General features: G+C 44.3%; 1 protein-coding gene across 1 annotated transcript; it reads left to right on the top strand.

Annotated features, from left to right (window-relative positions):
• The first annotated feature begins 25,736 nt into the window (after positions 1–25,736).
• On the top strand, positions 25,737–102,396 carry PELI2 (pellino E3 ubiquitin protein ligase family member 2). Its single transcript, XM_062577633.1, has 6 exons — positions 25,737–25,843; positions 51,493–51,622; positions 89,532–89,633; positions 96,083–96,280; positions 96,992–97,180; positions 100,133–102,396. Exons 1-6 carry the CDS (start codon positions 25,767–25,769, stop codon positions 100,697–100,699), a joined length of 1,263 nt encoding a protein of 420 aa, XP_062433617.1. The 5' UTR covers positions 25,737–25,766; the 3' UTR covers positions 100,700–102,396.
• Positions 102,397–143,431: the final 41,035 nt, after the last annotated feature.

Here is a 143,431-nt window from a genome sequence, read left to right as displayed (position 1 = left end):
AATGGAGTGAGTATTTCTCCCTGTAGCATTTATATCAAATACTTAAGGTAGCCCTTTGTGGACAGAGAAGTCAGAGGTGGTATCATATGACTAGAGAATAGCAAATACTTAAAAAGCGGGGAAAAAGAGCCAGTCATCTAGACACCCTTTTTTCTTTTGAGTTTGCAACACTGGGAGGCCTCAGGATGAAAGGGGAAGGAGGGAATAATTGGAGTTGTAAAGTGTGGGTAGCAAAGCTAGCTGCCGGATGAGTTAATGAGCTATATGAAAATTAAATTCCTGGTCTGAGACTCTTGCAATCAAAATGCTCTCACTTGTGTTTTTTCTTGCTCACTGTCAGCAGGTAACAGAAAAATGGGATGAACTGTGGCATAGTTTCACCACAGACGATGCCAAACCAACCAAATATCACCTGATATCTTCCTTTGAAAGAGAACAGACTTTCTAGAGAAGGAAAATACAGTGGCTCTAATCTGTCTGACTTCGATAGACCGTCAAACCCATACCACAGAAGACATTATCGCTGTGGATGCATGATAGGGTTAGCTGAATTGAGTAAGGAGATAGCTATGAAAGAAAGACAGCAAAGGGCTAAGTTGAAATTAAGCTGTTTGGACTGAGAGGAGATTATAGCAGGAGTTGTTTAAGGTTCAGCCTTTGAATGCACCTTGTTATTCTGCTCTGGGGGAGGGCTGGAAAAGCAGGGTGACTTAGGTCAGAGGTAATTTAAAATAGGGCAAAATGTCATATTGCAAAGGGTGAGCTCATATATTTGGGGGACTAATCAGATTTTCCACTAAACTAAGGGCTTATGAGTGTGAATTAAAAGGAAGAGAAAGACCTTGGTGCATTTATTGGATATAAAATGATTGTGCAACTTATATGTGATCCTGCTAGGAAAGAGCAAAATGTGACCCTAAAGTGTAATAAGCAAGACAGAGATGAGGAAATACTTAAGCATCTTGTGAACCACTGGGGAAATCTCTTTGGGAATGTGCCATACAGTTCTAGTCTTTGCTCCAACAAAGACATGTTTAAATTGCAGCAGGTACAGAGAAGGGTTGCTAGGAAGGGCAGGGGAAAAGGGGCCCTATTTTAGGAGGGGACATGTAAAATATTGGCTTTGTTCGGCAAAAGAGGTCGGGAGAGGACGTGATTCTTGTCTATAAATACAGTGGGAATGTAAACACCAGGGAGAGAAACAAACTAATTTAACTTGAAGGCCGATGTCAGCAGAAGAACAAATAGCTGTGAACTGGTCAGGAAGAAACCAGGGAGGAGACCAGCATGTGGTTACTGGCAGTGGGGCCGGATCCTGGGACGCCTGGCTAATGGGATTGTGTGTGTGTGTGGGGGGGGAGACCTCAGAGCTAATTTTGAGGGAGTGCTTGTTAAATCGACGACAGGTATGACTGGCTGTCTCTGCTGGCGGTGAACTGGGGTCTGATCTGGGAAATCTCTTTCAGCCAATATTACTGTGAGCGCTCTGACTTTGCAGCCATGCCGTCCCAGTGAGCCCTGGGCTTATGGTAAAATTAGTAGTGGCTATTAATAGCATCACATGATTTTTGATTTTTTCCAAGCCTATCCCAGGCTATTTGTGAAATCTTGAAATATCTGGAAATGCCAGACTCCTCCTCTTGTCCTCTCAAACACCAGCGCGCCTCGGGAAAAGTGAGCCATTGCACCATTTGCAAACCTGTGACAAAAATGCTAATTATTTGAAATTAATTTGGGGCAATAGGAGCCAAGTCCAATTTCATGTACCTTTTACACAAAACCCTTGTGAGACTGTCCCTCCCCTTCGAAACTATTAAATTGCATTTGAGTGAATGGAAGACGGGGCTTCGTGGCAGAGCTGTGCTGGCAGGAGCAGTCGGCCCTGAGCGGCTCCGGGAGGTGACGCTGGGATCATTTATCTCGCTTGGCACAGGTCATGGTGTGCATGAGCTGGATGCTCCCCTAAATGATTAATTGCAGAGTTTGTCTTGCACTGCTCTGCCTGGATCTCAGCACTGCGGCCAGGCTGAGCATGGGAGTTTTGGGGCAAGAGCTATAGAGAAAAAACTGTGGCAGCCACGTGGTGCTGCCCGCGAAAGAGCTTGCGTGAGTCCCATGCTGATCTGCTTGCCGTCGCGTGGACACCACGAGTAGTATTTGGCACTGCTGCGGCACTTGGTCCCTCTCCTTTGTCATTTCCAGCTCATGAGCAGGACAGAGAGCTGAAATCCTGTTATTAGTCCCTGAGAGCATGGCTGTGCTCAGCTGAGTTAATGAGCCCGTGTGCAGGGCTGTGCTGTCCTGCAGGGTGTCAGCTCCTCCTGAGCTGCGTTGAACATCAGAGCTGTGGCCAGAGGAGCCTGGGAGGTCCCAGGCTCTCCTAAGGAGCCTGCAGGGGATAATAAAACCAGCGTGGCTTGAACTGTCTGGCAGGGACTGACGGGAGGATTTATAGGGGTCTGGAAGCTGCCAAAGTGCGGAAAGCGCTGCCAGGTGCACAGGGGACAGGTCCGGATGGCACCGCGAGCCCTACGGCCTGTCTGCGGCCCCGTGGGAAGGAGCAGGAGGCTGAAGGCTGCTCACAGGTATGCCCAGGAGATGTACGTGCAGAGGAGCACCTGAACAGTCCCAGCAGAAGCTAGTCTAATGGGAGTCAGAAGAAAGGACTTTACTGCACGCGTGCTCCTTTCCTGTGGCGGTGGAGAAATACGTACTCAGGAGCTCAGGAGTATTTATGGTCCAGAGTGCGCTGTCATGTTATGGGAACCACAGCACTGCACTAGTGCTTTATAAACACGGTGTTCAGCAGCCCAGAAATGGGCAGTATGGCCTTTACTCCCCCAGATAGTCTGAATGTCTCTTGCACATTGGGAGTCTCCAGAAAAAAAATGATTTGTAAAGTCCTCTCCCGGGGAAGCAAAAAATCATGGTACTATTTTGGACAGGCCCTTGCTGGGAAGTTTGTCATCAGTCACACTTAGGATTTTGGAAAGCGTGGTCACAGGGGAAGGAAGCAGGCCCTGGAGAGGCTTTCCTGGATGGAAATGGTGTTTGTTTGTATAGCAGAAAGAGAAATAGGAATGATTTCCCTTTATGAGAGAAGGCATTTCATTTTCATTAAGTGGATGAAGCTTCCTGATACATTAACTCGTTGGACTGGAATATGTTTAACCTTTTGATGAGGGTGTTTGGATAGAGCATTTGCAAGGCAGTGCTGTTTTGACACAAAGGATTTTGATAAGGCAAATGTAGGGTCACTATGACCTAATTATGATTTAAGGGAAATGCTGTTTTTGTAAATGAGCTGATTTTCAGATAAAGGAATAAGGCACCTGAAATGTGCTGTAAGATGTATGACCATATATAGCATTAAACGAGCGTGTAAATTAGATGGCTCTCATTATAAAAAGGGCAAGTTTGATGAACAGTTCCTGAGAGCCTTCCCCAGAACGACGCCTTTTACTTCTGCTGCTCATCTTATTACAGCCGGGCATGGGAGCTGGGAGGATGGGAGGGATAATGAACTGTTGATACGGTCGTGCTTTGTGAGAGTGCTGCTTTGATGTTAGTAATAAAGAACAATCATTTCGCCTCTGTGCCTGGCGTTAGTAAATCTGTGCATAATCGCAAAGTTTAATGTGGCTGCTCAAGAACATCATAGCAAAAATCGCTCTCAGGGCCTGTGTGGGCTGAGCTTAGTCTGAAAGTCAAGGACAATGCGGAGTCAGCGGGGTGCCAGGGTACTCGGCAGGCTCCTAGGCTGTCTTGTGCCGGGTGTCCCGCTGGGGCTGACCTGTGCAGGTTGGTCTCCTCAGATGTATTTGTGGCCCATCCCAAGTTTGAACTGGATTTTTTCCTGGCACCTTGCAAACCTTTATATGGCAGCATCTTACTGCCCAGGGCTGCTGTTAAGCCTGGGCTGAGAAGAGCTGCACATTTTCAGGTGTCACTGCCCTGCACCTGGGGCTGCTTATTCCTGATTTATCAGGAATAAGCTAACAAATATAAGATCAGCCTTGGCAGTTAATGGAAGTGGGTCTGCCTTTTGTGGGAGGTATGCTGGGCTTCCTGAGGGAGGCTGCAAATGTTCTCCTGAGCACCTCTGCTCTCCAGGAAGAGGCATTAGGGGCTGTGACACAGCATCAGCCAGATTTCCCCCAATAGTGTAAATGGACATGGTGCTGTCGGATCAATTTGCTCTGAGATGAAGATGCTGATGCTCTGAGCATCTGTGAGTACTTCAGACAAGGTATTTCTCCTTTTGGACTCATACTCTTCTGGACTAGAAAGGAGAATTACAGACCTGTCCTGTGCACTCTGCATGCTACTCTTGCCCATTTTCTTGATCTCTAGATGAGGGTGTATTTTGATGGGGAGTTTGTCAGGGTCAGGATTATCTCTTGCAGTGAGATTGTACAGATCCAGGCTATAAGGTCCCAGTATTGTTTGCACTGTTTAGCAAGAATCCAAATTCCCTTAAGCAAGAAGCTGAATGAACAATCCCCTATGTTGCAGCAGACTCTAAATTGCCTTCCTGATTGCAGGCTACAAAAGTTAGCAGCCCTGTAATTGCCACTGTAATTGTAGGGGACTTGAAAACCCTGAGCCATGCCAGAAACATAACTTGATCTTTTCTAAAATGTTGATTTTTGGGGGCTGATCATTGTGACTTGCTCCTCTGGTGGTGGCAGGGAACCAAACTTCAGCTGGGAGCTGATGGGGAAAGTCTATGAGGTACAACCTGGACTTTGTGCTCCTCCAGGTGCAAAGCAAAGCAAGAACAGCCCAGGTAGCAACAGCAGGGACTGTGCATGTAAGCTTGTTAAAGGGGCTTATTCACCAGATGGATGAACAGTTCACAGGTAGGTCTTATTTTTCATCAATACTCCAGTAGTCTTATTTGCATGCTGTGTTTACGTCAACAGATCTTGTTCCTTTCTCCATCTGGTGCATAGATCGGGTTTCCAACTCACCCGGTCTTCTGCATCTCATTGCTATAATTCCTGACTTTCTGAAGTGAAAACAAGTGGCAAGTGAACTCAAACAGCCTCTGAGGTGTCACTGAGTGGTGGCAAAGGGCACATGAACCTCTGCTGGGCTGAAGCTACCCGGAAGCATGTCAAAATAGCCAGACCTTCTTGGCTAGAATGAATATCAAAACTCCTTCCATGGATTTCAAAGTGTCTCCCAGATGTTATTTATATATGCTGTCAATTTGTTAAAATCTTTGTATCTGAGTTGTTTCTAGAGGCCCTGTTACGCGTGGTGCCGTACAACATCTGTAATAAGCAGGAACACTAAAGGGCCAGTGGCTAGATGGAGGATGCAGGCTGGAGGTGATGTATCTCTCTTAGCACTGCAGCTGTAAGACCTGATTTTGCATTTACCAGGGGACCTTTGAGTCTATTGGTGACACAGAGGGGGCTGCAGCTGGCAAGGTGAAACCCCAGGCACTCAAATCCTTGTCCAGTGCCTTAGCACAGCTATAGGAGGAATTCTGGATCGCCAGGTTATGGTGTTGCACTGTCCCTTCTCTGCCAATCAAGCAAGGTCTCACAATTAGCTAAGCGTCTTCTCTCCATTATTTTTATGGAAGAGTAATTCAGACTGATAATACTCTCATAAAATTATGCACTTATTACTGATTTCCAGGCTAAATCCATTCATGGTGAATTATACCTGCCTGTCCTTGTGTCCTTTAGCCTAAGGAGTTCCTTTCCTTGATGGTTACCTGCTGGACATGCTACTGAAGACGAGTTGTGTCTCTCTTGTTTCCCTTTAACCCAGGCTGCCTTGCAAGACTGGGAAGCTCCGTGGCAGCCACCGTGGGGGACTGGCCTTCAAAGCCTGTAGAGAAAAGGCCTTCCTGCACGGTGCTGTAACTAGCTCTTCTCATCCTCTCCAGTGGCAGATGGTAAAATGTCAATCGACAAAAGAGCAGAAGCTTTCCTATGACTGCACAGCAGCTTACTGGAGAATCAGGATGACTGCTCGAAGCCTGGCACTGGGAAGGCTTTGATTTTAGGTGTCAGAAGGGTGCTCCGAGCCTTCCCATGCACGTCCAGCTGGGTGGTGGTGTGGGACTAATGATGGGCCAGCTCCACAACTGGTTGCCGGTTGTGGAAAGGTGCTGTTGGTTTCACTCACAAGTTTGGGTACGTGATGACAGATCAGGGAAGACCTGGCCTCTCTGGATGAGTGGGAGCGCTGTCAGCGTAGGAGCGAGCAAACTCTAGGGAAATGCACACACTGGAGGAAGGAAGGTTCTTGAATCAGCAAGGGACACAGACTCAAGGGGCAAGCACGTTGCTGTTTCCACTCACAGATGAAATTGGGAAGTGACAAGTAGAGAACATAAAACCATCATTAGAAACAAATTAACCCTATTTCTAGGAACTGTAGGAAGATTTCACTGGAGGAAATGGCAAAGGTTTCAGTAGCTTCTCAGAGTGTGTTCTCCTGTCATTATAAAAAACCTGGAAACTCAGAGCCTCTGAAAGAGTATTTCTGACACTGCTAGCAAGAACATTTTTTAACATTTCAGAGTGAGGACAGGTGGGTTACACAAAATACCACAACCTTGCATTGTAGGAGAGAACTATTCGGGATTGATAACCTGCTGGGTTCATCTGTAGCATCTATCAAACTTACAAAAACTAACGCCTAGCAAAATCCCTCCTCCTGTGTCATTCTTTCTTAAATGTTTTCTGTCAGTACATTTTGTTCTCCATTTTCCTTGGTACTTACTGAAGTGGGAGATTTTATAATGATTCACAGTGTTCTACTGAGCAGCTTCAAGCAGCAACCAGGGAGTCTGCTAAATAGGCACCCAGCCCGGAATATTTTGTACACTATCTAAATGCAGCACTGTAATTAAAAGACACACTTGAAATAAATGACAAAGGGGTTTTTTTCTTTTTTATTTTTTTTCCAAGGGAGATAGAAAGGGGAGGGGTGGAAAGTTGCACTGAAACATCAAAAGGCACAACAAGCATATTTGAGCAAATAGTATCAAACAATGAGGGCCAATGCAATTACTTTAAAATGCTAGATGTTCTGTTATCACCCAGGGAACTTTCTGTCTGATTAAAAATAATTATTGCTGGCATTAAATCTGTTTAGAATTACTCTGCACAATTCATCTTCTATTGCACGCTGCTACCATATGCCTAGTTTGTTGAGTGGAAAAATGTCTCTTTCGTTCGGATAAATAATGCTTTGTAAATATTTAGAGATGAATGTTCTGGATCACTGAATGACTATTTTTTCCTTACGATAAATATGTGCAAATGAGCTTGTTTTTGGTGGCGGCTCAGTTTGAGGCAGAAACTATACGGGGCCAGATTAATCCCTTTGTAGCTCGGTAGGGGCCGTGCCAAGATGACTTATGACAGAGGCGGGAGAAGGATCATTTCTGTTGCTGAGCAAGAGGGGGGCAGAAACAACTCTTTTAAAAATTTCATTCCATTAAGAGCAGCATCTACAGCACCTTCAGAAGACCAGCTGTTGACACAGGTGTCTGGGTGTTTGGCAAATGCCATGGCATTGGCCTGCTGCCGTGGATCTGCCCACCTCCGCCGTGGCGCTGGAGCCCACCTCCAGTGGCCTTGGTCATGGTCGATGGGACCAGACGGCAGAGTTGTTGTCCGTGAAATCATTTTCAAATGCAAGGCCGAAAGGGAGGTGAAGCCTTGCATCTTTGCCTTTTTACACATCAAAAGTACTGTCAAGAAACCACTCAGTTTGCTGCTGAATAACATATTTACTGTATATATATGTAACCATTAGTACAGCTGCTCTGGCTGGTTTTGGGTGATTCATAGAAAAGGAATACAGTGAACGCTGTGAGAGGGTACACATATTATTTAAAGGAATACAGTTTTTACATGCTGTTCTTAGTCCAGATGCTATAAATTGGATGCAAGCCAACAACTTAGTCACCGAGGCCAGCCAGCAGTCCTCGGCCTCCCTTCCTGGCTGGGTTTCTGCTCAGAGAAGCAACCAAGAGATAACAGGCTTTGGTGACAGTTGGGACTTTGAGACATTATTCCTCTGCTCTTGAGACGCCTCTCGAGGAATTGTCAGCCTTGGACAGGATCTCTCATAACTGGATTTCCTTCCCTTGTGATATGCACAGGAAGGGAGATGCAGGTTCCTGATCTGCCGGTTGTCTTCATCAAGGTGCTGACACCACTTCTACTCAGTCTCCTCTTTCTTCTGGGCAAATTAAAACCATTGAGAAATCTTCACCTTGCCTGTCTAGAGCTGACTGTCTCACTATTTGGATGTATTTGCTTTGCATTCGATTAAAACATGAAGGCAAACAACAAGCATTAATGAATTCGTTCGTTTATGATGACAATACGTTTTAGATTCCTCCAATTGATTTGCCAAGTAAGCTGATAAAAAGAGCAAACCTTGCATTATTTACAACCCTGAGTCTAAATGTAATGTCTGAATCAACAGAGCTTGTTTGCTTTTTAAAATTCAAATGAGGACAACAATAATCTCATCTCCAGGAGGCTGGGAGTCCTGTGCAGTAGCAGGGCTTTACTCAGCTCTCTCAGAAAGATGTCATGGCTTGAGGTAAACCTGAAGGGTTTGGTGTAATCCTTTCTAGCAGAAGCTCTATTTCCCCACGCTTTAAGGTTTTGCAGTAACATATGCTGGAGAAGACAGAGTCAAGCTTCAAAAACTTAAAAAGAGACCAAAAAGGGTCTGTGGGGGTCTTTCTTTTTAACAGTCAGCTGAATCATCAGCACTCTGTGGTTAATTATATAGAGTTCTTAATTAAAATAATTATTTACCTTGGAAAGGAGGGAAGCTCGGCTGCTCCGGCCTTCAGGGATTTGCAGGGTTTGCTCTTGTGGTGCTTGCTGGAGTTGCTGGGGAAGGAGGCTGAGACTGGATGAGAATCGCCCCGGAGCAGTGCTAAGCACAGCCCGGCTCCCACACAAGCTGTAACCTCGCAGGGCTTGGGAGGGATTTAGGCGATGCAGCCTGGACATTTCAGGGGCTGCGTGTGAAGCTTGCTCACTCTGCAGTGTGCTCCATCTACAGCCATGGTGCTGGAAAAAATATTGGCACGACCTGCTTCCTGGCATGGAAACACTGCTCAACGATAGAGGAGGGGGGCAAGATGTTTCCCCTCGCCTATGGGTAACCACCAATTTGCGTGGTGCAGGATTTTGCTCTTTTCACAGAAATGAATGACTTTCTTGTTTGTCCTCTCCAGGCTTCAAGAGGAGGAAAAAAAAAGCAATTAAGAAAAGGAAGATTAAAAGGAAGATTTTTGCTCTCTGGAAGATGGGGATTGGAGACCGCAGGTTGTGCCACAGCTGCCTGCTTGCTTGCCCAAAGAGCGGATGGAGCAGTGGCTTCTCCACCTTCCCCTTGATTTTGAAAAGCAGCAACACAAGCAAAGTCTTGACCAAAGGGGCTATTACAAAAGTAAGTCAAAGCCCTGATTTAAAACAGCTTGTTTAAATATTTTCACACTCCTTGTGGTTAAATTCCAAACTTTTACTATGTGATTACTTTAGCATGAAAAAAAGCAATACTTTGGAGGGCAAAAAGAAAGGCTCGATTCATTGATGAGGGCATGTCAGTGCTGCAAACAGGGTGCTACAGTTTCCCCGGGAATGTTTTTGCGTCTTAAAAATGTCCTATAGTAAATAAAAACAATGAAGGATTGCCATGGACTGGGGGAGATAATTTAGTGAGGCCCTGACCTGACTGTTTGCAGGGTGCTGTTTGGGCGAGCTGTGTTTGGGTAATATTCCCTGGCTGTGAGCAGATGCGCACGTTTGCAGATAACGGCACAAAGAGGTAGTGTCCCCAAGCCCTATCTTACAGGAGCGAAAATAAACAGCTCCCATCACTCTAAATAAATATGGTGATGTGGCAGCAATTCGATCCTTGCTTTCTTTCACCTTCTGTCTGTGCACCGCAAGGACCTGCTGGCTGCCTAATCTGCACAATCCCATCTGTACGAAAATAACATCGATCTAATTGTGGTTGCTAATAAACAGCCCAGGCTTTCCGCACCATCCTTGGTTGTGTGCTTCATATTTCTGTCCAGCTGCTGGCTCCTAAGAGGACTTTGTGTCTTCTGGGCACCTCCTTGTGTGGAGTCCAGCCTGGTTTTTGAAGACCTCTGCAGTGAGAGGAGGTTTGGGGCTGGGGCTGCAGCTGACTTCCATGACCAGCTCCAACTTTGCAGACAAATTATTTATGCTTATTAATATATTCCCAAACAAAACCATGTGCTGGAGGAAGAAGAATGTGCCATACTCTGCTACAGCCAAGGCCACGCTTGCATGAAACCCTTGAAAAGCTGCAAAATTTGGTGTCCGGGGCAGAGACTGGAGACATGTCATCCATTCTGCGTGTCTGACACGCAGATGTCCCCCTCCTGTCTTGCTGGCAAAACCCACCGTGGTCAGAAGTGTCCTCCTGAGCTGTGGACCAGGTGTGGGATCTGCATGTTTTGCAAAAGTTGATTTTTAAGGAAGCGTGTGTCAGCTGATGGCAACATACCCTCATTCAAAACAATGATAAGCAAGGATGTCCCAAATAACCCCGTTCTTGCTGGCAAAGAGTATTTTTAACTAGCAACGTGACACAAAAATAACACAGACGGCTGGAAAGAAAATGAGTGGCTGGTTTGCCGGGAGCGTGATTTCTCTGTGTTTCTTGGGAGAAAGAAGAGCCGTCTTTCCTGCAGACCTCTCAGGGCTCCCTAACAGCCGTGCCATTTCCCAGCCCGTGCTACCATGATGTCTGCACGAACATGGTGCATGCTTTTAGATGGCTGCAGTAGAGCAAGCAGGGTCTTGAAGTCCAGCAAGGGTAAAAGAGGCTCTCTGGAGACCACTGATGGGCCCCGTGCTGTTGTGGTGTAACCCTGCCTGTCCATTGCAGGTGGGATGGCAGCACCGGGGACTGCTGTGAGCCCCAGAGCCGGCCATGGAGCTCCTCCATGCCGCTTCACTCACCTGAACATGGGCTAGTGCCTACTGCTGGCACGCGACAGGTCACTGTGTCAGTCCTGGTGTTTAGGAAAGAGCTTTCCCTCCCAGTGGGAGAAGAAACCTTTGCCATGTGGCTGAGGTCGGGCCACCAGGAGCACAACACCAGCAAAGAAGCTGACACTTTGATGGGGCCATTTGTCCGGAGATAGCTTGGACATCTGGATGCTCTGGTGCAAGCTGTCAGCAGGCATAAAATAGAGCTCTGACCTGGCGCCTTGCTGAGAAATGACCTTTCCACAACATCCTGGCACGGAGCCTGCCTTCCCTGCATTTCAGCGGGGCGCTTTTGCTGCGGCCCCCCACCAGGTCCTGCTGGGAGACAGAGGAGTCGGTGCGTGTGGCAGACAGAGAGGTCTGGCAGGTCCATCAGGGTGGCAGGGGGCTTCTAGCTGGGCTAACAGCTTTAATGGCTTTGGTGTAATTTACACACACGCCAGCACAAATGTGGTGTCAGCTGGCTTTTCCCTTAGCAAAAGGCAGGAAATGAGTGGGGGTAAGGACGGGATGTGCAGTGCGTGGGGAAAGCCTTGGAAGGAGGCTTAGATGAAGAGCTCTCATACTAAGCAAAATGTTCAGCTATGCCAGATATGTTAAGGATTCAGGTGTAGCAACCCGTGTATCTCTGTGTAGGTGCGTGTGCGCACACACGCACACACACATTAGAAATCACATCCCCTCTGGCGCTCGGCTGCTTTCTGGAGCCTCTTTGCTGTGCAGCAGGTTGCCCAGGAGCACAAATGCAAGTGAGGACATGCAGCCACCAGCTCCAGGTAAAGCACAGGGAGAAGGAGCTGGAGGCAGTTTGGACTGTGCCTAACAGATCTAGGTTTTGGAAGAACTTCCTATGTCTGTGACAGCTCTTGTCCATTTAGAAGATGAATGAAAAAACACCAGGCTACAAACTAGCGTTTTAAAAACCAAGTTAAAAATGCCCTGCTTTCAGGCACACCAGATGGGAAAGGCCAGATGGAAAATTCACGCTGACTGAAACGCTCGTGTTTGCGTCCGTTGTTTCCTAGGTCTCTGCTCCTTCTCCTTCACTGAAATGGGGAGGAACCAAGGAGGCCTTCTCCCTATCCCTGAAGCCCAAGTTTAGGAGGGGTTGGCATTCAGACAGATGCCCTCTTCTTTTGCCTTTACTCAACTGTCTCTGCCAGGGCATCTCCACAGAAAGCAACAAGTGATGTGTATCTTCCAAATACCTGCAAGAAGCTTGTTCCTACAGCATAAAAACTCAAAATAAAAGCAAAACTTAAAAATTCAGGACTAGGTCCAACATTTCTTCCTGGTGGCTGGTATCCCTCTGCTCAGGCAATCCCATTCGCTTTAGAGGCACTGCTTGTAGGTCAATGCAGTACTCAGTGTAACGGGGCAATCTGGTCCCTAGGGTTTTTTTGCCTTAATTTGTTGTTAGTCTGGGTTTCAGTGGTGCTTCTGAGATTCTTCACCCAGGATCAAAGCATCACATGGTGAGGCCACACAGAGGAAGCATAGCAAGACCTTTGCTTGCCTGGTCGCAAGTGTGAGTAGTCATGGAGGAAGACCCCGGCAAAGGGCCCGTGCTCACGCGGCTGCTCCGTACCAGGGTGAGGAACAGGGCTCCCATGTCCCTGGTTTCCCTCTGCGTTCCTGCGATCTGACTCAGCCTGCTTCCCTCAGCCTGCTCCTCCGGGATGAGTAATTCAGCCGTGATAACCTTTAACGAGTTTGAGAGACTGTCACAGCTTTATATTTAAATATAGTGGTGTGTTTTATTAGCAGAACCCAGGATGGAGGTAAAGTGCCACTGCAGGAAATGTGAAGGTGTCAGCTGAGGGTTAAAAGGACCCCCCTGCCCAGGGAATAAATCCAGTCCCTATAGCAGCATCTGCATTCGAGGAGGAGGGAGCCCATCCTTATGCAAATCCCTGTCACTCAGCCTTGCTGAACTTGGAACAACTTCCAGTACATCTTATTTTTGGTTCGATGCCTGAAAGCTCCACTTCGGAGACACACGCAGGCCGTGCCCTGCAGATGAGGGCAATGACATGCAAACCAAGCACTCTCTCCTTGCCCATAAAATATCTATACTGTATAACCTACACGCCATAATTGCATGCAGGCTCTGGGAGGTCGACGAATGAGAGAGAAAAGTAATTTACATTGAGAAGACTTCCCCACCCCTGCAGATTATAATGTACTATATTGTCATTACAGAATTATGATTATATCTAATAAGTTGAAATTTCAGGTACTGTTAGCTCTTTAAACTTTACTGCAGTGACTTATGTGAAAGATCACATTCCCTGTAATGTGCTTCTTGTCTCTTCCCCGTCCAGAGGCAAAAGCAAGCAGCTGAGCCACGTGGCTGACGGACAGAGAGGGCCGTGTGGCCGGCTGAAGTGGACATGGCTCTTGGAGGCCAGGATGAAAGGAGTCGTTGTGTGCTCACGTCTGTGCCACACGGCACAGGAAGGGGTTGGTGGCTACCGGGACTTATCACATGTTGGCTTTGAGCACATTTGCTGTTCTTTGATTTTGGACCGAGGGTTTTGTCTGATGCCCTGGGCTAACGTTCAGTCCTGAGTTAACCGTCATGCAGATCAGGGCTGCTTCCTGCCTTGAAGTCACGTCTTTTTTCATAAGTTTGTGACCAATGCAAGGCCTCCACCTCAATTCTCTGTCCTGGCTCTATCTGTGCAAAGGACCTGGGAAGATGCTAGTGAAGAAGGAGGAGGTGAAGCTGCTGACATAGCAGCTGTAATGACAGCAGGGTAAGATGATAATCACAGATGGGCTGTGTTTAAAGTGCTCCTGATCCCAGCTGGCTTGCATGTGCTGGCTGTATTGTGCCCCTTGAATACGTTATATGCAAGGGACACCAAGGGATGGGCCCCAAAGATGAGGGTCCTGCATGAGCTTTGTTGCTTAGCCAGTGACCAGGTGACTCTAAGCTCCTGCTTCTCCTTGGCACTGCTCTATGCCTACATGCTGCCCCTGCTAGAGAGCCTACAGCAGGTGTTATCTGATACATTAAAATATAAAAAGCCTTTCTACTACCTGTAGCACAGACCTCCTCACTTACTAGGTTCCTCTGATACCTGCAAAACAGCCCTGTGCCAGGAGTGAAGGATGCTGTGTCTAAGGACAGGCTAAGAGGTGTCCCTCAACGTGTGCTACCCCAGAGGTTTCCCTCCAACTTTGAAGCCACTTGTCATTTCTTCTGCTTTGCTGTAGGATTTTGTTGTGGCTTCTCCACCTCAAGCCCATCGTTTCTCACTCTGGGTATTTGAGTAAATATGGATCTTGATTTAAAGACTTGAAGTGATGGTGAATTCATCACATCCCTAAAGAACTACTTCTAAAAGTTAAGTAAATCTTTTCAGAGTCAAAAGCGGAGCCTTGCTTCTAGGCTCTCTCTAACACAGGGCCTGGCCAGTCTGCTGGCCTGGTGGGTGAACTTCTAGCACAGACTCTGCAGGCAGTGCCCAGAGAGCTGCCTGTGGTGACTGCCCAAATCCTACCCCCATTTATTGGTCTTGACTGGGATTCACAGCAGCAGTCTTGAGGTAGGAGCTCATCGTGCTGCTCTGGGTGGCACTGTGTAGCTCCAGGGACATTAGGAATGGGAAGACAGGGGTTAAAATGCTAGCACATAAAGCTGCTTGAATCATTTATTAGCTTTAAAAAAATGCACTTTCAGCACAAATAAAATTGCCAAAACAGTTCAGAAAGGTTGAGTAATTTTGTTTTTGGAAATAACTGCTTTTCTCTGCTTAATGACAGTTTGGAAAAAAGGTCAGGAGTCAGAGACCTAGAGCGTGGGGAGGTCCCTTTCATCCACCAGCTCATCCTTTTAGGATGATCCGGTAGCCAGATTTTACCTCCTCTTCTGCCCAGGGATTTTGGCTCGTGCACTATCTCCACCTCCAGGGAGACCCATCAGACCATGAGGCTAGTGCAAGTCCTCCCTGCATGCAATGGAAATCCTGCAAAAGTGGGACGGTATCAGGGTAACAGGCTAAAAAAAAATTAATTCCGCACAAGGAGCACCTGGTTGCGGCCAGCTCGACAGACTGCAGGGCCTGTGGGGAAGGTGCAGAGGTCCCTGGAGCCAGCAGGAGCGCCTGGCTGGGGGCCAGGAGGCTGGAGCTACGGCAGCCAGCGGGCTCCTCAGCACAGACCCGCGGGCAGTCGGGGTCCCGACCCACTGCGGCCTGTGATTTCCCTCCACAGCAGCAGCGCGAGCCTTTCTGGAGGGGGAAGAATTGCAGAGATTAGCTCGTGCTTTGCTTGACGTGGTTTCTAGATTCACAGCATTGCCAACTGCCACATTGTTGATTATTTTCAAAGCATCCACTGCCTTGTGGATTTGTCCGATTTTAAAATGTAAAAAAATTTTTTTTACATGTGCTGAGCAGTTTCAAAATATGAACCCACTAAGTCTCAAAAATCCAATGTCAAATAAAAAGAAGCTGCTTTCTGATTTTTCAGTGTCAGCCTCAAGATTTTGGGGGCCTGGTTCATGGTTGCAGCTGGCAAGACTGGATTTGGAGGCCTATTGCTTTTGTTAAATCTCCGGATATGTGCCATTTGTATGAAAGTAAAAGTCACTTTCTCCCTCGGATTTCCTGCTAATCATGCTGTTTTCACTTGTGTTTGCTCATGGATTGCATATTTTAAGTATAAACCATTGTGTTTGAAGCATTCTCAATCACTGCAAGTCATTCATCAGAGTTCAGTACTGTCCTGTCTAGGTGGAAGAGGGTAGCTGGAAAAAATAGGAGTCTCCAAAATACAGCTGGATGTCTCCGTCCCAAAGAAGGGGCTATGTATGTGTCTGTGTGATCCCCCCTGCGCCCAAGAACTCCAAGCTTTGTTCATGCTTGTGGACATACAGCATGTCCTAGAGAAAGGCTGTCTCCTTGCTGGAACAGCCCTCAAGCCCCTTGGTTTTGGGGAAGCCACTTAGGACAAAACAAGTGTCACCAGTTAAGCCCAATTTGGTGGCTGATGCTCCAGCTATAATTTGTTCCCTGGAGATATGTCTTGGGCTTTTCCTCATGGTGCCTCTGTGGTGGTCTCCTCGACTCCTTCAGCAGCAGGAGGAGGAGGGCTGTTATACAGCTCTTGCTCTGCTGTATATTTAGTAGCATCCATACATACTCCCTGAGCTTCCTACGGTGTAATTCTCCTCTTTGGCAGTATCTCACTCTCCATGCTGCTGTCTGGTCTGCCTCTTCCCCTGTGGCTCCTGTCTCACTTTTGAAAGAGACATCCAACATCTCTTAGAGCTTTAATTTATCCACCTCTCACTGGGCAAGACACAGGAGCAACATTAACCACATGCATGCATCTCTGCTTATTTATGGATCAGCTTGGGAACTCCATGGCTTCTGGATGTTGCTGAGTGGTTCTGCAAGCAAAATAAATATCATCCCTCATGGATTCTTGATGATAGCTTTATTTTAGACATTTTTCCCCAGGGAGAAATGTTGAACGTATTCTTTAATTCTTTGCTGATACGTGTTTCCTGCAAAAAATGTTGCTCAGCTGAGTCATGGAGAAAAGAAATATGTCTAGTTGCGGAGTTACTTCCCACCGCTTGGGATTTATGTCATGGCCAACGTCATTCCATCAAGACGTTGTTGCTGTGGGCACCTCGCCAGTGAGATAGGAAGTTACATTTATCCTGTTCTGTGCATGCGGAATAGGTATTTTTGCAGTAAGTCCAGTGCCAGTGCCTCACTGGAGTTTTTCATTTATGTGGTAGGAGGAATCTCATTAACACAAACTTCAGAGGAATCCAGCACTGCCAGCTTGAAGACAAATGCAGCAGCGTTGTCGTCATTTATCAACTAGCGAATGACCTTTGCTATCCATTAGGATGAAATGAAAAGCTTTGGGCTTTAACTTTGTTAAAATGCACATGACTGTCTTTGTAGATCTCTGAGTTGGTGCATTGCTGAGATTAATCAAATTGTGCATTTTGCCAGTGCTTAAACAGTATTGTTAAGTAATTCAATCTCTGCATGTTTTCAAGACAGCAAACAGAAGAATTACGCTGGAGCCCCGCTGTAAAATAATCCTGCTGTGGTCAATAGCTCAGGAGGCAGAAGGGGTTTGGCGCCAAGTGCCAGCCTGATGTTTTTAGATGGTATCACTTGAAGTCAAGTTACTTTGGTCAGAATTAGATGTGTATGTATACGAATATGTGTGTGTATGCGTGTATATCCTTGGGAGAGCTTAACCAAAGAAAATGGGTGTATCATACTTTGGCCTGCTATAAATCTCATCCTGGGAAGAGGGTGCAGGGATGGGGTTTTTCTTGTTTTCTATGTAGTTCCCTCTACTTTGCCCATACTCTGTCTCTGCCAGTGTCATCCACAAACACAAATTTGGCTGTTCCCTGTGTGAACATCTCACAAATCCTCCTCAGCTCCTTGGCCACCATGGCATGCAGCCAGCACCTGATGGCTCCTGGTGAGTGTCTGGCCTGTAGTTCCTCTCCCTTTCTGCCCACAAGTTTTTTCGATCTTTTTGTGTGGTGCTGAAGACCACTTCTGCCCTGCTGGTTGTGTGGGCTGACAGCCCAAGCTTCTCTGTGGCCTGGACAACTATTGGTGCCCTCACGTCCAAGCTCAGTTTATTTTTCTGCATAACCCCTCCAACATATCTCTTTTCCTATCAGTCCACAGGGTGAGGACACTCTCCTGCTGACCAGCACCAAGCTGCCTGAAAACTTCTTGTTAAACTAGGCACCAACAGCAAGGACCTGATATCTTTGCTCTTGCCTCCAGCCAGGAGCTGCACCAGCTTCTGTATCCCCGGGTGTTTACCTGCTCCCTGTGAAGTCAGCTCCTGTAGAGCTGAATCCTGGTTCCAGCTGACTTCAGCGAAGACAAAACAGCCTTTGGTCAAATGAAATGAGCTCAGAACAGTCATACAGCTGTGGGCAGTAAGTCTAGTGAAAGCAGCCTGATGTCTCATCTTATGGGCTTCTCCACGTGGTGGAACTGAAAAATTATGACTGGTTCTACAGCGGGAAAATTTGTTGTATTTACAGGTTCTAACCCCGCCTGTAGTTATTGCAATGCAAGTCTGTGTGGATGCTTTATGTGAGACTAAAAAGATCTTTTTCTGTTTAATGTATCTGTTTATTTACAAGCATAAACCGAATCTAGTTAGAGCATATGATATAAGAAGGACTTTCATTAAAATAGCTACAGTGGGGATATACTGTTGCAGCACTTTATGTTCCAGTATGCATAGATCAGCTTGCAGATAAGCCAATAATACTTTTGCATATGGACAAGCCCAGAAGCAAATATATACATAAGCAGCTTTACTGCAGAACCAAAGAAAAGCAATGAGTGTGAGTGCTGGAGCCTGGTAAATCAATGGAGAAGCATCGGCTGGTCTAACGACAGTGGGACAAAAAGCTACTGATTCCTCAATGGAAATCAGTCTGTTAATGAACAGGTTTCCTCACGTATTCCTGGAGCTAATGTGAGCATCTGCACGAGACAGGGTCTGGAACGAGGAACTGAAAACATCCTTGTTTGAGGAGGTTCTTCGCAAAGTGTCTCTTCATCTGAAGTTACATGAACTTTCAGTCTCCTGGTGACATCAGGGCACATTGCTATTAGAGATGGACTCGATCCTGGATCTTTATAATGTTAAATACCATGGATATTGGCATGTGGGTTGTGTCTGGGGGATAGGAATTTATTTTTTTCGGTGCTTATAATAAGGAAGTTTGGCTCGCTTGATTACAAATCTGTGTGCAAAAGCCATTCCAAGTGTGGACTGTGAGCACCTGTAGAAGCTGAGTTGTGTCGAATCCAGCCTGTTGCTGAAACCTGGCTCTCCCTGGAGAACGGCTCCACTCTCAGACACTGAGCTAGAAGACTCGAACTGAACCAAGGAGGAAAAAGCGACTAAGCCCTGGTTCAGAAGAAACAGAGATCCCATTTAGATGTAAATGGAGAGGGACGGGTTGGGGGGCAGAGAAGAAGGAAGGAAACAGAAATACATAAAATGAGACTCTACAAGCAAAAATGTCTCATTGTAGAATCCTTTCTCCAGACTTCCCTTGGTGAGTTATCAGCAACACTCCGCGTATTTGTGCAGCCGAATAGCTGTGAGGCACAAATACATTCTCCAGTAGCAAATAATTCCCTTTCCTGATAACATCTGCAGTAGGGCTTGGCTGCAATGTGCAAGCGGAGCGGCTGGGAAGGCTGGGGAAGGCAGCGTGCTGTCTGTCAGCCAGCTCAATTCCAAGCAAAAGCAACATGTGCACCCAGAAGGGGAGACTTTCAAAGGCACAAAGGCTTTCCCATGGGAACCAGGCACGTCAGAGGGCCTTCAAGCACCTGCCGTCACCCCTTCTGCACAGTCTACGTTCATGCAGCGAAGATGATAACCAAGAGGTGATGGGAGCATTTTGGTTTGGAGTAGACTTGTGTCTTGGTACAAAATCCAGATACAACAAAGGTTGGGATGGGGAGAGGGCAAGAGAAGAGATACAGGGTGGGGAAACTTATCTCTCCGCTTGCCTCCAAATTGTTTGATGGATCTGGGCTGCTCACGGGTTCCTCTAAATTCCAGCATTTGGAGCTGGTCAGGTCTTCGTGCCCTCAGAGCCATGTCTGGACACCAACTTTTCTCATGACCCTTAGAGTGACATCAGCTTCACCCAGCGTATGTCAGCCAGTCCTGTCCACCATCTCCATTTGCTAGAAGTCTCTAGCCTTATTGACAATTAAATGAATGAGCTTCATTTCAGATTTCAGTATGGACTTTGGCACTGGGCTGTTTTTAACCTTTTAAACTAGAGCAACAGGAAGATCTGAATGGGGAAAACTGTGAATTAAATGGAATAGTTTTTTTTTTCTTTTGTGCCAGTAGTGCAAGATTGTACCTCGATGAGAACCATTAACACTTCAACACTTGCAAAACAGGATCTGCTAGACCTCTCTCCACAAGCGCTTTTTGCTTATATACAATGAGGCTGCACAGTCCAAAGAACAGACCTAGATGACCCTAGGGACCTTCCCGTCTTTGAAACACAGTTTGTCCATCATTATTTTCTGTTTGCCTTACCTTGGTTGGGCAGTTTTCATCCATAGGTCTGAGAGCATGTGCCTCCAAGGGTACAACGAGTTAGAGTAGTTCAGATCTGAAAAGGTGATTGCTGCGAGTGCTGGGTTTGACCATCTTCCAGGTCAACAGAGTGAGTGTTCAGGACATTTCAAATTAGGTTAAAACAAGTAATAGACATCGGTTCTGATTTTTTTTTCTCTTACTCTAATGTCACTGACAATAACTGGCCAAGACAAAGTGAAGTGCTTTGAGAGAAGGGTAAGTGTGTGCTTGCAAGGTCAATGGCTTTTTAAGCTCTAGCAAGATAATAAAACATGAAGGAACAAAAATCAAGTCTCTGCTAGAAAGTCCTGAGACCTCATCGCAAAATCATGTAACCAGAAGTTACTCATGTCCGCTGTATAAAGGCTTCAAAACAGGCAAGAACGCATTTGCCCAGGTTGGCTTGGCTGCAGATATGAGCAGATAGAGGTGTCCTCCCTTCGCAACGCAGAACCAGCCGCTGCTCTGCGCTAGGGCTGGCAGGAAACAAGAAAAAAATCTGTGAAAGAGCCTGGCCAAGGGACCCGGCTGCACCAGAGCTCCCAGCAGTCGCCGTTTATTCCCATCTTGAATTTCCCCACAGGTGAAGAGCACGTTATCCTCGAGATGTGACCTACAGCTGCAATTGCCACTCGAAAGCTGATACCCGGCACCCGGCCTGGGAAGCGGCGTGCCGGTGGGGGACACCCGCGACAAGCTGCCTTTGGTAGGGTGTGTGTGATAGTTCCCTTTTTATTTATTTATTTATTTTTTAATGGGAGGCTTTGCAGGTTGGGATTTGGAAGCTTTCCCGGCTTTGGCAAATAAATAAAGATGCAAGTCTGTCTGCAGAGCATTTGAGGAGGAATCTCAGGAACATGGGAGCTTTCTCCTCGGAGCCGCTCTGGAGTTTCTCCTCTTGCTGGCTTTGACAATGCTGAAGACGATGTTTGCTCTGCACCTCTCCGTGTGTTGGAAGTTTGAAGCTGCCCTCGACTGGCAACGTCCCCTCTTGCTATTGCAAACAGGAGGAGGGGAGAAAACGCAAAAGACTGTCTCCTTCGCCTTGGCCCGCTTCGCCGGGCCACGCCGGGCATGTCCCGCGGTGCAAAGGAAGTGCTGAGGGGGCCTGGGAGCACCGAGCTGGCATGGGTTTGGGGGAGGCAGGAGCATTTCTGTGAACGTCTTGCTGGAAACTGCACGGAGTCAAAGCAGGAATAAGCAACTATATAAAGAAAAAAGAAAACAAAAAGGCAGCCCAAAGCCCCCTAAATGCTGCTTTAAAGCTATTATTGCTATTACGTGTAGCAAGATGAAGACATCCGTAGTTTTTCCTCTGTTGCCTTGCCTTAGCGAAAGCCCTGCTGCGACTCAGAGGAGGAGCTGGACGCTTGCTTGCATTGGCTTTGGCCTTTGGAGAACCAGGGTAGCAGGACCTCGTCCTTCCCCTGGAAAGTCCATGAGATTCCGCCACTGGTTTCTTCTTATCCGGATGCAGATTTATAAGGTTGTTTTCGCTTCCATGAAGAAACAACTGGCTGCCTTGGTCTGACACCAACATCTGAAACGGAGAGTCCTTAACTCCAGAAGGCAGGTGGCTATTTTTATGAGCAAATGGTTTCCTGCTCTCTCTGCTTCTGCTATAATGAATTTTCCTTTGCTTCAGTTGGATACATGCTATATACATGATTGCTAGTGCTTCTCTTAGCAATGAATCCATGTTGATTTTCTTTCAGCGCAAAGGCTTTTTTCATTCATCTTACGTCTCTTAATGGTGACAGAAGGTATATGTGAGCTCTTTTTGTAAAAAAAAAATGTCTCATGGTCTTTGTGGCTTCTTGTAGTGTTTTCATATAGAATTTCCCCTAATTTAATGTTACTAGTAAATCTCAGCAATGCGTCTCTTAACAGTTCCTTTTTTTCTGGACTAGAAGGTGCAGATTTGTCAACCTCTTCCAGGAGAAGGCTGCTCTTTCGTTAACGAAAGGCATTATCTGATGAGGGATGAGGCATCTTCATCTCCTAACGACGGCGGCGAAAGCCCGTAGCGAGTGGGGGCTACCAGCATTGCATTTCTCCATCGTTATCCTACTGCAGTGAAATGGAGTTTGGGCCATCTGTCTGCTAAAGAGCCCATAACGGTGCCAACTCCACCGGTGTCTCAGCCGATGCCGAGCCTTTCGGCTTACAAAGCTAACGGCTTAATGATTGCCCATATCTAACTGCAAAAGCTCCCAGGACGGGGAGGGAGGCTGGAGAACAGCTACTGGAGCAGGACGTTGCAGGACGTCATTCCTTTTGCGACATCTTCCCGGCATCTGCACCCGACTGCTGTTTTTCTTCTTCCTCCCACTCCGGTTTGAAGGCTCCTGGGGCAGCGGCAGCCCAGCAGCTCGCCAGCAGCTCCTGGCAAGGCACTTAGCAAATTATACTGTCAAATGCAGTTATAAGACCACTTTGGGCCCTGCTGGGTTCCTTTCCCACTGCTCCCTACCAAAGCAAGGTTTTTAGGGAGAAGTCCGAGATATTGTTAGAATAACCCAGTTATTTAGAGCAGACTGACGTGTTTTAAGAGCAGAAGCCTTTGTGCGCATTTTATTTGTCTTTTAGACTTTTGTTGATCTCTGAGCCCATGCTTTAAGAGAAGGATCCACGGTGACTGCAAAATCTTGAGATGTCTCTCCTGAACGATAACAGCTCAATTAGAGCCAGTCATTAGACAGTTATAGCTAAGCTCATCTTCTCTTACGTACTTTCCTAGGTCATTTTCTTGCTGGATCCTTCTATAACTCTTTGCAGCTGGCTTAAAATTTTTGGCCTTTCAGCAAACTATTACGGTAAGCTTCCTGGCCAAGGTGCCCCAGCACTACCACGGTCTCCTGGCAGTAACCCCTCCCCACCGTGAAAACGGAGAAGTCATTCCTAGCCTTTGGCTTCTCTTTGAGCTGGCTGCTCATCCATGAAGCACTTTACATCTCCTGCTACTTTTGTTTCTTTGAAATTTGTTGCGGCAGCAAAGCTTTTGTGAAATCCGTGTGCGTGGTAGACGTTTAACCACCTTCCCCATCGCTTGCATCGGCTCCTTCAAAGCATGTGAATGTGTTACAGACTCCGACTTCTTTCTACAAACTCCCCGTTGCCATTTCCCCTGTGCATCATATTTATCAAACGCGTCCCTGGATATCTGTATTCACCTATTTTTTGTTACGTTCTCCCCGAATTTGCCCAGTGTAGGAATCAGATGGATTGGGCCACTGTTCTCCAGCTTGCTCGTGGGGCTTCTTCAGAAACCGGTGTCAAGGGTGCTTCTTCCCCTCCCTGGGGGACGTATAATACACAATAATATGACAATAATAAAATATCTAATACAACAATGATATAATAACGCAGCCATTTCACCTTCTGTCTCTTAGGAAACTTTGGGCCAACAACGTCTCACCCGGAGCAATTTGTCGCTCTGCCAATTTACTGTTTTCTGCTGAAACCTCTGCAGCCGGTGGCTGCGGCGAAGAGGCTCGCCAGACCCGTTCCTGCTGAAGATGGTTCTGGTGCGGGAACCTCCAGAGCCCGCTCCCAGTGCAGACAGGGGCAGGGAGGTCCTTCAGCCAGTCCACCATGGTTTTAGCTTGCTGAAGTCTTCCTTCACCCTCCCACTGTCCGTGGGCCCCAGTGAGTCTCTGGTAGACTTCCAGTGTCCGCTATCTTTTCATAAATTTCTTGAAGCATGGGTGTAGCAGACAGGTTGGTTTTTCACGCAGCTTGCTGGGCTGCATTTGTTTTCTTTGATGGTGACTTACAGCCTGGCTTTCCTTTCTATTTCGTTAGGGCAATAAAGAAGATAAATCTGCAATAATTCAGCTCTCCGTCTTTAACAAAACCTTGTCTTCTTCATGCAGCCCCTGGGAAGATCTCCGTTTCGCAGACCAGCAAGATTGGCTGGGATTTTCCATCTCTTCTCTTTGTCTGAAATGAGAGAAAATAAACGGTCCTGGGAAAATTCATAGCTAAAATGCAGCTTGGGTCCGAGGGAAAGGTTTCAGTGAGGCAGGACTCAGTACCAAGCTCTAGATCTAGAGCCCCCTGACCTCTGGGAGGTGAGCTGGAAACGGCAGCCCAGACAGCGCTATAGAGCCCAATATGCTGCATGCAGCCTAGAACCCTCCTCTCAGGCAGAAGGCAACCTAGAACCCCTGTGGAGGCCACTCAGATTGCCCCCCAGTGCATGACCTAGAACCATCATCATGAAAGAGCATGAAGGATCTGGAACCCCATGGTGTGCTCTAGAACCCGTACATGACCTAGAAAAATCTCAATGACTTTATGCTGGAACTTAGAACCCCACAGATCACCCTAGAATATCCATGCGACCCGTAACTATTGCAATACATGTACTTGGGAATCTAGAAACCCAAGGTATGCTGTAGCGCCTATGCACAATGTAGAACCATCACAATGAGTTCACGCTGGAGCCTAGAGCCCCAACCCTCTCCCCGTGGTCCACTGCATATTTTCTAAGTGATGTGGCAGTTCACGTTTGGGGAAGGCTTTTGTGGAGGTTTACATAATCAACACTGTAGCAAATACAAGCAGCTTCTATAGATTAAGCCAGAGAGGTGGAAATGCATGGTAAGGAAGAGATGCTCTGGTTGGTTGTGAGTGTCTGCCTGCGGTGTCATCTGTTTGCAGGACTCTACGTGTTTCTTGGTAAAGTAGAAAAATTAGTATTAAAGCTTTTAAATGTATATATACACATTTGAAGTCTTGTCCAAGCATGAGGCTGCTATACATCTCTTGGAAGGAAGGGCTGGCGGCAGTTCTGAAGCAGACACTGAATACTTCAACAAGAATCTGAATAGGGTGTGACAGTACTATTAAATTCTTGCTCAGCATCCCTCCTGTGACTCACTGAATATGTTATATGTGCACTCTAGAACCTGTGTATGACCTAGAACCAAGAACCAAGGGTACCATGGGGAATCTAGAACGCAATGGTGGGTATGGAACTCTCCGTGTTTCAGAAGCCAGCCTCTGCTGTAGGCTGCGTTGAACCTCTCCCGCAGGGAGAAGGAGTCTGGAACCCCGCGAGGCGCTCTAGAACCCTCGGCCCTCTAGACCCCCCCGGCCCCGCCCCCTGCCCCGCCCCCTCCGGGGTGGAGGTGGAGCCGGGCCCGCCGGAGCGCGGCCGCTTTAAGAGCGGCCCCGTCCCCTTTACTCTATGTTTACATAACAGAGCGGGCCGTACCACTCGCGCCCAGCGGAGGGGGGGCGGAGGAGGAAGGGAAAGGGGCGGAGCGGGGCGGCGCAGAGCTCCCCGCCCCGCTCGTCCCCCCCCCCCCCCCCCCCCCTTCCGCGGGTTAGTGAATGGGAGCGCTGCGGGCGGGGCCACGTGCGCACGGAGGGAGGCGGGGGCAGAGCGGCGTTTCGGCCCGCCCCCCTCCCCCCCCGCGGCGCGGGTTGGTACGTCCCGCTCGGCGCTCCGCCCCCCGCCGCCCGCCCCGCGGGTGTAGTGGCCGTTGTCGGGCGGCCGCCGGCTCAGTGCGGGGCGCAGCGCGGGCCGCGCTCGGGACTCGCGCTCGCGGCGGATGGGACTGTAGCGGCGGCGGCGGGTGACTTCGCGGCGGCCCCATGTTTTCGCCCAGCCAGGAGGAGCACTGCGCCCCCAACAAGGAGCCCGTCAAGTACGGGGAGCTGGTGGTGCTGGGGTGAGCGCAGCGGGGGGCCCGCGCGGAGGGCGGCGGGGGCGCCGTCCTGAGAGAGCAGCGCCGGCGGGGGGGAGGCGGGGGCGCCCCCTCCCCTTCCCCCCTCCCTCCCCCCCCCCCCCCCGCGGCGCTTTGTCTCCCCTCTGAGGGGAGGCGCGAGACCCCCGGCGGCGGCGGCGGCGGGGGGGGGGGGGGGTCGCGCGCCGCTTCCCGCCTCTCCCCGCGTGCGGCGCGGCCGTTGGGAGCGACCGTTGGGGCCGTTGCGCCGTTCGCCGTGTGCGTGTGCGCGTCCGCCCGCCGCGAGTAACTTGGCTCGCGGGGAGAGCGCGGCTCCCTCCGCCGCCTCGGCCGGCCGCCCGGGCGGCGGAGGGCACGGCGAGCGCGCCGCGGTGGGGCCTTGCGAGGCCGCCGCGGCTCGGCGGGCTGGGAAGAAACTTTGTGCGGCGCCTGGTGGGGATTGAGGCGCCGCCGAGCGAAGTTGCTGCGCGGAGCCCCCGCCTCGGAGCCCGTCCGCCGCCGAGGCCGCTCGCAGGTGCTGCCGAGCCGCGCTCCGCTCCTGCAGCCGCTCGCCGAGCTTTCCCTGGCGGTTTCTCTCCCCTCGCTCCGAGAGACGGCGTCCTCCTTGCAGACTGCAGGGGAGATGACTTTGGAATTAGGAGGAAAGACGGGGGGGGGGGGGGGGAGGGGGGAGAATGGAGCACTTACATTCAGATTCGTAGTGGAAATGTTTATTTTCTCAGCTTGATAGGGATCCTAAAGTAATCCGCTTGGTATTATGTTCTTGCCCTGCTGTTTAAGCTTGAAGCCTTTCTGCTGAACGCCGTAGAAGCAGATGAGGGAGAAGCATCTAAGCCGGGCTGCTGGGAACCCTTGTGAACCTTATAAGAGATGTTTAATTTTGATAGTTTAATATCTAGAAGCATACGGTTAATGCAATAATTTTTAGTAATAAATAGGTTTCCAGCCAGCCATGAAGCAGAACAGTTAGAGCCTTGCTGCATTATTAAACCTCCCCCAGAATATGTTACATATTTGCTGGAAGGTCGTTCTTGTTTCCTTTCTTCTTTTTTTCTTGTCTTTCCTTTTCCTTTTCTTTTTTTTTCTTTTTTTTTTTCTTTTGTCAAGTCATTTCATAGAGAACTGTGTTCACCTCTGCAGCGTGACTGTTTCAGTGGCCAGGAGCAAATAAAAATAGCCGCCAAGACTGGGTAGCCGGTATGTCCAATAATGTATCTTTTTTTCGTTAAGGGATGTTAAATGTTGCTTGTCACAAGACAGTTTGGACATATAGTTACAATGGAATAAAAATCAGCTATTACTGTGAATGTGATATGGCTGGTACTTACAAGATTTGAATTTAAGTCAAGTAACTTGATTTAAGAGAAATATCCATATCAAGCCAAATTTAATAAAGGAATGTTCTTACTGTTACAATTGTGAAAATGGAGGGTAACCTCTGCTGTGCAACACTCTAACAAAAAAGCCGTAGTGTAATGTTGAATCTTTAATTAAATTAGAGTGCATAAATTGATGTTGTGCTGCAGAGGCTTCCTGTGCACAGCTGGAAGCATTTTCTTTTCTGTTGCTTTACTATTTTTAGCAGCAGTTGAAAGTACCAGAAGTATGAAATGTTTTGGCTCTGATATTTGCCATAGCAAATTCTGATATGCTTTTCCTTACATATTGATATGTATTGATCCTGGCTTATAGGTTCAGGCAGAGGTCTTGGTCTTCATTGTTGTGTGTTGAAACATACCAATAAAATTTAAATAAACTCAATGTGACTGGATTTAGTTCTTCAGTAATTTTATAGAATGGATAATACTAAAGTTATATCTGCTGGGTGTTTATATATAAAGGCAAACAAATCCTCTTTGTAGTAGTTACCAGTAAGTCTGCAAACTGGCAGCTGAATCTTTTTTGCAGTTAGTATGCTTTGTAGACTACCTCTAACTACTCTGAAGCACAATAAGGCATTGGTCATCAAAGTTTACTGACAAAACGTAGTTGCTAGACCTAATGTAAAAATAGGTAGATAAGGTAGGAGAAAGACGGACTGTGGTTACTTCAGCAATTACCCTTTCTACTTCTGGACCAAAGATCTGGGTTTTAAGATCAAGTTGGTATTTTTTTTATAGGAGTTGGTTGCCACACTTTCTATCAGAGATGTCTGAAATATTGTATTATTTATGGCACTGCATACAAACAGTTAGCTTCTCTCCCCCCCTCCCCCCCTCTTGGTGATTCAATGCTTGTGGCTAGGAACTCATGAAACAATTTGAGCATCTGTTCTGTTTCCTTCTAAAAATAAAGGGGTGCAGAAAAACTTCTGAAATTTCTTAATACACAGTCTTATTTAAACTGAATTCCAGATTATGAGATTTTATTTTTTTTTAAAAAAAAGTAAACCTGCTCTCCTCTTCAAAGTGAAACTGAGGCTCTGAACTACCAGAGCCAAATATCACAGCTCTTACTATAATTGCTTGATTAAAATTGATGTAGTGACCTCACAGCTAAATTTTAGAAAGTTGTTGAGAGACGCTCTATGTAGATTAAGAAAGAAAACATTGATGTTGATGAAAAATTTCTGTCTTGAGCTGTAAGACTTTTAAATTAGTTGGTGAAAATGATGATGTACAAGGAAACTAACATACCTGGCAAACTGCTGAAAATTCTGTTTTTAAGGTGGCAAAACTTTCCCTCTATCTTTTGCTTGTACTACATCTTAGCAGTATTAAAATAGAGCTGTTCTATACTTAACCCTTAAATCAGGAGGAAAGTGTTCTTTTGGCAATAGGTAGTTCTCCTGCAAGAATGTGTTCATATTTTGTCTTGCAGTCATTGTGATTGCTTGTCTTCAAGTGAATGTGATGAGAGGATAAAGCTTAATGCGTTTGAGGTCTGTCATTGCTGCAAATACATCTCTAACCCTCTCCCCGTGGTCCACTGCATATTTTCTAAGTGATGTGGCAGTTCACGTTTGGGGAAGGCTTTTGTGGAGGTTTACATAATCAACACTGTAGCAAATAAAAGCAGCTTCTATAGATCAAGTCAGAGAGGTGGAAATGCATGGTAAGGAAGAGATGCTCTGGTTGGTTGTGAATGTCTGCCCGCGGTGTCATCTGTTTGCAGGACTCTACGTGTTTCTTGGTAAAGTAGAAAAATTAGTATTAAAGCTTAAAATATATATATATATATATATATATATATATATATATGAAGTCTCATCAAAGTATGAGACTGCTATACATCTCTTGGAAGGGAGGGCTGGAGGCAGTTCTGAACCAGATACTGAATTCTTTAATAGTACTGTCACACTCTGTTCAGATTCTTGTTAAACTCTTGTTCGGTATCCCTCCTGTGATTCACTGAATATGTTATATAATACAGAGCAACTAATGGTTAAGAACTCAACTAGGGAAAGCAGATGAAGTATTGTCCTATCTCCCTTCTCCCTCCAGCTTGAATTGCACTGTGAAGACTTGGTTCTAATGCAGTGGTCTTCTGGCCAGTATGTCCTTGTCTTGTGCAGCGAGTGCTTGTCTTTGGCTGTGTGTGGATATCTTTCACCGAAGGCAGTTGTCTGGTCTGATGCCCTTCAGACTTTTTGTCTGGGACTTAGTGAATGTAAATATGTAGCTTGATCCATTAATGTATCTCTGCAGACTTTTCTGATATGTAATGATGTTGATGAGTAGTTCAAACTTCTCAGAAAAGTTGCTTGATTAAAATGAGACAGCTGAAGAAGGAATGCCAAGGAAGTTTAAGTCTTAGTCAATGGGTGAGCTCTCTAGCGGTTGAAAGATTTTGGCTGTGATACTAGATCTGATGAATTCAGTGTCTTACCACCAACGCTAAGGAACTCTGCATTGAGCTTCTAATAGGGCAGTGAAGTGTGTGTGTGCGTGCATGCACTTGTACACACATACACAGTGTTATAGCCTTTGTGAATTTTGCAATATATAATCAAAATTTTTATTGAGCTAGACAAAACGAAGGGCTGCTGCTCCGTGTTGTTAGAGCAGTCCCTTTGAAATCACTGTCAGCGTTCTATTTATGCAGCTTCCAGAGTCAGCCATTAAAAATAAATGAATATGTTGAATTATAGGCTTCAGTGTCCAAAGGGACAATTGTAAATTGTTATTTGGGCTTTGTTTAATGCAGATCATTGAATATCCTTGAATAAAAGGGTTCTAGTTCTGCTTGAATTTAACTTATGGGGGTGAGTGGCAATCTTGAGGCTGGATTTACAGTGATAAATTCTACTATGGCTTTTGGGAAGTTGTTTGATTGATAAACTGTGTTATACTTTGATCAAATTTAGATTTGAAATGTGTTGTTTTATGTTAATCTGAAGGGACCTGCATTTTTAAACTTTTTCTCATGTGGCCTTTTTCTGACTGATCAAAGTCACTTCTTAACTGCTACCTCCTTGTTGAGTTAAAGTTCCTTAAATGTTTCCTACTTCTGAGCTTGTTTTCAGACCTTAAATTATCTGTTTGGCTTTTCTTTGAACTCTTTTTGTTAATATTCCAGAGCCGCACAGCAAGAAGCTGATGCATTTTTTTCAGTAACGTTGTCAAATACAGAAACAGTATAGAATTTTTGCATGTCTCTTATCTATTTGCTTCCCTTTATGTGCCAGAGGGGCGGGGTCATCCAGGCCATAGCATTGTACTGGGGCTTCGTGTTGCACTTGCAGGGATTTGCTATTTGATATAAAACTGAAATTTTGTGTGATGCTTTTGTAATTTTCTGTACTGTACAGCTTATCTAAGTTACTGAGACTGCTTTTGGACCTTATTTTAAAATATGCTTTAGGCTTCATTTAAAGGAGTGTCTAGAGCAAATACTAATAATGGTAGCCCCCTATTACATATCTTAATGTTGTTCTTCCATCTGAGAAGTGTTTGACTTAACAGTCATATTTGGAATCTGCTGCTCTAAATGAACTTTTTTTTATATATTGAGAATCACTTCTTGGAGACCTTTAAGTGCCAGTGCTTGCTTTATGATGCATCTTCTATGCTGCACATTGAGAATATGAGATCAGCTAGTTCAGGGCTTACAAATAGATTAATCAAACACCAGAAATACTGTGTCCAAATAGAACATTGACTACACTGTAGAAAAAATAATATAAAGGATAAAAGAAATGGTCATATTTGATGAAAGAGTCATGGATTCTTTTTCAATGAAAGCTTGTGTATGGCTGGGTAGAGCAAAGATTTTTTTCATTGATGCTAAGAAAGAAAACAAATCTGAATTGTCTCTCTGTGACTGTTCTATTTCTTAGAATACTTTTGACTTGCTTGGAGTGTGGCTTTATATCCAATTGTAGGTTTTATTCACAGCATGTTGATACCAACGTAAAATCAGGGACCAGGAATTTCAAACTCTAGAAGCTGAAATCTGCGTATGCCAAGGCAAATCAGAGTATCACACACTTACTTGTTTAACGTTTATTATAAAAAGGAAACTGGATGCATTCTGGAAGTTAACCCCTGAAAACCCCCTTGGCACGTACAACTAGCAGATCATGTGTATGGAAGTGGAAAAAACTTAAAATACAGAAAACATGTTGTTTACATTTTTCAGACTTGTTTGCTCAGAGTGAGACTTCCTTGCCTTTGACTGATGCACTCTCATGTAAAACCAGAAAGCTGCTACGTTCCTCCCTGGCAGAATCAGTGATGCGTAGTTTCCATTTTTATTTGAAGTATATAAATGTGTTGACATCGTAAAAGTCCACTTGGTTCTACTTAAAAATATGCATATAAGACTAGAAATTACTTTCTGGGCTAGTAAGATCTGGACTTTATTTTCTTCTGAAGGCAGCATATAGTTTAAGATACTTCATGCTCCATCTTAAAAGCAGACTGTTATAAAACTGATTACAAGGTTATTTGAGAACAGATTCTTTTTCATAAGAAGTCAGGAACTTTTTAGTATCCAATTTAATCTAAATAACAGTCAGTTTTTATACTCACTCACTGTGGAGTTAATGCTGCCCCTTAACTTGCTTAGTCCTTATTCCTCAGCAGTGACAGCTCTTGTCAGCCTGGTACTTTGGGTAGATGTAACCTCTTGTACTCTAAGCTAATGAGAAGCTGTGTGTATATAGTATGGCTCTGAGCCTGAGCCAAATGCCTCGCAGAAGGTATCGTTTGTACCAGTTTAGCTGGGCTGGACTGGCCGTTGTCTTGTATCCTGTTTCTCGGAGGTATTGTCTGTGCATGTTTTGGTTCTGAATTTGTGTTGAGTGTCCATGATTAGAATGGATATGAAGCTTCTCAAAGAGGACACCTCTAGTCTGTTGTGCAGTGGCATTAATACCTCATATGTTTTCTAGAAAAAGTACTTCTCATGACATAGTCTGGGATTGTATTTGGTTCTTCTACAGTTGTCATATTTGTGGCTCATTTATCCTGTAAAGTAGAGGAGGTAGTCGGTCTGAGCTCCCGACTTGAAGTAAAAATGCCTGTTAGTTTCCCGGTGTGCTCTGTGTTGTCAGTCTTGTTTTGTGCTGTTGGATAGCCTAAATTCTCCCCTGTGCTGAGGATGCCTTTCAGTTCTGGCAACAAATGTCATCAGTGTGCATCTTCACTCTGTTTGAAGGCCATCAGTGAAAAGTTTGTGAAGTTTGTCCAATGATTCAACCTTGAGGGGCAAGAGTGGTGACTCTGGAACAGAGAGCATGTCTACTTCCAGAAAGACATGAAAGGCAAAACTTTTTTTTAAGTACTTTAGTATGTGTGTTCTCACATTCGTCACTTCTGTGACCTGCATATGCTAATGCTGCATTGAAGAGATCCCTCTTTTCTTTTAAATGACCTCTTTCTCTCTTGACAAGATGCTGTTCAGAATTTTATGCCTCCTTGATCTTTGGATATAATCTACAATACTCTACCAGTTCTCTTCTCTTAAAGTAAAACTCTCGAGGTGTCTCTGCTGGACTTGAGTTATTTTTACAGAAACTCCTTTTATTGTCTTGTAGGAAAGAGTTTGCTCACCCTCTGAGTTAGATTAAAGATTGTCTATGTGTTGATGGAATTGTGTCACTTGTACCAGGGTTTTTGGTGTTTTTACTACTTAACAACTCTACTGCAGTGAGGTGCAAAACTCTTCTTCAGTTGGTGACTACCTTGCATTCCTTGCTGCAGAATAACAATTCTCATTTTTATTAGTTTGTATATTATACTCTATATGTTGTAGACCATATGGATGTTTAGCTTTATATAGGTTATTACTAGGTCTTGAGATTCTAGGGGCATTCAGACACTTGGGGGACCAATTCCTAACCTGTCTGGCAAGCTGTAAGTAACATCTGGGATTAGAATGTTCTAATCCTATTACTCAGTGGCCTAGAATAGGCCTTGGTCCTCTTACTAAGCAAATAGTGCTAAATCAAGAGCAGTAGGGGGCTTCCAAAGAAGCAGATTAATGTGCTTAAAAAAGAAGAGAGAGAGGAAAAGACATACTGACCCTAGGAAGGGTGGCAGTGAGTAATCTGTTCATGTAACTACAGATGGGAATCATGGCATTGGGAATTCAGTAGTGAGAGTAACCTAGCTTTGGGTTTGACTGACTTTTCAAAAGAAATGTCTTTCTGCTGCCCTTCTCACAAATAGCCCTTGATGACTGGAGCTGATAATGGCGCTTAAGATGCAAGATGATGTTTATATAGGAAATCTTTACACAGCAAAACTTGTAACAGTTGTAACATAAACATTCAAAGTCTTAAACTTGTTACTGAGGGGATTTTTTGGGTTTAGTATGACAGATGTGAATGTGGTGCCACTGAACTTCTATTGTCTTGATGTAGTTTTCAGTAACTTATAGTATAATTTCTATTCCTAAATATAGGAGCGTTTTGGGAAGTATCAGCTGTTTCACACTGAATTTCTGTTCAGACTTCAAGGCCAGAATGTAAAGCTCTGAGGTCAATCAAAAGCAGACATTGCAGCTTCTTAATGGCTGCAATTATTAGATCATGGTGCAGAACAAATAATCACTTAAAGCTTTCCTCTGTTTCCCAACAGACACTTCATTATTGACAAAACGGAAGTAGTGAAAATGGATGCAAACAACAACTAGAATGCTGAAGAGTTTTTTTCATTTAAAACAACGTGGTTTTGAGTTAAACTGGACTTGATTAGGCATGGCATGAGGGTGTTAATTGCCGAGAACCTGTTAGGCACGCTTCTGTCAATAGCAGTTTTCATCTTCTCTAGGTAGGAAAAGGGAGAAAGCCCAGTTAGTGCTTCTAGAAATAATTTATTTTAGTTTTTTCTTTTTTTCCTCCCTCCATTTAACAGTACCACCTTCACTATGAACTTTGGTATGTTGTGTATCCTGACATCACTGTAAGTAATAATTAGCCTACTTCTTGGAGGATGAACTAGACGTGGCACTGCTTGGCACTGGTAGCAGAAGGCTTCCTATGCTAGAGAAAGGCCCAAGGGCAATATGTGCCCTTACAAAATATTTGACAATAAAAATTTAATGCTCGTCTGCTGTATTTGTTTTTATAACTGTGTTATAGCTACATTATTGAATGTGTTGCAGCCGATTGTATTGGGTAGAGATGAAGCGGCCAGTTGCACAGTGAGACACATACTAAATTCGAATGTTGATGTACTGAATTGCCTTGGCAAAGGAATGGGAGTCAGGGAAGAAAGTTGGAGGTAACTGGTGTATACTACGTTAAAGGGAGGAAGCCAGCCGGCATTGTGGTCCTCTACTGGAGTATTGCAGTGTTAACTGATCCCTGCTGTTGCAAATTCTACTTTTTGCTCTTCACATCCAAAGACTGAGGACAAAGAAATGTTGGCATAGTCTTTCTCTCTAATTGGTAAACAACCCTTTGGAAGTAAATCTTCATATTCAACTACAGTGATGTGATTTCAGATTACTCTTTGCTTTGAAATCTGTATGCTGTCTTTATTTTAGAATCCCATAAGCTGCTAAGTTTTTGTGAAAAAGCTTTATTCTTCAAGTTGGATGGTTTTGGTTGTGCCTAGCAAACAGGTAGACTTTAGACGGATGAGCTGTATCCTCTTAAGGCAAATAAATGTCGTGGAATAAGCCAAAGTGGATTGACTGTGAAGACAATTAGTCACTATATGTGGCTTAAATATATAAAGGCTTAGATCTCCAGTTGCATATTACAAATAAACTAGAGACCAAATGTGCAAACTCTCTAGCACATGCCTTTAGGAAGAGTGAAAGAACTGTTTAGTCTGGACACAGAAGTTAATGGGCTGAAACTTTGACTTAAGCACAGCTGTATTTCTTTATGTGGAACAGCAAGACTTTATTTTGATTGTCGATGACTCCACGATTACTAAGTGAGACATGCCCTTTGAAACAAAAGTAGTGTGCATGTGTTCTGCTTTTGTAGGAAAGGCTGAACTGCTGAAGGATGCTGAGAATTGCACAGTTCCTGTTTCTCTGCTCATCCTGTGACAGAGACTTCTATTTGAAGTAGATTACTGTAATCTTTTTTTCTAGAACATTGGCTAATAAACCAAAATATTGCTGTATTTCCAGTTTGCCTGCCTTCTAGTCCGTGCTTGGCCTCTGAAAGCAAACAGCTGTAAAACTCAATGCTCAGGTTCAAAAATCACTTTGACATTGTAGAGGAATCTTTCAGATTAGATATGATTTATTATCTTGTAAGTGGTTGAATAGTGAATAGTGGTTGCTATTTTTTTCCTTTTCATCTGATCTTCCTTGGGCTAAAGAAAAGCCTGAAACGTGAGAGATGCCTTTAAATGCCGTTGAAATGCCAACCACCTTGGAATGGTCATGGCAAAGTTCCTTCTGTAGTCAGTGTCTGGGTAAGCTGCAGTGGTTTATTCTCAAGGACTTTGAAGTTTTTTTTAGTTAAGGTGCCCAGCTGGAGCCACTGGGATGCAGAATGCAAGTTATTCATTAAGTTTTAGGGTTATGCATTTAGACTCCTCAATGTATTCTCAATTCCAAAAAGACTTCTTAAATAATACTTTTTGATAGTGAATCCCAGACTCTGTTTAAAGTCTTTGACAGAGCTTTTCCAAAAACACTTTTTTTTTTTTTTTTTTTCCTTTGGGAGACAAGTGTGTCTCCCAAACTGCCTTCACTAAATAACTTACTGACTTTTGTGCCTACTTCTAATATTTGAGCATGAGATGTTGCTGTTAAGTTGCTGGCTCAGCCCTGTGTTATCTGTTCAGTTGCACAATCATGCTTCCAGCTGCAATACTTGAGCGTTATGTATCTTGTTTTATTGCTGGTTTTGAGTTTCCAGTATGTAGAGTAGTATAATATAGCAAATACCTTTCCATGTAAGGATACAGGGAAATATAAAATATAAAGTTCAGTTCCCTCTGTAAGCAAAGCTGGGGTTTAAGCCATCAGCAGGATCTAAGTCAAGCTTTTAATAGCTCAACATATCCTCCTAGTTTATTATGTGCTATGTAACTTTAAATTCAATTCAGGAGTTGGCATGTGATCACATACTACTAGTTAGCACCTTAATCTTCTTGGAGAAGACTTGTTTGTATTAAGGTTTCTCCTACTGGAAAATTCTCAGCATAGATAGACCAATTGTAAAAATAATACCTTCTTAAGGAATAAGCAGATCTTCTGGTGGCAAAAGTGATTTGCTCATTCTCTTCTGGGCATTTCATAGCGCAGGCAGGAAGGAACTGGATTTTTGGACTGGCTAGATTCCACCTGCAGACTCTAAGCCACAGGGAATATGGGCTGATTCTTAAGTTTTGGGCAGACATAGCAGTAGAGAAAAATGAGCTGTTTCAGTTCTGTGAACTGAAGTTTGTTGTGAACATGTTATGAATGTGTCAAAGTGTGATGCTGTGATGCTTTGTGCAGTGTAAAGTTCCAGAAATATAGTAAAGATTAGTTTGTCATGCATAAGTCAAGGGAGCAAAACAATTAGTTCAGTTAAAAAACAAAAGATATTAGTAGGTAAGTGTGCATGGTCCTCTTCAATATCCAGGAGATAAATGTATTCATTTGTAAAAACAATCATTTGTTTATGAAAATCAGAAATGCAATGTGATTTTCTCCCTGCTCCATCATTTCCACCGCTCTTACATTGTCCTCATCTAGTTCATGTGTAAATGATTGTAAACATTTTGTTTTATTTACTTAGGTTAAGGTAGTCTACCACTTATTGACGATTAACGTGTATCAGCTAGTATTTCCCTTTCTCCAGAAACTAGAAGACCCTACAGAGTGTGAAATCCTACAATTTAGTAGTCATAGTTGTTAAAAATACAAAATATGTTGTATAACCTTGTGCTTGACAGGATCATTTTGATTTCTTATTGTCTGTTCTTTGATTCCTCTTTCATTATCTGCATTTTTTCCTAAAGGAAAGAATGTTCAATTCTTCAATTCAATTTGGAATAAATTAAGCATAGTTCAAGTCCAGAGAAGTTCTGAACAGGTTGTTCATTTCAAATAACAACTGCTTGGAGCTTTTGGAATTGCTTGAAGGCATTTAAGTGGGGTGGGACAAACTGTTTGAAGAGCTGAAGCTACTTTGAGACATAAAGCACACACCCTGGATAGGGGTGGGAGAATAATGTAATTAGTTTTAGGGTGATGACCTGAACACGAATGGAATAAAGTCAGACGTCTGAGGTAGTTACTGCTCCCCACTGTCTAGGCAGCCTTGTTGCTGGAGGACACCACATCCTCAAATCTGCTGGCACTGTTGGCTCCTGTTCCCATCATTTTCCACTTACCTTTGAATGCTCAGTGATGTACTGAAAGCTGCAGTGGCAGGTGAGATTGTAGTCTCTAAATGGAAATGAAGTACATCATGGAACTGATCTTATTCCAAAGCCTTCCAGTGCTGTGTGTGCTCTGCTGAGGATAGTCTGTAGCATGAATTTCCCCACCACCTGGTTTTGGTGGACATCAGAGAATCTGTGTGACTGTAATAGCCTCAACTCTGAGAAAAACTTAATTGGAGCTGTCAACTTACAAGACAAAGAGGGAATCCAACTGCAAAACATGGACCCAGAGGAAATCATGCTTTACTGGTTCGTTAGATCATTAAATGCCTTGTTTACGACTCTTCATTACCATTGTTTCACTGTTTTTAATACTGGTAGGACATCAGCTTTGGGTAAATGGGAATGAATGCAAATGTTTTGACACTGCACGTAACCAGTATGAAGAGTGCCTCACAATGTCATAGGCCCCGCTGGCAGCTTGGGCCGCTCCAAAACTTCTGTCCCAGTGTTGTGAGGAGAAACTTAGTGTAGTAGATGCATTCATCATGTACTCCAGTAACTATCAGGAGGTTTCCTATGCAAAGGTGTTGTGCTGGGCCTTTGGAAAGGCCTTCGTGAGAGTCGAGTACCCCATGAAGCACTCTGTTGCCCTTGTGCTGCTTTGGATCAATTGGATTCTAACTTTTTTAGTGGAAAAGGAGGTCCCTGAAGGCCAGCTCTTTCAGTGTCTGCTTTCCTTGGAGAACTAGCTTTTCAGAGGCCTTTTAAACAAAACCTGAAGGTTGTTTTTTGGAATTGCAGATGTCCCACGTAGTCAGCAGCCTTATGCTTTACCCCTCATGTATTAGCTCAGCTCAGAAGCCAGACTAGTATTCTGTGTTACTCAACATACACAGTAAACACTTTGGGTTTAAAACTTTCTGGAGGGGGAAAGTTGTACTCTTCAAGTGGTTATGAAACAGATTTTTTTTTGTCCCTGGCTAGGAGTCCAAAAGGAGAAGTTTGTTTGCTATTTCTCCACTTTGAATGTCTCTAGCAGAGTTGGGGCTTGTTGGGTTATAGCAGGCATTTCCAGAAGATAGTACTTCTAAATTTTAGACTAAGGTATTAAGACAGGCTGATGGGATATGAATGCTTCCATATGACATATCTGTCTTCTGCTACCCCCAAGATGGGAGAGCAAAGGCACCTCCCTACCAAGAGATTTCTACGTAATGGAAGCAAATGCTGCTGTTCTCATCTCTGTTTCTGATGATGTAGGAGGAAAACAAAACAGTTATGGATGGCTTAAGGGTATAATACCAAAGTATTAACAGGGTAGCATGGCAATGTGCTCTTCATTTTCTATAATACATGAGCGATCTATTTGGATGGAGAAGGGAAAAGAGACAAGAATTTAGGTGTTTGCAAGACCCATGTAAAAAGGAAAGAGCGTGGGTAGATTGTTTGTCCTTGGGCATCCTCATGCTTGGGAAGAGAGGGGGGATGACATGCAGGATTTCTTACTATCATGATACTGTCCCATCTGGATAACGGTAGCTTCCCATGGCCAGGTGCCCTTATGGAGAGTGGTGTCAGGTATAAAAGCTTCCGAGGGCAAAAAGTAACCTCTTGAGCCAACCAACTGTAATTGATTGTTTTATTTTCCTCTCTGAAGTAGCTGCTTTTTAGACATATTTTGCTGGGAATCTGCTTCTAGTTTCAGTCTTGGGCTCATGAGCCCTACTTCTGCAGCTGAATTTCTATTTGGCTTGCAAATGCTAATTTTGGGTCCTGTGATACTGTTTAGAATTACAACCTTTGCTTTGGGAAATACTGTTTTAGACTCTGCTATCATGGTCAGACTTGCCCTGTAGTGCTCCCTGGCCTTAAAAATTGAAGAAATCTAGATAAGTAAAGAGAAACATATGGGGTGCTTTTTTATTTTATTTTATTTTTTTTTTGGTTAAAGCTGGGGAACAGAAATAGTAATAGTATATTGACTATCTTTGTGGGTTTTGGCTGAGAAAGAACAGGACTTCCAAAGGAAAATTTATGAGGGAGAATTGTATGTGGTTTTAAATTTATTTTCTGTTCTACAAACCACTATGCCACTTGTGTGCATTACTTTCTGTTGGAATGTATAAATACAAATTTTATGGAACTTCAGTTTGTAAATGTGTAACTAGAAATAGGCAGGCTGGATTAGAAGTACAAGTTAAGTTTAAAAAGGAAAAAGTTCTCATCCTTCAAAAAACTTTGTCATCACTGAGCATTTAGCATGGCTTTGTGATTTTAATAGTTGCATCTGTATATGAAAGCACTTTTGTATGATAAACTTGTTTCTGACCAAACGCTGTCTTGCTGCTGCGCTGAAAATGGAGTGCCTGCCTGCCTGTCTGAAGACAGTCGTTGTGCACAGTCTCATGTTTGCACAGACATTGACTGGATTGCAAGCGGCTGTACAGTGAGATTCCTCTGGAGGTCAGAATTCCTGTGGATCCAAGAATGAAAAACTTAGGGAACACATTTATGATTTTGAGTCATACTTGGGAAGTGTGTGCAGATGCGTCATAATTTCTGAGTATTTGTAGGATTGTCTTCCGAGAGCAAGCTTCTCTAAAGGCTCCATTTTTATTTTGATATGATATTTTTGGAGAGTCCTGTTAAGAGAAGCCAAGTCTCAAGTATTCTTCGGGTAGAAGTGTAGAATTGAAAAGCCTTGCTATCTCAAAGCTATATAGATCAGACTTAGTTTTGCTTATCAGCTGTAAATGTTTAACAGCCTTGCAAAATCTTTTGCTGGCTAGAGGTGACTGACTGATTAACTTTGTTATGGATTATGATAAGGGCAAACAACCAAGGCTGTTGTGAATTTGTAGGTTGTCAGTACACTTTAAGACTGAAGAAGACGTATTGAAGTCTAGTTCTCTGCATTACTGTATTTACTTCTCTCTCTCTCTCTCTCTCTCTCTCTCCCCTTTTTATTTTTTTTAAGATTGTAGGAAAAAACAAATCTAGCTTCAGCTATGCAACAATTCTTATTTACTTAGGATGAACACACTCATCTGGTAGCTTTCAGGCAAGCCTTTTTTTTTTAACTGAGGAAAGAATAATTCCTCTTGTATGCCTTTTCTAGAGCATCTAACAGATTTATTATCAGAAAAAGTAAGTATTGCTTAGGTTCCTTGTCAGCTATTCTAAGTGTAATGCTGCATTGCTTCTTTGTGTTTTCTAGACTTCTAGTGTTGTGCAGTTCTTCCAGCCTCCTGTGTATTCTGCCTCACCGAATGCCCATTTTGTATTGTTCGCCATTTGTATTGTTCGGAGAATAAGAATTGAAAGCACATACCTCTAAGGTCAACTCTTACAGAATACTGCGTGGTAAACGTTAACGATGGATCAATTCCTTCGCTGATGCCTCTGGTCCTAGGTGGTAGTGGAGCAGCCTTTTAGAATGTATCTAAGCTGGAAACTTGCCACCTCCACTACTTTCTGGATTCAGAAGGCAGAAAAGTAACCCATTTTTCATCTTTGCCTACCTTGTCTAAATCTGCCTGGAGCAGACCATGAAGTAGATTATCTCGTCTGAGATGTCTTGTGCTGCTGTAGCTGACAATGGTCATGTAACACTGGTGATGCTAAGGAAGCTACTGTGGTAAGAGAGACAGTAGTGTTTGCAAGGGTACTGAAGGAAACCTGATTCTGTATTTTCTATTACAGATGCAAATATTTGGGATTCTGCTATATAGCTGGGATTGAATAGGGAGCCACGTATGTATAAGGCTGCCCTTTCCTGGGGAAAGTAAAAGGGAAGTTAGAGCTGGTAGGATTTCTGCTTCTCTGAGCTAAATGATCCTGGAGTGAGCCTTGAAGATTCTTCTCATGCCTGACTCCTTAAAAAAGCTGTGAGTAACAGACATGCTGGAACTTCCTGGCCATGGAATCGCAAAAACAATATTACAGCTGCTTGTATTTGGAAGATAACTGAAGCTATAAGAAAACTAGCACTTTTTCTCACAAAAATGTGAATTGTCAAATTGCCCATGATAATGTTTTAGAGAAAGTGTTTGGCTACTCATGAAACAAATTGTCTGGCCCAAATTGTTGCTTGAATCAAGTGTAATTTCTCTATAATATTTAATGCAGTGATGTTTCAAGCATAGCACGGTGCCAGTCCTGTTCACTCCTCAGACTAAAGTTTGAATAGTTTGCTTTTGCATCTTCAGGCATGTATGAAGCACAAGCAGGTAGGTTGGGAACATGCTTGGCATGTCAGAGCAGGTGTATTTGAGGTCTCTTGTCATGTTACATTGTATGAAATCTAATTTGTTTTAATTTTTAAACTTTGTTTTTTTCCAAGCTGGTATTTAAAGGGAGGCTAATTTTTTTCCACATAGAAGTGCGTGAATCCAAAGTCTGATGTTTTGGATAAACAGTCTTTTTCCTTCCATGCTTTTTCTTGCATCAAAACCCAGCTGTGCACTGTACTACTTTGAAAGGGATTTAGTGTTCATCTGACTTGTTTTGAATATAGTGAAAGCTAGATCTCACTTTTTATCACACGTATCCATATTTAGTTTAACAAAATGCTGTTTCAAACAATTTCAGCGGTGTTTGGCTAGATTATAGATCTTGGATGAATAGCATTTCTTCTATAATATGAGAGATTTGGGGTTAGAAAGAAGATTCTAAACATGGTGCTTTGCCTACCTCCTATGCTTTTTTAGCTAGAATAAAAAGCATGCTTTGAAATGAAGTTGATTAGTTTATACCCTGCATTTTCTGTGCACTAGCATTGTAGGTTTTATGCAGTAGTGAATGGTTTTGGTTGACAGCATTAGAGATGGGCTTAAAGCACTGAATAAAAGTGCTTCCTTGTTAAATGAATGCTGGGGGGAGAAGTAAAAGGTTGGAAATAAGGATTGTTAAGGAAGTCATTATGTGAAAGAACTGATTCTTACCTTTTGTTTTCTAAAAGGAAAAAATCCTTTGCATTCTTAATACTCCTGGCATATTGCTTTATGTTGGAATTGATATAGTATGCTAAATGTGTTTATATGGTGTGTTTCTCTTCTTTTTATCCTCTACCTCCTTAATAAAGGTAATTGCTCTTTTTCCATACTATTCTCATGGTTATGGATGACTTCTAAGAAATACGTTGTAGGTGAGACTACTCATTCCTGTCTGACTGCAGTGTTTAACTGGATTGCCTATGCAGGTTTCCAGCTATTAAGTTGTTTGGAACTGTCAGGTTATCTGACTGTTTTACTTGAAGCTCATCCTGATGCCCTGGCAGTCAGCATAAGCATCCTCCTTTAGGCTCTTCTAGTGTATTAGCACTGAATCAAACTCTTGTGCTGTTTATATAGTTGTCGTTCAGAAAATTATGCAGCAAATCCTCCATTACTGCCTCTTGAAATCCCTGTTTCCACATTGTCATTAATACATGCAGCTGAAGATCTTAAATTTCTTTTACTAAACTAGGGTTGCAGGGCCAACTGAAATTTCTACAGAATTTTGTCTTTCAAAAGCTGTGGGAAAGATTTGCTGTCCTTGATTTTACAAGAGCAGAAGTAACAAAGTATTTTCCAGAAAAATAATCTGGGGCAAGTAACAAACCAGTTATTAACAAAACATTGATTGAAGAATTACAGGAAGCTTCTGTAGTAGTTCCCCCCCCCCCCAGCTGATAAGAAATGGTAACTAACTTAGACCTGAGGCTCAGAATTGCATTCCTGACGGGATCTCAACCTTTGTGTTACAAGTGGTTATAGTAACAATGCCCTGATTCAAATGCTCCTCGCTTTCAGACGGGTTGTATTCATTATATTTTCTTGATCTCCAGAGGTGGCTTTCCATGTTAGTGAGGGAGACAGCACTGAAATAATGGAAGGGGTTTGGAATTTTGAAGCAAATGAAATGTGTAGTATAATTAGAGCTACTTAAAAGTAGTTCTTTTGTAATTTGCTATTTGCAGCCCAGTTGTCCTTTAACTCTTTTTAGATGGATTGAAGTTTGTGTAGACCAGGTGTATACTCTCTTGAGTTGTCTATATTTTGTAAGCTAAACATATAGGAGGATTAGTCAACTTTATTTTCTCTAAATAGTCATATTGTCTGTAAATCAAACTTAAACTTTTATTATTATGTTGTAGTCAGGGTAAAATTGGGAGGATATACCTGGTGGCTGACCTGCTCATTCCCTTTAAAGCTAGTTAGCTCTAAAAAGTATTTTTTTTCCAGTCTGCCCTTCTGTTCAGTCCTGCTGACAGTGGGTAAATGTATAAGAGAGAGAAATAGTTCAGCAAAACAGTTAATGCATAAGCTTGAACCCAAGTCTATTACCAGCTCCTGCTATCTCTTTAAAAAGGGCAGGAAGAGGCTATAACAGATAGGAATAGGCTTTTATATATTTTTGCAGTGAGGAACACACAAAGCAGAAGATCAACCTGTTCTGGTCCTGAACACCATGAGAAAAAGCCTGTTCCCCCTTCAACTCTAGCTACTTCACACATGACTTCTTGGTGTTTTCAGTAAATAAGGCTCGGCTTAATTTGTATACCCCAAGAAGGAGGGAAGTAGTCTCTCTAGCGTGTATGATGTGTTGTAGGCGCTGCTGAATGCATAGGTTATGCCTGGTGTGCATAACCTTTTAACCAAGTGTTAAGCTAATTTGCACCTGTGATGGGACAGAGGGGCTGACTATACTTAAGCAAAAAAGCACCATAAGCTTAGATGGCTTTTATGCAAGGTGACTATTAGGTTTGTAATAGTATCAGGAGCAATTAGGAGTAGTTTTTGAAATGTAGTAAGTGATTTGTAGGAGTCCAGAGCTATACCAGATGTTTCCAGTAGTCTCAATTTGACTAGTGAAAAATCACCTGTAATCACGAGCCAACTATGCCAACTCAGCCTCTGTTCTGAGGGCCAAATAGTGTTCTCCTGCCTCATAACTATATGGGTTATCAGGTCAATCGGCATTTCACTGAACCTCTGTAACCTCTTTGAAGGCTCTAGGATTGTATGGGTTGCAGTAAACTGAGAAGGCAGTCAGTGCTAAAACTTGGTTCTGGGAGCTGAAGGCTTGTTGCAAACAGTATTGATCACTGCACTAACAAATATTCCAAAAATACTCAAGAGGTGAGCGCTTCATGATGTTTTATGACAGTAAATGATTTGACAAAGGCAAGTTATAAGAATAAACACTTGTCTAGGAAAAAAAAATGCTGACTGCAATCACAACCAGTAAATGTGCCATACCTCTTTCAAGAGTAATCAAGTTTAGAGATGTACAATGCTTCAGAATGTACTTCTTAACTGGGGAAAGAGGTGAAATTATTTGGGATTTTAGAACTTGCTGGTTTGGATTTTCTTGCTCTACAGGAAGACTGCTTTTTTTAGCTGTATTGCTGGTAGAGTGGTTAGGAAGCATTTATTCCTATAGAGCTGTCTTGGCCAGCAGAGTCTGAGGTGGGACTGTGTAAACTCCATACAGTCCAACAGGCTTGGACTTATTCCAAGGTTGCATAAAGCAATGGTCTGCTGTCTTGGATCAGTGGCTCTTGTTACTCTAAGAATAGAAACTTTAAGTAAATCATGAGTAAGCTTTCCTACAGTTAATATAGCAACAGAAACGCTGCTCAAAGCTCCTTTATTTTTGCTGCTGTGATTTTTTTTTTTTGAATGGTTTCCTTCAGAAGGAAACAAATTTGATGAGACTCAAACTTTCAAGCCCATGGATCTGCTATGGAGAGGAAAAGAGCATAGATTTTTAATTTGTTGGATTTGGCAAAACATACAGTAGGCATATTTTTGATCTGTATCTCAGCTGTTTGTTGCATGGGGGACAAGGTGATGAAGCCTGAGGATGCATCTGTTGAAGATGCCTGAAACATTCATTACAAGGGTGGGCTTTTCAGACCTGCTTACAGAGAAATGTCACAGACTGGATCAAGCCCTTGAGTTAGAGGTAGATTTAGATGACTTTTCAAAAACCTGCAGCTACGTTTTGCAGAAGATAGTTGCAGCATAGTGGGAAATTACATATTTTGAAGATAAAATGGAACCTTCTGGTCAGTCTAGGCTTGTTAAGCTTCATTTGAAAAATGGAAAAAAACTATCCTGGGTGGGTGAGAGCAATATCTTCCCTCCAACCTCCAAGAAACCTCTACATTAAAGGCTTTTAATGTACTGTATTACAGTTATTCACAAAGCACTAAAATGTTTGTCAAACAGCAGTCTTAAACTGACTGCTAAAACTTGCTGCAGGAGCAGGCTGATGGTTAACACTCATCCTGGTGATGGAGGCTGTTTCTGAGACTGGAATTCTAATTCTTGATGCATGTTAATAATTGGGCAGAGAGAAGCTTAGAATTAAATTCAGTTTTGATTGGAAGCTTGAGATAATATCTAATACTGATACACAGTAGCTGAGAACTGACTTCAGAGGAGAAAATAAATCAGTGCTATTTTGTTGGTAGGGATGTATTACCTATCTTTGCTTTACCTATTGATAACACTTCCCAATGAGACTAAGTTTATGAGAATAACTTCACTAAGCCTTTTAACTGAAATTCTCAAATAACTAGCACGCAGGAGCAAGTTGTTTTGTGAAGGTCTGGTATAGAAAAACCTACTTGAAAGAGAATGTGCTTTTTTAAAAAAGAAAAAATCTAAAACCTATTTAAGTTACTTTCCTGCAATAATAAGTTTCTACAAAATGAATTATTCCATAGGGTGAGATGAGCAAGGGAGGCAAAATGTGAAGTAGTGACAATGACACGACACAAAAAGAGAAATCAGTTGTATATCCCTATGTCAGTGTTGCATGTGTTGAAGTTCTCTGTCTTTTGATAGGAACTTCTGAGGCCTTTTTTCTTACAGTTTGTTTTCAAGGAAATAAATGTTGGCTCTTTCAGCAGAAGAGGGCTTTCCAGTTAGTTGGGACTTTGGCCTGCACTTGTGAAAAGCTCTGTGTTTGAATGTCGCCGAGGTGAATAATGAAGCTTTCAACTGCTAGTGTTGTAGGTACCGTGATACCTGCAGACTTGCAGTACAGCCAAAGGAATCTTTCGTGCCCTCTCTGCAATTTTCCCCTTTTTCCTGATATAAGTGCTTCTGTGGTCTTGCAGTGAACCAGAGAGCAATGAATTGATGTGGTTTAGAATTTTAAAGATAAATCTAGTTTTGTTTCCCATTCATGTAAACCAGGGAGAGAAGAAACAGCATTGGAACAAACTAGCAAATGAAAGATGAGACTGCTGCTTTTGGCAACAGTGTTGGCCCACACTGGTTCAGTGATGGTAAAAATATGGAGTAGGCACAATCTGTTGTTTTGGTACATTTGCTGAGTATATACTATAGTACAATACCAAACACGGAAGCAGAATGTACTTAAGAGGAGGAAAAAATAGCTGAAGTCTGACTTCAGAAAGAAAGCTATCACTAATACTTCTTCAGCTTAATTGTTTAGCACAGTTGGGATATGCTTTCTCTGGTGCATTAGAGCTGTTGTAGCAACTGAACTGTAGTGTGCAGTATGTTCAGAGTTGAGTTTGTGAAATAGGATGGTTTGCTTCTATATGTGACTGTATGCTGTAGAACTGTTAGTAGTAGCTGAAGATAGCAAAGTGTAGTTATTCCTTTTTGCCCAGGAGTAAAAGGGACCTGTGAAAATTACCTACCTGTTTGTAGTCTCTTAGGCTGTAGAGGTGTGGAAAGATAATGGTATTTAAGTTTTATGGTACTTCCTGTTTTCACAGCATTATAAAAATGGGCTATGTAAAGCATCTTGTGAGTGTGATATCTAGTAGGTACTCTCCTAAATCTGGGGACAACATGCCTGAGTTGAAATCAGACTTTTCTAGGTGCTGGTCAAGTGCACCTGGAAAAGTGTGTGTGTGCGCAAGTGCACTGTTTTCTAGCTTTGTTCCTAAATAACAGGTTTTACCTGCAGCTTACCACTGGCTAAGTCTGGTTCCTGGAAAAAACGAGCCTTATGTAATAAGCCGTCATACAAATACTTCAGAAGTTGTTGATGGTCTCTGATATAGTGAAATAGGTTCCTACAAGACTTGAGGAAAATGAGGTGCTTGCACTGTGAGAGAACATACATGTTCTTGCTTTCTAGACACCAGGAAATACACGTAGAGGAGAGGCTTTTACTATGTATCCAAACCATGGGAAAAAACTTAATTGAGGTTTGCATCCTATTAAATGCCAAAATCCTCAATTGTTTGATGTAAATCTGTAGGAAACTGGCGTTTGTTAATTATGGTGCACGTAGCCTATGGCAGCACCACTCCCTTATTTGCAAGGAACAGTGCTATCAACAGAGATAATTCTCCCATGAAGTTTCATAATGCTAGCTGTCCCAGTGTTACTGCCATTGAGAAACAATTCCTCTTTCCACATGTGGAACATCTGTGATGTTTTGGAACATCTGGAGAACATCAGAATTGGCCCCTTAGATCTGCATGTGGACAGGATGTTCTCAGAATTATCTTGTCTCAAACTTGATTTCTCCTAATTCAGGTTTAGGGCTTTAGGGGGGTGGAGGAGAGTTTCTGTTGTAGGTTTTCCTTTGGTAATGTTGGACACCTCATGAAGCAAAAAGTTTACTTGTCTTTGAGCTGCCTCAGGCTTCTGTAGCTATTGAAGGGGTGTAGAGAGGAGAAGGGAAGTGGGCTCGTGCTTGTTGAGAAAGGTTGTGAGACTTGATACAGAGCTTTTATTTTTGAAGCTCTCATTTGGTTGTATGCAGTCCTGAGCCTTCAGTGTACAGTGGGAATATGTGGTGGCTGTTCTTGCCCCTGCTCTTGCCTGTGCTGCTACCTGAAGCAGGGCAGTTGTTGCTCACCCAGGCTGCAGTACATGGGCCCTGCTCAGTTGTGTTGGGACCTAGAGAAAAATGAAGGATAGGAGAAGCCAATGCGAGTCTGCTACCCCCAGAACAATCTTATTTGCACACTTCCAACAAGTTAGAGAAGCCAGGTAAGTTTTCACGTAGAGAAGTCTGCGAGTGGGTGGGTGGTTGCAGGTCCTGTTGTGGCTGAGAAGATCCCTTGACACCAGTGTTGGTTGGCTTGGTATGCGGCTTGTGCAGTTCCTTAGTGGTAACGAAGGTGTGGCCCAAACGCCACGGGGAGGGTTTGCTTGTGGTGAGCAAGCTGAGAATCCCAGCCTAGAGAAAACAAATGCGTCTGCTGTCTGTAGAAAGGAAAAGGAAAAGTCTTTGTTGCTAGATTTTTTTTTTCCTCCCCCGCAAAACCCATATATATGCCTAGTAACTGTCCTATCGTTTTTTTTAACCGATGCAAAATCAAAATAAAACTTACAGGTCTGTAATTGAAGCAAAACAAATGGTAAAACTGTCACTGAAGTCCTCCTGCCCGTTTGTAAGAACAAAATTCTAAAAATGTAACCAAAAAACCCTTCATAAAAACTTGTCAGTGCTAATCGGGACAAATGAATGAATTGAACTTCTACTTTGCCTGCATTTCCTCCCTGTTCAAAGTTCCCAAAAAGCCTTTTAACCTTGAGTGACTTCTTCCTTTCTCTCCCCTTTTCTTTTTTAATCTTTAAATCCCACAAAAGACCTGAAAAGAAATCAAATAGTCTTTTCTGCTTATAACCCTTTTGTGAACATGAGACACTTAAGACTAGCTTTTTTTAAAATGGATCTACTTAAATGCAGTACTGTTGAACCATTTATACAATGTAAAATCTTTAATTACAGAATTGTTAAATACAGATTAGTTATGATTTCTTATGGAAGTATTGGTTTTTCAAGTTTTCAGATAGAAGTACTTGTAGAAGAACATTAACTCATCTTTAGGCAAGTTAAAACTTGCTGGCATATTTCATGGTGTTGCAGTGTCTTTGAAAGAAAGCATTTGTATACATCTGAGATTCAAGTTGCAAAACCAAGGCATTCAGATTTTAAGGGCTTGTATTTCAATTGTCAGTGGATCGTATTGGGGTGTGTGTGTGTGTGTATATATGCACACATATATATTTTTTTTTCTAGGAATTGGTCTCTTGTTTTCTGGACCAGCTGTGTTAACTGAGTGATAATCTCTTCTTGCATAGGGTTAATACCAGATTTCCAGATATTATGAGGCCTGAGATGAAGTAATTGGGGTGATTTACTTCAGTTGTTTTTCTGCACTGTTGGATAATCTTTTATATATACACCTACATTTCAGAGAGATGTGTCATCTCCCATATGAAAATGGGAGCAAGGGAACAAATTCAGTTGCAGCCCAGCTGAAAAGGTCTTAACTTACTGAGTATCTCTGGAATCGTGTATTAAACACTTTTTAAAGTTTGGTTTATATTCTAGAGTGCTTAAATTTGAGATTTCTCTCTTATGTTTTCTCCTTTGTGTTCATGAATGTTCAGCAGTCCTGCATATTAGAAAATATGCATGTGAAATTTAAACTATTTTCCTGTGGAACACCAAGCAAGCATTGCCTGAAGTAAGCCAATGCTACAGGGCAGCTTTCCAGAGCCTCAACAAGGAGACCACTCTGTTTCATCCCCTACATATTTTGCAGTTCTTGTGTGGCTTTTTAATCTCCAAGTACACTTCCTTGTTAGGCCTGTTAATTACCTATACAAAGTGGTTAGCACATTGCTTTTTCTAGTCTGTAATTGCCACAAAACTACTCACGTCCTGAGCTGTGGCGTGATGGTTAGCCCTTTGTGAGGCTGCAATGAAACATTTTTCATCTGCAGGTACTATGGTAGAGGTGGAGCTGAATTACTCCAGTATTTGCCTAAACAGGCATTGAGTTCTCCTAAATTTTTGTTTATTTTTTTTTACTCTCACTTTCTAGGAAACTAATTGCTTACAAAACTTCCCCTCTCTTTCAGATTCTTTTCCTCGTTGCAATGTTAGCTTTTAATTCTAAAGGCTGTAGGAGAGGAATATCCATGATCCAATAGAGAATATACCTCACCAGTAAGACTACTGAAAGTGGAACTACATCTGTAGTTCTTCAGGCAAAAGTATGAAATTCCTGAGGATCAGGAATGGAAGAGGTATCTATACAGTAAGGTAAAACCCTGAGAGATCTTGCACAGACCAATTGAAAGCTGTCAGGAACATTATACGTGAAGCTGCTGTGATGAGAAGCATCTGCCCTTCTTAAATCTTTTGTCAGCAGGGGATTTCAATGCTTCTATGTTGCAAAGGAATTTCTAGGTGATCCTTTCCTTGGGGAAGGCTCTATGTCCCCTTGAGGCTGAAGACTTCTCCAGATAACTAATCCGTTGGGGCTGTGTCCTCAGAGGCAGATGAAAGAACTGTTGAAGGCTATCGTGTTACACCTGATAAAGAAAGTCGTTAAGGAGTTTTCAGATATCTTCACATAAATCAAAAATGCTTGCATCCTTTTTTCCTTAGTATTAAACCAGGCCTTTAGGATTAGATGTTTTAAGGGTGTTTTTTTTTCCCCTCTCATCTCACTTAGTTTGATTTGCCCCTAAATTTCCCTAATTGCTCTTTTCTTCCTCCTCTCTTGCCTTTGTGTGAGCAGTGGGGAGGGGGATGGTTGAGTAAAAATGTTTCTTAAGCTCCATGTATTCTAAAATTAGGGACAAGAATTAAATTTGTATTTCCAAATTCCTTTAGTTCTAAATGAGAAAGGGTTGTTGTAGTTAAACTCAACGCTTCATCTGCAGTTGATGACGGTATTAACGATGAATAAAATCAAACTATTGGTAGAGGAAAGAAAACTGGAACCCACAGAGTTCCTAGAGTTCTAGGAACAACTTACCATGGCTGTGTTACTTTTCCCCACCTTTTTTTTTGACTGTGTATTTGACATTATCAGACTGTTTTAACCAGATTGCTGATCTCTCTTGCTGTATTCCAAATTACTGGTGTTTTATTCCAAACTTATTTGTTTATTTCCAGGTATAATGGCTCCCTCCCTAATGGTGACAGAGGACGCAGGAAAAGCAGATTTGCCCTCTATAAGCGACCTAAGGCAAATGGAGTTAAGCCCAGCACTGTTCATGTGATTTCTACGCCCCAAGCATCCAAGGTATGCGGCAGTGGGGAAAATTCCATTTTCTGGTGATCCTGGGTCAAGAACAGCTCATGGAATATCACTGTCTGACTTGTATTGGTGCCAGTTCATTCTGTGATAATCAGGAAAATTTGTTTTGATGAAAAGTCTACAGTGGCTTCTCTTTCTGAGGATATTTATCTTTAATCTAGTTACTGATTTGAAAGAGTCTTTAACCTCAGGTATGAGTTAGTCTAACCCTTCTGCCCCTCTTCAGAAGGCTGGCTTATTAATGCTGACAGTTTGGTTATCTGAGCCACAGACTTAATTGTCTGATGCAAATGCAAGAAGTACTTTTAATTTCTTTCTCAGTGAGTATAAGATTAGTATGTCTGTTACCTCTACATAAAGGTAAGTGGCATGGTATTAAAAATGTGAGCTCTCTGGATCTTCCATTCGTGTTGCTAATAATGATATTCATGTATGTTTTCACCTGAAGCCTAGTGTAGGTGAAGGAGGAGAGGCATTCACGAAAGTGACTGGTTTTGAGAGATGTACGTTACTCTTGTGTATTGCAATAACTACAAACCAGTTGCCACCTGCAGACCACCAAGTTCTTCCTGAAGTTAATTTCTTGTGATCTGTATGTTACCTCAAAATACAGTAGTGGTGGGTGTTTAGGGATGAGTGTGAGTGGGTTTTTTGGGGTTTTTTCTTTTGTTTTTTTATTTTCAAATTGCATGACTAGATCTCTGAGATGTCCTGGAGCAAGTCTAGACTGAAGCTATAGAAAACTGTATGCTAACTACAGCTTTATTAAACTCGGTGATTCATGATTGTTGTGAACCATCAGGTGTTAACTGATGGTTCACTTGCTCTTTTTGGACTCTTAGGGTATGTTTTGGCCACACTTCCAAGTGTTTTGCAGGTAAAGTTGGGGGAATTGGGTACCCGAGTGTAAGAATCTCTGTTTTCATTGAAGGTGTTTTAGAGCTGGAGCTCTGTGAGTGAGTAGTCTGAAGATTTTACTTTCAGTTATGAGCTTCGGTTTCTCAAGTGTGACTCTTTGTGGTTACCTATGTTAACTCAGTAGCCCTGAACATGTGGCATGGGCTTGCCAGATGGTGGAGGAACACCTCTTACAATAGTTAGATAGGAAAAGCTGTTCTTCAGAGTTGTGTACAGCACGCTGAAAGTATTTCATGGTCTTAGGCTGTCTTAAGTTCTGTCTAGGTACCTTAGTTCTGATCTGAGTGTATTACTGTTCAAATCTTTGCTCCCCTGTAGTGGTAAATGTAGTGTTAAAATGCTGGGGATGCTGGCTGGTTGCTGGCATTAACGTAGTTATCACCTGAATGGAAGCAGTTGAAATCTTATTATATGGGGTGTAATTCAATATTGCAATGGCTATGACTGTTTTTAGTCTAGTGGTAGCTCACAGCTGGACTTTACAGTTATTGATCAGAGTTGTGCAATCACCTCAAATTTTTTGTGTCAGTGGTAGAAGAATAACATTTATCTTAATTTCAAATTGTTCCTGCTGTTTCTTGTTTAAAAATGAAAGCTTGGCAGAGAAATTAGTGTAACATGTTTTCTTTTATAATGCATACCGTACACCTAAACTTATCAAAATATAGCATACCAAAGCTGTGTGTTTGTGTGGTGGTTTTTTGATTGTACAGCTGCTGTCAAATGTAGATAAATATGTAGTCTTTTGATTTAAAACTTTCTGTAAAGATTTCAGTGTCCTATTTCAAAACGAAGCTATTGGAGTTGAATCTTACTGATGAAATCACCCTTTGAAAAGAAAGGCTTGTCGCATCTCTGTGCGCATTGGTAAACTCTCTTCTGTTGCTTTAAAATTTAATAAATGAGAACATTTTATGTAGTTGGTGGAAGCATACACATTCTCACAGAATAATCTTACACACTTGGACTTCAGATAGTATTGTGACATTTGAGTTTGAAAATACTTAAACACCTACTAGACACCACAAGGTATCTGGTAAATGTTCGCCTGCATTGTAGCGTAGATAAAATATGTGCTGGACGAATTAGTGCCCTAATCAAGATAACATAGGGTATGAAACATTAAATCCTCTCCTTTTGAGGATTTGGATTCAGGTAGGTATGTCAGGTTGAATGTATGCTTTTGCACTTTTTCTGAACACTTAGAAAAGAGCTTTTGTGTATTTATGTTGTTGTCTAAGGCAAGGCTGGTGGCCATGTGCCAGAACAGTGGTGCAGTGGACTGCAGTTCTTTCAGAGGTGCAAGAAAGGACGTTTACGTTTTAAAATACTTTCATAGGCTTTTCTGACATCTGAGAAACCAGGGCCTAAATCAGTTTTATTAGGAATGGCTTCTGCATATAATTTTTGTAAACGATTCCAGAAACACAGACAAATTGAGAGGGGGGAGAGAGCGAGCTGCTTTGTTCTTGGAAAATAATGTGCAACTTGACACCAGAATCTTTGTTCTGCTCTCAATCTTTCAGTCTAGCCTTTATTTAGGGAAGAAAAAACAGTGGTAACTTCCACTGCACAGGATATTAACTAGTTTCCTTCCTTTACATCCTTGTAATTTTTCAGACGTGAGTTTTCTGTTTTGCCTTGCTTCTCTGTTGCTATGTAAACTGAATCTTCGAGTAGAAAGAAAAGTTATTCTTGGGGGTATTGCTGCTCCTTTGGTGGTTGATTTAACATAGATGGCTGAACTGTGTGTGTCCCTGCTGTGGCATGGATGTGTGAATAAAGTACATCTCTGGCTTTGTCTTAACAGAAACTGTTGCCAACTTAAGTCAGTGTGTCAGCCTGAAAGCTGCAGGAGATCTTAGGAGGCTGCTTGTCATGTCCCATTGTCCCTGCTCTGCAGGTGTCAAGGACAGCTGGAGGAGCAATGGTTTCAGTAGTAAATTTAGCTGAGATAATTGCATATGAATCAGTGCCTTTTGTTTTTGCCCCTAGAGTGCTTGTTTTGTGCCACTCTGCCTGCTGGAGGTGCTGAAGAAGATAATTTAGAACTGTTTGGCCTACTGCGGGTGTATGGATATATTTTGGGGTGAAGCACTACATGGGGTAACAAGTCACAAATTTCTTTTCAGCATACGGTTAAAATATGCATACATCTCTTCAACATTATGCACTTGACTTTAAAACCCGTTTTATTAAATCTGTTCTTAGACACCAGTCAGGGCTTTTATTAGTGTCTTGTTTTTCAAAATGCAGGATGCTTGGTTGAGACGGATCTTTCTGGCAGGGACAAAATTGGTATTACTGTAAGAAAGGATGCTTAAAATTCTCATGCTCTCCTGTTTGTGTCTGTGGGCATGCCTTTAACCTGAAAAATGAATCCATTGACTTAGGCCTCCTGACAAAGAGAGAGACTGTTATCAGAGCTGATCATATGGGCTGTGAAAGCCTTTTTCTGACCACTAAACTTTTAGATGTGAGTTTTGATCACAATTCATTGTGACACAGCTGGGCTTGCCGACTTGTATTTTCATGCTATTAGAGCTGTTTACAGCTAAATTGTGATTTTGTGAATGAGACTTTTTTATTTTTTGGGGAGGTTGAGCATTGTTGTTTGTTTGTTTTTTGTTTTAAAACTATTGCCTTTCACACAGCATCTATGCTGTGGAACTCCACTTTGGGTGTGCTGGTGTCCGACATGATAATGGAATTGTTTCCACCAAGTGTTGAACTGAAGTCGAAAGGGGAGTGTGAAAAAAACAGGCTGGGAATGATGGGATCCTGAAACTGAGTTGAGTAGGTTGGGGGTGAGGGATTGAATGGGGCGGGGGGAGTTGTCTGGGGTAAATGAGCACATGTATCTGTCAGGGAAAGAGTGTTTGTAATTGAAAACAAAACTAGCTTAATATTTGTGTAGAACAGGATTTGAGCATAGTGTAGTTTTTCTCAGATCTTAGTCACAGAGGTGTATAAATAAGACTGATTGCATCCTCTGCCAAGCAGAGAGCTCCCACTTCCCGTACACATCCACCTTAGTTCAGTAGGCTGTTAGGCTGACACCTTCCTCCTGTGCAAACACAGGTTGGGCTTTTACTCACTAAGGTAGTTCCCATGTTTGTTTTTCCTGGTATTCTGTGTGTCTGATCCCTTACTTTGAGTGTAAGTTGGATACATGCCACAAATTGCTGTTTCCTCCTCCTCCTTGTAGTTGACGCTAACTCTGGTTGCATGTTGTTAGGCGGAGAACTCCCCAGTTTCATATGAGGAGGGCTGGTAGTATGTATTAGCAATGAAATTATTGGCAATATTGAACACTGAAGTCATGTAGTCCCCAACCCCCTCGTGATTCTAGGTGTTGATATGTTAGCTCTCTTAATTCAAAAGCATTAGAAACCAGTAATTTTAGTGGGTGTTTGTTACTGAATAGGTTAAAAACATTAACAAGGAGCTCCATGTGCATTTAAGTAGTGCCGGAAAGGACATTAGAAAATGAAGTGTGCACAAGGTTTCAGGGGTTAACATTAACCCTCTAGGGTTCCCCTGGATTACTCTTGAAACATAAATGAGTCCTATCCTAGCAGTAGGTAGGAAATTACTGAATTAGCTTGCTTGCTACTTGAGACCTTGCAAAGTGTTTGAGTCAATGGGCAGGAGAATACTACTTACAGGCACTAGAAATTCTCCTTTTTAACACTCAGTGGTTGTGCTTTTATACTTAACCAGCAAGAATGCAAGCATTATTAATACTGACTTAACGGAAGGTTGTAAATGTTTTTGAGCTGAAGAGCTCAATTAAAAAAAATAGAGAAAACCCTATTACTTTTTTTGGAGGTGTCTTGATATTATGCCTAGCTTTCTTGGGATCAAAGTTTTCTTTTGGTAACTTGTAGTTGATAAAGGCAACTTATTTCCTCCCCTGTGAAATTGCTGTTTCAGTCTGAACTGGGGAAGATCTTTCTGACTTAGGGTCCAATTATGTGCCGAGTTGGCTTCTGCCTCCTACCACAACAGCAGCTTGTACAGACAATGACTGGGCTCCTGCTGCTCTAATCAAGCTTCATGCTGCTACTGGAAAAGAGCAAAATGCAGCCATATGAATGATCGTCGGGGAGAGAGCTGCAACTTGTGCTTTGGGTGACTAGAGAGTGTCAGTTCCTTTGATTAGTCATCTAATACAGATGTTTTATCTGCTTTGAAATACTTTGAATTTTGAGCAAGAAGGACAAAAATCCTTTTGGAACGTGCAGCTTTTGGTGCTCATTCTAGATGAGAGCTATGGCGGTCAGACACTATTAGGAGGATGCTGTCTGTCAGTGACTTCTCTTCCCATTGGGGTTTTTTATGGTGTAGTCAGTTCATGGAGTATTAATTTGTTCTGAAGTAACCTAAACACATAGGTATCTCGAGAGTCCCGAGTTGTGCTGAAGGTAGCTTTTTCTTGGCCCATCAGACTGAGTCTATTTGAATAATAATTGCATCAGTGTAGTATGCCATTTTCTCTTAAATAAACAGCATCTTAACGTACTAAGTCTCTGTCTCTTTGCTTTTGCAAGTAGTAGGGTATGGTGAGAAGAAAATGGTTAGACCAATTTTATTAGTATGACTTGATAAACATCAACTATAACCCAGTTTGAAGCTCTGCTACTTGAGTTTTGGGGCCTTATTGAGCAGGATGCATGTCAGAGGCTTTGGAAAAATCATTCTGCAGTGTTTTCTAACACAAACCATATGCTTAGTGAAGGAAAGGGGGTTGAAATTATTGAGGACTTCAGCAATTACTTTTTTTAATGCCTGAACACTGTTTTTTGGTTTTTGCGCCCTCCCTTTGGAGGGTAGACAAAAGATCAGAAAATGCTTTCCCTTTAAACTCAGTTCAAACTACATCTGTTCTAAATCAATATTTACAGCAGGTTCTATTTGTTTTTCTGAACATCCTTTTACAGTTGAGGAAAGTGCGCTGAGCACCACGGCTGGCAATACAAAACTCTGGAGGATTCAATTTCCCCGTGTGCACTTCTGCTTCGTTTCGTTAGGAAGCCAGCACTGCTCGGTTTCTATCGGTTCGCAACTTCTTTCCCCCTTTCAAAAATAACCAGAGGGAATTCCGTCTTCTGGAAATGGATAGCTAGTTAAAGTATGGACAACATATCCTAGCTGAGTTTAAAAAGTGTTGGTGTAAGGTCAGACGCTGCCAACCTTGAGTGCCTAAGCTGGGAGCATCTTCAGCTCTTCTAGGCACAGGAAAAGCTACGAATAGGATTTGGACTATAGGTAGCAGAGCTACTCATTTTAGTGAAAGCTGAGAATTTCACTGCTTAAGCTTCATACAGGGTGACTGGTTTGTTTAAAACTAACTTGTTCCAGTTTCACTGGTTTCTACAATTTCTCTAAGGATTTAGCGTGGAAGCTTTTGACCAGCTGGTGCAGTGCTTATGTTCTGTCCTGTTAGACATTTGTTCTGTTTAGATGCTTGGCTGGAATTGATCTGATCTTAAAGTGCTCGTCTCTTGAGAGCTGGTAGTCTGAACTTCCCTAAGTTTAAAAGAGAGCTTGGAACTGGTTTAGCCTTAGCCCACACAGCTTCATTTGCTTCAAATGTTTATGCCTGAATGGTACTCTTGTTGTTTTCAACTTGCTGACAGTTGGGGATGACGCATCATGGCACTTAATGCTAAACCGCAATGCTGATAAGCCAATTGGCATGACTAGGTGACAGTCTCCCCACAGTATTAAATAATAATGACAATTAGCTTTTGTTTGGGTGGATTGTGCTGCAGCATAATTATGAGCAGCCTGGTGACTCCAGGGGCTAGGGTGCAACTACTAAAAAGACTGGTAGCATCTATATTATAGGAATTCCTAGCTGCTGTTTTGGAAACTTTGCTCTGTCATGGGGAGACCTTTACGTAAGCCTGAAGTATTGACTTTCACATTAGCTTTGAAGTGTGAAACAGCCATAGAGAGAGACAGTCAGATTCTAGCCTTCAGAAGAATGTAGGTTCATAGCATCTGTTATGCAGAGAGCCTGCCCTTGCCTGGGACTTGTACCCAAGAATTGAAAACAGATCTTTTGGCACTATGAAGATGTTTGCTGTAAGGTGATGTGCCTTTTTCTTGTTGTCCTCTTCTAGTGAAACTGAAGATCCTTGGAGTATCTGTTGCTACTGATAATGAATGAGATTTCTTTCGTGCTGAAAGAAAATGTGGTAACAAGAGGAACATGGATGTAATGACACATGCTTTTTCTGTTGACTTAAACTGTAATGCCCAAGAGAAATTGCCTAAGCGGATGAAATGCTATGTACTACCTTTTTTTGGGGGGGGGGGGGGAGGCGGGGAGATATAAGTATAAAGTACTTATACTTTATCTTGGGTGCAAGACTGTTTTGTTATGGAAGCTTGCTGTTTTGCTCCTGCTCAGCACCAGAGTGCCTCACAAAGATTGTTAGGGTGAAAATAAGGAGCAGCTTATCTGGATAACCTGTGAACAAGGGGTGTAGCCCCAGCAAAGATCTTATGATGATGCTTAATTCACTGAATGCTCCAAGGTCTTTAGTGATGTGTGGAGAAATATTGTTCTCTGGAATTCATAGGAGCAATTCAGAGTTCTTTAGGCTAAGCTTCCTCAAGATTATTATCTTTTTTTTTTAATCATCTCATAAGCTGTCCTTCCCTGAAAACAAGCTTGTTTAGCCATTGGGTGTACATCAGAGCTTGTATTTGCACGACTGCCATGCAAGACTGTGTATGTGGTTGTACAGACTTGTCTTTAATTTCTGTATATGTCTACTGTCCATAGTGATTCTGCTCGTACTTCCTGAAGTTCAGGACTCTGCAGATGCCTGGTATGAGATAATGCCTGTGGTAGAAGGCAGAGGTAACTTGAAGTATACTATTTCAGTAATAGCAGATGCCTGTCACTCTGACTTGAGGAAGCTCACTGCAGGCCCAGCACTGCCAGCTTGCTCAGTTGTACAGCACTCAGTTTTTGTCAGAGCACCAGCTGCGTGTCGGTGTGAGCTTTATGCCAAGTTCCCCACAGTTGGGGAATGATGGATATTGTCATGTTTGCTTTTTGATATTGGTAAGCAAGGAGGGATATCAGTCTATTTCATGTTGAAAAACTGTATATTTGTGTAGGCTGAAGTCAAATTTGTATTCTTCTCTCCCACCTCCGAATACCCCCTCAAGTGACTGTTGGTCTGGTGTTTGACTGGTGGCCTGTGGAAGTGGGACCAATGTTTTAACAGTGATTTTTCTCAAACTTGGATTATCTTGATGTTTCTCTCTCAGCCTTGGACATTGACAGGTACCACTTTTGTGGCCCCAGAGATGCCGTTTGGAACTATTCTGCTTTTCTTGCTTTGAGATACTCTTCTGCTCTAACCCAGGGTAAAGAAGAGGGAACCAAACATTGGTTTGGTTTTTCACCAAACCTCCCAGTGGATTAGAGGTTTAGATGACAAAGCAGTTCCAGTTTGCAGCTTGGATAGCTCTTGTCTGCAACAATACTGCTCAGCCTCAGTGAGGGATGTTGTCCTTGATAGCAGATTGTCTAAAAAGAACCTGAAACTTTCCTGGTGATATAAAACAGGGTTTTTGCTTGCTCTGCAGCAAAGCAAATTTGTCTTTTTTTTTTTTTTTTTTATTGCAAGTTAATCTCAAGTCTCAGTTAAGTGCAACTAGAGACACTTTGTTTTGTAGGATTAGATTTCAGGTGATGGTGAAACTTGCTGTATACCCACATACTGAAGCTGTTCCAGCTGCTCCGTTTGTTGCCTAGCTTCTCCAAGTGTGTAATGAGCTTCCTTCTGAACCAGGGGTCGGGGCTTTGAGACCTGCATTTAGTGTATTCCCATCCCTGACAGACAATATTTTTTGAACCTGTGGCAGTCTGCTTGTTCTCTAGCACTTCAGGGAATTTTTTATAGAAGCTGTTCTCTTTGGGTAGGTGTTACAGCCTCTAGGGATTAGAGTGTCTCTCCCTGCCCCCAGACACTGTTTTTTTTTCCCTAAGCAGCTGCTGTTGCGGAGGCTTAATTTCAGCTGAATCAAGAGATTATTCTACCTTTTCCCTCCCTTTCTTTATAAGCTATGTGCCTGCTGGAGTCTGAATTATGCTGTCTTTTTATACTGACAGACCTAAATTCATAGGACCAGCAGCTCCCTATCTCTACTGCAAAATGTCCAAAGGTTTGTTGATACTGATTTAGGTGACTTTATTCTCAGAGCTGTGTTAGGACCCATTGTGGTCTCTCTTGTAGCCCAGTGACCGGACTGTTTCTGCAGAATGGTGCCACTCCAGAGATTGGCTGCAGTTGCCTTTCACCAGTGTCATGCAATGCTATTGCTGAACTATCTAACGACTGTACTTGCAGAAGGCTAACCTTCGGTCCTTTACTTACGCATGGTGCCCGGGATCCTTCTTCCTGCAACTGGGTCTGTGGGTAGCTCTGCTCGGAGCCCCTAACTGTATGAACTGTAAGCTGATCGCACACCTGAACAACCAATCTCTCTCTCTTTGAAACTTTCTTTCCCAGTATTTAGGCTGTGCGTCTGTTTGTTGCACCGTGACTGTTCATTTGACTCCTGCTCAGGCCTTGTGCCCAACGCGCAGCTTGTGTTGATGCCTAGTGTATACTGGGAGCTGCGCCATTAGGCTGAAGTAAGAGCAAAATATACACCAGGCACTCAAGGGCAAAGAAGAATAAGGTCTGTTATCCTGGCAATTCTGTAAGTAACTGTCTGTTAGTACCTGGTAAGACTAACTGAAATTCTTTAGAGTTAAGTTAATCCTTGTCCAGTGACCATAACGACCAACAGAGATGGTATAGACCATACTCTCCTAGCTGGAAGGTACAAATATATCAGGTCACCCAAACAACCTTTGAAGCGGATCCACCAGCAGCTGAGGCTCTGGTGCCTCCTGGTGCAATTCAGGGGATGCCCATACCATGATGAAGCAGGAAAAATGAGCACTCTCACCATCGGTCAGCATTGCTCATAACTTGTTAATATCATATGCTTGTCAAGTTAATGAATCGGTTGACTAATGAATTAAATAACTCCAGGATTGACAATTTAGGCTAGTCTGCAGCAAAGCGGTTAACCCCTTGTTTGCTTGTTCACTTGTGTGGGTTTTTTTTCTTGATTAGTTCATTAAAAAAAAAAAATGTTGTTTCACACACTACGCAGTCCTGTAAATAAGAGAGATCACAATGAACTGTGACACATGCCGTGTTCTTCAGAGTCCAGAATTCCAGGAGAGGTAGCTGAGGAACTGAGGAGATCATATGGCTGAGGGGGGTTGCCCTTGAGCTTTGAGGGTGCTTGGTGAGTGTGGCTAAGGCAAAAGTTCTTTAGCAGTAGTGCCTGAGTTTTTTTTATTTTTATTTTTTTTACAAGCATGAATGGACAAAAGTCTCAAAATTATGGGTAAATAAGATGCACCTTTGATGGCACTGTACATCAAATCTGAATTTTCTATACTATTTTTGAATTTTTTACAGATCAGGCTGGGAGGAAATGTTGACTAGGACAGTGACTGCAAACCCACTATTGTCTAGGACATGCAGAAATTCTTCCTCTTCCCCTCCCAGTTTTCTTATACTAGAAAAGGGTGTGGAAAAACAGATGCTTTCTGCTTCAGCCCACCAAGGAGTCTTCTGCTGAGGTCAGGAATAAGGAAGTGCCTTGGTGGTCCAGGTGGGAGGCAGCCAGGAGCATTGCTGACCTCCCCTCGGGCATGGACAGCTGCTCTTTGTTCCAAATGGAAAGCTGGATTGCTAAACTTCTAATAACTCAGTGTTCTTTCTAATTTCTCCTTCCCCTTCAAAGTTTTCTTAAATCCTATTCTTTGGTATTTTATCATAAATATTGACTTTGCTGCTAAGCTTGGCCCTCTCCTCCTAATCTCTGTAACATCCTAAATTCATTTATAGTCCTTAGTGCTTCAGGATTAATCTCCCAGTGTGCTAGTATCTGTGGATTTCCTGCTGCTTTTTATGCTGCTCTCTGTAGAACTCAGTGAAATACTTCTGAAAATGTGAGTTTGTGTAATAGTGGTGGTGAAGCAGTGGCGTTGCATCACCTGCTCCTCTCACCTCGAGGCAGGATTTCCCCTTCCTGCACTCGCTAGCTCCGGTCTTAGCGAAGGTGTACTGCATGAGACACGAACTAAAGGCACTGGTTTTCCTCTCTGGCAGCATAAGTATATGCTCAGAAATCCTGGGCAGGAAATACCCTGACTGAACTTCAGTCAAAATGATTAAAATACACACAGGAATACCAAATATGGGTGATGAGAGAAAACGATCGTGTAGCTCAGCAGTGTGAACGTACTGAATGTTTCCGACTCGGAGTGATTTGTTTCCCTTCGTTGACTGCAGCTCACCGCGTTTAACCTTGAAAGCACCGAGATGCTTGTGTTCTGAGTCGGACGCGCAGAGCCACCCTCCTGGGTCAAAGGGTTGGGTGGCTTCAGATGTCTGGAAAGCAGAAGACTTTGTACCGTCTGTTACGCTCCGTCTCCTGCCTCAGGTAGGGTTTGTGCTGCGCAGATAGAGAGAAGTGATAGTTCTGCATCAACAAGCGAATGTTACCGCCTTCGTGAGACCGTAATCCTCCCTGTTCTAGTGTTTGCCATGTAACGGGTAGCTGCAGTGTCGGGGGAACCGTTCTGTCCAGGGCTCTGCCCTGAACATGCCGCTTTGTGGCGTTTAGCTTTTATGTAGAAGCCTTCGAGCACTGTCACACTACAACCTGTTTGTATTAGCGGCCCCAACTTCTGGAGGTAGCCGAGGGCAGTGTCACACCTATGTTTATACGCTTGCTGTGTACCACGCGGCGTGTGCCTGTTGGAGGGTGAGCTGATTTTGCCAAGGCTCCGTTGACTCTGTGGCAGCTTAGGAATCTTACGTGTGCAGTTAGTTATACCAGTTTAGTTACCTTAATCTCAGGCTTAACTCTCTCTGAAAATGACTCTCGATGGAGGTAACTGCTTTCAGTACAGTGAAGGTTTGATATTTTGAGGAGCCTCATGTGATCTATTGTCCTCTTTTTTCCAGACACTCAAGGTGTGTCTGGATAGTCGGTTTACCTGTGTTTTTACCAGGAGTCCTATATTTTCTATGTCTTCTTGAAGTCTAAGAAGTCTTCCCCAAGCAAATGCTGTACTCAAAGTTATTTTTATTGTGCATGGCTCTGTTCATGTGTTCTCTTAAAGGCAGTTACTTCCTGCTAAATATAAGTGGTTAAACTTTCTGGGTGATGAGCTACCACAAAGGACAGGCTCTGTCCCTTATCTTTTTTTCTGTGAGGGGTGTGGGGTTTTCTTGGTTTTTGTTTTTCTTAAATTGTTTTCAGGAGTGCTGCTTGGAGGAGGATTTGGGAGAGGATTTTCCCATTTGTAGCAACACCACAGTTCTTAATCCTTCATCAGTTGTCAGTGGAGAGTTAGCTGTGAACTGTTCTGGTGCATTCAACAGAAGTGAGTTTATCTCATGCTCTTTCAGAGGGGTGATTGGTTCTAATTAAGCTGAACTATTAACTTTATTTTCCTCGGTCTCTGAAAGATGGAGTTACAGTCTTACTGATTCTTTTTTTTTTGGGGGGGGGGGAGAAGAGGGGAGGGCAAAGATATAAAGACAGTGCCACTTCTTGCTGCTTGCAGATGTTTTGTAATATCTTAAAAAAAAAAAAGAGCCGTGAATGACAAAATTAAAGTCTCAAAGCTTGTTTTCCATTTGTGGCTTTTATCGTTTGCTGCCTTGTTTTGCAGAGCTCTGTGCCAATCAGATGTTAGGTTCAGGAGTGTTGAGCAAGCACTATCCAAGTGGGTGCCTAAACAGTAGGATATAAGTACTCTGAATGATACAAAATTAATTTATATTCATGTAATGTAAGGGGGAGGAAGTGGCGGGGCTAATCAGACTGTTTTGGCAGAAAGCCTCAGGTGATAATGGCAGACAAATAGGCCTGTTCATAGTATAAATTTATACCATAGGATATGTGCTGGGGAAATACGTATTTACTGGGTAAGGATTGTTTTGCAGTATCTGAAGGAGTACGTAAATGCAATCTTGGACTTTGTAAAAGTAGTAGCATCCACTGCTTTCTGTAAAACTGATGTTCTCCCTTTTGCATGATGACTTAGTGCTCTGGGGTTCAGTTCTTTCTGCAGCTTGAAGACACTCGCGCTGGCTCACTGACAGCTCTGATTATTAGGAACTACCAGATTGTAGGCTGTTCTATAGTTAATGGGTAATTTTCCTTCTTGCTATGCCCACATAGGGGTGAAAGGAGGTTCATTAGTTTGCAGAAAAGAAAAGAAAAAGTGAAGAGGAGTCCTTAACTAGCTGATCCAGTTGCTTACCTAGGAGGGGGGAGCCCCATGCTCCAGGGGCTGACGAGCTGCACTAGACTACTGGTTAAGAGAAGATTTTATCCCATCATATCTTTCTTTGACTGTAGTTCTTAAAATATGAATACTCTGAAATGTTTTCTGTTTTGGAAATAAGTATTTGTCTTCTAGACAGATTTTTAAGATATGCTACAAAGCTGACAAAACTACTTCTTGCGGTCTTCCCCAGTAGCTGAAGATGTATGCATCTGTCTTCAGACTTTTTTTTTTTAATCTAGTTGTGGTTTGGGTGTTTAGATACCTCTTCCTATCTGCTGTATAAATTGGATTTGGGAATTCTGTAGGTTTCTGAATTGCTCATTAAATGCTTTGTACCAAAGTTCTTTTTTTGAATATAGTCTGTAATGACAAGTGGTCATTTTTTTTAAAAACTCCTGTGGGAGTTATACTGACTGAGCATTAACACATTTCCATAAGCATCACTAGTCTTTGAAGCAACTGGTCATGCAACTAGATGATATGGCTGCACAGTGGTAAATAAGCTAGTTTAACAAGGTCCTTGTACTCTGTTGTAAATGGGGTTTTTTGTTTGATTTGAAGTAATTCCATTGAGATATGGACGGTTTCTTTATTAAGACTTAGTGCGCCAGGAAGGCGAGAAACAGCACAAGTAACATCTTGTAAACTGCTCTGTGGAAGGAGTCCACATTTAGTATGAAAGGCTTTCCTGCTTGTTTTATTTTTTGTACCTTAGTTATAGGGCCTTCTCCAGTTCTGGTGTTCAAGTGGGCTGGCTGAGCCAGTAAGTCCTCGTTTGCAGGGAAGTTGTATTCTGTGGAGATACTACACTTAAGGGGGTGTATATATTGGAGGCTTTCCACTTAGCAAATCCTGCTTGAATATGGCCTACTTATTTCCCCTGCAGTCCTTCCCCCCCTACCCCCCAAAGGAAGATGTGTGTTGATTTGAAGTACTGAATTCTTTCTATTGTGAATGATGATGTTCAGCTGATGTCTTTACTGCAGGTGCAAACACTTGCAGGTGTCATCGCAAACTCTTCATACCTGCTTGTGGTGTTCTTCATGCTTGTGTTGCTGCTTTTATGACCCTCACAGAGGAGCTCTGTAACTTTGCCCGGGTTTAATACCTACTTAGAGCAAGTACTATACTATATAAAACTTACAAGTACTATATAATATCTCCAGAGCTCAAATCCTATCCAAATGAAATCTATCAATTCTTGGATTCTGTCCTGGTCAGCTGCTGTGGAAAATACAATATTTTCCTTAGTATGGATCTTGTGGATGTGTATGCCTGTGTGCTATTGGCAGTTGCTGACTCTGGAGGGGTTGATAAGCAAATGCTAGTTTTCTGCAGTAAAGATTTGTTTTGTGTAAGTAATGTCTTATAGTACTCTCCTGGCTGTCACTGTTTTTTTTTTTTTTTCACTTGCCACCTTATGAGATGAATTATTAGCACTAATAAAAAAAAATCTCATCCAAACCAGAGATACCTTGTTCTGTTTGTTTAGTAAGTGTTCAGTGTGTTTCTAGATTGTCTCAGTCTGGGGTTTCTCAGGCTTGATTAACAGGAAGCAGAGAGTATTAAGTATGATGTATTATAGATGCATTTTTTTTTGAGAATTTATGTAACTTTTTAGGGTATGTATCAATAGGTATCTGAAGAACAGTGAAAGCAAAAAGGTTCTTTCAAATGTTTCATGTTCAACCTCCTCATTCAAATTTTAGCAAGGACTTGCATTCCCGTTTCAGTGACTGACCGAAAGTATTCATTTTCATTTGGCACGCTAATCTACTCATTAAGCATTTTCTGTAAATGTTTTTGGTTTATATGTTAGTGTAAATACCACTCTGTTTGTTACTAGAATAGATGACTGGTCTTAAAGGAAACTCAGAACTGACTTAAGGAAATAAAATTCCCTCTTTTTCTTTTTTTTTTTTTTTAAGACAATGATGCAGCCTTTTTTCATGAGGCATCTCAGAGGCATTTAAGTCTGCTTATTTTGTGGCTGCTAACTACTATGGTTTTTGAATGCAATTTTAGACATGGTGTGGAATGAGATTATTTTGTGATGAAGTAGGCTAACATAACTTCTTTTAACAATGAATAATTGTATTGGAATATAACAACTGTAAATGGAAAGGCCAAAAGCCTACTGGAAGTCTTGGCATGGTGCAGGCTGATGCCTTGCAGCAGTAGTTCTGCTTCTACTAATTTTACCAGTAACTTGTTGCACTGAGTGCATGCTGCCCCTCATACAAAGGAGGAAGCCCAGCTTTTAAAATAGATGATATGGTTGCGTTAAAGGGCTTTCGGCAGGAACTAAGGCTGATAACTGTGTAGGGCATGTTGCCTTCTATTTACAACTATCCAGCATCTATAAAGTAGAACAGAGACTTCTTTGCTGATTTGGTGTCTTGTATGAATTGCCGCAAAGTTGCGAGGTTGGGAGAAGGTGGGAGATGGGCATAATATTTGTGCAAACAGAAATGAGCTGCTGAATCGCTGTACTCGCATGGCCTTTCTACCCAAACTGGTAGACCTTCTGACCTTCTTTTTTTTTTTTTTTTTTTTTTCCTTCTTAGACTGTACCTCTGGTGTAAAGAGGTGGTGGTCAAGGGGGTAGAAAAGTATGGTGTGATGCAGCAGTACAGCATGGGTTTTTTTTTGGTTGTTTTGAGGGGTGGGAGGTGGAAGGGGATTGAACGTCGGTTGTACCTTTCTTCTATGACTCTTGTAACGCTGTTCTGAGTTAGAGTTACGAACTTTGCCAAAATCTTAGAGTACTTGAAATGTGTGTGTGTTGGGGCTATATTTCTTGAACTCTTACTTGTTAAATAATTCACATATAGAATCTGACTGTGAAGTACTTTTGGCAATGATAATTTCTAATGAGAAGATGACAGATAATTGGAAAACAAACTAAGTGTTTTTTAGCTTCTCTTTTTCCCCCCTTTATGCATAATCTCCTGTGCATGTTAAAAATAATACAAAGATAAGAAATTGGGCCTTCTGATTTATTGAATCATTTCAAAAGGATCTGTTAAATCTCTTCAGCAGTTTTCCCCTCCTATCACACATACAAATGCTCCCCAATTACACAAGCCACCGATTATGCAGCAACTGGCAAGTGAGGGATGCAGGAAGGCTTTATTTTATTTTTTTTTCTAGTTAGTCTATTATGAGCATCAGTGAGATGACACTACTAAGCTTTCCAGAAAACTGTTGCTGAGGACTTTTCTTTCTGGAAAGAAATGTTTTAACTGTACTCACAGTGGCTTTTAAAGAGACTTTTCCTTTTCATTTGGTATTTAAAATGCACGTGCCCTGGGCTTAACACTTGGCTCTGCTTAGAGCCTTGTTCGTACTGGAATACATAAAGTAAAAATAGTCCAGTGTTCTGAGGAACGACAGGAGTTCATTTGTCACAGGTTTCAGACAAACCACTAACGCTTGCACCGTGTTGATTCATCGTGCCGAGGTGGTAATTTTCATTTTATTTTTTTTTTCCTCTTGAACTGGAAAAATTGTCAAGTCTGGGGTGGGGTGGAGATGATGTCTTTGTGTTTTGGGTGTTTTTTTCCTTTTTTTGCCATAGCAAGTTTCTTCCCTTGTTTTTTAAACACACTGTGGCAACAGGAAGAGAACGTGTTGTGAGAATATGCTCATATAGGATCAGGTCTGGGAAAGATACTTTAATATTCTAAAATGAAATGTTGCTTTTCCACAAATTGTTCTCTTAATCGTTTGTTTTTGATGCCCTTGTTGCATGAAAGTAGTTCTGAACACTGCCAATTCTGGCTTCAGTCTGAAAACCTTCACTGGATTTCTGCTTTGGAATCTTAATGTGTAAGTAAGTTTTAACTGTGTAGCCAGAAGTTGCAGGATGGAAGGTTATTTTATTGTATTAGTGTTGTGTGTTTTTCTGGAGGATGAGGGAAGGTCTTGGAGTCGTAAGCATATTTTTGTAATTAGAATATCAGTTACACTAGATTACCTCTTCATTTTGCTGTGTCATAGTTAAAAGTCAGTACTTTGTGCCTTGCTAAGCAAGATGTACAGGGGCAAACATTTAAAGATTACATGTTATGGCTGACTTCCAGCTCTTCTGCTGTTCTTGTATTTTCCTTCATCCTGGGTCCCTGCTGAAGGGAGAAATGCAGTATATATATGCTGTTGTTTCATAGCTATCACTTCCTCAAAACTATTATTTTCCTTGGAAGCTAGTCTGCGTAGAAAGTGTCAGTCATCTGTCTAGCGGCAGAACACTGATTTGTGATCTCCTAGTGTCACAAATAAAATTAATCTCTCTGCATTTGGGCAGAATTCCAGCTTGTTGTTCCTGCTGCATTTGCACGGGAGAAGCTTCACAGTAGGAATCTGCCTGTTTCTCTTGGAGGAATCTCTCTGTTCTTACAACTTAAACATATTGTTCTCTTATGAATGCTTGTTCCATAAGTACTGTGTGGGTGTTTTTGTTTTGTTTTTTAACTAAAAAATTGCATTAATTTGTGAAATTACTTTTCAGCTTCCTAACAGAAGCTAGGTTGATGTGCAGTGATATGAAGCTGCAGTTATCCCTACCTTGGTACTCCCATGAGGCTTCATTAAAGTTGTTGCTCTTTAGCTGTTTCTGTTTCCCAGCACAGTGAAGTGCGGGATTCAGCAGGTGCAATAAACAGTTTTGTGCCTGTGCATATGTAATATTTTATACTAGTAATTGAATTTAAGCAACATTTTTGCTGTTCTTCTAGCAACAGTAGAATTCATGTAGGTTCTAAGAGCTTTCTGGTGCGTAAACCTATGAGGACTATGTTTGGTAGCAATGTAGCAAAACCGCATTACTACGTGGGCTCATTCATTGCTGTCAGCTGCAGGTGGGAACAACTGCATCTCCTGAAAAAACTTGAAAATGGGGTATTCCTAGTCCTGCTTACTGTAGCCTGTGACAAACCCTTAAAGCATTACCTTTTAATTTTTAATGCCGTAACAGCAATTTCATTATGAAGATGTTGTGCATTCATCAGGCTCTCCTGATACCGATCTGTTAGGCTGAGGGCAGGTATGTGGCACTTCAGAGCTTTCAACAGCAGTTGAGTGCGTTAGTAGCATAGTCCTTTGCATGTAAAATAGAGTGCTTAGTCTTCTCATAACAAGTCTAAATCTTCTTTTCTTTGACAATCTCAATTATTAAATCTATGACTGAATCTAGAAGTAAAATTGTAAAAGAATGTGCAGGGTTACGCACCAAATGCTATCTGATGCTTATGCATGCTGCTGTGTGAGAATGCATCAGTTGGGCGCCTGATAATTCAGGACTCTTTAAACAGCTAAACTCCATGTAGTTTACCTAACAATTTCCACTTATGTTTTTTTTGACTCTGAAATACTGTTTTTGTTTATGTAACTTATTGGGACATAGTTATTTTTCCACAGTGCATATGGTGATGTCTTTGCTAGCAATTACAACTATCGAGTGCAAATCAGGATAACAAATACTTAATGTATATATGCATTTGTAGCTCATTGATAAAGGAAAATCTAACTTTTTGAAAATAACTTACTGAAGTAGCTCTCTGCAATTCAGAATGCTTTGTGTATGCCTAGAAAATGCATGTTAATTACTGTTTAATGTTTGGGCTTTTTTTTTTTTTTTTGAAACAGATGATCAGAGTAGACTTATCCAAAAATATTTTTCTTTAGAAGGAGAATATTTACTGTGGTGAATGTATCTATTTACGGACTTGGCACCGTAAAAATACTGGTTTTCTTGGGCCCTTTTAGCAAGGGCTGGGAAATATGTGCCATGACCAGTGAGCGTTCAGACGTTCTGCTGCTGTGTGCCGCTTCCTTTTCAGCGGAAGAGAAGACTATGGGAAGGATGAACCTCATGCTGACTGTAAGTGGGGTTGTCATCTGGGTTGAAGATACCAGAGCACCCAGGAGAACCCTGCTGCGTGGCGAGGGTGTTAAGTGGCATGTGGGAGAGGCTCCTTGAACCGGGTTCTGGTCCAAAGAAATTCCTTGCTTGCCTATGTAATAACTTAAGGAATCTGGGCAACTTTTGAGAGGTATTTGAGAGGCAACTTTCTTTGGCGTTTCTTTAACTTGCTGAGGATTCACATAAACGAAATGCTGATAGAATAAGGGACGTAGAGGCAGAAAGCGTAGGGGCAGGCGGAAAGAGGGAACGTGGTATTTCAACCTACATCCCCCTGCTTGGGGAGGAAGGGGGCAGAAGCATAGCCTGAATGCCACGCGCTGCTTCCTCAGTCCTTTCGCCTAGGTTGTGTCCCTTGCCGTATCTTTCCCTAGGTTGAAGTAACAACATGGTCTTTAAGTCTCTTAGGGCCAAGAGAGATTCTGGCTTTGTTTTCCTCCGGAAGGTAGGTGGGTGTGATAAAGCTTGAACAACACCTCTTCAGCTGCTTCTCATTCCTGTTCATAAGTGTGTGTTTGTTTTTTTGGAAAGTGGCAGAACAGTGTGGCTCTATTCACAGGAGGGATGTAAAGGCTGTTCCACGTGCGCTGGAGAAACCACGTTTAAGTGGGTGTGTTTCCAAGAACCCTAGGCAAGGGCCAAAGAGAGCTGCCTCGATAATTGATTGCTGATCTTTGAGCCATGGGGGAATTCCAGAGGAGTGAGTGTTTTCATGCTATTGCCAGACCATTAAAAGATGAACAGAATTGGGGATTACAGATGAATTTCCTGCAACTCCCTGTCCAGGATGGGAATACTGTGCTAGTGAGCATAACTCTGGAAAAATTGCTTTGGCTGACAAACTTACGACTTGCTCAGGACCTCCGCGTGCAAGCTTGGCCGATTAGCTGCATCAATACCCTGTTGCATGTGATCTTGAACAGACTGCTGTAGATGAAAAGTGACTGTGGTTCAGCTGCCTTGTGGTAGCTGTCTGAATGTGCTCCTACTGTGGGACGTGTGAGGAAGTTACCTGGTTTTCACTGAGGAGGAATAAAATAAAATAACTGTTAGTATCGTACAGCATTGTGTGGTGGAAACTCACTCGTGTGTTGAACTTCCCTTGCTCTTGAAGGGGTGTGTGTTTGTCTTTTGTTTTTCTTTTTTTTAACCTGCTGATATTCTCTACGTATGAGAAGTCAAGAGGAGAGAAATGGGAAGGAGCACTATGTGATATTGGTGTCTTAATCATTATCAACTGACTTCTAATTCCCAAGAAATTATTGGGGAAATTTAATTTCCCAAGCTGGTTATTGACGGATGCCACGGAGATCAGTAATTGGTTTGCTGCATTAAACACTTCTTAACATACAAAAAGAAGAAAAAAATCATTTGACAAAGTCAGCAGCAATTCAACTGTTCGAATGGTAAATAATGAAGGTGGCTGTCTTGAGGACTCTAGGTGGATTGAATTATATAGGCTTTTTTAAGGCATGCTAGTTACTATCCAACTATAACCAAAACTTTGTAAAGTTAAATATTTAGAGGGTTTGAGGAGGGATCAGAATCAATAACAAGAACTAGAAGCTGAAGCCAAACCAACTCAAATGAAGTTTTGTAGTGGAATAGTTAACAACTGGATGAAATTGGAAGGTGTCTCTATGGAGAAAATTGGACTCAAAATCTTAAGATTTTTTTTAAACTCTCTGAAGCAGTTGGTATCTTTTTCTCCAAAAGAGCACTTGATGTGCACAAAAATAATTGCTTATTCTGAAGCAGATCTCTGCTGTTTTCTTAAAGCTTGCTTGTGCATTAGTTTTATCGCTGACTGTAGTTTGTCTTGATCGTTGCAAAATATTCCCTTTGCATGTTATAGTAGCCATCGCTTGCAATGTATGAAACGATGTGGAGGGTAAGAGATGTTCTAAAAATAAGATGGATTTATGTGCCAAAAAGCAAGATGCTTTTTAGTGGTGAAACTGTTAGTGCTTACTGAGAGAGAGAAAGAGAGAGAGAAAAAAATCTGTGTATACAATGCAGAAACAAAATCTGGAAAGCATTAGTCTTGGAAGATTAAAGGAAGATACCAGTTTTATTGTCCATATGTGATTTGTCAGTTCAGCTGTGTTTGCTGAGGCATCATATTGCAGGGAAGGAGGTAAAGCTGCATCTTCATGTGCGTGGAGAAACTGTGTCTCAGCTGTCAGGTTTTTTTTTTTGTTGTTGTTTCTTGTGCTTCATTAGACGAAGCAGATGCAATCCGTCCTTAACAAAGCAGAGACTTAAGAGATTATTTGCTACTCTATAGAGGCCCCTTAACAAACCGCAGTACCAAAAAATCCTCAAATAGAAGTTTGTTTTTATTCTATGGAATTGTGAGATAGGAATGATACTGTATGTAGTATTAAAAAGTGACATTTAGTCTGCCTTAAACCTCATCTTATAGCATCTGCTATCACTTTAAATCCCTGTGTTATCCCTGCTGGCTGACCTAACTTTAACAGAGTGAAAAATAATTTTAAATCAGTTGCCATATATAGAAACTAAAAGACCAGAATGACATACTTTAATAAAAGGTAGTCAAATTGCTATACAAGAGAACCAGTCTATAAAATAAAATAAGACAAAAATCTTGAGGTGTCTACTTCAGGTGTCTAAGCTCGTGTAGTTTTTTAAAAGCTTAGTTGTGAAACATTTTCTACTTATTTCACTTATTAGGCTTTATATTAATGAATGTCCCTCTTCCAGAGATCAAGCAAAGCAGGAGAGGGTCAGTACAGAAAGTCGCGCTTTAGTAAGGGGTCTGCAGCCCAAGACCAGAACCGAGACAGCAACTCGTCTGGAGTCGTGTTGTGGGCGGGGGAGGCGTTCAGTTATTGAGGCTGAGACTAACACCCTTCCTCATCTGTTCGTGTAGCACTGAATATGGGTTCTGCTGTAGTTTCCTGAAAGGACTCTTTAAAAAAGTGGTGTGCAAGCTGTACAGCTGCCTGTACAACTTTGACATAAAAATGTGCGTAAAAGTGCACAGAATTGTGTTGGCATTGCACTCCACGTGGTCTGTATTTCTCCAACAATATTGCTCTGTTACTAATGTCAAGTTCTTGTTTTTAAGGATGACTGAATCTGTGTTAGCTTATTGGATGACTGCTATGTAAACTGATAAGCTTATAGAGATGTAATTATATTAAATTTGAATATATCTTTCAGTTATATTGAGTTTGAAATGATTATTTTACTTTAGGCTTCCATCTATTATCTTTGCTTTAAAATATATAAGCTCTTAATCGTGTTTTAATCTGGCATTTGATCTGAATTGCAGTTTTCATCTTTTGTCATTAATTAGACTTCCTGCTGTTTACTGTAGCTTTACAGTTCATGCTTTATGAAAGAGTCAATTGGTTTCAGTGCAGATTCCCACATTAAATATTCTCAAATTACTTTCTTAGCTGAGCTGAGCGGTGGCTTTTCAGTTTTTGTAATGTGACCTTCACAGTCAGTGCCGTAAACACGAGACGCCTATTCATGATTTTTCTACCACTGCCTGCGTTTGATAAGCTAATCATTTCTTTGTAGAGAGCCTTTCCTCAAAGGAGCCCCATAGCTGGTTCTCAGTTCAAGCACACGTAGTCAGCTTTACTCACTGTTCCTGTGTTCGCGAGGATTCCTCTGGCCATCGTCCAGATGTTCAGAACGCATCGAGGAATTGGACTAACAGTGACTGAAGGCAATGTGATTTCAGTGTGATACATAATCCAAATCATGCAACAACTCTTGTCGTTAGGTATTGGGTCGAGAGCATGTAACAGGAGGATAAAGCTGGAGATGAGGGTGGGGGCAGAAGAAAGGACGATACAAGTAAGTAACAGTATTTGGAGCACTCTTCGTGCAGCATCTGAAACCTCTTTGGAAAGAGATGATGGCTTTTTGGTAGGGGTGCGGGGAAGGGAATCTTTTGTTCTTATCTGCAGCCGACCAACTTGGTCATCAGTGAGGTGATTGGGAATGCTTGATTTTTATGCTAGAGTCATCCAAGCTTTGAAACTTTTGTAGATGTTGTTCTGTAATATATGGCAAGTAGAATGCATCTGTCTGATGTGTCAAATAGGCCGAAAGCCTTTGTGATGTGAAAGGTCGACAGACTACGCCGCGGCCCCAGTTGTGCTGTTGAAAGAGGCTACCCTTTATGCTGCTGCTTTGTCAAAGTGGAATTGTGTGGTAGTTATCAGCCATATCAGCTAATCTGAATGGAAACAAGCTATAGAACTACTTTGCAAGCTGTTCCATTGGCAAGAGTTGTGGTGATGAGCAGCTAGAAGTGAGTGAGTAAACAACAGTCTTCAGCTGTATGCAAAGTATGTAGGTGTCTCTACCCAGGCACTTGAACCGGCAGTCGCCAGCCCATGTGCTGCTTGCACGGGAAGACAATGAGGCGAGTTGCTGACAGCCAAAAACATTAAACTTCGAGCAAAATTATTGCAAGTCTGCAGAGCTGTAACTCGAGTGTGGTGTCATGCAGTTCTCTTGGATGCTCCTCGCACTGCATATGCAGAGGGAAAAAATTACTACCGTGTTTTCTTAAGGAGTACATTACTGTGCTGGGCAATGTCCTGTGTTGGACCTTCTGGTAAGAGGGTGCAGGGACTTGAATGTTTGCATCTCTGTATTTAGAGGTGATGCAGGAGGAGCTGGTGGTGAGAGGCAGCTCAGAGGAGTCTCACCAGATGAAAGCACACTTTTTCTTGGGGAGAGAAGAGCGATTTAGTCAGCGTAGGAAACTTGAAATTGGGAATGTGGGACGTGCTGCTCTTGGTCCTGTTCTCCCTCCATTCCTTCATCCAGCTTTTGGGGTTGTATGTCCTTTACCACTTTAGGTACCTGCTCTGGCTTGGCTGATCTTTCCATCTCCACCCTCTTTCGTGGGATCTCATCTTGAATAGGATAGTTTGGCTGCCTGCAAAGTATAGGACTGGCTCTGGCCCTCGCTGAGATAGCGTGACTAACAATAACACAGTTGTGCAGCCTACTTCTTATTACATGTGGAAAGGTGGTTCTCGTGGGAGAAGAGGAGCCTAGAAATATATCTGGCCTATCTAATTAGAGCTCTCTTATTCTAGCCTCTGTAAATATTAGTTGAAGAACTTTGATTTGCAACTAGAATTGTCTGCTTGTGAGTAGAGTTTATGCAGGGAAAAGGAATAAAAATCTCTTAGCTGTATGTGCAAGACTACATCAGGTTTAAAAAAAAAAAAACTTGCAAATGCATATAAGAAATCAAGTACAACTGTTATAGTTAACCGTGTGCCAGAATCGCTAAACAATTGATGCTAACCTGCTCTACTGATGTGGATAATAGCATTGAGTCCACGTTTGGAGTGACTCTTCAGTTGGATAAACCTGGCATAGAGTAAAGCAGCTTGCCCAGAGTGTGTTGATGGCTGGGCTGCCAGGAGAGCATCTCTGAGGTAGGTTTTTTGGCTCTAAATAAAATGGCCCAGCTGTGCAACACAAACCTTTGCTTACCTTAAATCACAAATCAATAATACTGGGGCAATCAGTTCTGCTAGCCACACTGTTAGTTTTAAATTCATGAGCCTCTCAGCCCCTGAGATAATTACTCACACCAATGGAAAATCTAACGTAATGAATCTACGGAAATTAAACTGATAGTGATTTTTTGAATTTGACCCATTCACTTAAAGGAAGCACAACTGGGATCCAGCTCTGGGGATATTGGAATATTACAGATCAGGCAGTAACTTGCAATATTGTTAGACTTGCTATCTTAATCTTTCTGCTTCTGAGATAGATGCGTTTTGTTTTGCAGAGGTGTTTGGGAGCTGTAGTACTAGAGCTTTACTCTGATCTGCTCCTTGAGTGGGGAAAAAAACCCTACAGTGTAAAAGAGGTTAAGAACTGAAATATTTTGGGGGGTGGAGAGGTTGTACCTTTTACACACTTTTCAGTAAACTTGCAAAATTGTGGATGATGAGATGGTTGAACTCTGTAAAATGAGTATCAAATTGCTATTAAAACTACTGTTTAACGGTAGCTTATGGGTGATCCCTACCAGGAGTGCAGTTAAATCATAGTCAAGATTTTCAGACTTGTTCAAGGCTCTTTTAAGCAACTGATTTAAGAAATTGGATAGCTTAATCCACCAAATAAAAATTAATATTGGGCAACATGTTTAATGCTAATGTTTACCTAAAGAACTTGTACCCAGGTGTTCGCGGGGGAAAATGCTACTGCAAGTGTGTTTTGCCACGTGTAGTTTTATAAAGCTTTTGTATTCTCTGCAAAGATGTAGGCTGCTTTAGCACAAAGTGTTTAAAAACTACCTTATTTACACTGTGTTCTTAAGTGTATCGTGTCATTACTTAATGCATCTCAGCGCTTGTTTCAGTATAAAGCCCCAAATCCTGTATTTCACCAGTATTTTTAGGATAGCTTGTTAATTTGGCTATGGCAACATCAGTTGTAAACTGTAGGGCTTGTTTTTTCTTTTTTCTTTTTTCTTTTTTCTTTTCAGATTTACTTCCAAATCTACTAAGCTGTTGATGTCTCTTTGAATCTGCATTCAAATAACTTGGGCTTTATTCCTGAAGGTGCACACAAAGGAAATAGATATTAATACAGGACAGAATTCTGCCTCCCTCATTTCTGAGTGGGGCTGGGTGTGTGTTGGCAGGAAGGAGGGAAACAAAGGTTTTATCAGGGGTAAAATCATGTGGTCTGAAGTGCATAGGTCTTGAACAAGACGCTTTATTATTTATATGTAACATTAGATGAGAAAGCACGTTGCCTGTAAAGCTTGCTTTAAATTTTAACCACTTATCTCTTCTACAGTTTATTAACTTCTGGATATGTGTGCATCTAACACAGCACGATAAATCAAATTCCAGGTTTGTAAATTTTACAGCAAATTTCGGTGGCTTTAGTTTTACTTTAAGCTAGAATAATAAATTTAAATTTCAGGAATACAAGTTTCTTCCCCCCCATCTCAATTAGCCATGCTGAAAAATGACAGAAGGCTTCAATTTGAGAACACAATGAAAAAAAAACGGGAGCCGAGACCAACTGCAGCTACTAATCCTCTAATTACTTTCTCTGAACACTGGGAATTGTGCTGCAGAATATCCTTCAGTAAAATCTAGAGTAAGCTAAATTTATTCCTTTCAAAGCCGTTGAGGAAGGGAAGTTGCCTGCCAGCTTGGAATAGTAATGGGTTGTGCTGGTCTCTCTCTGATGGAAGGGAAACGGATGTGGCTACCTCTGTCGGATGTCTGTCTTCAGACTTGAATTTTCCTGGCTTTCAGTTGCCCTGTGCTTGCCTGTTTGCATCCTGGATTTTGCAGTTTTTAAGGGAGTGCTTAGGTAGCTACAGTGCTCGTTGGCCCTCGGCGGGGCTGGGAACGCAGCGCGTTTGCAGCCTTGGGGGCTTATCGCAGATGGGCCTGTAGAGGTTGTGTCTGGCTCCACTAGGATATCGAAGCTGTTTTATGGCAGACCCTCGCCATGTTTTGGCTGAAGCGCTCTTAGACATTTCTCTTGTATTTGCTCTATTCTATACCTTTCTGATCGTATTTTTTATTCTCATCTTTGATGCCAAGCTGCAGTCAGTAAATAAACAAAGATGATGAAATTAAATATTCAACTTGCTGTTGAACCTCCCTGTAGTTTGTGAATCTAGCTCTTAGCTTGGCCTATAAAATACTTTGAGTGATGTTCGGGAACAAAACGGTCCCATAAATGAATCCTGAAGACTTGGTTGTTACTACCTCGTAGTAGTTTGGGTGGGTGGTTGAGAGCAGGATGTCACTTTACCTGCCACTTTCTCAATGTCCTCGTCGGCTTGCGAGACGGAGGCAGCACTACTTACTGTGTCCTCCCAGTGCCACAGAGCCTCCTCTGTGAAGAGATGATTTTTCTTCTTTTTTCTGGATGACTTTTTTGTCTGCAGGGCCAGACTTATTTCCAGTTCTGTACGGATGTGCAGATGGCACTGGAGGGGCTTGCAGGCGGCTCTGGTTTGCAGTGAGCTTGGCAGCTGCCGTTACACTGAAGAAAGCTCCTTCCTTCCCACTCGTTAAAAAGTTCATTTTTCAACTTCTCTGCAGCAGCATAACTTGGGATTGCGTTTTGACTGTTGAATGTATTACCTTGATGACTTAAATCACTTAAGTAGCTCAGTCAGAGCTGAAACAGGAAAGTGCATTTCTAAATATGCCGAGTTGCCTATGAGGAATGTGAATATGATTTGAAGTTTAAACAAGGAAATGCTTAGTAGTGTATATAAATGATAACTGTAGAGATTAGAAATATTTTCGCTTACCATGGACTCATTGAGCTTTAAAAAAAAAAACAACCTTCCCCTCCACCAAAAAGCCAGTGACCCTTCTCAGCGTACAAGATGAATGGTGTTAGGCTGCGTGCTGTTCCTTCCACTTGAACATTAGTGTCTGAAAACATACCAAGGACCTGCTGGTCAGACTTGCATGGTCTGGCTCTCCTTCAGGTGAAGGCGATAAACATACCCTTCTCTGCCTTCCACCCCCAAAAACAGGTTGCAGGAAGGATGCTTTGATAGGTGGTCTTGAAACTTGTGAATCTGCCTTTTCTCTGGGGGCTGCTCTCAGTAACATCTGTCCAGCTTGGTCCATGTAGCAGCTGACCCGTAGGAATTTTTTTTTTGTTAGTAGTTTCCACAAATGAAAACAGTACCAAGATCAGTTTGGTGCGATGACTAGTTGCAATTTCTGTCGGAAATTCAGTCAATGAATCTGAGTGGTTTGGGGGCTCTCTTATTAAAGAGTGCTTTCTCTTATGGCAGTAGTCTAACTATAGTAACTCCTGTTCTTTGTTGGACTTTATAAAAAAAAAAAAAAAAATTATGAGAACTAAATAGCTTTTTTGTGAGAGTAAGATCATATCTATTTTTTTTCTCTTGAGAAATTTTCATGCAGTTGCTTAACAGGTCTGTTAAGGTAACTATCTGGAGAGTCTTTGGCTGTCTTAATGTAAAATTGATTTGTGTCAAATTTATGGTTTCTGGAAGCTATAGAATGATATGCAGCTTTTCATCTTGTTATTACGTGCTCTCTTGGCAAGCAGGCTCAGACTGGGGCTCACGGGTACTTTGATTCACAGAAGCATTCACTGCTGATGCACAGAGTATACAAATCTTTCAGTATATGTATGGATGGAAGCTCTTTAGGGGGCTGCTTTTTTTCTGTTTTTCTCCATTAAGGATTCTAATTTGTGGCTATTTTGTGTGCTTGGCATATGCAAATACGTAAGTGTAGCCAGGCATCTGCTGCTTTTGTTCCTGATGTATATAAATGAACTGTAGACTGTTGGCATCAATGTTCGCTTGCAAACAGACTGTTGCATCCTCCTCTAATTACTGATATTTTTGTGGGTGTATCAAGAGTTTTGGGGAGTGTACTCCAGCTGCAATGACAAAATCATGCTTATGCCTTCATGTCTGTTCCTTCGTGTTTAAATTTATAGGCTTGCAGCCTTCAAAATGACTCTTACCCTTAGTGAGCTAATGCCAGGATTTTGGGGGATCGATATTGTTGCCTTCATTGATGCTGGGGAAGAGCTGTATTACTGTTCTTTACCCTATGATCTTAAGACAGTGAACAGCTTATTTAACATAGCTCTCCGTGTGTGTATGTATATATGTTTAGTATGCTTTTTTTTCTGTCAGCTGCTTAGTCCAGTCTCCCCGCCAGTGGCTGTGGCCAAACAGTTTTTGTCACTCTTTCAGTAGACCTGTAGTCTCTTCACCTTCTCTTGCTTTTAGAGGTGAAAGGTTTGGGGGCATCTTTGCTGTGGAGATGGTGTGAACCAGCTTTGTTACACTGCGGTTCAAGGGTAGTGCTTCTGTTGCTGCCAAAGCCACAGCAGCATAGCGGGAACTGTAGCTTCCAGCAGAGCTCAGCTGCCTGCCTCTTCCCTGTTTATTGCAGGTGGAGTCTTGGATGCTCCGCAGATCATAAGCAGTCTTGCTCCACAAGCAGTATCTCAACAGGAATATATTCTGCTTCTTTTGATTCTACTTTTCTAGGACATCTTGCTTTCTTTTCACAAATGACTATAAAGTACCCTTAAAAAAAACACTCTTGCAAGTTCATGCCTGGATGTATTTTTCCTTTAGACACTGTTGTGACCATGTGGTGGGTTTAGGCTGAAATAAGAGCAGATGTGTCTTCCAAAAAGAGTCTTAACCATTCTTCTAAAAAGGAAGAACACAAAAATGACTGTAGTCTCTACCAACAGGTACGTGCAAATCCAGCCTATCCTGCAGGGAGCTGGATCTTAACTGATCACTGCTGAGTATGTAGAGAGAACACCTGGTGAGTCCAGTGAGAAGCTGTAGTATGACTCTCTTTAACACACAAACAAAAAAAGATACTGTTAGTTACGAACGTATGAACTGCAAAATTTATAAGAATGTACATTGAGTTTCACTAGGTGGTGTGTGCGACTTAATATGAGACAGTGATCCATGTGTCTCCAGGGTTTCCAAAGCAGGTGAAATGTTTCTGCAGCAGAGAAGTGTGGTAGGCAGCTCCAGAGCTGTTGCAATAGGAAGGGAGAGCGCTATGTGCAGGCAGCAGTATGCCCAAAGGAGCAGTCTGGAGTTGGAGTTAAATGATTATTCATGGGTAGTTGATGTATCTGCCACAGCTTAACGTGTTATGCCTTGGAGCTGGCTCTAGCTCTAATCTGCTGAAGAGAGGAAGTTAAGCAAGCTTGCTAAAGGAACAGAATTTACAGGCTCAATTTCAAAGATAGGCGAAATATCACTTGCAATATAATGTTCCTGAGCATAGATAAAAGAAAGTGGAAGGAGAAAAAGGTTTTAAGGGTTAGAAAAGCTAAAAGGCAAGATCATGAGGAAAATGATTTGCAGGTTAGGTAGGTAAAGCATTGACTCTCAACCATCAGCGGACAACTTGTGACTTACAGAATGATTCCTGAGCCACTGTGTCTTATCGCTTGGCTTGTTGGTATAAACTGACACCTTTTTCAGACTGTTTTTAGTATACTAAATTATAAAGTACAACAGGTTAGGCTGCTTTACCAGAGTTGGCCAGGAGTCCACCAAGCTAAGGCTTGGGTGTAGTAAGTGGCCAGGACTGTTCTGGCTGTCTAGCTCTGTGTGCAGTTTACCCACTATGGACAAGATGTATTTTGAATACCTTACTTCTGTCTGATGGGTAGCCCACCTTACGTTACTCCAGAGAGTAAGAGCGTTTACTACTTTGCCTGTATCCCAAATACAGAATTACTGGAAATGGGATATTTTTGTGCCTCTTCTGGAGAAAGGGCTGTCTGCATCATATTGGCTAGCTGTCTAAAAGCTAAAAATAGCAGAGAACACAAATGCTACAAATGGAGCAAATAGTTTAGCATGTGCTTATTGAGTTGATAAATAGTTGCCTGAATAACAGCGTGGAAGTTGTGATGTGTGCCATGTAGCAAATAGTTTGGACGTATCCAAAGGACAAATGTGTTGTCCCTTCTAGCCTCCCCTGCTTCTCCCTCCTTTATAAACCCAGCTTGAAAGGGTACTTTTCGCAATCGATTTTGAATGTGTTTATCCCTGTTTGGCTGATCTAGGCACTAACAAACTAAAAACTGATAAGGAATTTGGAGTGTTTTTACGGTTAGAATTGGTGCTTTTCAGAAGACGAGCACTGCCATGTTCAGTTTATCAGTTAATAGCCTTGCCTGTATGCAGTTGCAACATCAGTGTGCCTGTCAGAAATAGTGCCGGAAATGGCACTAAGTGCTATGTTACACAATTTTGTGTCTTTCTGGTGACACCCTCTTTTTCTTTACCTATGTTTTCTGACTCTTCGATTAAGGTCTATTTTCATTTGACAACTGAAGGGTTAGGGGCAGAGGAGGTGTTAGCATGGATATTCAAAAAAACGTGGGCAGAGCAGGTCCATCTCTAAGCTTAACGCTGGCGCAATTCTAATGTAGACACTTGGTTGTAAGGAAAGGAAGAACGCTAAAAGATGAGGTTTTTTTATGGAGCTTTACAGGGAGCGGATGCAGACTTCTTAAACAGCTGGGACTGATTTCGGGCTGGTGCAGACCATTCAGCCACTCCGCTAGGCGCATGAAGCCCATAAGGTTTCTGTGATAATGTTTCATTTTTCCCTTGTGAAAGGTTAGAGGAAAAATTAGCATAATAGCTATATCAATAGTCAGGTATCAGTGTAAACTTTCAGCATTATTGAAATCCAGTGTTACAGAAGCGATAATTCTGGACAACTATGGCTAGTTTGAAGTTGAGACGGCAAAATTGCAAGCGGTTAGTCTTTAGATAAGACTAGTATTGCATGGATTGAAAGTTGACCTAAGTTCTTGTGAAATTTCCTCCTTTTAAGTGAACAGAAGACTTCTCTGATGTGGGTAAATGTCACTGTGTCATGATCATGTGTTTTTGCTGTGTGTTTTTGTGACAACCTAATGTCTACTGGCACTGTCAGTCAAAAAATCCAGTGGAAATGTGCCAGCTTCTTCACGATGATTTCTTCCTTACTAGCTAAAACTTCCTTTTTTCTTTTAAGTTTCAAGAACCTTTGTCTGACATCCCTGAGTTTCTTTTCTGTAACAACAACAAAAAAAAAGTTGAAGGCCTGCAGCCAAGTTAAAAAAAAAAAAAAAAAAGGAAAGAAAAAGAAAAGCATTTTACTCATGAAGGCACTACTGTCATTAATTTAAAACATGTCAGTGTGGTGTCAGTCAGCTTGACTACCAATGAGGAAAACCAGAAGTCATCCCATAAATCATTTTATTGTCCTAATCCAACCTAATTAACTAAACTAAACTTGCCATTCTAATAGAGCAGCCCTCCTTGTGAGATATCTGCCTGTTTCCCTAATGGATTTTAACCTCTTCTGCTGAAGTGCAGACGAGGTGGTACCCATAATAATAAGCCCCTCTCATGATCTTTGGGGACCTCGCTGCGGACGAGTGAACTGTGAAGTTAAATTTCCAAACATGGAGGTTCTTTTTTTCTTGGAAACCCTGGGCCAGAAGAAAGGAGCAGAATCCCCATTTCTAGAAGTAGATTAGAGCTGCGCCCCGCAAGCCTTGAAGCAGCAGCATAAAGGCTGTGAGAATTCACGATGTGTTTTAGTTCATTGAAACGCTTCTCAGACAAAAGGTTTGACCTGATAGCGTTAACATCGTCTTGCCTCGAGCTCCTGATCCGTTCTTGAACTGTTCGGCTGAAGATGACTAAGGGAAATAAACAATTTCCATCACTGTCAGGATGTGGAAAAGAGCTGCAGCGCACCAGGAGACGTGCCTAAATAGGGAAGACCTGGCTGAGGGTGGACGTAAGGCCCATGTATTTTTCCACTCAAGGGAGTTTTTGTAGATAAATGTAGTATCTCTCATTAAAATAATCAGTATAGTTTTGGAGAAAAATGTGCTTGTATTTTTGCAAGCAAAAATAGGTTTAGGTTTGATCCTTAAGCCAGAATACTCATTACGCCCTTACCTCTCAAAAGGTAATGTGCTTATTACAGAAGACAAAAGTCAAGATTTGACACTAATTCATCGTTCTGGGCCAAAGAGGGGCTTGTAGCATTCTCAAAGCCTGTAAAAAGAGGAGTGTGGGGAAGATGTGTTGTTGCACTCAGAGAAACCAAGTGCTGTGTAAGGTCCAGGATACCTCCTGGAAAAGAATTCCATCTCCAGGGTAGGTATTCCGTAGGCTTTGGTACGCCTATGTGTGGAAGGGGTGGTTGTCTGCAGTTGTGCTCCCTTGCGGGTTGGTAATAGAAGAAAGGTGTTTCTGAAGATGTATTGGCGTTAATCTGTCATTGTATAACAGGAAACAGTTAAAGTTTGCTTGTTGCCCTGATAGTAGTCACCTATGATGTCCATGGTTAGAGAGGTGGCACTTTCAGTGGTGTCCCTCCATGCTGTCCATGTTCCTCAGTAATGCTGTACGGTTGCAAGTTGGTGTTGTGTACCGTTGCCAGTCAGTTGGGCCTGTATCTGCTCTGATAAGGTGTTTTGTGTATTTCTGAAATGTTAGTTTCCCTCCTTTGTATCTTTGTTCTTAAAAAGAAAAAAACGTTGAGTAATAAGAATACTGTTTAAAATGCACTTTTTTTCCTCCCCTTGCCTCCAGGATGTGTTTATGTATGAGGTAAAGGAATTTTACTTTCTCAGTTCTTGAAATGATGGTAAAACAGAAAAGTTACCTTTTTGGGGGTAGGAGGGGGTGAGGAGCAAAGAACTTATGGGGTGGGATGTGTCCGGTGCTGGCTGACTTGCAGCATCGCTGCTGGGAAAACAGTTTGATGTTTGATCTAAGTTCCTCTGAGACATGACAAATTTGTAAGCCGTTGCCTTTAGCGGCTGCTTTGATTGTGGGCGCAGACTGCTGCGTAATGAGGTTTCGTTCTGCAAACAGGCAGAAGGGAGCAAGACAGAAAAGCCTTATGTAAGGAAGCAGGAAAAAACAAGACCAAGTGGGAAGAATATAAATGAAAATTCAAAGCGCCGTGAGGCAGGTGGTAAAAATCGGGCCGTGTTAGTGTGGGACAGAGATAGCGGGGCTTCTCAGGTTCGGCTCCGTTTTGCCCCTGGTAACACATTCCTGTCGCAGGGATTTAGGGCCTTCGGAACTGGTAGCTCGGGCAATGGGAGTGCCACACAGCTGGCTTAGCTATACGGACAACTACGTGCTGTCCTATTACTTGAAAGTCCTATGGAGGTGAATGGCCTACTGCGTGACTGCGAGCTCTGAGTCGCAAAGAAGCTGGTGAGATCTCTTCCTTCGTGGTAGGTGGCATGTGGGATTTCAGCTTTCCCCTAGACCTTCGTTCGGCAGTTGGATTCTGTTGAGTCCCTCAGCCCTGGTGTGAACGTGGAGTCATTAGAAGTGGAGTTATTCTTGAAAAATCTCTTGTTGCTGTGTTTTCCCTCTCTTCAGTCAATGATGTTTTCCTTCTGTTAGTCCCTGCTTTGCTATCTGTTTCCTCCAAACACACTACCTGAATTTGGCAGCTCAAGGCAGTTGTCCACAGAAATACGAAACAAGTTCTTTGTAGGTGGCAGAATTAATCTAGCCTGCATCTCCCTAAGAGCATTCCTACCGGACAAGAGATGGGGTGTGCTGGGGCCAGTCTAGAGGCATGTGTTCCTGATTGGGTTGGCAGGCTCAAGCTATGTAAGTTAGTGAGTTCTTACCAGCACTTGTTTCAGCTGGGATCTCATTTGGTTCTTTTCCCTGTGCCCTATTGCTGATTTTCATTAAACTCAACGCTAAGAGATATGAGAGAGCCACTTCCAAAATTGGCTGCTGTTGGCCCAGAGGCTCAAAAATTTGGTGGACCATGAGTTCAAGCTTTGAAAATGTGCATGCACTGCTGCTCTAGTAGTTCGAGGCATCCTTTGGGTGTGGGTGGGGGGAGAAAGAAGCTAGGGCTGCCAGTTTAATGCCTGATTTCTGCTCATTCCTTTTTATTTGGTTTGTGTGGTGGGTTTGTTGTTTTTTCTTTTTTTTTTCTTTTTTTTTCTTGATCCTGTTTAGAAGGTTCCCAGAGCAGTGTGATTATGTGACAGCCACAACATTCTTTTTTTTTTTTTTAACAGAACATCTTGGCAGAGGAAAGTTTAGAAAGGTGAACGCTAAAAGCCATGAAAGGGGAACTCTGTTTTGGTTGCTACAAACTAATAAGGTTTGTAAGGCCATTGAGGCAGTCAGTTTCTAGACTTTGGGGGAACTTGTAGTAGTGTCATTCTGCAGCTTCCCAAGCTGTCAAAATACTTTTTTTTTTTTTTTTTTTTTTTCTGTGACTGCTTTTTGTTTACAAAACTGTTTTATTAGGTTTTTTGGTATGGTGGGTTTTTTCTCCTTTTCACAGTTCATTGGGCCAATTCTTTCATGTTTTGTCTAGTTTCTGAAGTATTCTGGTCTTTCTCTATTCTCAAATAAGTAATTCCAAAGTTCTGCAGGCAACTTTACGTAATTTATTCATAAGTAATGCTAGTCAAACTGACTTGTAACACAGTAGATAATTTCTGTTGACACTGAAATCAGTGAACTAGTAGGCTCCAGAAATCTCAAGCTAATCTTATGTGTATTCCCTGAAGACTCAGTGCTGGTTTATTTTTATTTTTTTTCTTTCTTTCCCCTTTCGCTGTGTCACTCGTTAATTGGTATAGGACGTGACCCTACCTAAGAATTTCTTTACCTTCTCCCTGTCTTTTTCTGTGCCTAGATGCTATTGCTAGACCTTAAAGGTTGCAGTCTTGGGTCTGACAAAAGTTTCCATTTGATCCTGTATCTTGTCTGACATTAGTGTAAGCTCAGGGTACACATCCCTGCCTGGGAATACTGCCTGGCTGTTGGCAGTGGGTGCTCTGAACTGCCTGGAACCAAAGTCAAGACCATCAGGTTAAGGGTTGCTGTTATATTAGCTGCCACACAATTTCGTGGAAGTGAATGAAAACGTTCATAAATTTTGTGTGAAAACTATCTTCTGGTTTTTGAAATACTGTCTAATAATGTCGGTATAGATTAATTATTGCCCTATTGTGCCTAAAATCCAGACTAAGGCTTTCTTGTTCATTGCTTTTAGTATTTTATTTACTCTTGTAGCACCTGAGACCTACTGAGGGCTTGATCTCATTGCTAGTTGTCAAGCATGCAAAGAGGAAAGGCACTTGATACGTGGTTCAGTCCTGTGGTTCGGTAGGACTTGATGTACGTATGGTTCCTTGCAGACCACAAAGTAGCACTGACCTCATCTGCATTGTACTTAGGGATGCTGTTTGTTCTTGCAGCATACTGGGCATCAGCATGATGATTATTAGAAAAAGGCTATAAATTTCAAAAGAGAAATTTAGATTCTCTTAGCTTACTGCTGGTTACCCAATATACTTAAATTTATCTCACGTTTTAACAGTTGAGGCAGAAACAGCAAGCTAGACTTCATGGCTTGAGGTCACAAACTTCCTAAATGTTAAAAGCTACCTGCCAGAAAAAGTGGCATAAAAAGGGAAAGGTCATCTTATCAATCCTTTGCCTCCAGATACCATCACGAAAGGCTATATCTGTAGCAGATGCTGGAGTTGCTAAGCACTTTCCGTGAGAGGCATGTTGTAAATATCATCTGTTGCTGCAAATGCCTGTTGCTTACAAAAAGAGTTCTTCTGTTATATGTATTTCAACACTTGTACAGCAATTACTTCTGCTAGCTCTTAGGTTTTTAGTATTCATGTAGTGTCTTTATACCTCTAACATTCAAAGATTTTTTAGTGAGTTGTTTAACAGTTTGTAGCTTTGGAATCATTTAGACTTTGTCAGTGATGACAGACTGATGAGCAACATGTATTTAGTTGTTTATTTTAATCATCCCTATCCGTTACCTGTCAGGAGAGCTTTACTTGGGCAAAGTTGTCTGTTTATGTGGGCCCACTTCTACCAAGCCCCCAGGCTGGAGTGTTTCTCCATAATGGAGACTGAGATGTTAAGATGACAGGGCAGCATACAGGAATGAAGGTAGTGAGAGAAACTTTTCTAGAAAACAAAGCCACTCAGTAGTGCATTGGGGAAAGTTAACCTATTAATTCAATACTTTTGACACTGCTTGATCATTTCAAGTGAATGTTGGTCTTTAAGCTTGAGCAGAAATTGCCAGTGCCACAGAAGTTTTGTATGTTGGACCTCAGCATTCCTGAAAAGATTGTTACCCCTCCTTGCTGATTTTTGCTGTGCCAATTATGTATCATGTTTATTTACATAAGAAAACTGTTTCTTATTCTTTCTTTCTGCAAAGGACCAGCTTCTGCGTTGTGATGATGTCCCTTTCATTCACTGTAGTTAGCTGGTGGACTAATAAAATCTTTTTGAAAAGGACAACCTTAGAGGCATAAACTTGAAGTCTAAACAGTAAAGAATTCAGTCTTGGTCAAATAGAACTGAATAACAAGAGTTGTCCTCTTGTAGCCTTATTTAAAATACTGAAATGCTGTATAGTGTTTGCTATATCCATATCTATAGAGATCATAGAATCAGTAAGGTTGGAAGGGACCTCTGGAGATCATCTAGTCCAACCTCCCCTCTCAGCAGGGTCACCTAGAGTGTGTTAGGCTGGGTTGCATCCAGGCGGGCCTTGAAGATCTCCAGAGAAGGAGACTCCACAACCTCTCTGGGCAACCTGGTCCAGTGCTCCGTCACTCTCCCAGGAAAGAAATTCCTCCTCACGTTCAGGCAGAACTTCCTGTGCTTCAATTTCTGCCCATTGCCTCTTGTCCTGTCACATGGGACAACTGAAAAGAGTTTGTCTCTGTCCTCCTAACACCCTCCCTTCAGATACTTACACACATTGATGAGATGAGTTTCCTTTTACAGGCAGTAAACCATGTGTTGGGAGTCTAAGCTATGAAATTGGTAGGTATCAAGAGCTTTAGAAATAGAAAGCAGAAGCAAACAACTTCAGAGTTTTTTATTAAAAAAAAAACAAAAAAACCTGTTGTATGTATTTATTCCACTTTATTAAAGTGTTACAGAATGCTGTTCTACTTTTTCTGGTTATGGTCAAAGCTGTTTGTGTAGTGAAATGAGTTTGATCATAATATTTATGTGGAAGCTGTGTATGATGTATTTTCTCTTTCAACAGGCTATCAGCTGTAAAGGTCAGCACAGTATCTCTTATACGTTATCCAGGAACCAGACGGTTGTAGTGGAGTATTCTCATGATAAAGATACAGACATGTTTCAGGTAAGACTATTACAAATGAACTGCTTTTAAAAAGCCGGGTTGGATGTTCTCTCTATTCTGTGAAAGCTTTGTGGCCAAACACTGTTGCACTGTTTGTGAGCACTTCGAAATTTTGTGTTGTCTGATCTTCTCAAACCAGTGCCAGTGTGTGTTAACGTCTCTACTACTTTCACTATGCTTTGCTTTTTCTGCAAGGACAGCGTAGCAACTGTACAAATAGCGCTGAAAAAGAAATGTTATGTTTGGGTTCAATAATAAGTACAAAAATGTGCACCTTCTTTCCCACCCTGCAGTTAATCAAGGAGCTAGAGTAAAGAAGTGGTTAGAAATAGGACATGGGGATGGGGAAAGAAGAAGAGTGGGAGGAAAATGGAAAGAGATGTAGGAGCTGTGCACTGAAGGAGGCAAACTGAGAGACTGGGGTCTCCATCCCTGGAATTCAAAAGCTGTCTGGAAGGTGTCTTGGGCAACCTGCTCAAGGTAATACTGCTTGAGCAGGGGGATTGAACTGGATGATCTTGAGAGGTCCCTTCTAACCTCAACCATTCTGTGAAACTGAACTGGTGAAAGAATAGTAATGCAACTCTGCTTCTTAAGGGTGTGTAAGTGTATCAAATGGTGTGGGGGACTGTACTGTGTTTCTCTAAGCTGCTTACATGCAACATTTTCCCATGCATGCATTTGTGTTTTTCTACATCACCTAATATTCTGGTAACCTAAGTTACTCTTATGCAATGCTTTTACTGGTATATAATCTGAGAGCAGAAATTCTGTACCACCTTAAACTTGAAAGAACAAAGATGCACAACCTTTTCCAGTTCAGACTAATCATGTTTGTCTTGTCCATAACCTCTGTAATTAGAGCATCTTATCACGAATTATCCCTCTTTAGCCTTTCTTACTTAGAAGACTTGGCAGCTGAGTGTTGTTGACAGAAGAAGAATGGCTCTACCTATCAAGATGAAAATATTCTTGCTTCATGTGACTTCTGTTTTTTTTTTTCTCTATGTAAAAAATTTTCAGTGTGACATGGTAACCTGTGGATGAAGAAAGAGTTGCAGAACAACTGCTTTCCCGTTTATAGGTAGAGACAGTGCTTCATGATTGCTTAATACCTTTGTGGTAGCTACAGCATTTGCTTTGGGCAGGGGAATATAGTAAAGTATGAAGGGCAAGGGGCTAGTTTTCACTGTAGTGAATCTAGCAGCTGGCGGAGGTGAGGAGGTACAGCACAGAGAGTAGTGCTCCACAGCCTGTGGTTCAAGGCGCTTGTCTAAGGCACTGGATTATGGGAGCTACTTAATGATAACCAGGATTTTGGTTCATCAAGGGATTGTGTGGTTAAGCATAGTAGAATAGGCTGGTTAACATTTCTTCCCCTCTTTCCCTTTGGGATTTGTGGATGCTCAATCCAGAAGGAATTTGCAACTGAGCTGGCTCAGGCAGCACTGCTGGACACACTAGAGCACTTGCATGGTTGGCACTGGTGTGGGATTCCTCTACTGCCACTTTATAGGTGTGGATCATGCTTTCTTCTTCCAGCAGCCCTCAGATGTCTGGTGAAATGTCTCTGTTGCCCTAATTTTGGCCCTTCTAATTCCAGTGTGAGAGGCTGCCCTTGGTTCAAGCTGTAGACTGCTATAAATGTGTAGATACCACAGTGGTTTGACACGTAGCAGGTGAAGCTATTCCATCTTAAAAAGAAATTGTTCTTGAGCTATGACCTGTGTTTGTAGGGTAGCTCAGGCCTTCTGGTGCCCCCTCAAATGTCTAATATATCAGTGTTCAGTCAGGGCTGAGGTTTCCATAGTGTTGAAATTCCTCTTTTCAGTGCGGTCTGTGTCTTGTGCTTCGAAATATGTAGGCTGCTGTGGTGTGACTGGATCTCAACTTCATTTCAGCGGCTGTGTCCTGGCTTGGATTTCTGCCATCGGTCAACCTTTTTGAGGGGTTGTGCTGCAAGCCTTGACCTAGAGGCTCTAATAGCCATGACAGAGGGAAAAGGAATAGTCTGGTAGACTGTGGCAATATTTCTCTATTCAAGAGATGCCATACAGCAGCTGAAGAGGCTTCCATAACTTAGGCCATTAGGTTTTAATTATTCCCAAGAATCTGACAGTGTGTGTTCAGAGAAAAGTTGCTTTAAGATTGTTCTGACCTGTAGTGAGCAGTAGCAAATTCCACGCTGTCTCTACTGGTCCACAGCGTAGAAGCTTGCTCTCTATTCAAGGGATGCTTGAGCAGGAGTCCGTGGAGTTTATTGTTTTCCTTTCAAATGTGTTTTCCAGGATATTATAGATCCATTGTAAGGATATGGAAGCTGAAAAGGGAAGGATCATACCTAAATTGTAGCATTATCTTGAGCCTTGAGGCCTCTCCTCAGCCATTGAATACATGTTATCTTGGGCAAATCACTTAGTTTTTCTCTACCTCTGTAAAACAGGATAATAGCACTGTACAACTTCACCAAGGTAGCAGTACTAAGGAGTGTGATACTCATAAAATGGCAGTTGTTAACAACAACGTAGTCAAAGTATGACCTGCAATGGGAAATGGAGTTCTTGCTTGAATCTTGGCCAGGATATAACTTCTAATGTGTGAAGATGGAGTCCATTGAGTTAGAGCTGAGTTCCCTTCAGAGTAAGGGAGAGTCATAGTTCACAAAAAGCTGTCATCATCTTTCCGCCCTTTCCCTTTGCGAGTTTGTAGTCAGTGCATTTCCTTTGAAGGAGGCATGAGGACCGCAGTGTTTGTGACTTGTGTTCTGCAGCGCTTCAGGCAAACACGAAACTTGAAGATTTCAGATTTGTGTTATGTTTTCCTAGCTCGTAACTGAGAAGTGTGAGAAGATGCCTGTCAGAAGTGAAGCACATGTGGAAACTTTGGGGAGCCTATAGAAGGAGCAGTGAGGAAATTGAAAAGGCATTGAAGAGCAGCATTCAGCAAATTCCATTGAAGTTTTCCATTATGAAATGAAAATTGACATATTTTCAAGCATATAATCTACTAGTTGTTAATGGATTTAGATCCCCATGTGTATGCTCTGCCCACAGTCTGCTATTGTTTTAGCTGTTCAGTTTATATACATATTCAGGGACACAAAGTTTCATCCTAGTGCTGCCTCTGCTCTTCTAACATGCTTTTTCCTGAAGATAATACAGAGGTTTATTTCCAAGTAAGCGTATTTTTAAAAGGGCATTTGAAAATATTATTTAAAGATCTGGCCAGGAATGTTTCTGCTTTTTGGAAGCTGGAAACAATGTAAAGGTTGGTACTCTTTCTTCTTCCCCAGTCGTTTTGACCTGTGACTGAGTGAAATACAGTTGTCTCCTGCTGGACTTCTTCAGCAAAATGGCTTCACTGTCTCCTCTAGCAGGACTTAGAAGCTTGCACGTAGTCAAATGCTTTAGAAGGTTGTCCTGGACACCTCATTGTATGATTCAATTCTTGCTGTCCTGTATATCAGGACTAGTTGTCTCTTCTGCTAGACTTAACTATTCCACTGTGTTATGATGGGGTTTTTTGTTTTGTTTTTCGCTGCTGGGGAGCTTTGTCTTGAAGAGATCCTGATCTGGCTGTCTTTATTTAATAGCAAAAAGGATGTTTTAGCATGTTTTATCTGGCATCTCCCAGAGTCAAGCAGTTTCTTTTCTAGTCTATATGTTACTAAGAATGAGCACTTTGCATGAAAATTTAAGTACTATTCTGTTGATGCATGAAGTTGGAGTAGAACCTGCTCCTTTGTAGTTTGACTGGCCAAGAGTGTATTGATTATACCTGTCAGCTGCACTAAAAGGAACTGAAATGTGTAGCCAGTACCATAAATAACTACAAATCTATATAAGAAGCAGGTACACTGAATATGAAGATTTGTTTTTTCCAAGTAGAATAGCCCTTCAAAAGATGCATGGTCAAATTCTCCCCTGCTGTCAGAGTGGAATTCTGTCAAAGTCTGAGAATTTGCAGCTGTTAAATTATTTACTGGCAAGTTGCCTGTGTTTTTTCCTTGTCTCAGAGAAGTGGGTTTTTTTAATAGAATTTCTTTGATTGACAGTAGACACTAGCAAATTGACTGCCTGGATTTCATAGCTTTTAACAATAGCCCGTAGAGTAGACGCAGAAGCTGCCTGATACATCAGCTATAAGATTTATGGTTGGATGTTGGAAGTCACTTAGGGAAACAGTAAGGAATACAGCACAGTGCACAAGAAGATTCCCAAAATGTAGCCAAAAGCTTTCTAGACAAGGTCTCCTATGCTGAAAAGGAAGATGGAAGTAAAGCCTGTTACTTAAAGACTTAACTTTGAACTACCGAGGTGTGTAGTGACTGTTGTCTGACTGCGATATCACATAAGTTAAAATTTGTGGGAGTTTTTGATGAATAAGTGTTGCTGATATCAAACTTTTCATTTGTTATTGTTCGACTTTCTTTTCTAATAGACCTAAAAATATTCTTGAATTGATATGAAGCCTGGGAAGTTCGCATGGTTTGAAGATAACTCCAGCGCTTCACTTTAAAATCATTTCTAGATGAAGCACAGTACTACATGGGAATAATTATCTGAAGGCTTTTTTTTAAATACAAGAGAAAATGTAGAATACTTCATGTTCCATAAACATACTGTTGACACAAATGAGATGCCTGAATCAAGGAATTGTTTTCTTGCTTAATTTCAAGTAATTTCAGAAATTCTAAACACGGAAAGCTTTGTCTATAGATGTTAATGCTTTCCTCTGAAGATATTTGGATTTCATCTGACAGATTGGTAGGATATGATGAAGACTTGGAGCTAACACTTGTGTGCTTTAAGGGACAAGACAGTCCCCCCCCCATGGCTTTTAAAAGCATTGAGTGATATATTTCAGAGAATTCAACAGGCAGAAATTTGTTATGAGCAAAAATATTCAGTGTTCCACACTAATTATCCTACAAAAGATTTTTTGACTGTTCTCTATCATGATGCAAAGTTATTCATAAGTTTTCTGCTACAGGTCAGTGCTGACTCCTTTGGCAAGAATTACATTGGTGAGAAATAGTCTGTTGGAAATAGTATTATAAATGGAATAAGGCTATAGTTTCCTTAATTTTTAGTTTGAAATTGTCAAGTTGCATAAATTGGAAATAGTTTATAAACTATCTCTTGGGCGTTGTAGTAGTTGCTTTACTTTCTGTGAAAAAATGAAGTGCAATACTTTTGATTAGGCCTTTTTAGTATTCTATTGATGGCTTTTTTGTGCAGCAAACTCTTTGCGTTTTATACTTGGATTGAGAGCTATGACTTGGAGAGAACTGGATGTGTCACTCAAGATACGAATTCCAGCATGTGTTTGAGTTTCCTCTAACTCTTTAAAGTAGAGCTGAAAGTGGAAGTATGAAAGAGAATCCAGTACTGTTTCCACCAGTTCATTTGTGATAAGGGTTAAGTATTAAAAATATCACTTTGTTAAACACTACAGAAAACCTCTAGGAGTTAAAGTAGACACAGTGAATTTAGAGTTTGCAGAGATGTTTATGCACATGATGGAGCCAAACCACTGTTCCCGTGGCTGACTTTGAAGACCCCGGGGCTAAGTAGGATGTGACTTCCCAGAGGATACTGAGATCATGTTTAGTGAGGCGGTTATGTCATATAAATGTGGATTCTTGATATTTAAAGTAGTTTCATGTGAAGAATATTCTTCACCGCTGTGTGTAAGTTTGGTTTGCAGTTAAATCCCTATGTCTGTTTTGTGATGAAATGATCTGTTCCAGGTGCCTAGCTGTTTCCAGTTTTGGAATTAAACTTTATAAGTGTCAAGATAGAAAAGTATTCTTGCCTACTGATTAGTGATGTCATTTCTGAAAGAAAGTTGTTTTTCTAGTCATGCATGTGCATGATTAGAAGCAAATTGAGTCATATTATGGGCTTTACTTGAGAACTTTTTGTATACTGACATACAGATTCTGAAAATGTGAAGGTAGGTAGCTTTTTGTAATGGTATATGGTTGAGTTCTGGGTCTAAAAATGACCACTATTTTCATGGCAAATGAACTGTGAATAAAACCTGTTATTTTCAAGCCAAATCTATCTTAATTGACAGAATATGGTGGTAACTAATTTGTCCCTGTGATATTTCCTAATCCCACCTCTACAATACTTTTCTGCTGTTGACAGTATTGCATTAAACAAATCACTGTAGCTGTATTGGACAAGCATACACATCAGCTGAATAAGTGAAAATTTGTCTTGCAGTATAAATGATGGACTTGTGTCTAGAGCAAATGTGGCAAGTAGATTATCTTTGGTTGGATCTCAGCATCCTAAAACTGAGCAGATTATTGATGTGATTCACACTAATTTGAAAAGACTGCACCCTTAATACTTGTTTGTTTTTAATTTTTTTTTCTCCCCATGACTACTTAATTCTAGCACTATCTTTATTTGTTGTTTTTTTTTTTTTTTTTCCAGGTTGGGAGATCAACAGAAAGTCCTATAGACTTTGTAGTAACAGATACAATTTCCGGCAGTCAAAACAACGATGAAACTCAGATTACACAGAGCACCATATCGCGTTTTGCATGCAGGATTGTTTGTGACAGGAGCCCACCGTATACAGCAAGGATTTTTGCAGCTGGATTTGACTCTTCTAAAAATATATTTCTTGGTGTAAGTACTACTAATAATTTTTAAATATGAGCAAAATTAATTTTTATTCAGTGTTATCGTCAAAATTTTCCTTTTGCTAGTTGATATCTTACACTGGCATTATACTCTGATTACTCCAGTGTGTTAGCCTCAGTGTTAAGTATAAACTTCAGTTTTATGTGCCAGGTTTAGTACCGCCTGTGGACTCATAGTGATAATTGTCTTTAACAATAGAGTTCTACTTTGGTAGCGTTAGATGTGTTTTCTTTAAATTTGCTTGCTATATTCTTGATGGTCTTTGAATTTAAGCTACTGTGATAGGTTTGGGCGCTGAAGACCAAGGACACATCAACCACATGATACAAACTAGATGTGCACATTGCACAAATAGTCCATTACAGTGGTTAGGAGCATCCATGTTAGTATTGCCTTTGTGGTCAGTAAAGAAAGCGTGAGTCTCAACTCTGAGCTGACCTGCAGCTAGAGATGCTCTTCAAGTGAGTTGGAAGTAACAAATAGTAATTGGAGGTGTGTAACAAAAATTGTTACTTAGCACTGTAAGACTGGCAGAAGAGACTTCTTAAAATGTGCTGTTTAGAAGTCTGTCTAAGCAGTGCTGATGAGTGAGGCAGTGTTATATTTTAGTGTTGGTAAAGTGTACACTTGATGACTAGAACTTAAGAGTGTAAAACTCTTAGACAAACTTTTCTGGGGTGATTGCATCACATGCAGGAAAAAGCAGCAAAATGGAAAAATCCTGATGGCCATATGGATGGATTAACAACCAATGGTGTGTTGGTCATGCACCCAAAAGGGGGGTTTACTGAAGAGTCTAAACCTGGAGTTTGGCGGGAGATCTCTGTCTGTGGTGATGTGTACACTCTCCGTGAAACCAGATCTGCTCAGCAAAGAGGGAAACTGGTAAGTCCGAAGTAAACTGGTAATTAAAACAAAATGGAGGATGCTTATTTTCTGGCACTGAATGGATGTAATCGTATTATAACTGCAGAGCAATAGCTTTGTCCCTGGGTAGCAGGCATTTTAATCACTTGATAGATGTATGCCACAGTAAATTGTGTACTGCTATTCTGCCTCTGCTTATACAAGAAAATAGTCTTTTCTGTTAGCGTCACTTTCCTGACTGAAATAGCACATAGTATAAAAACTAAATAAACTTTGATCTGGAATTTCCATCTCCTAAAGACCTTCCTGGGATCTGGGGAGATGTGGAAGCTAGTATTGTGGAAAAACAGCTCCATATGTGCTGTTTCAAAAGGAAGTCACCTTGCATGCAAGACTGGTTTGGATATTTCCAGCTTCTGTTTGATTTACCTGCTACTAGGATGATACGAGAAACCTTACTGAGTAGTTTCCTGTATCGTCCTACAGAACAGGATGAGCTTTGCCTTTATCAAAACCGAAAAGTTTTGGCTGCCAGAGACCTGTGGCATAAAGAAATGGGACAGAGGTTCCCATGAAAATGTGTTTCCATTCCTCTGTAAAAGCTGGAAGGGAATCCGCATAGTTCTCTCTTCCTTTCTACTTCCCAGATCTTGGGGGCCTAGGAAGGAGGTTGCTATCTTGCTGCTTCTCATCCTCCTTTCCCTTAAAGCAAAAGAAAACAAAACTCCACATGTAGAAGCTAGCAAACTACACAGCCAAAACCCTGCTCACTGCAGCAGATGAGCTTCTACAGAAGTCCTTTATAAACTTCTCAGCAGGACCTGGGTAGATGAATACTGTCCAGTCTGTAGGTGTGGAAAAGCCTTCCATAGTTCACCCTTGCTGCTCTTTGAGGGAGAGTTTCCTCTCCAGGGAGTGAGAAGATGTTTTGAGAGCCTTCACAGCCAAGATGCCCCTTTAGTAACTTTACCATCCAGCTGCTACACTTCAAAGATGGTGAAAGTGCAGGGGCAGATGGAGATTGCTCCCTTCTGTGTGCCAAATTTTACGTTGTGCTGCAATGTTGGATTCCCAGTAGTTCGGTGTTGTAAAGGTGTCCCATACACTCTGGCTGAATGGACTTTGCAGCTTTGCCATTTGCTTTGCAGAAAACTGACTACTTAAAGGGCTGAGAAAAATGGAGTTTGAATATCTTGTTCTGCTTTCAGTAGACAGCCTGCCCTGCACAGATTGCTTTGCCACTTTAATGGTGACAGACAAATATTGCCTCGGGGACTGGGACAGATGATGTTGCGATTGCGCCCTTTGTATGTGGTTAGCAAAACACCTTATTAGTGCTGGTAAAGAAAAGCAATGCTAAAACAAATGAATTCCCCTCTCCTGCATCCAGAGTGACTTGAATTCTCATTTAAATAAAATTATGTAGCACACTGGTATTGATGTGATCAGTATTTGCCGATTGGGTTCATAAAACCAAATGTGCACCGTATAATGAATTGAGCACATTGCGTACTAGGAAGCTTTTTCCTCTTTTGTTTGTGAAGGAATTATCTGAGTGTATCAAATCAAGGATTCTCTCATCTCTACACCAACCACTGAATTTTTCTGCTGGCGGCACTTTATAGTGGTGACTTTTTATCTGTAGTCTGCATTGCATCATCTACATGTTTTGTGCAAAGATGATCCAGAGTTAATCTGTGAATTTCAACTGGATTAAAATGTAAATGCCAAATTGATTGTAATTCTTAGTATTCTCATGCAGACATAATGATTTCATGTGACCTACTTAATGTCCAGGCTGTCTCTTTGGCTGTAATTTGTGTTTTTAACCCTCTTTCTGTGTACAAAGCTGGGCAGCAGGTCTATTTGATTTCAGAAAGGTCCTTTTTAATATATATTCATCACTGCTAGACTGAGAGCAATAGCATGAATTGCCTATATATTTGCGACAGTAAAAATGATTAAAATACTTCACCAAAGTACAGTGTGTGTTTAGCATAATCTTTTGAAAATGTGTTATAAGCACCTGCTTTTATTCAGGTGAGAGAAGCCTTTGGGCTATGCACACTGCATTTGTATCTGCTTGTAATACCCCATTGAAGAAAGGGCCTGGTTTGGGGGGCACAGGGAGGGAGTTAATTCTCTGGAAGCTGAGCCTGTGTAGCTTCAGTTGCAGAACTTGTCACTTGAAAAATTCAGCTGGCAGTTCACTTTATGCTGTAATGATGATCTATGAGAGTACCTGTGAATGCGGCTGGTATTCCATTTGTCTTCCATTTATCGTTAATGCATCTGCAGAAAAGCGTTTCACTGTTGATGTACGCTGTGGGAGCTCATGCTTCTGCAAAACGCTCTACGCTTGCCACAAGCCAAAAAATGGTATGAGAGTAGCAGGACAGCTGCTCTGTCCTGGATAGCAGTTTTTAATCTAAAGCAGATCTTTCGCTGCCTGAGTGTCTCTTTGCTCATCTGTGCAGGCAAAGAACTCCAAAGGGAGCAATCTGGCTGCCCTGCTAATACAGCCCTTAGAGAATGGCAAGTTTATTCTTCAGTCTGTTAGGACTTACTGTAAACCCAATAGAAAATCAGTATTAAAGACAGAGGAATTAATAGCATGCTAAAAGGTAGGTAGGGATTTCTGAAGAAGTTTGCATAAAGTAATTCTTTAGGAATAGTATTCCAGAAAGGAAAACTGTGCAGTATCTAGTATTGCCAGAGCACATATCTATAGATGCAGGTTTAGGAACTTCCTTGCAAGCACAGAATAAATACCCATGCTCCTTATAATCTAAATGTAAGATGAGAGACAACAGATGGATTTGGACAGGGTGCCATGAAGAAACAATACAACAAAATTAGTATGCTAGAGAGGGGTAACAATGTGGTAAAGACAACTACACCTTTACAGAACTCTTGTCCCTGAAAGCAGCATCTCAGACTTACCTACTTGTTCTTGTGTTCTACCACTAGGTAGAAAATGAGACCAATGTCCTACAAGATGGTTCTCTTATTGACCTGTGTGGAGCCACCCTTCTGTGGAGAACAGCAGATGGACTGTTTCACACCCCAACTCAGAAACACATCGAAGCTCTGCGACAAGAGATAAATGCTGCCAGACCACAGTGTCCTGTTGGGTTAAACACTTTAGCGTTTCCCAGCATCAACCGTAAAGATGTGGTAGAAGAGAAGCAGCCTTGGGCATACCTCAGCTGTGGTCATGTTCATGGTTATCACAACTGGGGACATCGCAGTGACACAGAAGCCAATGAGCGGGAATGTCCTATGTGCAGAACCGTTGGCCCCTACGTGCCTCTTTGGCTTGGTTGTGAAGCAGGCTTTTATGTGGATGCTGGTCCTCCAACTCATGCTTTCACCCCGTGTGGACATGTATGCTCTGAGAAGTCTGCAAAATACTGGTCTCAAATCCCTCTGCCTCATGGTACTCATGCATTTCATGCTGCCTGCCCTTTTTGTGCAACACAACTGTCTGGGGAACACAACTGCATCAAACTAATTTTTCAGGGTCCAATTGACTGATACAATTTTGCGGTGACCACAATAACATGTTCTTTAACAACTTACTGTGAAGATTTTGCCACTAACTCCAGATTTTACCTTTTCTTTTTTTTCATAATATTATTACTAGGGTGGTAGGGAGGGGATGGGGACCTACAAGGAAATTGTGAGGGACTGTGGTGAAATGGGATACATTGATACCTGGAACTTGACAGATATCAGTGGTGTTGCATGCTCAAAAGCAGCATATTCATGAAGTCTTCTTGGTCAAATTGTAGTATATTTGTAATCTTTTTATTAGTACCCTGGATCAGAAAAAGGGGTCTTACTGATTTTTTTAAGCTAAGATTTTTTTAATGGAAAGGTTTTTTCTTCTAAACTTTGACAAGCCTTTAAAACCTATTTTTCAAAGCTAGAAGGAACATACAGAATGTAACTGTCTTTAATTTGCAATATAATTTAACTTGAATAGTTTCTCAAGGAGTTAATATAGAATGTGTGGACAGCCATAGGTGAATGTTCACTAGAGATAATTGGTTATGTAAGAGAGAAGTTAGCTGCCTAAATTGTAGAGTATAAATGCTATTAAAATATCTATTATGGTATAACACAGCTGGCCAAAAAGGCATCAAGGATTACTTGAAACTGAGGAAATCCTGTTTGCATTGATTTCCTTTCAGTGTAGTAGATATCCACTGTTCATTATGTATGGTATGTAGCCCTCCTTTTTTTTTTTTTTTTCTGTTTTTTTTTTTTTTTGTTTTAACCTGCATCTAGTGAAATTGCTTTACTTTTCTACATATATAGTTCTGGTTTTCAAGCCAATATTCTGTATATGTGTAGCCCGGCCTCTTTATTTCTGCTTGACTTAGCCTCACCTAACTGCTCCTTGCATGCCCGGAACCATTGGGTTAATTAAGATGTAGCAAATCTTTACAAACTGCATTACTGAAGGGGTAGTACCGCAGCAAGACAAAAGGTTTAGGTACTATTTATGCAGAATTTATTTACATAAACCTGAATTCAGGAAAGCGCTTAGTATGTGTTTAAATATAAGCCCATGGATGGGACTACTTAGATTCTCAAGTGCTTCAATGGATTGTGGTTATACACTGTTGTGTTTCAAAATAAAAAGCAATTAAAAAATAAGCTTTTTCTTATTAAGCTCACTTACTAGCCAAAATGCTGTGAGAAGAGCATCCTTTCTAGTTCAGCTGAGTATTTTTGTTCAGTTTTCAACTTGCTGCAATCTGTCACCTTTTTTGCAGATTGAGATGTGTTTGTATCTGTTTTTTTTCAAATGTTTGCAAATCAAACAATTCAAATGTAATCAAATATATGCATCAGGGGGGTACATCTGAAGCAGATCACTTGAAATTTCAGACTTTTAAAGGGAGCTTGTAGATGTTTACTATGAAAATAATTAAATCAGTTTCATATGAGATGTACCTCTCCTACTGCTATTTTCATTTTATACAGAATAATTATTCCTTATTTGTTTTGTCTTTTTTTTCTTACTGTACTCTTGGTATCTGAGGTATCAATATATCCAGGTTAAAAAAAAAAAAGAATTTTGGGGAAAATCCTAACATCACTAGATGAAACTGATCACTCAAACTCAGTTCTGCTTAATCAACCATAGCTTTTTGCTATATTTGTGCCCTTTGTATAAATATATAATTTATATGATTTTAATATATTCTGTATATATACTTGAATTGGCCTGTTCGTATTTTGGTTGTAAAATTGTTTTATAGTTAACCTTATAAACATTCTACATGTCCCTTGCCAGTGGTTATGGGACATACTTTGTCTGCTGCTGTTTTTAAAATAATTTTGCTGTATAAATGTTCAGCATTTTAATACTTCGAAAATAGCTTTTCTTTTTATTCTTTTGCTTTAAAAGTTTTTCGTTCTGCAGCATTTTCTCTAAAAATCCCATACTGTACAGTTTGTCCCACTCAGTGATTGCGGATATGATGAATCCTGTTGACCTAAAACTATACGCTTCTTCCTAGTGCCTTTTCAATGAGATCCTCTTGTGATTCCATATTCCAAGTCCGTACTCCCACAAGACAGTTGTCAAGAATGGCAGTCCAACCAGCCTGGGAAAGAAATGCCTTTGGCCTTCAATACCTTGTCTTGGTTTTGGGCGTAACCACGAGGGTGCCTCTTCCCTGTCTCTGTTCAGCGTGAGTTCCTCAGGTCCCATCTGCATTCTGCAGCATTGCTTCTGTTCAGCATATACCTCATCTGTGAGAGGCAGGCTCGCCTCCACCTCGGTCATAGCGGACTCTCTGAAATGCTTAAATTCCTTCACAAGAGATGCTCTGGAAGCTTTCAGGAAACGTTCCTTCCTGAATTCAGGCCGCCAGCGGCGTGTCGAGGCTGGCGGCCGGAGTTCGGCGGCTCTCGTCCTCGCCGAGCTCCCCGCGCTCCGCGGCTCTGCGCTGGCAGCCGCTCTGCTGAGCGTGGGCCAATCAGGATTCGCGTGCGTGGTCTCGCTCTGAGAGTAAAAGGATTGTAAACGTGCAGGTTTCAAGGCATCTCCATATCAAACTGTAGCAGCAAAGGAAAAAAGTAGAACAGCTTAATTGCTGCTTTGGGGCTTCACATACCTGTGCCCTGTGCAAAGCAAAGCGACAGCGTTCGAGTTCTCACTGGCAGTGCGTGCCCACCGCCCGCGTGCGGTGTGGTTGGCCCGTGCGAGGTAGGAGACGGGCTGGTGGTGCTTAGCTGAAGGAAGGGTCCTTTTGAAACACTGCGTTTTACGTGAGATGTTTTTGTTTCTTTCATCACCAGCGGTTCTGTAGTAACACAAGAAATACTGCAGGAAGGAAAAGTCTCCTCTTACCTGGGAAGCAAACTTCCCCAGTTCTTCTGCGCAAGTCCAAGTACTTTGCCCTTAACCTGTGTTCCAGTCTAGGGTGAGTCCCACAGAGTTGGGTTTACTGGGAAGATAAAGGAGTTTAATATTATTTTTTTTTTCCCCAAACAGCACTGCCACATGTGCTGCTCTGCTCACATGATGAACTGTTTGGTTGCTTATGTTTTTTCTCCTTCTCTTGTTCTCAACAACGCACCTCGTTACTGGTAACTCGAATTGGAGGGAAAACAATTTCTGGGTAAATAAGAACAATTCTGTTTGGAGGGAGTAAAGTTGAGAACCACACTCAAACTTTATTTTTTTGGAAGGCTGTTTCATGATCTCAGTATTGCTGTGTTTCTTTCATACCATTCCAAGAGCTGGCAATAACGTATTCTGTAAGGATTATTTTTTCACTTGTTACTGTTGATTCTATTTGTATGCTTCAAAAACAGCTTTTACTGCATAACTTTTAGCTAAAAGTATTTTTCTAGGCTGATCTTAAAAAAAAAAAAAAAAAGAAAGAAAGAAAGAAAGAAAAAAAGAGAAAAGAAGAAACCACCACCAGCCTCATACCCACACACACATTGGAGCTGTAACACTTTCCACTTCCCTGTCTCCTGGCTGCTTCATGATACAGTACTGAAGTCTGAATAGTGGCCTCAGCAGTAAGTTGTGTTCTTGTTTGAGTTGTGGTCCAAATTGTACAAAAATCCCTAGCATGGTACTGCATTTTAATCAAGATCCCTTTTTTCAAGTGCAGTCGCTTGACACCTCAGGGTAGCTTGGTTTAATAGTTAAAGGAGGATTTTTTTTTCCCTCTTTGTGAGGGTGGGGATTGGGCCCAAAGGAGGAGGAAGCCTTTGGCAGGCTGCTTGCGTGAGGGCAGCAGGCCCACCTTGAAGCGAAGACACGCCAATAGTGGATCAGAAACGTGACTGTAGCCGTTCCCCCAGTAAAAAGGCCTCTCTCCAGCTCTGTAGGAAGCTCCAGGATGCCTTTGAAAGGCTGTGATCTTTCAAACCAAAAGGCTTTGGTCATTTTAATGACAAATTTCGGAATTCTAGGATTCCGTTTCGGAGCGTGGCCAGGGAGCAGAGGCGCTGAACGTGAGCGCCGCTGGAACGCTGGGCGTACAGCAGTGAGAACCTACGTACTCTCTGAACAGAAAAATTCCTTTTCTTCTTGCCTCTCCACATGCACCACCCAAAACAAACTCGTGGCTTGAACTGTGGTACCTCTCCTGTTTGTGCTGTGGCAGTAGCTGGTATACTTGCTGCTGGCTGTTTCTTCTGATTGCTATGTAACCTTTTGAAAAAGGAAGTTTCTTCAAAAGAGAAACATTTCTGTCCATCCTGTTCACAGTCAGGACACTTTCCTGATGTCAGAAAACTACTGGTAGTGTTCCAGCCATCGCTGGAACAGGTATAAGGCATTTAAATGTGTTTTTAGTTTAAGAAAGTTGACCTGGCTTAACTCCTGCTCTTGTTTAAAGGTAACTGCAAACAACCTTTTTGAAACAAGCTGTGCCTGCTGTTATGCCTTGTGAAGGATCACTGTCACAGGTGGTGAGTCTCGGTTTCCCCGTGATTGTTGGTCACTTGCTGCGTTGATGTGAAGCGAAAGCTCCCACAGACCTGGCCATTAGAGCTGTTGGCCCCAAAGCAGTTGAGAAGCAGCCGTCTGCTAGGCGCTTGAGGTGGGTAAAGCCAGACAGCCCAAACACTTTCGAATGTTCTGGTCAAGGACTCTTCCTTCTTTTTGTTTCCTCAGGTTTTTTTTAGCCTCTTGTGAAATTTTTGTTCCTGTCATCTTCCATTCAGCTGTGTAGTTGCAGGTAAACAAGTAAATATAACTTGGAGAGAAACTCTGAACGCGTGTCTAAACAGATGCTTTTAGGCTTGCTTTTCTCTTCAGGGGAAACACAAACGTGAGTTCCAGGCTTTTTTGGTGATTCTCTTGTTACTCTGATTTTGTAGGCAGTCTTCACGCTTAGTATAGTGAATTAAAAGGAAAAACTTAAAAGTTAAGGCTGATATGGAGGTGTGTGTTGGGGGGTGTTTCTAAAAACAAGTGGCCGAACTTCAGCAGGCCTTTTGCAGACTAAATCCCACCGACGGCAGCAGACGTTTGGTCTTGCAAGAAGTGCAGAGTTAGGCTCTGATGGGCAGCGAAGATGCAGCTTTGTGTTGTTTGATCTGAGTTTGTGTTTGCTGGCAGCAGAGCAAAAGTCAAAATTGCGTGGACCACTGAATTACAGAAGACACTGGTGACTTTTTTTTTCTTTCTTCTATTAGGGGCATATTTATAATTTCCTGATGGGCAAACTAGTCTTCAAGGCAGGTGGAAGTCCCTTCTGTTTGTGCCCTAGATAGCAGGTGGTTAGGGATGGGTATCATTTTTCTCTCGGATCAAATACACGATGGGGAGGCCCTTGAAGGCTCATTCATCTTGTGATACGACCGTAGGGAAAGTCTCATTCATGCAGTGAACCGTCTATATCAGAGAAGTTATGTTTTCCTTTATACAATGTTAGCAGCTGTTAAACTTCTGGGTATGTTTGTAAAATTGGTCTTTTATACATCATGTGAAATGGACTGAAATAATTTCTTTGCTGTTGTACCTGTGGAAGTACAAGCCATTTTACAGGAGAAAAAAAATCAAAAATTAAAATGTTATCTCATTAATGACTGAGTCCTTTAGTGTCTTCTTCCCTCCCCCCTCCCTACTGGATGGTTGTTAAGGTTTAACTTTGAGTTGAAAAAAACACATCAAAAACTTTAAGAACAAACACTTCCTCCTACTCTTTTATCCCCTTTCTTCTACTCCTCAAGAAACAAAATCCCCCTTTGATTGACAATTCTTAAGTATTCAAGGTAGTGGAGTGTATTCAGGTATAAGTGCCCTGAAATTTCAGTTAATTCACATCCCTGATTTTTAAATTGAACTATTTGTTTTCAATGCCAACTACTTTCCTGCCATGTTAACGTAATTGCTAAATAAAAGCAACTTCCAGGAATAATATGCTTTGTAACTCTTAAGATTAATTTCCACAGTGGTAACTCAGTGTTTTGTTTGCATCTGTGTATTTTTCCCTGTCTGTATGCAGTCCCTGAATACATTAAGCATTTTTTTCAAACAAAAGCTAAAATGGATTGTCTGTCTCTTTTTTTTTTTTTTTTGGTAAGTAGAAGAAAACGTTGGCATGAATGTAGGAAAGGGAAATAAAAATATCTGCAACTTTTTCTAAATGTGGTTGTCTGCCAATTTGCTATCAGGCTTCTTTGTAATTGGAGAGTATTAAATAATTTTGAGGGGAAATGCTCCCAAGGGAATGGGAGAAGGGGAAGCTCTGCTTTGTCTGTATGTGGGTGTGCCCGTCTATCAAGGGACGAGGAAAACTTTGGTTTCCTGTGGGACCGTTGCTTTATGTATAGGTACCAGGTTCGTTTCAGCATGCCTTAACTGTGCTTAAAGTTATCTTGGTGATATACTGAAGTCTGACTGCATCTATACAGTATCTCGTGCGTAGGCATCTTGGTGCCTTTCTGAGTAGGGCGTCTGTGTAGGAATTATGTTGAAAAAGCACTGTACAATTAAAGAAAAGCTGTTTGTACCTGCCCGAGCATATGGACAACGCTATGAAGGATTGGGAGATACAGTAAGAGGAGTGGTTCTGCTGGGGACATGGGGTCAGAGTAGAGAAGCTGTCAGTTTGCCTTGGTGGGGCAGTGTTGTCTGCTGATCTATCTCCTCCTGCTAAAGAAGGAGATAAGCATCAGACCAAGAAACAAGGACTGAGACAGAGGAAGAGGGGAGAATTCAGAACTGACGTCGCACCTGACGGCCTGGGAAGAGCAGGGTTGCTAGCATGATCCTGCAGTATCCCTCAGTAATAACGTTTTTGTGGGTTTGGATGCAAATTGTGTGGATCATAAGTCAGTTCTATCAGGCAACATTACAAGTTTGTTTTTACCTACACTTTTAAGTCTACATTCATTTTATGAAGACAAGAGGCCCAAGCTTCTTCATAATACAAGAGAGGCTGATGCCTTTGGCTCTCCAAAGCAAGAGAGACATCTTGTAGTGTTCCTGCTTGTGAAGTTCATGCTGAAGGGCTTTATGGAAGACTGTGCTTGAGGAGAGCACTTCTTACTCTCCCCTGCCAGCCTAAGGTTGAGGATTTGAAATAATGCTCTTTGAATGTCTTCTGGCTTTGCATGTGAGAAGGCTTCTCTACTGGATGCAGAATGGAAAGCTCTGAATGACACTTAGCATATCTAGAGGGAGAGAAGCTGTCATGCTCCGTACTTGAGTGTTCGTAAAGTTTCGGTGTGAGCCAAAACCACTTGCCTTACTGCTTGTTCCACCATGGTCTTCCACTACCCAATTAAAAAGGTTGTGGTCTTTTTTCTTCCCCCTACTACCTGTCAAAGACTGTGTATTTCTGCTGCTGTGTTACATGGCTGTAACACTTCACTTGTTAGTTACTACAGCCTTGGCTGCTGTGAAATAATTTCTGCAAGATGTTTCCAAAGCATTTGTGATTACTACTCTTTACCTTTAAAGGTATTACTATATAGATGCATATTTTTAGAAGGAGCTTCTATCTGCCTTAGTTTTACATGAGACTTCTGAAGTGTGACATAGAGGTCTGAGCCTGAATTTTTTTCTTACTGAAAACTCACGCTCAAAGACAGGATCAAGATGAGGAAATGTGTAACAGCAGAAAAATTCAGTAAGAGTTAAATGAGTGTTTACAATTGTGGTAGATTAGATGCGTGTGAACGTGCACAGAGAGAGAGATTGCTAATAAATCAATGGAGATACATTGCTTTGGGAAAGGGGAGGATGAAGCTCCTCAGATCTTGTTGCAGATGTTCAGCATGTGGCATCATTGGTGCTAGATGTGTTTGGTGTTTGGCATCATCAGTGCTAGATGCCAACTGTTTGCAGACCTCTTAAGCAAAAGAGGGGAATACCAGCGTTTTCCTTTGTGGTTTTTGTCGGCTGCACCAGCACAGTGAATTCCCTATGCTGTTGTGAACTCTGGAAAGGAGAAGGAGCAGGCCGTGAAAGAACGGGCCCTACCCTTTCAACTGAGGGAGAATTTCCCACTTCTGATAAACTGCTGTTTTTAAGAGCAGCTGTGGGGAAGCTGGAGAAGGGAAGAAGGCTACATTTAAGAGGCCTCAGGAAGTGCAAAAATAGATTCAGACTCCTGTGCTCTGCGGTAAGAGCATTGGAGAGTGTGGTTGCTCTTGCCAAAGAGAAGTGATTTGGACTCCCCTTCTCCATTTGCTGTGAATAGAGCTGTGCTGGCCGTGGGGAAGTCTACATGCAGACTGATGGAGGGTGCTTGTACCTATGCCGGAGGCCAAATCTTGTGGTATTCCATGGTAAGGAAGGGACCCTTGTTTCAGTTGGTATGAAAATGCTAGGTCATGAGCTGTAGAAAGCTCTGGTGTGTTGAGTAGCTGCTTCTGGCAGAAGGGCTTCTTGAGTGGCGTGACACAGCCTGGGTTTTGCTAGGGATGGTGCCTGGCCCAGGCTCTCTGGAAGCCCCAAGCCTTACTTCAGTGCATCACCTTGCAAAGCTAAGGGGGGTGTGCTCCAGGCTGCTTCAGTCCTGATTCAGCTCAGCAGCGCTGGGCAGCCACCTAGCCGGGGTGTTAGTCACACGGAGGAGCGAGGGCTCAGCCCCAGGGCATTTTGGGATTTGGGTTAAATTGCCTGTCAAGCTAAGACTGCAAATTGAGTTCAGCAGGCTGGTGAGAGCAATGAATAACATCTGGCTGGTCTCAGGTCTGTGGCATGCCATCTTTCCTCTTTATTTCCTTCTGAGAGGTAGGAAGTGAATGGCTGGAGAAGGGCTGGAGGAAGGACAAACAGAACTGGATTAATTGGGAGCATTTTCCCTTCTGGTGTTTTAAGTGATTCAATGATCTCTGCTTGCTTGTGCACTGGAAGACCAGCGTATTCCCTACAGGCTTCACTGTGCAAACCCAGCTCTGGGCTCTCTTCCCTGCTCTGCCACTTCTCTGCTTCATCATCCTGGGAAAACTGCTTTGCTCTCTTCTCTGTGTATGCAAACACTGTCTTGTTTGGAAACAGCAGGACCTTGATCTCTGCTGAAGTTGTTGTAGAAAGACTCTTACAATGCTACCAGCCTTAGCTGCCCTGTGCTGTAATAGCTGGGTGGCATCTAAAGCTGAAAACCAACAGAGCCCAAGGGGAGGAGGCATCGCAACAAAGAGGACAGGGATGACTTCTAGTTGGGCTTTCCCCTGCTCTGCACTTGGGCAAGATGTTTTTCATTTCCCCTTTCCTATCTAAATAATAGGAACTGCAGGAGTAACCTCCTGGAGGGCCCTGCAGATTTTCTGAGGGTTTTCTGACCATAACTCTAGGTTTTTGACTGAAGGGTTGTTTTCACTGCAAGCAGATTTTTTTTTTAATAAAATGTTGACTGCAGAAATTCTAGGGTTTCTTTCATATGTCAATTCTTCCTCCACCTCCTGGGCACTCACAGGAGTGCTCTCTTTTCAGTAATATAGGATTTTTCCCTTTCTCCCTCCTCTTTCCTATCAGGGTAGGCTATTCCAGCCCTGGAGTCTTCCACACAGGCCCTTCATGTCCTCATCCTTCTGCCTTTCCTCTGTCCCTCATGGGGCTTCTTCACTGCTCCTGTGAACCGAGGGCTCTGGAGATTTGGGAGCAAGCTGGGTGCCGCAGTTCTTGCATCACCACTTGTGGGGAAGTGTACCGGAAAAGTCTGTGGTGTCACGCAGAGGTAAGGACAGAGGCAGGTAAGAGCGTAGGTAGAGGCTGAGAGTATCTGAGAAGTGCCAGGAGAATGGACAGGGGAGACAAGACAGAGTTGAGGACAGGAGGACCAAGGGGAGGAAAAGAGTCTTTGGGCTTTCTGAGGGCAGCTCAGCAATGAGAAGCCCAGCACAAACTCTGGAAAAGCCCAAAGTTCAAGGCTCGCTTCCCCCTCACTGCCCAGCTGGTGGCACATTGCTTATTTCCAGGTTCAGCCCCTGGTGGACTGGCCGCCCCAGCTGCCTTCCTGGCAGGGCTCAGGGCTGCAGGTAGGACACTGGTGCGATGCCTGTGGGGTTGCTCTTCCTTCTCTGATGGGTGGGTTGATGGCCTGAGGAGACATCAGTGTGCATGGCAGCCCTTTTTTGGAAGGGAGAGCCAGGAGGGTCACCTTGCCCCACATCAGGAGCAGCTGGGGATCTATGCATATAACCAGATGTCTAGATGGCCAGGAGCCTCCTGGGGACAAAGCAGTAAGTTTTACAGCCGGAAGTATGTGGAAGAAGCCTTTGGCCCTGGCACGTATGTGGGCCAGGTGTTCTACCTTGCCTATGTCACATTTGGTGATCTGCTGCCCCGTGAGCAGGTGGTAGAGATGGGGCCCTGTTCTGCTACCTAAGCTTTCCCAGGCAGCAACACCTGTGTGTGCACCAAGCGCATTGAGGACTCCGTGTCTGGTGCAGCAGGGACCCAGTGCACCAGTGGATGGATGAGGAGCATGCAGTAACTTTCTTGTTCTGGTCTTGCTGTCCATGCATGGTTCAATTTGGCAGCAGTAGGTCCATGTCCTAGCTAGGGCAGACTTACTGCAGCCTGCCAGGTCAAACAGTGCCTGCCAAGTAGCTCTTTGTATGGGATTTCCAGCATCTGGGAGCACACACATATGCAAAATTCTCTTCTTGGCCTGAACAGAATTTGCAGATGGAAGAAGAGAAACATCTGTTAACATAACCTGATGCTGGGAGGCAGTACCTATGGCCTTGCTGGAAGCAGGTTCTTTTTAAGACAAAGGAGCAACTTGCTGGTATTAATCCTAAGCATGGTCTCATCCAGTTTCTAAGGAAGGCAATGTTTTGTGGTCTATGCTGACAGATACAGAGCTCCATTGATGTAGGTTATTTTGGGAAAAATGTCTCATCTGAATGCAATTCCCCCCACCAGGAAAACTTCGGTTGGGTTTGAGTAAACTCTGCAACCGAACATCACTCCTCCATCAAACGTTTCTGAATAGAAGTTTGGGGAACGTTTTGTTCTGCAGAAACAGTCAGCCCCTCTTGCTTGTCCTGAAGTAGCACCACCAAGTCCATTAAAATACTAAAACTATCTCTAAGATGATGTTTCATCCAGAACGCTTTAGAGGTTCAAGTAAACGATCCTACAGTTCTCCTGGGGTCAAAGATAGCTGGTTACTGGAAATACTGCGTGCGCCAGGCAAGTACACCAGAGAAATTTCCTCTAAAGCCCAAAGTCTTTTCAAGTGGTTAATGATGCCAAAGCGGCTGGGAAAAGAACTTAGACATTGTCTGCAGATTTGAATGACTTGGCGTATTATGTGCTTAAGTTCTGCAATTACTAAGGCATGGAGCATGCTATGGAAGAGCGCCTTGGCCCTTAATCTCGGCAAATGGATATTGACGTCCCTCCACGGAAATCAGTGAAACTATTGCGTTATGCTGCTCTGGATCTGGCTTTATTTAGGGAAATTTTTTAGAAACAAATCCTGGGATTTTGGCAGGACTTCTCTGGAGCAAGGTTGTGTTTAGCCTGGGAGGATAAACAACTGTTAATGTTGCAGTGTGCACTGCAGCCCTGTTCGTGCCTCCAGATCTCCTTGTGCCTGCACGCTCTACGAGCAAGGACTGACTGGAGTTAGGTCCTGCCTTTCTGAACTGAAGATGAGCTGGTGATGATTGGCTTCTATGAAAAACAAATGTCTTGGTTTTGGAGTAAAAACATTAGCAATGGAAAATCACCGTCGCTGATGGATGCTGCAGCCGAGGGCTTGATCTGGTGACCTCAACTGATGCACGAATTTCCTCATTCTGCAGAACATTGAGTAGCAGCTAACTAATCACTTCCAGCCTCTGGACTTGGGGAAAAAAATGAATCTTTCAAATTAGATGTGATGTTGGGCTGAATGTTCGTGTCTTCATGTGCTGGGAAAGCTGTACCTGTGCACAACAGGAGCAGAAATCTTTGGCCAGAGGGGCAAGGGCTGCGATGGTGGGGACGATGTGGGGAGGCTGTTACAGGTGTTAACTGGTGCGTTGGTTGCACTGGCTGTGACTTGGAGAAAGCCCGGTGTGCGGAAGAAAACTTGGCTTGTGTTTTATGCAGCTGTCCTGGGTAACTGAGCAATGGTCAATGCCTGAAAGCAAAGGAAAACATGGGATCAGCAGTTAATAGGCGCTTGGGCATTAAATTGGTGTGTGAACCACCTGGTTTTGGGCTGTGTTGAGTGTAGCACTTGCGTCCTGAAGCACCTCCCATCGAGGTCTGAAGCACCAGGAGAAGGAAAATCCACGATGCTCCTTGGAGGGGCGCTTGAGCGGCTGATGATCTTCCCGTCAGAATGCGTGTCCTGTTATTTGGTTTAGTCTGGCCCCGCTTTTCCGTCATCCTCTCGTGTAACACACTGAAATCCTTTGGCTCTCAGTCTTTTCCTCCCATCCAGGTGCTCTGACACGGTCAAGCAGCTTTCAATCTTCTTTCCTGTAAGCTTAAGCAGGGTGAGATCCTATGAGCCTTTCCGCACGGTGCTTCATCCTTAAAACCATTGCTGTGCTTTCTCCTAGCTTTTTTTTTTTCTTTTTTCTTTTTTTTTTTTTTTTTGAGCCTCTGCATGGGCCTTCCGTCCCCCCCGTAGGGCACGGGGATCTCAGCGGGGACGGGGTTCCTCGCCGCTGCCCGCGGAGGCTGCTCGTTCCCTGCTACCTTCTCGAGAACGAGAGCGTGTTTCTTCGAAGCGTCTTTCCTATGAAACCGCCGGGTGGATCCACTTGTGTCTACGTTTGTTCTTCTCCGTGGACTGAATCCACAGTAAAGCCGGGCGTTATTCTGCCCAGGACAGACGTCTGGCGTTCGCTCGGTCCGCTCGCCGCCGTGTCCGTCAGCGGCGATATCCCTGGATCGCTCCTGGATTCCCGAGGCGAAGCCGTCGCTCCTCCGCGGCGAGCGCAGCCCAGCGGCGCGGTCGCTTCGTTAATCGGATCGGCGGAGGGAGCAGGCGGACAGCGGGCGCGGGCAAGGCGAGGGGGAGATGGCAGAGGCGCCCCGGGCCCTGCCGGCCTCGTTCGGCGAGGAAGCGTCATTTCCTTCCTCTCCGCGCCCGCGGGAGCGTGCGTGCACGTGCCGCCCGGCAGGAAGGCCGTGGGGAAATGCCTGGCCCGGGCATGAGAGCGGGGCGGGAACGCGTTTCACAGGGGAAGCAGGAAATGCATGTGCTTGAAAGCAGCAAAAAAAGGAGAGAGAGAAAAAAAAAAAAATATATATATATATACATATAGTGGGGGGGGGGGGGGGAAGGCAGAGGAGGGAGTTGTGCGTGAGCCCCAGCACAAGCCCAGCTGCGCGCTGGTGCCGGGCGTCGCAGCAAGGCTCGGGGCGTTTTGCTTTAATTCCTTGGCTCTCCGTGTTGTTTTGCACAGCGCCAGCACAAAAACGTACAAGCGTATCCTCAGATCGAGCCGGGATTCGGGCGCGTAGGCAGATTTCTAAACCTTCCTACCGGCGGTTGCAGTCTGATCCTGAATTTTTGCGTATCTGCTTTGTTTCAGGCATTAACAGCTGGAGTTGCGTGAATATGGCAAAATTGCAGCTCTCTTTCCTCTTTTTTCTTTTCCTTTTTTTTTTTTTTTTTTAAGCCCATATGGTTCCAGGGAAAACCACAACCCCAAAGAGAAGATACATCAAAAGAAAACCAAATATAGATTGTAATTTTTTTTTAAGACAATTTTGAATAATAGCAACTCGCAAACGCGTTTCTAAAAATCTGCCGCCTTTGAAGCCAGTCTCATAACTTATGAATATTTAGAGCTGACAGTCCTGCACGCAGGCTTTTCCTCGAGCTCGTTTGGAAAAGCAGAGCTGAACTGAAGTGCGAAGCTGAGAGCGCCGTTATCGACCGCAAAGAGCCCGGAGCGGCTGGTGGGAGGACGCTTGAACCCGCTCCTCGACCCTCTGAGCGTCTCCCGGTCGGCGTCCCCAGCCCCTAACCAACAAAAAGAGCTTGCAGAATTGGAGGTAGGTGCGATGCAATGCAGCGGGGTCTTTGCAAAATTCCCCGGAGGACTTTAGCAATCCCTCGCACCGGGAAAACTGCTCTCCTTACGGCCGCTCGCGCTGGTTCTCGCGGGCGAGCTGCGTCTGCCCCGCCGGGCTGTCGCTCCGGAGGAGCGAAAGGAGCAGTCCTTGGGTCTGGCTTTTCCCCGAAGCTCGGGGATGGTTCCTGCCGTTTGCAGAGGGTTTTGCGCTCTGGAAAGTCGAGACTGCAGTGGGCCATAGGGAAAATCGGGGGCTGGAGGAGGCTGCTGCCGCCTCTGTGCCCCGGCGAGCGGCTGAATTTCCCTCGTTCTCACCAAATCCTGCCCAATGCCCTCGGTGTCCGTGCTAGATATTTTACTCGGGGGTTTCCTGCTCTCCTCCTCTAGCTGCAGGTTTTTTCCCAGCGACTTTGGCGTATGTTTTGAGGAAATAGCGGTGCGGCTCGAGGAGCTGCTCTGGGGTGAAGGTCCCCGGGCGCTGCGGGACGGCCCTCTTGGCCGCTTTGTGTTTGCGAGGAAATAGTTGGTATAATAAAGTGATTATAGGTTTTTCCAGACGCGCTTAGGGCTGGGAGGCGAAGAGGAAATTCCGAGCTGAATTCCTGGCTGTAGGATAACACTGTTTCCATGGTCTGCCCTGCCAAAAGCCATTTAATTATGAGTAATTAAAAAAAAAAAATAATAAAAAGCAACGGCATGCTTTGACTTGGCTTCAAAATGCTGAGGGATTTGGGGACAGGAAAATGGAATAAGGGAACAACCAGAAACGAACCGAGTGACCCAGTGGGCGCGGATGGGACTCGGCAAAGGGGTCGGGGTCGCGGAAACGCGGTTTTGGCGGGGCGGTGGTGCAGCTGCTGCGCTCACGGCTCTCCCCGGCTCCAGCACCCGGACGGGCTCTCGGGCGAGGAAGGCGACAAACCAAACCCGTGGGAGCAGCTGCAGCCGAAATTTCCAGAGATCCTTAATTTTCCCACTTCCTACCCGGGGAATTTGGAGCGCTCCAAAACCCAATTTTTATGGCAACAAAGTGGTAGCAAGCTGGAACGTTCTCCCTGGAGAAACCAAAGGTTTTGCTCAATCCCAATCGTACAGAGAACTGGGGAGGGCAAGGTCTGGTTTTGCGGTTTCTGCATTTTGAGAAGTTTGGCTGAAGCCGCCTCTCGCGGGGCGGGAGCCCCGGCCTGGCCGCGGCAGCGAGCTCCGGCGGGGGAGCAGCAGTCCCTTGCCCGGCCGCGGCGCCGGGGGTGTTTCACGTACGAGCCCAGGTTTTTATCTCCTGAGCCCGTTTCTAAACTCTTTCTCCTTCTGTAGGCTCCGTGCCCGCCCTGGATGCTGAGCCCTGCGGCGCTGGTGCTGTGAATCCGGTCCGGGAACCGATCTGGATTAAAGCAGGTATTTTGTTTTTCCCTTGGGTTGAATCCGGAGCAGCTCCGTGGTTGCAAAAGTGCCCGAAAACAGCAGCCGCCAGCAAATAAACCGGCTCAGGCGGAGGCGAGGTGGGTGCAGGGGGCGGCTCGTCGCCGTTGCGTCCCGCTCCGCGCCAGAGCCGCGGTTTTTAGAGCCGCCTTTTGCTCGAAGCTGGCGCGCGAGAGCAGCGTCCTCCCCGCTGCGCCCCCAGGCCCGTTGCTCGCGGCGCCGTTCGCTTGTTCGCTTTGTTTAACGTCGGAAGAGGTTTAAAACGCGGAGCTGACCTAGATCGCGAGCCCTCCGGGGAGGGCCGGCTCCGGGGCGGATGCTGAGCGATCAGTAACGGTGAATCGTTAGGAAACAGGCGTTTAGCGATGGAAACGCGTCTGCCCGCTCGCTCCTCGGTGCCTTTCGTCCGCTGCCGGGTGGCGATCTGCAGCCTCAACGGTGCAAACCTTCCTCCCCGGAGTCGACATTTCTTTTCCCCTGTCCCTCTCTCTTTTTTTTTTCTTTGCAAAAAAGGGGGCCCTTAAAAATACATTCATAGGTTTTGCATGGGAAGCGCGCGTGGGATGGAGCAGCAAGATGCAGCTTAAATCCCCGGCAGCCGCGCAGGAGTCTCGCGGCCCCGGCGAGCCGAGCGGACCCCCGAGCGGCGCCAGCGCTCGCGGGCGCCGGGAAAGCTGCCCGCCGGGCTGCGGGATGAAAGCAAGCGCGTCTGCCGGCGGGGGAGCGCTCTGCTTTTAAAGGGGGGGGGGGAGTGATTTATGCCCTAATCGGTCTTGAAGCTTCATTATCGCAAGCATTAGCGTGCCTGATCCGGTGGCCTTATTTGTTAATGCACTGAAAGCGGCAGCAGATGTGCTATTTTTCATCTGCGACCCGATCGGCCGGCTGATTCATCTACTTCCATTTTCGTTTTCCTGGTATTGATTTATTAATGACGTCTTGCTTATCTGGGGCTCCTTTTTCGGAGGGCCCCTGCGGCCCGGCCCCTGGCGAGGGGCCGTTTCCCACCCGCTCCCCACGAACACCCCTTCCTCTCCCGCCGCCGGCTCCCGGGAAGCAGAGGTGCGTTTCTGGGCTCGCTCCCAAAGCTGGCGTGTTTTTCCTTGCCATTTATTTATTTATTTATTTATTATAATACGTCTCTCTAGCTTGGTCCAATCTGGAAAAAAAAAAATAATTCCCAGGGCTGGAAGTGGCACACGAAGGTGCGTTTCTCCCTGCTTCGAAATGCCGGCGAGGAGCGCGCTCCGGCAGCGGGGTGCCCGTACGGGAGCACGGGCTTCCCCCACGGCCCCTTCGGGCACAACGTGACTTGTTTTCTCCATCCCAGGCCCGAGAGTCTCCGTCTCCACCTTGGTGGCGGCGGTGGTGACGGTTTAAGGTGCGCTGGCTCCAAGTCCCTGAACGAAGCACAGAGGGGTCCTGGCACCTCGGAGCTCCAGAAATGGGGCCAACGTGGATGACTTTGGTGGCCGGGGTCCCCCGCAGCGTGGCAGGACCCGTGTCTCCTGGGATCTGCCCAAACTTTTGGAGGAGCCGTGGGGCGGAGGGAGCCGGGAAAGGCGGCAGCCGGGAGACGAGCCGCACCGTGTCCGGCAGCCGCCGGCCTTTTCCCCCAAGCAAAACGTTTCCTGCGTGTTTTTTCCCCCTTTGCCCCCCGTGTTCCCGCAAGCTCCAAGCCCGCTAAGGGCCGCGCAGGAGCGAGCGGCGCGCCGCGCGCCCTCGTTGCGGTATCGATGCTACGGACAAGCCCTTGCTGTTTTATAAATGCAAGTACCTTTCCGAATCAATAAATCAACATTAACAGCGGTTTAAACTGGTACAACACGTCTAGGGAATTTGCTGGGCAATTCTTCTGCCTCCCGATTAATTCACTTGGTCTGCTTAAAATTCAGACGCTTCAGGGTCAGCGTCTCGTCTCGGCTCCCCGGGTTTTCGCCGGCGCCGTCCCCGAAAGGTCGCTCAGACGTAGCCCGGCTTCGGCCCACGGCTGCGCTCGCCTCGAGCGAGGGGAAACCCGCTGCCGCCGCCGGCACCGCCGCCGGCTCCCCGGGCCTGCGGAGGGGCTGCTGCCGCCGCGGAGCCGCGCGTGCGCGCGCGGGGGCTTTCTGGGGCTGCGCGGGTCTGCGTTGCCACGGGAGGAAAGAGCTCGGTGTTTCGGTCTCGACCGAGTTACGGGGTTAGCGGAGCGCAGCCCGCCCGCCTCTCGGCCGCGGTTGGGGCCCCGCGATGGAGCGGCTTTGCCGGGAAACGCCCCGAAGACGCGTTTGCGCGCCGACCCAATCCGTTGCCCTTTCTCCCCGGGTTTTGTCGTCCCTCTTTGTTACAGGCTCCGTAAAGGAGCGAAGCTGCCGCTTTTGGCGAGGAGAAGGCCTTTCTGAGGGGCAGAAACGGAGACGAGCGCCAGCTGCCCGCCCTCAAAATCGCTGCCCGCATCCCGGGGGATGTGCCCAAGCGCTCGCGACTTGCATCCAACTTCTCCATCTCCTTTTTTTGTAAAATATTTAAAAAGCGAAAGCACGAGACCGTTTCAGCCTTGGCTCCGCTTTCCTCCCCTTTCCCCGCACGGGGCGAAACGCCGCCTGCCACCGGTTTGCAACCGTTCGGGTTCAGCGGCTCTGCCGGCCCCGGCACCCTGCGCCCGCTGTTTTCTCTCCCAGTATTTTTGCCTCGGCAGCATCTGATATTTGGGCTGGAAATGCCTTTTTTTTCCTTTTTTCCCCTCGCTCCCTCTGCTTGCTCGCAGCGCCCTGGCGGCTCAGCGCGCAGGTTTGGCGTGCCGGCCGGGGCTGCCCTCTCTCGGCGCCGCCGCACGGAGCCGAAGCGCCCGCCGCAAAAGCAGCTCGGCGTCGCCCCGGCTCGCGGTGGCCCGCGAGAAGGGCTGGTTTGGAGCTCTCCCCTCTCCCGCCGTATTGCGCCTCGGCGCCTCGGGCCCGTCTGCCCGCCGGCCTCCTTAACGGACCTTCTCAGCCTCATTTTCGGCCTTCCAGCAGCGCCGCGAGAGCCCTTGCGGGAGCAATTAAGGATCGTCGCGACGTCTGCGAGCGTGACCTCCTGCTCCCCCGTTGCGGGCGCGGGAAGCCCCCGGGGCCGCGGCGCTCGGGAGCGTTGGCCGAGCCCTGCGCCTCGCTCGCGGCGGGCAGGTTGCTGAATTTCATCAGGAAGACGTGGAAAGGTTACAGCCGAAGGTCGCAGCCAATCTTTTTTTTTTTTTTTTTTTTTTTTAATGTCGCTTTGGATAATATCGAGCTGCTTAACCCGGGCTTGTTTAGGTGCAGCTTGCTGCTGTTGCCCTTTGCTGCGCGCAGACTGCGGCTGCGATAGGTGGGTGGGGGTAAGTGGTGCTAAGCCCTGGCCAGGTCCTCAAAAAAAAAAAAAAAAAAAAAAAGAAAAAGAAAAAAGGCCTTTTTTCTCCCTTTTTTTTTTCCAGGTCGCTCAAAGCTCGGGGCGATCCCAATCCCTGAGCACTGCTGCCATCTAATGCCCAGCCCCAGACTGTGCAGCGAAATTTGGGCCCACGGGGTGCGCACAGGACTGGGCTTCCAAGGCGAGAGGAAATAGCGAGCGGGAAAACCGGAGGGGAAGAGAGATCACTTCGGCGCTGAAGGAGGAAGGAAAAATAGCTCTTCCTTACTTCTGCAGAAAAATAAAACTGCTTTCCCAAATCCCAGCCATAAGCACCCTAAACCCTGTTGCCTGAACTCCGCGTGCAACACTGAGGAGTTGCAATGCGGGTTGCGCTTGTGGGAGAAGAGCTGCGTTTTGGAAAGCAGTTGCCTGGCCCGGGGCAGCGTGCCGGTGGGTGAGGAGAGCAGCGGTGAAGGGTGCTGGAGCCATCTGAAGCTGAAGGAGCACGTGCTCCCGCGTCACCTCTGGGCCCTGGTTTGAACCAAAATTAGGCAGTGGAGCTCAGCCTCAAAAACTCTAGAAATCTTCTGGGACCCAACCAGAGAGCTTCTCCGGAGGCGTTGCTCAAATCGCCACTAAATTCACTTGCCGGCCCCAGCTGCCGGTGGCTGAGTCCCATCTTGGCTCCGAGACCCGTTTACGGGAGGGCTGCTCCCAGGAGATGGCTGGAGCCGCTCTCTGCCCTTGGGCTGGACCATTTTCCCAAACACTCCGCAGGGATGTGACAGCTGAGGTAAGGAAACTTCTCCCCTACTGTACCTGTAGATCTGGTGGTAACAACTCGCTTGGGAAGATTTCTGGCTGTTACATGAAAATAAGATAATCTGAGCTAGCAGAGAAGACCTGAGTGGTGGCTGAAACACCATGTCTGCAGGGTGCCTATGAGCCAAGATGATGGCACTGAAATCATTTAATTATTTTTATTTAGTTAGCATGAGGAAGTTTACTGTCTGGGCACTTTGCCTAGAGGAGGAGCTCGTTCTCCTGATCTTGGGATGTTAAATCAAGACGGAGGGTCTCTCTCTGGCAGATCTCCTCCACTCCGGCCAGAAGTTTTGAGCTGGTGCAGGGACCACTGTGTTGACACTGGTCCACGAGCAGCAGAAAGTCGAGCCTGAGCTGCCTCCTCTCTGCTGACCGTCTAGGAGATCTGGGGAGAGTTATTGCTTAATTGAGGAAGTGAACGATGCGGCTACGGGATGGGTTGTATTTCTCCTGCTGCAGCCCGCCCCGTGGGCCGCGCAGCTATCCAAGGGAACGGCCTCACCTCGCTCCGACCGGCGCGGCGCTGGTTTGGCCGCGGACTTTGTGCGAGCCCGCTGGGGCCTGTTCTGTGTCGGGTCCAAGAGAAGCTTTATTCCCGTATTTTTCCTTTCCCCCCGGCCCCGGGAAGTCCCTGTCTGCCCTGGCCCATCCTGTTGTCGCAGGGCCGCCAGCCGCCGTCTCTGACGCTTCCTTTGCACTGTCGCTACCTACGGGTTTGCTGCGAGGAAGCCGCTTCCTGCAGTCTGTTATCTTTGCCCCGTTTTGTACGGTTTCTACTCATCATCTTCCCGACAAAGGTTAGAGGATTTCTGCCGGAGCCCGGGGATTCGGGCACGAAAGCTCGTGGCGAAGGGGCCGCGCTGGGTCCTGCGGCGAGGAGGAGCCGGGTTTGCTTCGGCGAAGAGCCCGAGGTGCCGCCCCGGGGAACCTTTCCGGCTTGGAGGTCGGTGCCGTCCCGCGGCGCCGGCTCCCCGCAAGCTCCCGGCCCTCCCCGGCGGCCCCGCGCAGGCCGTGCCTCCGTGAAGGCGCCTGGTTTGGGCCATCTCCAGGGCAAAGCAGATCAGGTAGCACCAGCTCTGCGCCAGCGTTTTGGGTCTGAGCGCTGATTTCTCTTTAGCTTAACTCAGCGAGGATTTGATTAAACTAGATACAAGCCACACCGTAAGAGGATGTGCTCGTGGTTTTGCACTGTATTAAACCAGGCATTTGAATGACAGCTTCAGGCTGGTTCTGCACTCGGTTTTTATACCAAATTATTTCAGTTCAGGCCTGCCCTTTTAAAAAAAAATAATAATTTTTTTAATTAAGTAAGTGAGTAAAAAAATGTAGCTGTGGATTCATACCGCCGGGATGCAGTGGGTTAACTTTCGGCGTTGCCCAGACCAGCGGTGGCCTGGAGGGCCGGTGTGCTAGAGGAAGACGAGGTTCGTAAACCCGGCCGGCGCTGAACGTGCTCCGAGCAGCGGGCAAAAAAAGAAGGAATCAAGCTTTGGCGAGAAGAGAAAAATGCGGCGGCCTCGCCTCTTCCCGAGGCCGAGGATAAACCCAGTCGTAGCACCTGCTGCTCTGGGTGTTACGCTGCACCTGCTGCTGCGCCTTGCGCCCGTCGTCGGCTCCGGCTTGGAGCAACCTTTTCCGTGCGAGCGGGTCTCCACGTGGGGCGGCCCCACGTAGGCCGGGCGCCCGTTGGATCAGCAGGCAGGACTCCCGAACAGCAAGTTTTGGCTAATCCCTCTGCTAGCACAGTGTATCTGTAGCACGTATAAGCCACTGCTCTCTAATAGTATTAATAATTCTCCCTTTATTTCTCATTCAAGCACTCTTGGAAGGATCATCCAATTTAAATCACAGCTTCTCTAGTTAGCGTGTGTCACCACGAGAGGGCAATAAATCATCTAATTACAATGATAGAGCCAGTGTCCTTCCACAAAGCCACCCATGATGAACTTAAATGGATTTTAAACATTAATATAATAGGCATTTAGTAAAGAATGGGAAAGGAAAAGAACATTTTAAACAAGCCAGCAGGTTACACCGAGCGTACTTGGGATGCGGGGCTTTGATTGGCCGCTGAAATCATCTCGCTGCTCAGAGCACCACCAGAGTTAACACTGGGGAAGCGAGTCCTGCCTCTTCGAGGTGCTAATTCAGGTAAAAGCTCACTTTGGGGAGTGCAGATGTACTGACCCTAATGATTCAGAGCTATTTGGAGAGCTAATGGAGGGTTACTAATTTCAAAGCATATTCATCTCCAAAAAAAGGCAAAAGAGGAACTTTCCTTGGGTGCCCTGTCCTCAAGGATGCCCGGATGTCTTCTGCCTAATTGGGTGGGTCATGAGGTGCCGACATGCCTAGCGCTCTCTACCTGTGGGCCTTGGTCTGCTGGACCCCCAGATTGATGCTGCTGCGGAGCGAGATGAAAAGCCACGTGCTCTTCTAATCCCAGCAGAAACGGCTGCTTTTGCTATCAAGTGTTCCCACCCTCCTTTTCTTTCCTCCTAGGTGATAGGGCGTGTTGCTAATGGGATTTTGTTACTCCATTCGGCAAATACCCAGATGTGGCTACTGAAGGTGGTGGAAGCAGAGCTATTCCTGCATCCTGCTGGTTGTCTCACTGCCGGAAGGTCATTGAGGAGCCTGGTGGGTCCAAGGGAAGGTGGCCCTGGGTTGTGCTGGAGGCCACACTGATCCTTCGTTATCTCAAGAGCAAATTGTGGTGGCCTGGGAGGGGGCTTTGCTGTGGTGTTGGGGTCAGGCTCCCCAGCTGCAAGGGAGGCAAGGAGTCTACCCCGGCCCTGGGGACGAGCAAAGAGTGCTGGTGGTGGTTCTGGGGCTGGTGCTTGGAGTGTCCTTAGCTTGCAGCTGGCTGTGAGCTGCTCAAGGGTTGAGGATGGAAGACGGCCTGTGCCCTTACCCGCCCCCACCCTCAGATCCAGTGCTCTGTGGAAGACGCTTTGTTTCGTCTCCTATGTTGCAGTTGTGCTGCTGCATGAGGCTGTGACATTTCTGCCCTGACTCATCCAGGGAGGAGTGTCTTTCCTGGTGGGCACACATGGGACAGGGTGGTCCATACTGAGTTAAAGCAGTCTGGGATCTTTTAAGAACTCCAAACCAAGATGTGTCTCTGGGATTGTCTGGTAGTGTCGTAACTGCCTGCTGTGGAGCTGGGCAAGATGGAATAAAACGGAGCTTTTGTAGAGGAATCCAAACCCATCAATGCTTCAGTCCTGCCCCGGTGCTCAGAGCCAAGGTGGGCTGGGCAATGCTGCTCCCTGTGACCTCCAGAGGTCCCCTGCAGCCCTGCATGCGGCTGATCTCCAGCGCATTGTATCCTACAAAGAACGCAACTGATGATTAGCTTTAAACCGCAAGGAAAAGTAAGAAAGCCCACGTTAACCTGCCACCAATACCTACAGCACAGTGGCTCCCTAGGTGCTGTAAAGGAGAGCTGCAGTAGCCAAGGGAAGGCTTGGGGAAGGGATAGATCTGGTGGAGCTAAGGAAGCCCACCTGGCAGGGCCTCCTGCAGAACAAGGGTGCCCCAGGAGCTGAGGTCACCTCTTTCTGCAGGGAGTCTGACAGCATGGTGTCCAGCGTGATCACAGCCAGTGCTGCTGAAAGCTGTCCCTCTTGGCCTTCGCCAGGCTGTGCCAGGGCCACTTCGGAGACCATGGTTGATGCCACTCACAAGGTGTAAAGGACCTGTGTGGGTGAAAATTAGGTGTATGCATGGGTTTCTTCATGGACTGGACACCCTGACAGTCTGTTCGCAGCAGTCCTGGGCTATTATTTCACGTGTTTTACCCCAGATTAGCATCAGAAAGGCTACGAGGGTGAGAGAGTTTGGTCTTGAGTAGAGCATAAAATGGTCTAGAAAAGCGGTGGCATCCAGAGACCCGCAGAGCACAGCCATGCTCCACGGCGATTTTAATAACTAATAAAGATCCATTATAAATATGAGTTTGAAAGACCTCAAAGCTGATTAAATCTGTTTGATACGCCAGGGTTTTCGCCTCCTCCCTCCCCTCTGCTAAAGGACAGTTTCCTCGTTCAAAGTAAACGACAGCCTAAAGTCGTAATGCCAATTATTGCTGAGATTCTCGCGCCAACGGGGCAGGTTGGGGGGGGGGAATAAAAAAAATCCCTGTAGGGTAGTTTAAAGTCGCCGTGAGTAGTGTGTAATCTACCCAACAGGATTGATCCAGGTCAGGCATTAAAGGCTAAAATGGATTAAACAAAAGACATTCCCCCTTGTAACAAGAAGGAAAAACTTCAAAGGTGGGATTTGTTCCTGTTATGACAAAGGAAGTGGATTTGCAGAGTGCCGCGGGGCACACCCCTCCGCGGCTTTCAATTTGCTCGAGTTGCTATGAAGGAGCAGGACAAATGCGCGGGGGGTTTGCGCGGCGTGTTTCGGCGCTCCCGGAGCCCTCCCCCGGGTAAGAGCGTTAGGTTAAGAGGATCGGATTGGCGCTGCTTTTTTCTTGTTTTGTTTTGTTCACTCTTTAAAGAAAAAGAAGGAAAAAAAAAAAAAAAAAAGAAAGAAAGAAAGGAGGAGGGAGAGGAGAGGGAGGATTTGTGCAGCCTCTTCTTGTCGGCCGGAGCCCTGCGGCTGGCTGGGGCTGTGGGCAATGAGGGACCCAGCAAGGATGTGGAGCTGCAGCAGAATTTGCACCCACCAGCACTGTCTCCCCATGCCCATGGGTCTCCATGCCTGGTGGGTCTACCAGGCTGAGGGGCAGAGCTGCAATCGCTTGGAGACTTCCACCCTCTCCTGCCATGCTGGGGCACTCAGCTCCAGGACTAGACACTTTGTGGTGGTGGAGGGTGTAGCTTAGCCAGAACATACATGTAGATGTGTTGGAAAATGCATCAGAAAGAAAGGTGACTTCTGAAGTGGGCAGGAATATGCCCAGCTGAGAAGAGCAGAGAGAGCAGGACAAGCATGGGCAGAGATAAGATGCCCTTGCCAAGTATGGACTGCAATGGGAGAGCAGGGAAAGGAGCCGATTCCACCAAGAACATCAGCGGTCGCCCAGTCTGGGGACATGGAGATGTCTTTTTCCTCCTTCTTCATGTCCAGGGTTAGTCAAACTGTGGCAAGTGTTGGAGCAGATCATCCTATGGCAAAGGGAAACTCAGCCCCAGTGCTACAGCGCTGGGCTGACATGTTCTCCGTTCTGCCCCTTCGGGGGAAAACGGGGACTTTTGGGCAAACAAACCCAGCCAGGTCTCCAGGTGAGCACTGCAGCCACTTGTTCTTAGCAGAACAACACCCTGCAGCATGTGGACCATTGGTTTTATCCTGCTTCCTGAATCCACTCTGGAGAGGAGCTAATCCTTGAGAAAAGACAGGGTGATAGCAAGCCCCACTGCCTCCAACACAGCTTCCGTCATCCTCTCCAGCGCCTGCTGTGAAGCTGGTGCCAGGCACCCGAGTGGCTCGTGAAGGGAGCAGGCACCATCCAAAGCTTTTCCCAGCATTTCCAGGCAGCAATGCACAACATCTAAAATATACCCCATGCGCTGCTGCATCCAGGTGTGGAGCATCTCAAGCAGGGTTGGACTGAACTCCTGGGTCACTCTGCAAAGATCCTGCATGGTGGGACCTCAATGGCTCAGTTTGTCTCAGACACCTCTAACTTCCGGGACCCAAACTACAACACCAAGGGGGCCCTGTGGGAACAGAGTTGTATCATTTTTAACTATTTCTTTGAGGGAACAAGCCTCTGGCTCAAATCTCGTAATCAGATTTGCGTTTGAGTTGTGTTGTCTGTGTGTGTACACAAGTTTTCCATATTAAAGCCAGGCTAATTATATTAAGAAATGGATCCGCACTGTTGTGCAGCACAAGGCTACTATATTTCTATTCAATTACCCAGGTAATGCAATTAGACAATCAGGCCTAATCTGATATCAAGAGGAAAGGTTTCCAGTTTTGCACAGTCAAAGGCCTCTTGCAATTAAACGTGACACACTCAATTACGGAGATGAGAAAACGTCTTTGGGAAACTCCACCTCTGTCTATGCACATTCAATGTATTAACCTCGCAGATCAAAGCTACAACTAATTTATTTGGGGGCAGAGAGGAAGGACCTCTTCTCTTTTGATGCCCAGTGCTGATAATTATGTTCATTATAGGATACGGGCCTTGGAAGTGCATTGCAAAAGGCTGTCTCTAAACGTGATCTGCTTTTCACAAAGTGCCAAGACGAGGTGTCCGCAGTAAGCCAACTTGGGTCTCTGCATGGCCATTTGCTTGGGCTCTGCATCTCCTGATGAGACCGTTTGTGGCTTCCTGCTCAGCAAAGGGGTTGGATGGTCTCACCTCTTCTTGTGAAAGACGCTGGAGGCCCCGTGAGGACTAATAGATGGTTAATAAGGATGCACACAGTTACCACAGAGCACCTTGCTCTTTTTTGCAGTCAAAGTGCAGCTATTTTTGTGCAGTCTGTCCAAACTCCTTTAGACAAAAGTAGAAATGGTTCCCGTTGAGATCCTGTCCCAGCAAATGCCTCACCCAAGCAGCTGGGTAGCGAGGGATGCAGCAGAGGTCTGCAGGACCAGAAGCAGTGAGGAGGAGGGTACAAGTCTCCATTTTGTCCCACAACACCAAGACCAGCAGGGTCCTCAGGTAAGTTAGCTCAGCATTTGAAGGAAGCAGAAGGAAGCACTTTTTCACAGTGCACGTGGTGACGCTGTGGAGCCCCTTGCTGCAAGATGCGGCAGGTGCCACCATCCACGTGGGCTCAAGAACGGTTAGACAAAATGAAGGGGAAAAAATCCACGCTTGCCCACAGCATACTTGGCTAGAAAGTAACTGGGTGGCAGATCAGCAAAGGCTGGGAGAATATGTGGAAAATACCACCCCGTCCTTGCCTCCCTCCCACCCAGGGAGTGGCTAGTGCCAGTCCTGGCGAGAGGCGGCATGGGCTAGGGGCCAGCACAGCACGGATGGTCCTGCCTTCCTCTGATACCATTGTGTAGACAGCTTTGGCTCATTGTGGCTGTTAATAAAGCCCATGCAAAGCTTTAAAGACAGTTCCATTTTAGCAATAAATCATTTATTTCTATTTGGATGAGATGTTGAGTGATGCCTGCTGCTGTTTTATCCAGCTGCTTCTCTCTCGTCCACTTTTCATTGCATCTCTCTTCCTGAGAGCGCTTAAGCATGCACTTACATGCCTGTGTGGTCAGGAGGATTCAGTGGAGGTGTCAAACTGAGCATCCTTCACTGGCTTGCTGGGTAGGGGTGGATGCAGAGTATGGTCAGAGATGGTCTCCCCCAAGGGGGCTATAACCTGTGAGACCCCTAATGCAGGAGTGTGCGATACAGGCACAACGTTGAGATGACCCTGAGTGAAGAAGAACTTGAGTTTTTTTTTTTTTTTTTTTTTTTTTTGAAGCTGGGTTCAGAGAGGCTGGTAACTCCTGTGGGGTCTGGACTGGATGTCCCAGGTGGTTCCTGCTTGCTCCTGACCCACTCTGTGTGCTTAAAGCCTTGTGTAAAACCTCCTACGCTGAACCTCCTTCCATGGCACTGGCTCTTTAGTCGCTTCACCTCAACACCCTGCACTTGGCATCGAAGTGCCAGGACTCAAAATGCAATTTCTCGGCGTGTGTCCCGAGGGCTGGCGGCTCCACCGTTCCTGCAGTGAGGTCCCCACCGCGAGTCGCCAAGGATCAGCCCCAACCTTCCACCTCCTGCTCCTTCTTGGCTTGCTTCAAAAATCCAGCTCGTTTTTGTTTGGGTTTTAGCAAACAGCCTCTTGCCTCGATTTGTTTTCTGCTCCCTTATGCACCCTGTGAACTTGGCACACTTTTAAAAAGAAAGCGTGAGTTTGCCGGCTCTGCAGGTGAGCTTTCTGGGGCTGGTTCAGCCGTGCAGGTGGGGAAAACACGCGCCTGATGATTATATTCCACCGCAGCTGACGCTCTTATTTTGCACCGCGCTTTCGCGGTGCAGTGCAGTCAGCTGGCTCCCACTTTACAAAGGAGAAAAAAGCAAAAAAAAATCAGTCAAAGCGAAGGAGCCAGGGAGTTCATGCGATGCAGGGGCGACGGGGAAAGCGCCGTAGTATCGGTGTCGATGCTAAAAGAGCAGTGAGACAGGGATGCTGGGCATCACGCGTCGGCGGATGGGGAAATAATTCATTGTGGCAGGAATATGTTATCTGTAAAAACCCATTTGGACTGCTTTTATAGGAACCAAGGTGGTATAACTACGTTTGCTAGCAAATAATTTAAATATTGCCAGTCACGTCACATTGTGGTTGTTTGGAAATAATTATATCCATATCACAGACAGTAAATAATAGATGTGCTTTCACTAACATTTTATTCATGTTCTGTTTTAATATGGCAAACTTAGAAGTAATTTAATCTCCCAGTAAATTGAACTGGTAGGGGGTTCTTCACACAGAAGATTGCAAGTTATTAATTCCAGGCAGTCTTCATCTTGTACAATTAGTCACTGTTTGCAGCTGGAAATGTTTTATTAATTTTCCATAGCAGTTGATTTTCCACAGTTTTCTCAGTTTAAATTAAGCAGTAAGAGCTGCTGTTTCTTCTTAAATAAATTTCCTTTCCACAAAAATACATGCCTCTGGCTATGTCAATTTTCCCGTTTGATTAAAGTGCCAGCAGGCAATTAATAACTTAATGCATTTTAAAGTACTTTTGGAAAAGTAATTTGAATAGCCAAACTTGTATATTTGAATTGATTGTTGCAGAAGATTTAACACCCGTTCTTAAACCACAGAACCTTGTAAAGGACAAATGAAGAGTTGGAGAAGAACTCGACACCATCCAAGACTGCCTCCTAAGCAGAGAGGGGTCCTCTAAGGGTCTTCCCGTTTGGGGAATGCCACCCTTGTCCTCAGAAGAGCCTCAGTTTGTCTGCAGGCAGGGTGCGGGGTTGCAAGAGGAGAAGGCACTTGCTGCATCTACTGAATCCTCTGGAAAGGAGTCCTTGGGAAGTTCTGAGAAAGGATATTGTCTTCACCGGGTGAGGCGGGACATTCTCAGGTCCTAGCCCGGGCTCCTGCTGCACCAGACGCCAATTTTGTGGGGGTTCCAGAGGGCCCATTACAGTGGTCCAGACCTACTGCCCATGTCCTGTTCATTCTCCTTGCCCACATCCATGTCTGTCTCTGTGCCCATGTCCATGTCCTTGCCTGTGCCCATGTCCATGCCCATGCCAATCTCCCTGCTCGTGTCCACGTCTGTGTCCGTGTCTGCACCCATGCCCATACCCATGCCCATGTCCACACCCATACTCATGCCCACACCCATGTCCGTGTCCATGTCTTCCTGTGGAGAGCCACAGGGTGGGTGCAAGGCCAGCACTGCATTGCCGTGGCCTGTGAATCCTGCCCTTGCCTTGCACAGAAAGCAGAACGAAGGCTGGCAGGGACCTCAAAAGGCCATCTAATCCACGCCCTGCCCTCAGGTGGGATCAGGGCTATCTCAGCCCGACAGATGTTTGTCTAACCAGTCCATATAGACCTCCCACGATACCCCACACCAGCCTTCGCTGTCCTTATAACGAGCTCCTGCCACGGGTGTGCCTTCCTCTGTGGACGCAGAGCTGCTTCTCTGCGAGATGCATTTCCTCTTGCAGGCTGTAAGCGACTTAGGCTAACGTGATTGTGTGAGTAACGGCAGAGGTCATCACAGGAGGGTGAACAGGGTGTTTCGTCTCTCACACCTGACACCTTGATCCAGCAAAGCACTTAAGCGTACTCTTAAATACGACCAGATAAACAACCCCCTTTGAGTCAATGGCATTATTCCTCTGCTTACGTTAAAGCATGCGCTTAAAGGCTTTGCTGGATTGGATTTGAAATGCTTTAGTCCTCATCTTTATCTGTCTTAGAATCGCTCTTGGAATAGGAATGTCTTTCTTACATTCATTTATCATTTCTTTTAAGGAAAGTTGGCAGAATCAATAATGATGTTATATTTCTTCTTTTTGCAGAAGCTAAGAAATGTCCTTCTCGCACTTGCCCAGCTGCTAGGAGCTCCGGGGTGCTTTTAAGTGTCCCAGCATACCAATCCAACAAATTTTTTTCCTGAACTTCAACGGATATAGCCATGCTCTGAAATGAGATTATTTTTCTTGATGGAGAGTTGACTTTTCTGTCAGTCTCAGTGTAGACTTGGAATCAAGTGTGAGGTCTCAGGAGGAAAAAGGAGTGGTGATTCGTGTTGCAGATATCGGCGTTTCACACATCTGAGAGTGTGGCGCGCCCCAGCTGAGGACTTCAATTCACTTAGTGCGAGATGAAATGGCAGCTGCGCTGGATTGATAAAAAAATAATAATCATGATGAAATAATAGGATTAACGCCAGCTAGGGCTGTTTAACCAAAAGGTCATTTTGACAGATGTAATTTTTATCAGTAAGCATCAAAATAACAGATTTGTTTCTGCTTTTTGAGGAGAGGGCACTCAGAAGAAAAAGTTGGGAAGATAAGCATCCTAGGACTTTCCCAGGCTCTGGCATTTGGCTGGCAGCAGCTCCCAGTCCATCTTGCAGTGCAGCAAACAGGCTTCTCCTCAGCCCCTGGGAAATCACCGCCCCTGCCCCGCTGTTACTGGGGCTGTGCTCTGTTGTCCTCGCTGAGGAACTGGTCCATGAAACACATCAGATGAAATCCTTCAGCTGAACTCTTAGACTTATTTATTTATTTATTTATTACTGATGTCCTGAAACTCTGGACCAGTTTGTGTGCTTGTTCAGCCCTTACGGTTCCCAGCTGGATGCAGACCGGAGCTCGGTGCTGCGTGCAGAGCGGATGGGGCTGACCCGCGGTTAGATGCTTGGCTGACTGGTCTTCACTGCTCCTGGTGACCCTTATCAGGTCAGGGTAGAAAAGGGCCTGGGAAATGGGAATCGTGCAAATCACACAACGCGCCAGGAGATGCCCAACCATCCCGGCCCGTCCCCTGCGTTGCCCTCTGCTTGGTGGTGACGTTACTCGCCGGTGGCACCAGCCGGTCCCACGCCGGCAGGGCCTGGCGCGGCTGACGGCCCGCAGAGCGCCCTGCTTCGGGCGTGAGCGCCCGGCGGGCGCAGAACGCTCCCGCTTGCACCCACACGTGCTCTGCCAGGCTCAAGCTCCACACGTTGGGAGCTCCCCAGGAAGAAGGGCCTTCAGGGGATGCAGGACCGGCGGCAGGACCGAGGCGGTGGTTCGAAGGACGGGGAGGTGCCTGCAGAGCGGTTTGAACACAGGCGGCAGGACGTGGCCAGGCCATGGGTGACCCTAGGGTGAAGCCAGGTGGCTTGTGGGGTGCAGGAGGGGTGGTGCCCGAGGGCGCCTTTGCAGCAGGGAGCTGTGCTCAGCGATTGCCACTAGATGGTACCAGCAGCTGGAGTTTGGTCCTGTGCCAGTCACTGCATCCCCAGCCGGCCGGGAAGCCCCCAGGGCCGCTGTCTGCAGGGCTCCCGCGCACCGCCTGCCCAGGCCAGCGCCTGCGCGGGGCTGCGCGTGGTCTGGAGCCTGCCGGGCCCGCTGCGAGCCGAAACCAGTGCAGCCCAGTACGGCTACGGGAGCAGCGGAAAGGCTTTATTTGGTTTTGCAAGGGGCAGCAAAAAAGTGTGCATGTGGGGGGTTGCACCGCTCTGCTGGCAAGCGCATTTCTGCGCGGGGGGACGACCCGCGCGCACGGGCACGGGCCCTCTCCGTCCCTGCACCGCGCCGGCGCTGCCTGCGACCGAGGCGCCGGTGGCAGCGTCAGCTTCCCCAGCGTTACGGATGCGCCGGGCCGCGGAGGGAAGGGAGGAGGCAGCGCCCGGCGTTTTCAGCCATCGATGGTGGTTCTTATTTCGCCTTTCCCGCCTGAAGCGCGGGACTGAAATATTTGCAGCCGAGAGGATTCGCTCCCACCGTTCCCAGATCAAATACAAACACAAGCAGTGGGAGGCCAGCCCGGCTCTGCCCGCGAGAATCAATCCGAGGGAAGCAGACAAAATCCCCAAATCTCAAAATAATGAAAACAAAGATATCCAAGTAATAAAAATCGGCTAGGACCACAAAGACAACGTAACTCAGATCTCAGCTGGCTCAAAGAAAGTGTCCATTAACAAGGGATTAGCGCGGGGGAAGTACACAACCAGTCAATAGGAAGCGAAAACAGACTACCCAGTCGAGCAATATCGCAGCCCAGCACAGGGTTAGGATGAAGGGGGCGCTGGGCAAGTTGTAATAAGAGAGAGACTCCAGAAATCTATCAGATAGCAAAAAAACCAAGGGGAGCAACCAGAGGAGGGACCGAGCTGCTAATGTTCCGGAGGGGAAACCAGAGAGGCCCTTGGAATTGGAACGCCGTCCCCGCCGGGGCTTTAATCCCGGTCTCCATCCCGCTCCGGTTTGTTAACAAACTACAAATCGCCTTCAGCGCTCGGCGGTTTTAGCAGGCAGTCTTGCCCCAGCCCGTTCGGAGCACTGCCGCGAAGCTGGTTCCCTGCTCTGCCGTGTTTTATCCCTCTGCTTCGCCGCCTCCCTCTGCCTCAGCCGCGGGCTCCCGAGCCCCTCGTGCCGGGTCCCTGCCTGGGCGCTCTCGCCCCGTATGCACACGTCCGTCTTTTGCCGCGGTGCCCAATTTTGGGGAAAATACCAAAGGCTTCCAGCCCTCGGTCAGAGAAGAAAACCTGCCCTGTCCTTCCCAGGCACACGCTCATCTCTCTGCGACCCCCTCGAGCATCGTGCTTCACTGTAAGGTCGTAGCGGTGCGTAGGTTTTTTCTTGTCTTGGGGGTTGTGTAGCCCCTAGCACAGCCCGGTCTGGTCTGGACTTGGACCTTCCAGGCGCCCTGGTAATGCAAACAAAAATGCAAGAGGAGTGAGTTTGACTGTGTTCTCCCCTCTGCTGCTTTGCAGCTGGTCTGAAAGAGTCCAAAATTGTTCTTTCCCTAAATTTCATTGAAATCAATTATTCTTTGAAAGGCCCTGATGGATTCTGGAGTGTTTCTTAAAAAGCAGGGCAGGAGAAAGCTCTGTGTAATTAAATATGCAGAGAGTGTAGCATGTGTGGGTGATACATTCATCTGGAGTAATACACACACTTGCACTTCCATCGTTATTTAGAGATTAAAACAGAGCAGCTCTTTAGGGCTCACGCACGCCTGAAGCCCCCGTGGGCTGCAGCAGGCGTCGGAGTCCTACCTGAAGGCTTGAGGCGTTAAACCCCGTGGTAACGCGTGCTGAAAGCAAACGGCAGGAGACGCAGCTGGGGGCTCGGCCCCGACGATCGGCCTCTCTGCGATTAGCGGGGCTCTCGGGTTTCGCTGCAAACGCGGCTCCTGCCGGGTGGTGATAACTGCCCACTGTGCTGCTTACTCTCAAGCAAGTTTTCACAAACTAAGCCATATTTTATTAATTCAATGCTTTAACTGGTCTGTGCATGAAATCAGGGAGAGAGAGACAAGCTGGCTGGTACACAACACCCTGCGGCTATGACTCTTGGCCACTTAGAGGAGGCATTAACCTGGCCGGATTGGAAAGGGGGCCAGATTCTAAATATGGCTTTAATCTGAGTTAAAATTGAATGGGCTTAATCTGAGTTTAATCTGAAATAATACGTCCGGTACTGCGGATGTGTTGGCACTTCCTCAGAGAGTCTCATGCCGGTGGTTTGTCGGTGGTACCAGCCCCATCCTTCACAAGCGCTGGATAGTGAAGTCAGGCAAGTCCTACGTGGCGAGAAGCACCCTGCTCCCAATCCACTGCCTCTACAAACAGGTCCTGCAATGGGTGGAAGAGGTTTTGCTTGACTTGTCCATGAGCTGTAGACTGGAGACCTTTTGAGTACAATATTTAGAAATTATTTCTCCTAATGCCATCTCTGCATTTGCTGCCACCTTTGCCATAGACACAGTCAGCATGATCCTGCTAAAGACCTTTTCCAGCTCTTCAAATATCTGCCAGCAAGCTATTCACTGTTTCCAAACCTGTGTGCGAGAAGTCATGCACTTGTTTCCAAAGAGCAGGCACCTTGAGCTCTGGCTGAGTTTGATTTTGTTTCTACCAGCTGAGTTTGAAAATGGATGTTGTTCCCATGACATATGTCACATATGTGTAATATGACCCCAGCCACGGACCTGTGCTTGACACCTGGGAATCTCACTGAGTTCATAACTAGAGCCTTTGCTTCTGCAAATGCTCATTCATAGCACAGGTTTACGTGTAAAACAGTATGGGGATGGTTTGTATGAACACATGAAATATAAATGACCTATTTCTCCAGCTTTTGGTGGAGTGGAGTTGCTGCTGTCAGCCTTATTGCTGCGGAGATGTGACCATTAGAAGGGAGATAAACTTAACATTTGGAGTGACTTACCTACATCTCACCGCTTACCTGCTGATCTCCAAAAGCAGACCCAGCACCCAGATCAGAGTTCACCAGCCCTGTTACCACCCATGTTTCCTACTCTGGGATGTCCAGGACATAGAAATATGAGTAACATCCAATCCTTGAAGCAGAAGAGTCAGCACAACCCACACAGCCATTGGTGCTAAATACTACATCAGTTTGACAGATTTAGGTAAGCATTGGTCTGAGTGGCACCACACTGTTCAGGCAACAAGTAATTTGTTGAGAGATAAGTTGTAAGACTCTGCATTTGTTTTTGTTTGGTGTTTGGCATGCAAGCTCTTGCTCCCTGGAAAACATCGTATATTGTCTCAAGGATTTATGTGTTGCCAGCTGCAATTTATGAGATTCTGCAAGCTCTGTTGGTAGCATTGTATACTGGAGGTTTCATTTTAGTGTCATCAGCCACAGATTATGACTGCAAGGGGTGCCTGTCTTTAATCTCATTTTTGAAAGAATTAATGTTATTAGTTTTGATGAATTAATGGTATTTAGGTGTGCCAGGTTAGCATGCATTAATGTCCACCTAGTTCTGTTGTGTGGCTGACTATTGTAAAAGGACTCTGGGAAGCAATCTTCACATAGTCTCTTCTCTTCCTCTTCATTCTTTTGTAATACTCTTTTAGGAGCTTAAAAATAACATTTGGGGGCTTGTTTTCTTTTTAAGTAAAAAGAAATACTGAATATTTTTCCCTGAGTAGAGCTGGTATAAACCTTACTGCCGAATCACAGAAGGCTAGCAAGCAATTAGGAGCCCCAATAAAATGCTTTGCTTTTAAATGATGCAGGTGTGGGAGTAATTTGTGGCATGGCTAAGTGATCTGAGTAGGTCTTCCATTGCAGATGGAACAGCAAGGCTATGGTCTTCTGCTGTGCTTGCTTACAGCCCAGCCAGCCTGCAGTTTGAAGAGTCATGCTATATTAGGAATTAGCATGTGCAAAACCCATGTCCTTTGGTGCTCCTCTCCCAATGCCCTTGTTACTAGCAACAGGTTCGTTGCCCCTGTGCTGTGATCAGGCACCTTCCCCAGCATCTGCTTCACGTGACTCCAGGCTGCAAGGCTCTGTGTTTGCCTTTGCTGCCCAGCACAGAGAGCTGGTGGCAAGCAGTATGCCTCGCTGCTGACCTCTTCAAACGCCTCACGCCTCCTCTTCTCTTCCCATCTGTCAGCTCAAAAGTGATAATGGAGCCAAATGCAATCCTGTAACTCATCCAGGTTCTGCTGTCCAGTTTTCAGCTGCAGCTCCCTGGCTTGTGTTGGCAAGACCTGGAGTTGCCAGGGAGTCTCCCAGACGTTTCTGCCTTTGGTCTGGGTGGAGTCAGTGGCTTCCCTGCATCCCACGGATACGGTCAAAGCTCCTCCGTGCCACGGGCAGCCATCCTTGCTGCAGGAGGAATCTCGGCCCTTCCGAGCACAGTGCACATGGAAGAGTGATCTGCAGCCCCATCCCATCACACCCACGTTGGTTCCAAAAGCCCTGCTGGAAAACAAAACATCTTTAATGGACGATGGAAAATCACCAAGCAAGAGAATAATTACAAGGCTGCTGCCAACTGCCACCTCCAAATGTAGCCTAACTTTGGCTTTTGGAGGATGCAGGGCTACAGGGGTTATTGACTGTAATCACTTTTATTCACTGCTTCTCCTTCTGCTTAAAAGCAGATTGTTTTCCTCCCAGTGCTCTGATGAGAATCTGACAATTACAAATTTTCTTTTTTCCAGACTAAGTGTATTCATGATCAGTTGAATCCAATGTGTTTAACGCCAGTGCTGTCCTGTAGACCAAAGACTTGGATGGAGACAGCAGAGAGCCTGGCAGAGACTGATAATTCACAGTTTACCTGGGCTTAGACACAGTCATAGACCCCTGAAGTCTTTTTCCCTAGTCTGTGTAAGTCCAGCTGCTTTCATCTCTTCTCACAAGAAAGTTCTCCAGGCCTTACGCTGCGCTCTGTACCTGATGCTGTTGGAGCTTGAGGTACACACACGATCTGTCTCCTGTGAGGAAAGGGTGCTCTAGGAGGACATGGACAGGCTATGAGGAAAGTTAGCACGGCTCGCAGTGCCACCACCACCCTTACCTTCAGCACCCTTCTCTGCACCTGGTGGAGGGTATCCATGAGATGTGCACATGAAGAGAAAACTGCGGGCATTGTTTCTGCTGTGTGCACAGGCTGATCGTGGACAGATGGTTTTATCAAAACGTGGGGCAAATTCACTGACTGAGTTGTCCAAAAGCCAGATGCCTAATATTTGCTGGTGGCCTGGCTCCCAGTGATGCTAGTGATGAAAGATGAGCACTTCTGAAAGACGACACATCCCAGCTACGTAAACTCCCTCTTAGAACAGCATGAATTGCTCTCTCGCACTGTTTCTCTTTTTCCAGCAGGGGGAATCTGTCTTTTTAATGAAGATAGACTCCTCATTTTCAGATAGCTCAAATTAAGTGAGATCTAACTTATGTGTCTGCCTGGATGGAGACAGCAGAGAGCCTGGCAGAGACTGATAATTCACAGTTTGGTTTGATGCTTACAAACGGTCTATGAATCGCCTGTGAATTTCTTCAGCTTGTTCAAGATGTTTCTCTGGACTAATGTCACTTTCATGGTGAAAAAAAAATCAGTGCAAGTATTGCATACATAATGTCTGCATGGTGGTGACAGATCATGTTTTGCATTTCTGTTTGTGGGCTGAAATGGTTTAACTTTGAAATGTGTGGACAATCACCCACTGAAGATCATCTTTGCCACTGTAGCCCCAGGAGCCCTCAAAAGTAAGGACAGATGGTTGGGTCTCTCTCTCTGCCCATCCTGTAGAAAGTTTAGCTTTGCTATTTTTACAAGGTTACTGGGAAAGATTGGACTGATGGTTGAACTAGGCTCCACCAGTCTTCAAATATAAGATCAGCTTCAGAGTTACATGCCTTTTTTTTTTTTTTTTTTTTAACTTGTTTTCACCTATCTCCATTTTTGGAGTATGTTTACTTTCAAGCTACTGTCAAGAAACTCAAGGACTAAGAACTTTGATCATTATAGAAAATCAAGATTCCTCTGCTTTCCCTTGGTTCCAGCAACCAGGGGCTTACTATGTCATGAGATATTTGATTGGATCTTAGGAGCTGCCAGTGTTATCTTGATGGTTTCAGTTTATTGAGTGTTTTGTTTCTTTCCTAATGAGGTGTCTCCAAGACCAGGCAGAGAAAGTCTCTGCTGCTGGAGTGACGGGATCCAGGCTTTCTTGTGCCTACACCTGTGATGTTCTGTATGAAATGGTGTGTTGTGTGGTGACAACTATAGAGTCTTCACTGCTTATGGGTTTGCTACAGTGCGTTGGCTTGAAAAAACAAAACACAAAATACCTCAAATCCTTTACTAAGCAGCATTATGTGACAGGTTTCTTTCTCCAGTATAGGTGTATTTAGGAATGACTAAAAGTCTGTGTAAAACTGCCTTGAGCTGTTCTTTAAGTTAATTATCAGTTCTTTTGGTACTATGAATGGCTGTTCAATGACACTGTCAGCAAGTGGAATGAACCAAATTACTTTAATTATGGAGTAATTGCACAGAGTAATGGTAATTAAATCTTGATCAGTTTAAGTGAGTGAATTAATTGCTCCAACTTGGAATGCACACTGCAGCAAGAGGAGTTGTTTTGTAGTTTAATTAACATCAGCCACTAAATTCTTATCATATCTAAAAGCCAGACAATTAATGAGTTTGATTCCGCTCTCACCTTAATAGCAACTAGGACAGAATGCATGCTGAGAAAGGTAGCTGTGGTAGCAAAAAGACAGAAAACTTAATATTCCCGTCAGTTCTGGAGATATATTAGTTGCACTCTCTGCTTTGCCTTCCAGTGAAATGTGCAAATAGAAATATTTCCATATAATTATCTTTTGGCCCCATTTCATTTCAATACTTACTGATCTGCTAAAGAGGAGACATTTTCAAATTTGTTAGTGTTTTAAACTTCATCTGCCTGGTTTTCAGGTGATTTTTAGCCTCTTCTTCCCATCATATTGTCCAGCCTGCCATTCCTGGTAGCTCCTGTGCTTGGTAATGCCAATGTCATGTGCAAACAAGTTGCTATGATTTTGTTGTATGATGAGTGCACAGACTGCTCCCTCTATTGCTAGCCAACAACTTAATGAGATGTCCACCTACCTCTGTACCATCTGACATCCTTACCAAATTACCTCATCTCATGGGTAATGTGTTTGCTTCTCTTCTTTTCTCTCCTAGCATTGTAGGGGCAAATGGGCAAGATCTTCCAAATGGGAAAGTTAAATCAAAGAGTTGGATTGTGAAAGGTGGGAGGATGCTGGTGTTTTGTGGAAAAGGGTTTGACACCACCAGGGGAACCTCTGAGGACACCAAGTGTCCTGCCCCTCCTGAGAAATGCAGAAATTGAAGAAGAACACAGTCTTGGTAGGAGAGCAACATGGTGAAGACTCTTAGGAAGACTCTGAAGGATGGAGAGAAAAGGGTGAATTGGCCCCAGGGTCAGCGCAGTAGCTGGGAACACTGCGATACTCCCTAGGTGCTAAAGTGCAGTGTTGGAAGAGAGCAGATGGTGTGCCCATGGGCTGTTTCTTTGGAGCAAATCTGCTGAGTCTTCCCCTCAGACACCTCAGGACTGGTGAACTTGCTGTCTGGAGAGGCGGCTGCCATTCCTGCCTCCAAAATAACCACTGCAGGGTGGCAGCGGCTTAGCCAGGCTCATTGTCTACAAGGCCTGGCCCTGACATGCTCATGATCCACTAAACAAGATGTTAACACATATATGTCCCCGTACAACAGCATACAAGTCCTGCTAGGTCAGTACAACGCTTACATGGTTTGTGACTTTGCTTTCACATAGTAGTCAAAACAAAGACATATTGCACTCACCTCCACAGCCTCCACCTTGCCCAGGGCATGGGGTCAACCTGCCCTCGGCAGATGTATCTCGCTTCCTCCCCTTCCCTTGGGCTCTGTCATTTGCAGGGCTGTTTGTCCTGTACCACCACGTTGGTCTTGTTAGCATGTTCTTGTATAGGAGGTTCATCTATTGGCTACAGTTTGCATCAGATCTACTCCAATTAATGCTTTAGCTAAGCCTTGATGGGATTATACACATTAATCAATGCTTCAGGAAGGCCTACACATGGCGGTCACAGTCTTTCAATCGGTTTATTTGGTACGAGCGACACTATCCTGAATCTCATTCTCCAAGAGGGCCTTTGGCTGATCTCCTTTTATTTGAGTCCAGAAACTCACTCCAGCCCTCAGGCAAGTCACACAAGCAGCCGGCTGGGGATTGCTTTGAAGGACCTTAGAGACATGCTTAGCTCGTCTGTCGCTGAGTCCCTACTGCTTGTGCCACTGCCAGAGGTGGAGAAGCTCTCTGCAGGGACAGACGCCAGCAACCATTCTTGAGTTCACTCAGCTACCTTCCTTTTCTCAGTCCTTTCCCAGGAACAGCCAGGAAACCAAACCGAACCAGGTGGCAAGCAAAGAAAGGCTGAAGAGAAGCTAACTAAGGAATTCAGGAGCTGGTGCTTGAGCAAGAGGGTGATATTTCAATGAACTTATTCACACTGCTAGTTCCAATCCTCGCTGCAATGAAACCGTATTTTAATTAGTTCTTCTCTATGGCTTGTAAATTAAAATGCATGTTAATTTAATTGCTACAGGCTGCTTGAGTATATAGATAGTGCTACATATCTATGTGTTTCAGCTCACATTCTGGCCTATCCTAATCGACATTGCTTGTGCTTCCCACAGTGACCCCTGGCCTCATGCCAGCTCTGGGTACCCATCCAGTGCAGGCACCATCCTCTTCATGACTCCACTGTCACTACTGAGAAATGTTGTGGATTACAAGGTCAAACATGGCCAATCTGCTTCTGGCCCTTCTGGAACTGCAAGGTCCTGCCCACTTCCTCCTCTGCCCCTGGCTGCCCAGAAGCCACACTTGGTTTTACTCGTCATTATTTAACCCTCTATTTCCCTTCCAGGCTCCTTAAATGTAGGAAGGGAGTTTCCAGTGGATGATGTGGCTTCAGGTTCAACAGAGCATATTTTAGCTGATGTCATGGAGGAGAAATGGGTGGGGGGAACATTATTCAAATGATACCAAATAATACAGTTGGTTTAAAGGTGCTTTTAAAAAATAAAATATCTGTTATGAACATCTGTCTCATCCAAACACACACACACACGCACACAAACACAAATTACATCTTTCCCAGTTGACAAGAGGAGGTGCTAATTTATTCTGCAGAGAAACTGGGGGATGTGTGATCCAGAGTTGCCATTTGTGAGTTCATCGCTGTCCTCTTGCTTTTTTTCATCTCACAGAGATGCTTCTCCCTCTCTAGTGCGTGGCTTCTGAGTACTGATAGATGTGTCAGAGTGGCAATGGCCACAGCTGTAATGTGATGGTTTAAGTCACATCAAGTTTCAAGAGGATTTGAATGACTTAACTGGAAATTGCACTCGTGAAGTCACTGAATTTAGTTTTGGTCAAATATGGTAACCTTTCAAACACGGGGAAAGCATGTGTCAGTGTGAGGTCAAGCTGTTGGATCTGACTGATATCAAGTGCATTTTATTGCTGAAAGACTTGGAGATACATTGGCAAAAGTATCTAGCACCTTCTATTTAGTTTCTTTTTCTTACTGCTTTTCATCAGAACTTTCAGGGCTAATGAATTTTCTCTTATTCACCAGTAATATCTTGCCCAGCTGGCAGTGTCTTACAAGTTATTGCCCTTTCATGGGCTCTGATTTGTGCTTTCTTTTTAATTAGTGTTAATTAGTTTAATTAGTGTTAAGAGCCAGCACAGTTGCTCACTTTATACTGCTGAAACAGGAGCCCAAGGTGAGCTCCTCCTCTTCATTCATGGTCTTCCCCAGGGGATTTCTCAGAAGTGCCACAGTGACTGTCGTGCCACCAGACTGCCTTACATCATTCCTTCACCTTTATTAGTGACTATTAGTTATTATTAATTAGACATTAATGAGGAGTCCAGGCAGGCATTTCCCTGTTTGGCTGATAGGACGGAGGAGCTGTGCCCTGGAGACAGCAGATGGGGAAGATCCACGTCATCGCAATGTCAGGTTTGTGAGCGTTGATAAATTGCTCCCCAGCCGTCACCCACTAGGCAGAGTGGGTGCTCTGCCCAAGGCATGCACAGGGTGGCTTCACTTCTACATCTGTTCACTTCTACTACATCTGCTATGTGCATAGGGTGTTGTCTCTGCTGAAACCCATAGGCTTGCTCTTCCACCTTTTTAAATCAAATTTTGACCTTAGTTGCATTTCCCCACTTTCCCACTTCCACACTCAGCTGTGTATCTCCCTGCTGGATCCGAGCTGCATGAGGCACAGTTACAAGGGCTGAGAGCTCGTTCTTTGCTGAGTGATATCCTCACTGATCTGAGTTGTCGTTAGCTCATGATATAACATGATCTCTTGGAAAAGAAAGAAAGAAATTGCCAAATTAGATATATTTTTCCATCCATTTGTAAGATTTCATGGAGTGAATTCAAATTCATGGCTTCTGTGACTGCCGTGACAAAATCATAGCCTTATAGATGGCCAATGAATTCCCCTCTGTAGGGATTTTTGATCCCCTGAGGTGTGATCAGCTCCTGTTTAAGACAGAAGCCACATAAGGGGTTTAGACAGCAGCTCCCTCCCTCTCTGTGCTGCCTCCTCAGTACCGCATCTCTCCCTGGTTGTCCTCTGAGTGCAGACAGAAAGTACAGACTCAAGAACCAAGTTCCATTTGTTTTAAAGTGTTGTCTTATTGATTGCTTTGCCATAATAACATGGCCACATACTGGCTGGGACTTCATCATAGCTATTTCTTTTTCATTCTTTTTTCTTACATTTTTGGTGACTTTGCTCTCGAACTGTAAAGCCTCATTAGTGAACAGCATTTGACAGAGTTAAATGTGTCAGAAAGCAGTCCTGTCCTGAGGATATCTGAAGGTAAAAAGAAAGAAATAGCTAGGTTTTCTTGGAAGCTGAAATTGGTGATCAAAAGGTTGTGCCATTTGATTTTGGTGATACTTGAGCAGTTGGCTAAAGACTCGTAGCGGCCAATGGTTGCTGAGGTGCAAACAACTGATTTCCATACCAACAAGAGTTCCCTATGTTACACGGCAGGGTAGGTTGGGTGAACAATCCTTGCACTTCTGGGAAAATCCGTTTCCTTCCCCAGGAGCTCTGAAGGTATTGCCTGCAATATGATGTGATCCTCAAATGACTCTCTTGCAGAAATACCAAATCACCTTGTTCAACATTTCCCTGGTGCTGGGCAAGAACCAAAATTTTTGTGCATGTTCTTACCTATTTATCTGTCTGCTTATTCAATACTATTTACCCCTTTTTCTTCTCTAGGTTCTACAGATTCCTTTTAAGCCTTTAATGAAGCAGGCTGTGTCAGCTGGAGTGGACCTTTCTCTGCTGTGCTACAGTCATCTTACTTCTGGACCTGACTGTAAGCATGGAGAGCTGCTTCTGGGCATGTTTGCATGACACTGTGTAGGAAAAGGACAGAGGGATCCTAAATAAGTGGTTTAGAAGAGCCAGAGAGACACCCTGTATCCCTGAGTCCTAGTACAGCTTGCAGCTGTGGGAGCAAAGACTTTGCCTTTCCTACAAGGCACTCTCTTCATTTTGGTAATTAAGAAGAGGCCACATTGCCATGGCTTGTAACACTACACAGCCCCTGTGCTGCTGATATCCCTACAGCATGGACAGGGAGTTGTGCCACATCTCAGCTACCTGTGGGCACCTGCCAGAACGACCAGTCACACTGGAGATAGGAATGCCTGCC

Source organism: Rhea pennata, chromosome 5, assembly GCF_028389875.1.
Source record: "Rhea pennata isolate bPtePen1 chromosome 5, bPtePen1.pri, whole genome shotgun sequence".
In the NCBI taxonomy this organism is placed as follows: Eukaryota; Metazoa; Chordata; class Aves; order Rheiformes; family Rheidae; genus Rhea; species Rhea pennata.
Note: the sequence above shows the minus strand (reverse complement) of the source record. Positions and strands in the feature narration are given on the sequence as shown.

Coding starts and splice junctions, on each gene's coding strand:
- PELI2 (XM_062577633.1), top strand. CDS start 25,767: ATGTTTTCGCCCAGCCAGGAGGAGCACTGCGCCCCCAACAAGGAGCCC. Junction 51,623..89,531: donor CTACGCCCCAAGCATCCAAG/GTATGCGGCAGT, acceptor CTCTTTCAACAG/GCTATCAGCTGTAAAGGTCA. Junction 89,634..96,082: donor AAGATACAGACATGTTTCAG/GTAAGACTATTA, acceptor TTTTTTTTCCAG/GTTGGGAGATCAACAGAAAG.